At 46.1% G+C, this 107,625-nt stretch overlaps 6 protein-coding genes across 10 annotated transcripts in view; all 6 read right to left on the bottom strand.

Moving 5' to 3' along the window:
- Window positions 1–2,744: 2,744 nt before the first annotated feature.
- LOC149984803 (protein PALS2-like) lies at window positions 2,745–44,313 on the bottom strand. 3 transcript variants are annotated; one of them, XM_090187136.1, is made up of 13 exons: window positions 43,944–44,313; window positions 39,866–39,965; window positions 31,240–31,358; window positions 25,953–26,105; window positions 18,580–18,726; window positions 18,048–18,275; window positions 14,121–14,252; window positions 10,492–10,588; window positions 9,930–10,001; window positions 7,190–7,351; window positions 6,384–6,586; window positions 5,421–5,549; window positions 2,745–4,609 (listed from the first exon to the last, which is right to left on the bottom strand). In XM_090187136.1, the coding sequence occupies exons 3-13, from the start codon at window positions 31,354–31,356 to the stop codon at window positions 4,433–4,435; spliced, it is 1,617 nt and encodes a 538-aa protein (XP_090043262.1). In that variant the 5' UTR covers window positions 31,357–31,358; window positions 39,866–39,965; window positions 43,944–44,313; the 3' UTR covers window positions 2,745–4,432. The 3 variants fall into 3 exon arrangements, 2 of the variants coding, with proteins under 2 accessions (XP_090043262.1, XP_090043267.1); XR_016483833.1 differs by having other exon boundaries at window positions 3,905–4,609; window positions 7,190–7,375; XM_090187141.1 differs by lacking the exons at window positions 14,121–14,252; window positions 18,048–18,275; window positions 18,580–18,726; ... (2 more) ...; window positions 39,866–39,965; window positions 43,944–44,313 and adding an exon at window positions 11,188–12,378.
- A 161-nt stretch (window positions 44,314–44,474) lies between these two features.
- Window positions 44,475–47,021, bottom strand: LOC110535156 (pro-neuropeptide Y). The gene is made up of 4 exons (XM_021620021.3): window positions 46,946–47,021; window positions 46,409–46,590; window positions 46,071–46,160; window positions 44,475–45,778 (listed from the first exon to the last, which is right to left on the bottom strand). Exons 2-4 carry the CDS (start codon window positions 46,588–46,590, stop codon window positions 45,751–45,753), a joined length of 300 nt encoding a protein of 99 aa, XP_021475696.3. The 5' UTR covers window positions 46,946–47,021; the 3' UTR covers window positions 44,475–45,750.
- A 4,722-nt stretch (window positions 47,022–51,743) lies between these two features.
- On the bottom strand, window positions 51,744–91,330 carry LOC110534959 (serine/threonine-protein kinase 31). The gene is made up of 26 exons (XM_090187127.1): window positions 91,171–91,330; window positions 90,917–90,964; window positions 90,767–90,819; window positions 90,499–90,597; window positions 90,334–90,402; window positions 81,747–81,905; window positions 81,422–81,544; window positions 81,118–81,329; window positions 80,868–81,015; window positions 80,643–80,768; window positions 77,687–77,802; window positions 77,309–77,465; window positions 76,966–77,091; window positions 76,518–76,700; window positions 76,049–76,171; window positions 75,557–75,676; window positions 73,074–73,205; window positions 61,678–61,779; window positions 60,771–60,851; window positions 60,397–60,522; window positions 59,893–60,024; window positions 59,295–59,381; window positions 58,348–58,497; window positions 53,232–53,363; window positions 52,835–52,909; window positions 51,744–52,660 (listed from the first exon to the last, which is right to left on the bottom strand). The coding sequence occupies exons 2-26, from the start codon at window positions 90,933–90,935 to the stop codon at window positions 52,559–52,561; spliced, it is 2,952 nt and encodes a 983-aa protein (XP_090043253.1). The 5' UTR covers window positions 90,936–90,964; window positions 91,171–91,330; the 3' UTR covers window positions 51,744–52,558.
- A 1,092-nt stretch (window positions 91,331–92,422) lies between these two features.
- On the bottom strand, window positions 92,423–95,239 carry LOC149984802 (mitochondrial assembly of ribosomal large subunit protein 1-like). Its single transcript, XM_090187123.1, has 4 exons — window positions 94,836–95,239; window positions 94,159–94,337; window positions 93,815–93,896; window positions 92,423–93,058 (listed from the first exon to the last, which is right to left on the bottom strand). The coding sequence occupies exons 1-4, from the start codon at window positions 95,143–95,145 to the stop codon at window positions 92,898–92,900; spliced, it is 732 nt and encodes a 243-aa protein (XP_090043249.1). The 5' UTR covers window positions 95,146–95,239; the 3' UTR covers window positions 92,423–92,897.
- A 317-nt stretch (window positions 95,240–95,556) lies between these two features.
- LOC110506116 (sphingomyelin phosphodiesterase 5) lies at window positions 95,557–103,371 on the bottom strand. Of its 3 annotated transcripts, none has more exons than XM_090187081.1 (8): window positions 103,002–103,371; window positions 100,849–102,136; window positions 100,341–100,416; window positions 98,802–98,942; window positions 98,465–98,554; window positions 97,797–97,860; window positions 97,255–97,414; window positions 95,557–96,295 (listed from the first exon to the last, which is right to left on the bottom strand). In XM_090187081.1, the coding sequence occupies exons 2-8, from the start codon at window positions 102,025–102,027 to the stop codon at window positions 96,185–96,187; spliced, it is 1,821 nt and encodes a 606-aa protein (XP_090043207.1). In that variant the 5' UTR covers window positions 102,028–102,136; window positions 103,002–103,371; the 3' UTR covers window positions 95,557–96,184. The 3 variants fall into 3 exon arrangements, with proteins under 3 accessions (XP_090043207.1, XP_090043199.1, XP_090043216.1); XM_090187073.1 differs by having other exon boundaries at window positions 100,849–102,133; XM_090187090.1 differs by having other exon boundaries at window positions 100,849–102,048; window positions 103,002–103,232.
- A 1,903-nt stretch (window positions 103,372–105,274) lies between these two features.
- Window positions 105,275–107,625, bottom strand: part of LOC149984801 (speriolin-like protein) — a 5,898-nt gene continuing 3,547 nt past the window's right edge. Inside the window, exons 3-4 of the mRNA XM_090187108.1 lie at window positions 106,405–106,610; window positions 105,275–105,528 (exon numbers count right to left, since the gene is read on the bottom strand). Of these exons, the coding sequence (XP_090043234.1) occupies window positions 105,402–105,528; window positions 106,405–106,610 (333 nt within the window). The 3' untranslated portion in view covers window positions 105,275–105,401. The remainder of the gene's footprint in view (window positions 105,529–106,404; window positions 106,611–107,625) is intronic.

The following is a 107,625-nucleotide window of genomic DNA, read 5'->3' as shown; positions in this document are numbered from 1 at the left end:
GTTGGCTAAATGACCTACAGTACATTTAAATGTAAAAATGGCAATGATTGGACAGTTGGTTGACTCTACTGGCTTTATAAAAGTAGAGAGTAGTTTGGAGGAAAACAGGGGGTCTGGTAACATGGTACTGTATGGACCAAACATCAATTATGAGGCTTTTCAGGGAAAATGGCCTCCAGCAATTCTACACTGAACAAAAATATAAACAATAATTTCAAAGATTTTACCGAGTTAGTTCATATAAGGAAATCGTTCAATTGAAATAAATTCATTAGGACCTAATCTATGGATTTCACGTCTGGGAATACAGATATGCATCTGCTGGTCACAGATACCTTTTAAAAATAGAGTTGATCAGGCTGTTGATTGTGGCCTGTGGAATGTTGTCCCACTTCTCTTCAATGGCTGTTTGATGTTCCTGGATATTGGCGGGATCTGGAACACACCGTCCTACACGTCGATACAGAGCATTCCAAACATGCTCAATGGGTGACATGTCTGGTGAGTATGCAGGCCATGGAAGAACTGGGACATTTTCAGCTTCCAGGAATTGTGTACAGATCCCTGGGATATGGGGCCGTGCATTATCGTGCTGAAACGAGGTGATTGTGGCGGATGAATGGCACAACAATGTGCCTCAGGATCTCGTCACTGTATCTCTGTGCATTCAAATTGCCATCGATAACATGCAATTGTGTTAGTTGTCCGTATCATATACCATAACCCCACCGCCATGTGGCACTCTGTTCACAACGTTGACATCAGCAAACCGCTCGCCCACACAAAGCCATACATGCTGTCTGCCATCTGCCCGGTACAGTTGAAACCGGGATTAATCCTGAAGAGCACACTTCTCCAGAGTGCCAGTGGCCATCGAAGGTGAGCATTTGCCCACTGAAATCAGTCGACACCAAACTGCAATGAGGTTGACTGAGGAGGACGAGCACGCAGATGAGCCTCCACGAGACGGTTTCTGACAGTTTGTGCAGAAATGATTCAGTTGTGCAAACCTACAGTTTCATCAGCTGTTCGTTCAGGTGGCTGGTCTCAGACGATCCCGCAGGTGAAGAAGCCGGATGTGGAGGTCCTGGGACGGTGTGGTTACACGTGGGCTGCGGTTATGAGGCCGGTTCAACATACTGACAAATTCTCTAAAACGAAAGCAGCTTATGGTAGAGAAATAAACATTGAAAGCTCTGGCGGACATTCCTCCAGTCAGCATTCCAATTGCACTCTCCCTCAAACCTTGAACACAAGGTGCACCTGTGTAGTGATCATGCTGTTTAATGAGCTTCTTGATATGCCACTCCTGTCAGATGGATGGATTAAATTGGCAAAAGGTGAAATGCTCACTGACAAGGATGTTAACTAATGTGCACATCATTTGAGAAACGTTTTGTGTGCATGGAACATTTCTGGGATCTTTTATTTCAGCTCATGAAACCTGGGACCAAAACTTTACATGTTGTGTTTTATATGTTTGTTATAGTGTCTTCAGAAAGTATTTACACCCATGGACTTATTCCACGTTTTGTTATAGCCTGGATTATATAGATGTTTCCCCTCACCCATCTAGACACAAATACCCCATAATAAACACGTTTTCAAATTTACTTAAATGAAATATATATAAATATAATTTACATGAGTTTTCACACTCGAGTCACTATGTTGTAGAAGCACCTTTGACAGTGATTACAGTGTTTCTGGGTAAGTCGAAGCACTTTCCACACCTGGATAGTGAAACATCTGCACATTATTTTCTCAATTCTTCAAGCTCTGTCAAATTGGTTGTTAATCATTTCTAGACCACCGTTTTCAGGTATTGCCATAGATTTAAGTTAAAATTGTATCTTGGCCACTGTCTTGGTTGGCTTGCCATAAAGGGGTTGAATTCTTATTGACTCTAGACATTTCAGCTTTAAATTTTTAGTTCATTTGTAAAAAATAAACAATTCCACTTTGACATTATGGGGTGTTATGTGCTGGTCAGTGATAACATCTAAATGTAAATAAAAAAACAAATTCAGGCTGTAACAACAAAATGTGTGAAAAGTTGAGGGTTGTGAATGCTCCCTGAAGGCACTGTAACTACTGACATTTAATGAACTAAGCCAAATGGTTGTTTCTATTGACTAATATGGGAGACATTTACACCTTTGAAATAGGATTTGTTTAAATAAACAAATATACCCTTCTGTGAAATAAATTAAGTCACATTTTTACACACTCTGGATATGATAAATATGACCTGAGATAAGTACAAGTTGTAAAAAATAAAAAAAAAGTTAATTTATTTGACACATCTGAAAATACAATGTTTTGCTCTGTTGAAATTGTAAAATATATAACTTTTAAGTAGATATGGCAGTTGGTTAAGTTTCAGTAATATCACAAAGAGATAGTTCTCAGATGCAGTACGCTGTCAAGGTCCAGTCTCCTGGAAGTATTATTCCAACATAAAACACAGCACCATACAGACATGTACTGACAAGAGTACTGACCCAACTGGGAGACCGTCCGCTGACGATACAATGGAATTTAAAGTAGACTCCTTGAGATGACGTTGCAACGAAGATATAGAGATGAGTGAGATAGTCACACAAAGCATGTGCGCTTCACGCTGCTACAACGTGGTAGGTACGGGACCAAAACAGCGGAGTAGTTTAACCTCGTGCTCCATGCTCCCTAGTTGTGGAGGAAATGGATCCACTACATGCTAACTTTGTGCACGCAACGACATCTCGCTGAGTCGACCTTTAATGAAACCATTCACAATCTCGTCACACAGAAAGCGGCGTAACAAGGGGGGGAGGGGGGGTTGTATTAGCCTACATTATGGTCTCATCCAAGAAACAGCAACAAAGACCTTTATATCACAGATGTGGTGTGATATTACCACCTCTCTCTCAGCCCTTAGTCTGCCTTAAAGAGAGAGAACATGGCTGTTATTCTACATGGAGGGTTAAGAGATGAGACCGGGTGTGCATCTCAAATAGCACCCTATTCTCTATGTTGTGCACTACTTATGACCAGGGCTGATAAGGCTCCGGTGAAAGTAGTGCACTATATAAAGGAATAGGGTGTCATTTGGGACATAGTGGCCAGGAGATGAAGTATTGTATGCAATGTAAACTGAGAAGAGTTTTAACACACTGAGGTATCGTCACAAAGCAAGCCCTCCTCACATCTCCTTTCAGAATAAATACACTTGTATTATTGTTCTAAACGTTATGAGCAACCAACAGTGATAAAATAAAACATTAAATATTTTTAAAATATCCTCAACTCCATGATTTTGTTTCTCGTTCCATATGAACAGAAAGGTAGTCAAGTTAAAGTTAGAAAACTATGTTCAATAAATAAAGTTCTTCTTGTGTATTGTGAACATTGGTTCTATTCCGAATGGCTCCCTACTCCCTATGTAGTGCTGGTCAGAAGTAGTGCACTACATAGGGAATAAGGTGCTGTTTTGGACGTATCCAGAGAGTTGCATAGTGTACAGATGGGGCCTGTGGTGCAGAGCAGACTGAGCCTGGAGGGGCTAGGCAGGGTGGGGCTAGGTGAGGCTAGGCAGGGTGGGGCTAGGTGGGGTGGTGCTAAGCAGGGTGGGGCTAGGTGAGGCTAGGCGGGGTGGGGCTAGGTGAGGCTAGGCGGTGCTTGGCAGGATGGGGCTAGGCGGGGTGGGGCTAGGCAGGGTGGGGCGGTGCTAGGTGAGGCTAGGTGGGGTGGGGCTAGGCGGGGTCGGGCTAGGTGAGGCTAGGCGGGGTGGTGCTAGGCAGGGTGAGGCTAGGCGGGGTGGGGCTAGGCGGGGTGGTGCTAGGGGGGTGGGGCTAGACAGGTTGGGGCTAGGTGAGGCTAGGCGGGGTGGTGCTAGACGGGGTGGGGCTAGGCGGGGTGGTGCTAGGCGGGGTGGGGCTAGGCGGGGTGGGGCTAGGCGGGGTGGGGCTAGGCGGGGTGGGGCTAGGCGGGGTGGGGCTAGGCGGAGTGGTGCTAGACAGGGTGGGGCTAGACAGGGTGGGGCTAGGCGAGGCTAGGCGGGGTGGTGCTAGGCAGGGTGGGGCTAGGTGAGGCTAGGCGGGGTGGTGCTAGGCAGGGTGGGGCTAGGCAGGGTGGGGCTAGGCGGGGTGAGGCTAGGTGAGGCTAGGCGGGGTGGGGCTGCATGGTAAAGTCCCATACAAACATAAGTCTCAATTTGTCCTTAGCTCTCACATCCCTGTAGGGGTCAATTCCATTTCAATTCAGTCAATTTAGGAAGTTCACCAACATTCCACTTTTCCTCAATGGGAAAAATGTGGAATTGTAGTTCGTCTACTTCCAGATTTGAAATTGAACCCCAACCGTGGTGGTTAGGGACAACCTCTTCCTGGACCCAGCAGCGGGCGGCGTGTCCTCCAGCCCAGTAGGGAGCAGCCTAACCAGACTGTGTCTCTCAGTACACCCAGCTGACAGGGACCCACTGGGGCTCAGAACACAGCTGCTCCACGGCCGCCTGCAGCTGCTCAAAGGCCTTGTCCAGGTTGTCGTTAACGATGGTCAGGTCAAAGTAGTGGCTGTAGGCCCGGCGGATCCTGGCGCTCTCATCCACCGTCTTCTTCAGATCTGTCTCCTGAGAGAGGGAGGGGGAGAGAGAGAGGGAGGGGGAGAGTGGAGGGGGAGAGGGGGAGACAGTGGAGGGGGAGAGAGTGGAGTGGAGGGGGAGAGGGGGAGACAGTGGAGGGGGAGAGAGTGGAGTGGAGGGGGAGAAGAAGAGAATGGGGAGAGGGGAGGGAGAGAGAGAGGGAGCAGAAGAGAATGGGGAGAGAGTGGAGGGGGAGAGAGTGGAGGGGGAGAGAGTGGAGGGGGAGAGAGTGGAGGGGGAGAGGGAGAAGGGGAGGGGGAGAGAGTGGAGGGGGAGAGGGAGGAGGGGGAGAGGGAGAAGGGGAGGGGGAGAGAGTGGAGGGGGAGAGGGAGAAGGGGGAGAGGGAGAAGGGGAGGGGGAGAGAGTGGAGGGGGAGAGGGAGAAGGGGAGGGAGAAAAAGAGAATGGGGAGAGAGTGGAGGGAGAAAAAGAGAATGGGGAGAGAGTGGAGGGGGAGAGAGTGGAGGGGGAGAGAGTGGAGGGGGAGAGAGTGGAGGGGGAGAGAGTGGAGGGGGAGAGGGGGAGACAGTAGAGGGGGAGAGAGTAGAGGGGGAGAGAGTGGAGGGGGAGAGAGTGGAGGGGGAGAGAGTGGAGGGGGAGAGGGAGAAGGGGAGGGAGAAAAAGAGAATGGGGAGAGAGTGGAGGGGGAGAGTGGAAGGGGAGAGAGTGGAAGGGGAGAGAGTGGAAGGGGAGAGAGTGGAAGGGGAGAGAGAGTGAGAGAGGTTTCCATCAGTGATTATCTTCTGAATAACTACAACAGTCAGAATTGTGCACAGATCCACCAACATCCAGAGACTGACCGTGAGCAGTTTGGTGGTGAGTCCAGCGTCCACCACGGCTTTGTGCATAGCTCTTAGTGTGTCCAGTGGTGGAGCAGCAACAAACACCACAAACGGCATGAACTCTGCTGTCTTCAACTGCTTCAGTGCCTGACGACACACACACACAACCCATCAACACACACACACAACCCACCAACACACACACACACACACGACCCAGCAACACACACACGACCCATCAACACACAAACGACCCATCAACACACACAACCCATCAACACACACACACACACACACACGACCCATCAACACACACACACACACACGACCCAGCAACACACAAACGACCCATCAACACACACAACCCATCAACACACACACACACACACACACACGACCCATCAACACACACACACACACACGACCCAGCAACACACACACGACCCATCAACACACACACGACCCATCAACAAACATCATGCTTATTCAGGTTTTGCTTAAGACCCATGCAGCTGTCTTTATCTCAATATCAAATGATTTCTGGGTAACAAATTAGGTCCCTTACTGTCATTATTTTCAATCAAAATAGTCAAAAAGAAACAAAAAATAGCTTCTTAGCAAAAACAATTTCTCAAAGAACTGTCTGAGAGTGGTCTGGTTGGGGAGGGGAAAACTGAGAACTAGCTGTTATTGGCAGAGAGGTTTGGAACTCTCTTTCTTATTGGTCTGTTAAACTAACTTTCCACATGGTGATGTCACCAGGCAGACCAAAACTCAATCCCACAAAAACAAGCTGAAATTTCAGGTGGTCTTTTCAATCAGCTCTTACACTAAAAGGCATGATCATAATGTTCACATTACAGTATTATTCCAACCTAAGTGCGGTAATAAGGACACAGGAAAATCACATTTTTGACGGAACTGGACCTTTAAAATGAATAGATCCTGACTGTGTGAAATGTGTGTGTGTGTCAGACCTACCTGTGGGTTAACGTCCAGTATGCAGGTACGTCCTGCGTCCACCACCTCGTGGATGGAGTTCATCTTGGTTCCGTAGAGGTTTCCATCGTACTCTCCATGCTCCAGGTAGCGACGGGCCTTAATGTCTGTCTCCATCTGGGACCGAGACACAAAGCAGTACGACTGGCCGTCTCTCTCCTCCTCCCGAGCAGGCCGAGACGTGACTGGAGGGAGGTGAGGAAATGGTGGGAGGTAAGGAGGGGAGGGTGAGGAGAGAAAGAGGGGGGTGAGGAGAGAAAGAGGGGGGTGAGGAGAGAAAGAGGGGTGAGGAAAAATCTCATTCATCCATAGGAGACTGAAGTTTGTCTTCTGCTGTACCCCTGATACATACACACACACACACACACAGGGGGGACTGGGACTCACAGGGGACGGTGGTTCCATAGAGCAGGGGGTTGATATACACACACACACACACACACACACACACACAGGGGGGACTGGGACTCACAGGGGACGGTGGTTCCATAGAGCAGGGGGTTGATATACACACACACACACAGGGGGGACTGGGACTCACAGGGGACGGTGGTTCCATAGAGCAGGGGGTTGATATACACACACACACACACACACACACACACACACACACACACACACACACACAGGGGGGACTGGGACTCACAGGGGACGGTGGTTCCATAGAGCAGGGGGTTGATATACACACACACACACACAGGGGGGACTGGGACTCACAGGGGACGGTGGTTCCATAGAGCAGGGGGTTGATATACACACACACACACACAGGGGGGACTGGGACTCACAGGGGACGGTGGTTCCATAGAGCATGGGGTTGATGACGATCAGTCTGTTCTTCAGACTGCGCCGGCCCACTCCCTGAGCACCAATCAGAACCAGGGTCTTCCTCTGGAATGGAGGCATCTTGGCCACCTCTTCGTAGATCTGCAGCTCGTGGCGGTCAAACTCTGGTCGTCACGACAACAGACACACTACCACCATCAGCTTAGTTTGCTCAGTAATAAAACTAACACAACTACTGAACAAAAATATAAAAACACAACATACAACGATTTTACTGAGTTAGTTAACAACTGTCAATTTAAATAAATTCATTAGACCCTAATTTAAGGATTTCACATGACTGGGCAGGGGCACAGCCATGGTTCGGCATAGAATCACCCACTGGGGAGCCAGGCCCAGCCAATCAGAATGAGTTTTCCCCCCACAAAAAGGGCTTTATTACAGACAGAAATAATCCTCAGTTTCGTCAGCTGTCCCGTTGGCTGGTCTCAGACGATCCCACAGATAAAGAAGCCGGATGTGGAGGTCCTGGGATGGCGTGGTCCGCGTTTGTGAAGTCGGTTCAACGTACTGACATATTCTCTAAAACGACGTTGAAGGTGGCTTATGGTAGAAACATGTACATTCAATTCTGTGGCATTGTGTTGTGTGACAAAACTGCACATTTTAGAGTGGTCTTTTGTCCCCAGCACAAGGTACACCTGTGTACTGATCATGCTATTTAATCAGCTTCTTGATATGCCACAACTGTCAGGTGGATGGATTATCTTGGCAAGGGAGATATGCTCACTAACAGGGATGTAAACACATTTGTGCACAACATTTGAGAGAAATAAGCTTTTTGTGCGTATGGAACATTTCTGAGATCTTTTCTTTCTGCTCATGAAACCAACACTTTACACGGTGCATTTATATTTTTGTTCAGTATTATATACAGTCATCTATACTACCGTTATATACACCTAGTGTTCAAAACATTAAAGAACACCTTCCTACTATTGAGTTGCTTCCCCTTCAGCTACACTGATTAAAGTGGATTTAACAAGTGACACCTGGTCAGTATATGGAATGGAAAGAGCAGGTGTTCCTAATGTTTTGTACACTCGGTGTAGAGCCCACAATAGATGGAAAAATTAACCTACTCCACACATACGTATTAGTTTGGCTGTACTGTAGTACACTTTCATATCACTGAAATATTAAACGAATGTCTGCCAATAATGAGAGATAGAGGTATTATCCAGCTGTTCTTTGCTTTGATATGCATTAGGAGACGGCTCTGGCCAACAACATGTTACTGATAGCAACACCCACTACTGTTATCAGTATAACACCGCCCACTACTGTTATCAGTATAACACCGCCCACTACTGTTATCAGTATAACAACCCCCACTACTGTTATCAGTATAACACCACCCACTACTGTTATCAGTATAACACCACCCACTACTGTTATCAGTATAACACCACCCACTACTGTTATCAGTATAACACCACCCACTACTGTTATCAGTATAACAACCCCCACTACTGTTATCAGAGAGGTCTAACAGCTGGATCAGAGAGGTCTAACACAGCTGGATCAGAGAGGTCTAACACAGCTGGATCAGAGAGGTCTAACAGCTGGATCAGAGAGGTCTAACACAGCTGGATCAGAGAGGTCTAACACAGCTGGATCAGAGAGGTCTAACAGCTGGATCAGAGAGGTCTAACAGCTGGATCAGAGAGGTCTAACAGCAGGATCAGAGAGGTCTAACAGCAGGATCAGAGAGGTCTAACAGCTGGATCAGAGAGGTCTAACAGCTGGATCAGAGAGGTCTAACGGCTGGATCAGAGAGGTCTAACGGCTGGATCAGAGAGGTCTAACGGCAGGATCAGAGAGGTCTAACGGCAGGATCAGAGAGGTCTAACGGCAGGATCAGAGGTCTAACAGCTGGATCAGAGAGGTCTAACGGCTGGATCAGAGAGGTCTAACGGCTGGATCAGAGAGGTCTAACGGCTGGATCAGAGAGGTCTAACGGCTGGATCAGAGAGGTCTAACGGCTGGATCAGAGAGGTCTAACGGCTGGATCAGAGAGGTCTAACGGCTGGATCAGAGAGGTCTAACGGCTGGATCAGAGAGGTCTAACGGCTGGATCAGAGAGGTCTAACGGCTGGATCAGAGAGGTCTAACGGCTGGATCAGAGAGGTCTAACGGCTGGATCAGAGAGGTCTAACGGCTGGATCAGAGAGGTCTAACGGCTGGATCAGAGAGGTCTAACAGCAGGATCAGAGAGGTCTAACAGCTGGATCAGAGAGGTCTAACGGCTGGATCAGAGAGGTCTAACAGCAGGATCAGAGAGGTCTAACAGCAGGATCAGAGAGGTCTAACAGCTGGATCAGAGAGGTCTAACGGCAGGATCAGAGAGGTCTAACGGCTGGATCAGAGAGGTCTAACGGCTGGATCAGAGAGGTCTATAACAGCTGGATCAGAGAGGTCTAACAGCTGGATCAGAGGGGTCTAACAGCAGGATCAGAGAGGTCTAACAGCTGGATCAGAGAGGTCTAACAGCTGGATCAGAGAGGTCTAACAGCAGGATCAGAGAGGTCTAACCGCTGGATCAGAGAGGTCTAACAGCTGGATCAGAGAGGTCTAATGGCTGGATCAGAGAGGTCTAACAGCTGGATCAGAGAGGTCTAACAGCTGGATCAGAGAGGTCTAACAGCAGGATCAGAGAGGTCTAATGGCTGCTGAACTCACCTGCATTCTTGGACATCAGGTACATCATCTTCTTCTTCTTCTTCTTTCCTGTTAATGTCCCACAGAGAACACCTGGGAGGAACAAAACACATTAAAAGTTCACTGAACCACAAGAGGGCACCAGAGTAAACATATTTCCTAAGTACGTCTGAGTTGTGGACACAAGTAGAGGGTAAGTAGTGGGGGGGGGTTTATTAGAGTGTGGATTCAGCCTATACTTTCATGGCAGTTTGCTGCAAAATGTGATAATTTGAGAAATAAACTGTCATGGGTATAGAGGCTGTGTGTATTTAGTACACTACTTTTCACTATATAGGGTAAAGGGATCCATTTTGGACACAGTCGAGGACACAAACAGGTGGGAAGAAGGTATGATTTTGGGGTAGATGTCAGAACCTTTTGAGTATAGAGATGTGTGTTACAATTCCATTTCACCTTAGTTGAACCAGGCAGTGTTCGGAGTTATATAGGCGGGTGTAAAGAACTCTAACTATGTAATAATAATTACATTTGAAGCACTTTTCAAAACACCCAATGTCACTTTACATAGTCAGAAATGTACCTGATCCATTCCATTCTCTCCTCACAAAGGCCTTCCTCTTCTCCTCCAAGAACTGACTGGGGATCAGTCCTGTGGCTCCTCCCACAATGTTGACTGCCTGAGGGACAGGATGTGAGGTCAGAGACATGCTACTTCCTGTTTCTCTTGCTCTAATCTTAAGGATAAGTTATTGTTTTGTAAATTAAAGTCAGAAATGGAATTACTAGCCCCTATTCCATTAGGGTGGTCAGGGCCGGGGAGTTAGGACAGCTGGAAGCAATATGATTAAATGTAGTGAGCACCGATATTACATTTTTGGCCGATATCCGATATCTTCCTTGCCAAAAAAAACAATACCGATACCCCCTCCAAAACCGTCCTTTTAAGCGTTCTAGTAGAGTTAAATAGTTAACACACACACATGGATGCAGCGGTCTAAGGCACTGCATCTCAGTGCAAGAGGCATCACTACAGTCCCTGGTTTGAATCCAGGCTGTATCACATCCAGCCGTGATTGGGAGTCCCATAGGGTGGCACACAATTGGCCCAGCGTTGTCCGGGTTTGGCCGGGGTAGGCTGTCATTGTAAATAAGAATTTGTTCTTAACGGATTTCCCCAGTTAAATAAAAGGTTATACACACCACACTGACCAAAAAGTTATTTTGTTGGCATTTACACATGTCCCCATTACCAGTAAAACATATTCATTTAACTTACTTGCTGTGCTGTTTCGTGGTTAATTTGTCCAGTCGTTTCATTCTCAACCAGGATTTCTATGGAACGCAGTTTGGGTCTTTGCGTGTCAAATAAGCTTGTTGACCAATCAGGATATGACTGCACGTCACATAATAATCTAACTCGTTCATTCATTTTTTAAAACGTAATTATTACACTATCACTCGTATTTTATGTGTCACAACGATTCATCGATACGTATGCCAGTATGCTATGATGCTGGTAGAGTTGCTAGCTAGCTCATAGATGCAAACAATGTTCTTCCCCAAAAACACATCATCTGTTTCAGTAGCTATAGTTACCAGGCTAACTATATAGCTAGGTGTCATCATCTAAAATAACCCTAATTTATAAGACAGTTCTTATTTGATTAATGGTGGTTGGACCCATCTATGTGAAGCTAGACACAATAAGGATTAGCCAAAATAGTGGACTTTGCGGTTAGCCTTCAAAATAAAAGCATGCCATTGACAGTGATGCAAATGAATACAAATAGTATAATTATGGCAGTTTAATAGATCATGCTAAACGAGGTTGGAATGTTATATAAAATCAACAAAAGACAATGTTAATTTGACAAAAGCTTTTGAAATTACACTGGATGTATTAAACTTTAGAATTGCATTGTGGGCATACTTATTTCACTGTACAGCCTTACCTATGGATGGTGGATCAATGACATGGGGTATCAGTCTCCTCAGTGACGCCCAGAGAACATTAGTGTTGTAGCTCTCATTGCGGGACTCTGAAACAACTGTGAATTGAGCCACATTTATTGTCAACCTATACTGTGTGGATGTTTTGGAGTCTGATAACTGAGGAGGACATTGGGAAAAAATATATTGGGTATTGAGTAGACCGATACCCCATTTCATTGATCCCCAATCCTTAGGTAAAGCTGTACAGTGCAATATGAATGTCAACACACACAATAGGCTGACTGTGGAGATGATTTCACACAGTCACAGTCCCGCGATAAGAGCTACAACGCTAATATTTGCGTAAACTCTTCACAGTTGTGTTCTGTGGGTGTCACCGAGTAGACTGAGACCCCATTTCATTGCTCCACATTCCAATCTTGTTTAACATTATCTAGTCTAAATATGGCATGATTCCACCAATTGTAACCTTCTGCATCACTTTCAAAGAAGTACTTTTATTTTGAAGGCAAACCGCAAATTCCTCTATTGTGCCTAATCCTTATTGCTGCTAGCTTCACAACAAATAACCCGGTCCCGTTGAGACTCACTAGCCAGATTAAGCTAGCTGGCTGCTTATGATATAGCTATAGTCGCTGGCTAGCTATTTATCTTCATGAACTGAAGTTCAATTTCAATAGGGGAACAACAAGAGACTGCCTATCTAATACTTACTCACAATGATTCCTAAATCATCGCTAAGAATAGTGAAAATGACGGCAGGTTCTACTGGTCATTGTTTTCAGGCTGGTTGTACTGGTGCTAGCTAGGTACCAAGCTAAAGCTAGCTACCCCAGAAGTTGCGGTTGAACAAATGATGCTTTATTCCCAACGCGGTATTGTAAACACATCGTTCGTGGCCGGTGTTTGCAGATTTCTTGTACAGCTTTGACAGTGCTACTGATAGTAGTGGTGGTGCTTGGCTTGTAAACTCAGAACCTTGTACAGCTTTGACAGTGCTACTGATAGTAGTGGTGGTGCTTGGCTTGTAAACTCAGAACCTTGTACAGCTTTGACAGTGCTACTGATAGTAGTGGTGGTGCTTGGCTTGTAAACTCAGAACCTTGTACAGCTTTGACAGTGCTACTGGTAGTAGTGGTGGTGCTTGGCTTGTAAACTCAGAACCTTGTACAGCTTTGACAGTGCTACTGGTAGTAGTGGTGGTGCTTGGCTTGTAAACTCAGAACCTTGTACAGCTTTGACAGTGCTACTGATAGTAGTGGTGGTGCTTGGCTTGTAAACTCAGAACCTTGTACAGCTTTGACAGTGCTACTGGTAGTAGTGGTGGTGCTTGGCTTGTAAACTCAGAACCTTGTACAGCTTTGACAGTGCTACTGATAGTAGTGGTGGTGCTTGGCTTGTAAACTCAGAACCTTGTACAGCTTTGACAGTGCTACTGGTAGTAGTGGTGGTGCTTGGCTTGTAAACTCAGAACACACAACATTCTCCAATAGAACGGTATTATTTTACATGGCAAATTAAAAGCTTATTTAATTAATCAAATAGTGTTATTATCAAATAGTGTTATTGTGGAAGTGTTATTTGACGTGTATCTTATTTGACACGAAAAGACCCAAACGGTGTTCCATAGCATGTGGTGAAGCCATTACTATGTAACTCCGGTAGGGCAACATCTGAACAACAGCACACTTGGTAGTGTGTACCGGTGCTCAACCAGTCGGCGAAAGCCAACATCATCCACGACAGAGAACGGTTGATGGTCAAGGGCAATGAATTCCATTATCTTGCCACTAATGGATTTCACCTTTGAGTTGTCTCTCTGAAATGTTCTTACTCTTTCAAATGACTGCTGGACTTGTTGACTGCTCCATCCACACAGAAGACATTGTGGGCTAGGTTAGGAATGCTGTGTTGCACGTGTAGCGCTACATTTTACGTGGCGTTGGCATTTTTAGCTAATATCGGCTGATTCCGATTTATCGTGCATCACTAATTAAAATTTCCACCTAGCCAATCAGAAGGCAAGATGGAGCACGGACCTATTACCATATTGCTTACACTGCATCTCTCCATCCAGTTGTTTCAGATCAAGTGCCTAGGGGTGGATGTGGGAAAGTAATTCAACCCTGAGTCTAAGAGAACGTTCCTCTGAAAGTAGTAGCAGAGCCATATAGTTGAGCAGTAAGGCATGAGGACCTGTGGATTATGGATGAATAACACACAGCTAAGGGCTGTTCTGTGGTCAGCAGTACCTACCTGCCACCAGTTAGGGTCCTCTCTGTTGACAATGTGCAAAACATCTCCTTTAGAGAAGGCCAGGCCAGCCTCCTTACAGGGGATCAGGTTGTCTGTGGCTGGGCTGTAGTTAAAGTGGGGTTTCAGGTGCACCTAGAAAACAAGGTCTGTGTTACCATAGTTACAGCTTCAGGTAGAAAAAAGGAAATAGGAGGGGTGTTTAACAACAACATCTTCAGATTGTAAATCACCAACAGCCCAATGCTCTACAGTCTGTACTGTGAGAACCTACAGAGAGAAACAAACAATCTACAAGACTGCATCTCTCCAGGAACAGGGTTGGAGAGCCCTGTCCTACGGGACTGTATCTCTCCAGGAACAGGGTTGGAGAGCCCTGTCCTACGGGACTGTATCTCTCCAGGAACAGGGTTGGAGAGCCCTGTCCTACGGGACTGTATCTCTCCAGGAACAGGGTTGGAGAGCCCTGTCCTACGGGACTGTATCTCTCCAGGAACAGGGTTGGAGAGCCCTGCCCTACGGGACTGTATCTCTCCAGGAACAGGGTTGGAGAGCCCTGCCCTACGGGACTGTATCTCTCCAGGAACAGGGTTGGAGAGCCCTGTCCTACGGGACTGTATCTCTCCAGGAACAGGGTTGGAGAGCCCTGTCCTACGGGACTGTATCTCTCCAGGAACAGGGTTGGAGAGCCCTGTCCTACGGGACTGTATCTCTCCAGGAACAGGGTTGGAGAGCCCTGCCCTACGGGACTGTATCTCTCCAGAAACAGGGTTGGAGAGCCCTGCCCTACGGGACTGTATCTCTCCAGGAACAGGGTTGGAGAGCCCTGTCCTACGGGACTGTATCTCTCCAGGAACAGGGTTGGAGAGCCCTGCCCTACGGGACTGTATCTCTCCAGGAACAGGGTTGGAGAGCCCTGCCCTACGGGACTGTATCTCTCCAGGAACAGGGTTGGAGAGCCCTGTCCTACGGGACTGTATCTCTCCAGGAACAGGGTTGGAGAGCCCTGCCCTACGGGACTGTATCTCTCCAGGAACAGGGTTGGAGAGCCCTGTCCTACGGGACTGTATCTCTCTAGGAACAGGGTTGGAGAGCCCTGCCCTACGGGACTGTATCTCTCCAGGAACAGGGTTGGAGAGCCCTGTCCTACGGGACTGTATCTCTCCAGGAACAGGGTTGGAGAGCCCTGTCCTACGGGACTGTATCTCTCCAGGAACAGGGTTGGAGAGCCCTGTCCCAGATAGGCTTTCTTTCTCTTTCATACACTCTCTCCCCCCTCCTCCTCCTCCTCCTCTCCTCTCTCCCTCCTCCCTCTCTCCCTCCCTCTCCTCAGTGCCCCAGTTATCCCATGAAGTGTATTAATAGGACCAGTGTGTCCCAGGCAGGGTAACAGTTCCAGCTGCGTGCCCTGTCATTCTGGGTTAGGACCAGGTCAACCCCGTCTCCCCCTCAACCACCCTGACAGGTTCAAAAACACAGTGATGGAAAGTCATAGATAACTTCATAGAAAATGACTCAAGTAAGTCACCCAGTAAAATTCTACTTGAGTCAAAGTGTTTGGTTATAAATATGTATCAAAATGAAATGTAATTGCTAAAATATACTTAAAGTATCAAAATGTAAAAGTATAAATCATTTCAAATGATTTGTTACTATAGAAAAGCAGACAGCACCAGGTTCTTGTTCTGTAAATGTACGGCTAGCCAGGGGCACACTCCAACACTCAGACATCCTTTACAAATGAAGCATTTGTGATGAGCAAGTCTGCCAGATCAGAGGCAGTTGGGAAGTGTGTGAATTGGACCATTTCCTGTCCTGCTAAGCATTTGTGATGAGCAAGTCTGCCAGATCAGAGGCAGTTGGGAAGTGTGTGAATGGGACCATTTCCTGTCCTGCTAAGCATTTGTGATGAGCAAGTCTGCCAGATCAGAGGCAGTTGGGAAGTGTGTGAATGGGACCATTTCCTGTCCTGCTAAGCATTTGTGATGAGCAAGTCTGCCAGATCAGAGGCAGTTGGGAAGTGTGTGAATGGGACCATTTCCTGTCCTGCTAAGCATTTGTGATGAGCAAGTCTGCCAGATCAGAGGCAGTTGGGAAGTGTGTGAATTGGACCTTTTTCCTGCTAAGCATTTGAAATGTAACAAGTACTTTCTGGGTGTCAGGGGAAATGTTTGGAGTAAAAAGTACATATTTTCTTTAAGAATGCAGTGAAGTTAAAGTTGTCAAAAACATCAATAGTAAAGTACAGATTCCCCCCCAAAACATAATCTACACTGCTAAAGCAAAAATCAAATACGACCAAGAGACAACTGCAGTGTATGTACTGTACACACTTCCTCTGACCTGTACAGCCCAGGTGCAGAAACAGGTTCTTAATAGGAGATAGGGGCATGGTCCTTCTAATATCTAACAGTATCATTATTACAGCCCCTCTGACCTAGTGGGGAACCAGCCATCCTCCTAATATTTAACAGTATCATTATTACAGCCTCTCTGACCTAGTGGGGAACCAGCCCTCCTCCTAATATCTAACAGTATCATTATTACAGCCCCTCTGACCTAGTGGGGAACCAGCCGTCCTCCTAATATCTAACAGTATCATTATTACAGCCCTCTGACCTAGTGGGGAACCAGACGTCCTCCTAATATCTAACAGTATCATTATTACAGCCTCTCTGACCTAGTGGGGAACCAGTCCTCCTCCTAATATCTAACAGTATCATTATTACAGCCCCTCTGACCTAGTGGGGAACCAGTCCTCCTCCTAATATCTAACAGTATCATTATTACAGCCTCTCTGACCTAGTGGGGAACCAGTCCTCCTCCTAATATCTAACAGTATCATTATTACAGCCCCTCTGACCTAGTGGGGAACCAGTCCTCCTCCTAATATCTAACAGTATCATTATTACAGCCCCTCTGACCTAGTGGGGAACCAGCCGTCCTCCTAATATCTAACAGTATCATTATTACAGCCTCTCTGACCTAGTGGGGAACCAGTCCTCCTCCTAATATCCAACAGTATCATTATTACAGCCCCTCTGACCTAGTGGGGAACCAGCCGTCCTCCTAATATCTAACAGTATCATTATTACAGCCCTCTGACCTAGTGGGGAACCAGACGTCCTCCTAATATCTAACAGTATCATTTTACAGCCTCTCTGACCTAGTGGGGAACCAGCCCTCCTCCTAATATCTAACAGTATCATTATTACAGCCTCTCTGACCAAGTGGGGAACCAGCCGTCCTCCTAATATCTAACAGTATCATTATTACAGCCTCTCTGACCTAGTGGGGAACCAGACGTCCTCCTAATATCTAACAGTATCATTATTACAGCCTCTCTGACCTAGTGGGGAACCAGCCCTCCTCCTAATATCTAACAGTATCATTATTACAGCCTCTCTGACCTAGTGGGGAACCAGCCCTCCTCCTAATATCTAACAGTATCATTATTACAGCCTCTCTGACCTAGTGGGGAACCAGTCCTCCTGCTGAAGAGCTCATCCAAATATCTAACAGTATCATTATTACAGCCCCTCTGACCTAGTGGGGAACCAGCCCTCCTCCTAATATCTAACAGTATCATTATTACAGCCCCTCTGACCTAGTGGGGAACCAGCCCTCTTCCTGAAGAGTTACTTGTTGGGGCAGGCTTTTGGTCCAGCCCTGCTTTAACACATCTGACTCTACTAATCGGCTGAATCACCTCAATGAACTGAATCGGGTGTGTTGCTGCAAAAACTCTACATTCCCAATGTCCCTCCAAGAGGAGGATGATTAGCCACCCATGTTGTTGTCATTAGGATGTGAATGGAAGCTAACTGACACTGAGGGACCTACCTGAAATCTGGCCAACAAGAAACATTTTTGTTTTCTGTTGTAAAACATTTTGCTACGGTTCACTAATAAATATGACCCTGTTCTCACCTGTGGGGGTGCTGGAGTGTCGCGGTAGCTGGGCAGGATCTTGAGGGTGACGCCCCCCTGGCAGTCCCTCAGCAGCTCCAGCAGCTCCTTGGGATCGCTGCCCACCTCGCGCCCGTTCACCTCCCTGATCACGTCGCCCGCGTGCAGCATGCCCTGCCGGTCGATCATACTGCCGTGCAGGATCCTGGCAATCACCAGCTCCCCGCGTTCCACCCTGAACGTCACGCCCTGAGGAGGAGAAGAGGAAGAGAGGGGGATTGAGAGAATGAGAGAGAGACAGAGACAGAGAGAGGAGGTTAATGCATGAGAAGGGATTTAAATATTCCATGTACCTAACCTGCTAACTACAAACTATGAACAGTCATCCAGATCTTGCAGATTGATTGGTAATGTCTGAGACGACGTCCTAAATGGTACCCTGTTCCCTACATAGTGCACCACTATTGACCGGAGCCCGGCTATTGGTCCCTGGTCAAAAGTAGTGCACTATATAAGGAATAGGGTGCCATTTGTGACTCAGTCATTAACTCACCAGTGGTTCGCCAGCCTTCTTCTGAATGCCAATTATCCTGACAGCGTCGGCGGGCATGAGGGGGCCGGTCGCCATGGCATTACTGTTCACCTCCGACGGCATCTCATAACATTTAGCTGCCACCTTGTCATGGGCCTCAATCAAAGACTGGAGAGAGAGAGAGAGACAGAGAGACAGTTAGCTGCCACCTTGTCATGGGCCTCAATCAAAGACTGGAGAGAGAGAGAAACAGAGAGACAGTTAGCTGCCACCTTGTCATGGGCCTCAATCAGAGACTGGAGAGAGAGAGAGAGAGAGAGACAGTTAGCTGCCACCCTGTCATGGGCCTCAATCAGAGACTGGAGAGAGAGAGAGACAGTTAGCTGCCACCTTGTCATGGGCCTCAATCAGAGACTGGAGAGAGAGAGAGACAGTTAGCTGCCACCTTGTCATGGGCCACAATCAGAGACTGGAGAGAGAGAGAGACAGTTAGCTGCCACCTTGTCATGGGCCACAATCAGAGACTGGAGAGAGAGAGAAAAACAGAGAGAGACAGTTAGCTGCCACCTTGTCATGGGCCTTGATCAGAGACTGGAAAGAAGAGAGAGACTGGAAAGGAGAGAGACTGGAAAGGAGAGAGACTGGAAAGGAGAGAGACTGGAAAGGAGAGAGACTGGAAAGGAGAGAGACTGGAAAAGAGCTGCCATTTTGTCATGGGCCTCGATCAGAGACTGGAGGAGAGAGGGAGAGACATGATTATTGAAGAGTGATTGTATTATTCCAGTAGAAGCCAATGAGAAAAAAACATCACCACACTGAAAGGAAACAGTGTAAAACAGTTGGATTCGTAACCTCACTCCCCAGCTGAACACGTCCCCACTCACGCTATAAAAAAATGAAAACAATGGCTCACATTTCTATAGAGCCGTTCTGCTAAGACATTGTCAAGTGTGTGGTCATGTTTGTTTGTGAGGCAGAGGATCCCTGGTTGCAGCCCGGTAAGGGACAAGGACAGGGAAGGACGTGACACTGTTAATCAAGTACACACCTGTCTCCACACCCTCTACCTCAACACATCACACAGACCTGTCTCCACACCCTCTACCTCAACACATCACACAGACCTGTCTCCACACCCTCTACCTCAACATATCACACAGACCTGTCTCCACACCCTCCTCCTCCACATATCACACAGAGCTGTCTCCACACCCTCCTCCTCCACACATCACACAGAGCCGTCTCCACACCCTCCTCCTCAACACATCACACAGAGCCGTCTCCACACCCTCCTCCTCAACATATCACACAGAGCCGTCTCCACACCCTCCTCCTCAACATATCACACAGAGCCGTCTCCACACCCTCCTCCTCAACATATCACACAGAGCCGTCTCCACACCCTCCTCCTCAACATATCACACAGAGCCATCTCCACACCCTCCTCCTCAACATATCACACAGACCTGTCTCCACACCCTCCTCCTCAACATATCACACAGAGCCGTCTCCACACCCTCCTCCTCAACATATCACACAGAGCCATCTCCACACCCTCCTCCTCAACATATCACACAGACCTGTCTCCACACCCTCATCATCCACATATCACACAGAGCCGTCTCCACACCCTCCTCCTCAACATATCACACAGACCTGTCTCCACACCCTCCTCCTCAACATATCACACAGACCTGTCTCCACACCCTCATCATCCACATATCACACAGAGCTGTCTCCACACCCTCCTCCTCAACATATCACACAGACCTGTCTCCACACCCTCCTCCTCCACATATCACACAGAGCTGTCTCCACACCCTCCTCCTCCACATTTCACACAGAGCTGTCTCCACACCCTCCTCCTCAACACATCACACAGAGCCGTCTCCACACCCTCCTCCTCAACACATCACACAGAGCCGTCTCCACACCCTCCTCCTCAACATATCACACAGAGCCGTCTCCACACCCTCCTCCTCAACATATCACACAGAGCCGTCTCCACACCCTCCTCCTCAACATATCACACAGAGCCATCTCCACACCCTCCTCCTCAACATATCACACAGACCTGTCTCCACACCCTCATCATCCACATATCACACAGAGCCGTCTCCACACCCTCCTCCTCAACATATCACACAGACCTGTCTCCACACCCTCCTCCTCAACATATCACACAGACCTGTCTCCACACCCTCATCATCCACATATCACACAGAGCTGTCTCCACACCCTCCTCCTCAACATATCACACAGACCTGTCTCCACACCCTCATCATCCACATATCACACAGAGCCGTCTCCACACCCTCCTCCTCAACATATCACACAGAGCCGTCTCCACACCCTCCTCCTCAACATATCACACAGAGCCGTCTCCACACCCTCCTCCTCAACATATCACACAGACCTGTCTCCACACCCTCCTCCTCAACATATCACACAGACCTGTCTCCACACCCTCATCATCCACATATCACACAGAGCTGTCTCCACACCCTCCTCCTCAACATATCACACAGACCTGTCTCCACACCCTCATCATCCACATATCACACAGAGCCGTCTCCACACCCTCCTCCTCAACATATCACACAGAGCCGTCTCCACACCCTCCTCCTCAACATATCACACAGAGCCGTCTCCACACCCTCCTCCTCAACATATCACACAGAGCCGTCTCCACACCCTCCTCCTCAACATATCACACAGAGCCGTCTCCACACCCTCCTCCTCAACATATCACACAGACCTGTCTCCACACCCTCCTCCTCCACATATCACACAGACCTGTCTCCACACCCTCATCATCCACATATCACACAGAGCCGTCTCCACACCCTCCTCCTCAACATATCACACAGAGCCGTCTCCACACCCTCCTCCTCAACATATCACACAGAGCCGTCTCCACACCCTCCTCCTCAACATATCACACAGAGCCGTCTCCACACCCTCCTCCTCAACATATCACACAGAGCCGTCTCCACACCCTCCTCCTCAACAACACTATTTCATCATGTCGTAGTCAAGCAGCAACACTCATTGATTTACTACCAACTGACAAGAGAGAAACACACAACCTACTGGGTAACTGCCCCTCCAGTGTATATGAACCAATCACAGCTCTTCTTCACAAGTAGACTACACTTCTTCACAACCAGTGCATGTTTAAGACCAAAAGTAGCATGCAGGAAATACAATCATGAATCAGTCCCACAGGAAGGAAAGGAGGAACAAGACTGTTAAGTTCTCACCTGCAGAGCAGCCATATCAAAGGATGAATATCTGACACACACACACACACACACACACACACACAGAGAGACACAGATAAAAACAGACAGAGAAAGACAAAGACAGAAAGAAACAGAGAGAGACAGAGAAAGACAGAGAAAAACAGAGACAGAAAGACAGAGAGACAGAGAGAGACGGAGAGAGACAGAAATACAGAGAGAGACAGAGAGACCGAGAGAGACAGAGAGAGACAGAGAGACCGAGAGAGCAGCAACATGCATCAGTACAGATCTGGTTCACACATGATAGAACTCCCTAACCCAGAAATGTGTGTCTACCTCCCCCACTTGACCCCTCCACTCCCATTGGACCAGGGACATAGCCCCCCTCAGGCCGCAGTTTCTCATTGGTCCAGACAGAATAGGCATTTTTGTTTTTTATCTCTAGGAGGGGCAAGTAGCAGAGGCAGAGAGAGAGAGTCAAAGACATATTATTATAACCAATTGATACCAGGGTCTCATTTACAATGGTGCCCTGAGGACAACAATTTCTTCATAATAATAATAATATAAATTAACACAACGGCTTCCAACACCACAAAAACAATGATTAAATCCAAACAGTTGCAGTTCTCCTTAAACACATTCAGTATTACAGCTCTAACTGCCATAGAGGCACCAGAGAGTCACAGCTCTAACTGCCATAGAGGCACCAGAGAGTCACAGCTCTAACTGCCGTAGAGGCACCAGAGAGTCACAGCTCTAACTGCCGTAGAGGCACCAGAGAGTCACAGCTCTAACTGCCATAGAGGCACCAGAGAGTCACAGCTCTAACTGCCGTAGAGGCACCAGAGTCACAGCTCTAACTGCCGTAGAGGCACCAGAGAGTCACAGCTCTAACTGCCGTAGAGGCACCAGAGAGTCACAGCTCTAACTGCCATAGAGGCACCAGAGAGTCACAGCTCTAACTGCCGTAGAGGCACCAGAGAGTCCCAGCTCTAACTGCCAGAGGCACCAGAGAGTCACAGCTCTAACTGTCGTAGAGGCACCAGAGTCACAGCTGTAACTGCCGTAGAGGCACCAGAGAGTCACAGCTCTAACTGCCGTAGAGGCACCAGAGAGTCACAGCTCTAACTGCCAGAGGCACCAGAGAGTCACAGCTCTAACTGCCGTAGAGGCACCAGAGAGTCACAGCTCTAACTGCCGTAGAGGCACCAGAGAGTCACAGCTCTAACTGCCGTAGAGGCACAGCTCTAACTGCCGTAGAGGCACCAGAGAGTCATAGCTCTAACTGCCATAGAGGCACCAGAGAGTCACAGCTCTAACTGCCGTAGAGGCATCAGAGAGTCAATATGTATGACGTTCTGAAGGCTTTTCTAAATCGGTACGTACTAGTGGAACCTCGAGGGTTCACCATCCCTGTGAACGGGTTTTAACAGTGACGTGAGGAGCATCAGAAGCTTGTATAGTAGAGCTTTGTCAACAGAAAGAGTAATGAAGTGATGTACAGGACTTTAAGGAGGAGCAGCCAACCTTCTGATACAGGATGCAGTGATGCATATTAAAACTGTCACCTGTGATAAAGTGAAGGGTGCTACGGTAGACTGACGGCATCCAATGGTTTAAGATTAGTGGCTGCTACACTCCCATGAATGGTGTCACCTGTGATAAAGTGAAGGACGCCACGGTAGACTGACGACATCCAATGGTTTAAGATTAGTGGCTGCTACACTCCCATGAATGGTGTCACCATAGTCAAGAACTGGCAGAAGGAGTTGACTGTACAATCTCCTTCCTGCTGTTTAGGGAGAGGCATAATCTATTTATATAAAAAGAAGACTACTTTAAAATCTCAGCTTCTTTTGGTATTTGTTTCATTAGTCCAGTGACATACAGAACCATGTGATGGTAAATGCATCATACAGGGATGAGTTATGTATTTTGAAAGTTACATATCTTGAAAACATTTTGGGACGATGTCAACAATGGACTAATGAAACAAATACTAAAATATATTTTCGTGGTGGAATTTTTCCTTTAAACTAGCTCATCCGGGTCAAATTATTTTCAATCCAAAAGCCCAGATATTTATTAGGCAGGAACCTGCTCGATGAAAGAACCATCCAATGCATAAATGTGTAAACCATCTGAAGTATTTCTACGAGAATTACAAAACATCATACATTTAGTTTGTAACGCATGAAGTACCAATTTTAAAAATCAACAAGGACTTTCTGCTAGGTGACAAAATCAGACTGCAGTCTGGTCAGCCGTAAGGCCATTAGCGTACACAACAGTGTCATCTGCATACAGATGAATGTTACAGGTTTTTGCAGATAGACCGTATATAAATAGCAAAGAGGACAGGTCCCAAAATAGACCCCTACAGGACACCTTTAGTAATATCGAGGTAACTTGACACCATCAGAAAGCCCACATTGTGTCCTGCCTGACTGATCGATACTGTACACAAAAGTATGTGGACACCCCTTCAAATGAGTGGATACAGCTATTTCAGCCACACCCGTTGCTGACAGGTCTATAGAATCGAGCACACCGCCATGCAATCTCCATAGACAAACACTGGCAGTAGAATGGCCTTACTGAAGAGCTCAGTTACTTTAAACGTGGCACCGTCATAGGAAGTCAGTTCGTCAAATGTCTGCTCTGCCGGAGCTGCCCCCCGGTCAACTTTTAAATGCTGTTATTGTGAAGTGGAAACGTCTAGGAGCAACAACGTCTCAGCCGCGAAGTGGTAGGCCACAAGCTCACAGAACGAGACCGCCGAGTGCTGAAGCGTGTAAAGACCGCCTGTCCTCGGTTGGGGCGGCAGGGTAGCCTAGTGGTTAGAGCGTTGGACTAGTAACCGGAAGGTTGCAAGTTCAAATCCCCGAGCTGACAAGGTACAAATCTAACCCATTGTTCCTAGGCCGTCATTGAAAATAAGAATTTTTTCTTAACCGGCTTGCCTAGTTAAATAAAGGAAACACTCACTACTGAGTTCCAAACTCCCTCTGGAAGCAACGTCAGCACAAGAACTGTTCGTCGGGAGCTTCATGAAATGGGTTGCCATGGCCGCACACAAGCCTGATATCACCATGCGCAATGCCAAGCGTCGGCTGGAGTGGTGTAAAGCTCACCGCCATTAGACTCTGGAGCAGTGAACAATCACTCTCTTAAAAGATGAATCACGTTTCACCATCTGGCAGTCTGACAGACGAATCTGGATTTGGCGGATGCCAGGAGAACACTACCTGTCCCAATGCATAGCGACAACTGTAAAGTTTTGTGGAGGAGGAATAATGGTCTGGGGCTGTTTTTCATGGTTCGGGCCCCTTAGTTCCATTGAAGGGAAAACTTAACGCTACAGCATACAATGACATTCTAGACAATTCTGTGTTTCCAACTTTGTGGCAACAGTTTGGGGGAAGGCCCTTTCCTGTTTCAGCATGACAATGCCCCTGTGCACAAAGCGAGGTCCACGCAGAAATCGTTTGTCAAGATCTGTGTGGAAGAACATGACTGGCCTGCACAGAGCCCTGACCTCAACCCCATATAACACTTTTGGGTTGAATTGGAACCCCGACTGCGAGCCAGGCCTAATCACCCAACATCAGTGCTGACATCACTAATGGCCTTGTGGCTGAATAGAAGCAAATCCCTGCAGTAATGTTCCAACATCTAGTGGAAAGAATTCCCAGAAGAGTGAAGGCTGATATAGCAGCAAAGGGGAACCAAATCCATATTAATGCCTGTGATTTTGGAATGAGATGTTCGACGAGCAGGTGTCCACATACTTTTGACCATGTAGTGTAGTTCCAACCAGAGAGAGAGAGATTATTATTATTATAATAATAATGTTAAATCTCCAAAGAAAACTTTGGCAACATGTACATTGTTACATAATGACAATAAAGCAAATAGAAATTAATTGAATCTTGAGAGAGAGAGAGAGAGGCAGAGACAGCGAGGCAGAGAGACAGAGACAGCGAGGCAGAGACAGCGAGGCAGAGACAGCGAGGCAGAGAGACAGAGACTTCAGGAGTAATATGGTGATTGTTGCTGTAAACAGCTCTGACAGGACAGTCATTCTCTAATCTACTTTCAGGCTAGCTCTAACAGCTCAACGGTACTGTGTGTGTGTTTGGGTACCTTGAAGTGTGGTTCCTGGAGGATGTTGGCTAGTTCCTCGGCGGAGGCGTCTCTACTACTCAGTCCTGTGAGGGAGTCTAGGATCTCTGAGACCAGCTGCTGGTTGTTGTCTCTCACAGCCTCCAGCTTCACATCCACCAGCCTCTCATGGGCCTGCAGAGACACACATTAATACACACAGTATTTAGTTCAGGTTTTAACTATCCCAACGCCCAGGACCAAGAGGCATGGAGAGACAACGTTTAGTTATTCTGCCCCCGGCCTCTGGAACAGCCTGCCAGAGAACCTGAGGGGGACCAATAGGCTGCCAGAGAACCTGAGGGGTACCAATAGGCTGTCAGAGAACCTGAGGGGGACCAAGAGGCATGGAGAGACAACGTTTAGTTATTCTGCCCCCGGAACAGCCTGCCAGAGAACCTGAGGGGGGCTGAAACTGTGGACATATTTAAAAGAGATCTTAAAACAGCTTTTAAGTTGAGATTTTCCTTGGGGTGCTTTTTAGTCATTCAGTTATTGTTGTTCTTTCATTTGTTGTGTAGTAAATATTAAATATTTCAGGTTTTATTTGTTTTTTCCCTATGAAGCACATTGTGTTGCATTCCATGCTGTAGAAATAAAGCCTGATTTAATTTATGCGTGCCCTGGTCAGTTTTTTCCCTGTGAAAAGTGAACCTAGTGTAAAATGTCCACCAGATGTCAGCATGTCACAACAAACAAACACACTACTCCTTATGGCCTTTCTCTTGTATTTCAAAGACGGTACAAAAAAATAAAACAATTAAACACGTTTTAATGACCAGGGATGTTCTCTGTTTAGTGAGTCCTCCAGATCAGAGGCAGTAGGGATGACCAGGGATGTTCTCTGTTTAGTGAGTCCTCCAGATCAGAGGCAGTAGGGATGACCAGGGATGTTCTCCGTTTAGTGAGTCTGTCAGATCAGAGGCAGTAGGGATGACCAGGGATGTTCTCTGTTTAGTGAGTCCTCCAGATCAGAGGCAGTAGGGATGACCAGGGATGTTCTCTGTTTAGTGAGTCCATCAGATCAGAGGCAGTAGGGATGACCAGGGATGTTCTCCGTTTAGTGAGTCTGTCAGATCAGAGGCAGTAGGGATGACCAGGGATGTTCTCCGTTTAGTGAGTCTGCCAGATCAGAGGCAGTAGGGATGACCAGGGATGTTCTCTGTTTAGTGAGTCTGTCAGATCAGAGGCAGTAGGGATGACCAGGGATGTTCTCCGTTTAGTGAGTCTGCCAGATCAGAGGCAGTAGGGATGACCAGGGATGTTCTCCGTTTAGTGAGTCTGCCAGATCAGAGGCAGTAGGGATGACCAGGGATGTTCTCTGTTTAGTGAGTCCTCCAGATCAGAGGCAGTAGGGATGACCAGGGATGTTCTCTGTTTAGTGAGTCCTCCAGATCAGAGGCAGTAGGGATGACCAGGGATGTTCTCTGTTTAGTGAGTCCTCCAGATCAGAGGCAGTAGGGATGACCAGGGATGTTCTCTGTTTAGTGAGTCTGTCAGATCAGAGGCAGTAGGGATGACCAGGGATGTTCTCTGTTTAGTGAGTCCTCCAGATCAGAGGCAGTAGGGATGACCAGGGATGTTCTCCGTTTAGTGAGTCCATCAGATCAGAGGCAGTAGGGATGACCAGGGATGTTCTCTGTTTAGTGAGTCTGCCAGATCAGAGGCAGTAGGGATGACCAGGGATGTTCTCTGTTTAGTGAGTCTGCCAGATCAGAGGCAGTAGGGATGACCAGGGATGTTCTCTGTTTAGTGAGTCCCCCAGATCAGAGGCAGTAGGGATGACCAGGGATGTTCTCCGTTTAGTGAGTCTGTCAGATCAGAGGCAGTAGGGATGACCAGGGATGTTCTCCGTTTAGTGAGTCTGCCAGATCAGAGGCAGTAGGGATGACCAGGGATGTTCTCTGTTTAGTGAGTCTGCCAGATCAGAGGCAGTAGGGATGACCAGGGATGTTCTCTGTTTAGTGAGTCTGCCAGATCAGAGGCAGTAGGGATGACCAGGGATGTTCTCTGTTTAGTGAGTCCCCCAGATCAGAGGCAGTAGGGATGACCAGGGATGTTCTCCGTTTAGTGAGTCTGTCAGATCAGAGGCAGTAGGGATGACCAGGGATGTTCTCCGTTTAGTGAGTCTGCCAGATCAGAGGCAGTAGGGATGACCAGGGATGTTCTCTGTTTAGTGAGTCTGTCAGATCAGAGGCAGTAGGGATGACCAGGGATGTTCTCCGTTTAGTGAGTCTGCCAGATCAGAGGCAGTAGGGATGACCAGGGATGTTCTCCGTTTAGTGAGTCTGCCAGATCAGAGGCAGTAGGGATGACCAGGGATGTTCTCCGTTTAGTGAGTCTGTCAGATCAGAGGCAGTAGGGATGACCAGGGATGTTCTCCGTTTAGTGAGTCTGCCAGATCAGAGGCAGTAGGGATGACCAGGGATGTTCTCTGTTTAGTGAGTCTGTCAGATCAGAGGCAGTAGGGATGACCAGGGATGTTCTCCGTTTAGTGAGTCTGCCAGATCAGAGGCAGTAGGGATGACCAGGGATGTTCTCCGTTTAGTGAGTCTGCCAGATCAGAGGCAGTAGGGATGACCAGGGATGTTCTCTGTTTAGTGAGTCTGCCAGATCAGAGGCAGTAGGGATGACCAGGGATGTTCTCCGTTTAGTGAGTCTGCCAGATCAGAGGCAGTAGGGATGACCAGGGATGTTCTCTGTTTAGTGAGTCTGTCAGATCAGATGCAGTAGGATGACCAGTAGGGATGACCAGGGATGTTCTCTGTTTAGTGAGTCCTCCAGATCAGAGGCAGTAGGGATGACCAGGAATGTTCTCTGTTTAGTGAGTCCCCCAGATCAGAGGCAGTAGGGATGACCAGGGATGTTCTCCGTTTAGTGAGTCTGCCAGATCAGAGGCAGTAGGGATGACCAGGGATGTTCTCTGTTTAGTGAGTCTGCCAGATCAGAGGCAGTAGGGATGACCAGGGATGTTCTCCGTTTAGTGAGTCTGCCAGATCAGAGGCAGTAGGGATGACCAGGGATGTTCTCTGTTTAGTGAGTCTGTCAGATCAGATGCAGTAGGATGACCAGTAGGGATGACCAGGGATGTTCTCTGTTTAGTGAGTCCTCCAGATCAGAGGCAGTAGGGATGACCAGGAATGTTCTCTGTTTAGTGAGTCCCCCAGATCAGAGGCAGTAGGGATGACCAGGGATGTTCTCTGTTTAGTGAGTCCTCCAGATCAGAGGCAGTAGGGATGACCAGGAATGTTCTCTGTTTAGTGAGTCTGCCAGAGCAGAGGCAGTAGGGATGACCAGGGATGTTCTCTGTTTAGTGAGTCTGCCAGATCAGAGGCAGTAGGGATGACCAGGAATGTTCTCTGTTTAGTGAGTCTGTCAGATCAGAGGCAGTAGGGATGACCAGGGATGTTCTCTGTTTAGTGAGTCTGTCAGATCAGAGGCAGTAGGGATGACCAGGGATGTTCTCTGTTTAGTGAGTCTGCCAGATCAGAGGCAGTAGGGATGACCAGGGATGTTCTCTGTTTAGTGAGTCTGCCAGATCAGAGGCAGTAGGGATGACCAGGGATGTTCTCTGTTTAGTCAGTCCTCCAGATCAGAGGCAGTAGGGATGACCAGGGATGTTCTCTGTTTAGTGAGTCTGCCAGATCAGAGGCAGTAGGGATGACCAGGGATGTTCTCTGTTTAGTGAGTCCTCCAGATCAGAGGCAGTAGGGATGACCAGGAATGTTCTCTTGATAAGTGTGTCAATTAGACAATTTTCCTGCCCTGCTAAGCATTCAAAACATAATGAGTACTTTTGGGTGTCATGGAAAATGTATGGAGTAAAAAGTACATTTTTTTAGGAATGTAGTGAAGTAAAATTTGTCAAAAATATGATTATTTTTACAGATACAGTACAGATTCACCCCCAAAAAACTTTTGTAAAAATACTTTAAAAGTACTAAAGTACTTTACACCACTACAAAAGTGAAAAAAATAGAATCAAATACGACCAAGGGGACAACTGCACAGTGTACTGTCCACACTCCCTCTCACCCATACAGCCCAGGTGCAGAAACAGGTTTTAAAGTAAAGGACAGACACCCACAAAAACTGCTTCAATTGTAAAGTTTTTATACTTAAGTACTTTAACACCACTGCGGTTTATAAATTAGGCATTAGGCCCCTGGCCTCTACAGACTCTGTGACATGGCTGGCCCTCTGAAACACGTTGTAGATGACATTTCACTGCAGTGTTAAACATAGATGTGCAGCTGTTAACCCCATGCACCCGGCAGTCCCCACCGAGACTTAGGCTGGGGTTACTTACACAAAGCAACTTTAACGCAATTCTAGTTGCAAGTGACGTAATCTCAAGCAACTTTGCGGTTGGTTACATGAAGCAACTCAAATGTGATTAAAATTGCACGCAACAGCCAATCAAATTGAAGCGGATGGTTTGAGAATTCTAAACTCAACCCATGTCATCTGCTGCATTACGTCGTGGTTTCACTAATGTGTTCACCCAACGGTTTGGTTATAGTGACAGCAAGGACACCGTAGAAATGCAGCCTGTACAATTTAGCTAGTTAGCCTAAAGGACATCGCAAACACCAACACAGCTAGCTAGCCAAAATTACACGGCAAACACCAACACCTAGCTAGTTAACAACGAGCTAACCAAGCTAGCACAGTTCATGGTGGACAATTTCAGTTGAAACTGGTCAAGGAGAGGTTTGGCTTCTCTTCGAAATTACATGTATTGACTGCTAAACCATGTACAAATAACTTGTATACAATTCCTGTTGTGTTAGTCTCTGTTCTGTCAACCCTGATTGCGGGTTGTTCTGCGCAGCACGAACAGCTGTGTTGACATGACAATTGGGTCGGAATTCCAAACCTTCAAATGGATCATGTGACAAAAGTGTTTGTTTTGATTGGCTGTTGCTTGCAACTAGTTGCACAAAGTTGCAGATGAGATGCTTATTGGTTGCAGGGGGGGGGGGGGGGGTTCCCCAAGCAACCAACAAACAACTTGGTTGCAAGCAACTATAATTGCTGGCCAGTTGCGCCGTGTACTGGCAGACTGGCTGGCTAATTGGCCATACCATACATTCAAACACTCGTGGCCAAAACGTTCCAGACTGCTGTTGTTTGACTCATGGCCGTTATTGGTACAGTCCGTTCTGACAAGACGGAGGAGACATTTATATGGTGGCACTGAGTGCCTCTTCCTCTCCCCTCCTTCTCTACTCTCTTAACTGATGATATGATGGAGTGTGTATGTTACCTTGGCGAGGGAGCGGACTATGGGGCTCTCTATGATTCCCTTGAGGAAGAGGAGGTCGATGTCTTTGGCCCCCGTGGTGGGAGGCATGTCTCTCAGGTTATCCAGCACCTGCTGCATGGCTGGAGGAAAAACACAAAATGTTAAAAAATAAATAAATAAAAATACTATTTTTATATCCACAAAATCAATAGTTCTATGCAGACTTGCAATCAGAAGGCCACGTAATGTCAGCCGATGTACATGGCAGAGACTCCCAAACATCAGCACTGATAACCTAGACTGTTGTCGTGATACGGCAGAAACTTGGTAGCAAACGTCTGCTCCACGTAGGGATAAAAAAATATTCCTCCCCCCTCTGGCCTTCCCCCACAACAACACCTGGCATATTTGGTACATAAGAACACACACATCATCAACATCAAACCAGAATGTTCTGACTAGAGAATGTTTGTAAATGTGCAGTGATGGTGGGACTTCCTGTCTGACCTAATTAGCTACCAGGAAGACCAGGCGGTCAAGTCTAGCTACAGTGCAATCAGAAAGTATTCACAACCATTCACTTTGTCCACGTTGTTACGTTACAGACTTATTCTAAAATTGATTACATTATATTTATTTTCTTTCCTCATCAATCTACACACAATAAACCATAAACAGGCTGAGAAATGTTTGTCAATTTATTACAACTAAAAAACAGAAGTACCTTCTTTACATAAGTATTCAGACCCTTTGCTATGAGACTCGAAATTGAGGTCAGGTGCATCCTGTTTCCATTGATCACCCTTGAGATGTTTCTACAACTTGATTGGATTCTACCAATGGTAATTTCAATTGATTGGAAAGCCACACACACACCTGTCTATATAAAAGGTCCCACAATTGACAGTGCATGTCAGATCAAAAACCAAGCCATGAGGTCGAAGGAATTGTCCATATAGCTCTTAGACAGGATTGTGTTGAGACACAGATCTGGGGGAAGGGTACCAAAAAATGTCTGCAGCATTGAAGATCCCCAAGAACACAGTGGCCTCCATCATTCTTGAAAATGGAAGAAGCTTGGAGCCACCAAGACTCTTCCTAGAGTTGGCCGCCCGGACAAACTGAGCAATCGGGGGAGAAGGGCCTTGGTCAGGGACGTGACAAAGAACCTGATAGTTGTCCTTCTGGAAGGTTCTCAGAGTGACTATCTCTACAGCACTCCACCAATCAGGCCTTTATGGTGGACAGGCCAGACGGAAGTCACTCATCAAGAAAAAGGCACATGACAGCCCGTTTACAGTTTGCCAAAAGGCACCTACAGTGGCTTGCGAAAGTATTCACCCCACTTGGCATTTTCCCCATTTTGTTGCCTTAAAACCTGGAATTAAAATAGAGTTTTTTGTGGTTTGTATCACTTGATTTACACAACACTTTGAAGATGCAAAATATGTTTTTATTATGAAACAAACAAGAATTAAGACACACAAAAAAACTAAAACTTGAGCGTGCATAACTATTCATCCCCCCCAAAGTCAATATTTTGTAGAGCCACCTTTTGCAACAATTACAGCTACAAGTCTCTTGGGGTATGTCTCAACTTGCTTGACACATCTAGCCACTGGGATTTTTGCTCATTCTTCAAGGCAAAACTGCTCCAGCTCCTTCAAGTTGGATGGGTTCCACTGGTGCAATCTAAGTCATACCACAGATCCTAAATTGGATTGAGGTCTGGGCTTTGACCAGGTCATTCCAAGACATTTAAATGTTTCCCTTTAAACCAGTCGATTGTTGCTTTAGCAGTATGCTTAGGGTAATTGCCCTGCTGGAACGTGAACCTCTGTCACAGTCTCAAATCTCTGGAAGACTTAAACAGGATTCCCTCAAGAATTTCCCTGTATTTAGCGCCATCCATCATTCTGATCAGTTTCCCAGTCCCTGGAGGTTGAAAAACATTCCCACAGCATGATGCTGCCACCACCACGCTTCACTGTGGGGATGGTGACGTCGGGGTGATGAGAGGTGTGGGGTTTGCACCAGACATAGCATTTTCATTGATGGCGAAAAATTGATGGCGAAAAATCCCCCAAAAATTGACTCATCTGACCAATGTACCTTCTTCCATATGTTTGGGGAGTCTCCCACATGCCTTTTGGTGAACACCAAACGTGTTTGCCTATTTTTTTCTTTAAGCAATGTATTTTTTCTGGCCACTCTTCCATAAAGCCCAGCTCTCTGTGGTGTATGGCTTAAAGTGGTCCTATGAACAGATACTCCAATCTCCACTGTGGAGCTTTGTAGCTCCTTCAGGGTTATCTTTGGTCTCTTTGTTGCCCCTCTGATTAATGCCCTCCTTGCCTGGTCCGTGAGTTTAGGTGGGCGGCCCTCTTTTGGCAGGTTTGTCGTGGTGCCATATTCTCTCAATTTTTTAATAATGGATTTAAATGGTGCTCCGTGGGATGTAAAGTTTAGGGATTTTTTTTATTTTTATAACCCAACCCTGATCTGTACTTCTCCACAACGTTATCCCTGACCTGTTTGGAGAGCTCCTTGGTCTTCATGGCCCCGCTTGCTTGGTGGTGCCCCTTGCTTCGTGGTGTTGCAGACACTGGTGCCATTCAGAACAGGAGTATATATACTGAGATCATGTGACACAGATTGCACACAGGTGGACTTTAACTGATTATGAGACTTCTGAAGGTAATTGGTTTCACCAGATCTTATTTAGGGGCTTCAAAGCAAAGGGGTGAATACATATGTACACACCACTTCAGTTTTTTCTTTCTTTTTTAAATAAGTATTTTTTTCATTTCACTTCACCAATTTGGACTATTTTGTGTATGTACATGACATTAAATCCAAATAAAAATCTATTTAAATTACAGGTTGAAATTCAACAAAAATAGGAAAAAACGCCAAGGGGGATGAATACTTTTGCACTGTAAAGGCGAAGATTCTCTGGTCTGATTAAACCAAAACTGTTTGGCCTGATTGCCAAGCGTCACATCTGGAGGAAACCTGGCACCATCCATATGGTGAAGCATGGTGGTGGCAGCATCAGGCTTTTTCTTTGCAACTCTGCCTAGAAGGTCAGCATCCTGGAGTCGCCTCTTCACTGTTGACGTTGAGACTGGACACAGGAACTCTGCCTAGAAGGTCAGCATCCTGGAGTCGCCTCTTCACTGTTGACGTTGAGACTGGACACAGGAACTCTGCCTAGAAGGTCAGCATCCTGGAGTCGCCTCTTCACTGTCGACGTTGAGACTTGTGTTTTGCGGGTACTATTTAATGAAGCTGGCAGTTGAGGACTTGTGAGGCGTCTGTTTCTCAAACTAGACACTAATGTACTTGTCCTCTTGCTCAGTTGTGCACCGGGGCCTCTCACCCCTCTTTCTATTCTGGTTAGAGCCAGTTTGCGCTGCTCTGTGAAGGGAATGGTACACAGCATTTTACGAGATCTTCAGTTTCTTGGCAATTTCTCGCATGGAATAGCCTTCATTTCTTAGAACAAGAAAAGTGATGAATTTCAGAAGAAAATGTCTTTGTTTCTGGCCATTTTTAGCCTGTAATCGCACCCACAAATGCTGATGCGCCAGACACAACTAGTCTAAAGAAGGCCAGTTTTATTGTTTCTTTAAATCAGCAGTTTTCAGCTGTGCTAACATAATTCCAAAAGGGTTTTCTAATGATCAAGTAGCCTTTTAAAATTATAAACTTGGATTAGCTAACAACGTGCCATTGGAACACAGGAGTGATGGTTGCTGATAATGGGCCTCTGTACCCCACGTAGATATTCCATTAAAAAGAAAATCAACCGTTTCCAGCTACAATAGTCATTTACAACATTAACAATGTCTACACTGTATTTTTGATCAATTTAATGTTATATAGACAAAAAAAATATGCTTTTCTTTCAAAAACAAGGACCTTCTAAGTGACCCCAAACTTTTGAACGGTAGTGAATGTGATATTTAATTTTTGTTCTTAACTGATGATTTGCCTAGTTAGGCTACATAAAAAAAAATTTTAAAGATTGATGATTTAAATTTTTTAATTTTTTTTAGAATAAGGCTGTAATGTAACAAAACGTGGAAAAGGTCAAGGGGTCTGAATACTTTGTATGTACAGGTCCTTGTATGAACGGCCTGTCTCACACCTTAGTAGATATCGGGAAGACCAGGCGAACATGTCTAGTTTTATACAACGAGTCGGTCTAATCCTGAAACACATTCCAGCCTGTGTCTATTCCACAAGTTACCAGCGGCTAAATTTATGAAGTTAAAATGCCTATTTACTCTGTTCCATCTGACTGCTGAATCCACCGTCTCATCTACCCTGACAGGTCATTTATAAAGTTGATCTCCACTATAAAAAGCATCTAGACATTATCTACCATTTATTTTAGACTAACATTTAGTTTTCAACAGCAGAGATTTATATAAACCTTCCTGTCTGTCTCTGTTTTCAGTATTCAAATTCGACCTCCAGCTGTCCCATAGTAATAAACGAGTCCACACGAGACAAACAGGGAGGCAGGCAGCATTTCTCAGCCAGTTGAAATCATGAATCAGCTGGCATCATTTTTTTACATACATATATATATATATATATATACACACACTGCTCAAAAAATAAAGGGAACACTAAAATAACACATCCTAGATCTGAATGAATGAAATAATCTTATTAAATACTTTTTTTCTTTACATAGTTGAATGTGCTGACAACAAAATCACACAAAAATGATCAATGGAAATCAAATATGTCAACCCATGGAGGTCTGGATTTTTAGTCACACTCAAAATTAAAGTGGAAAACCACACTACAGGCTGATCCAACTTTGATGTAATGTCCTTAAAACAAGTCATAATGAGGCTCAGTAGTGTGGGTGTGGCCTCCACGTGCCTGTATGACCTCCCTACAACGCCTGGGCATGCTCCTGATGAGGTGGTGTCCCAGATGTGCTCAATTGGATTCAGGTCTGGGGAACGGGCGGGCCAGTCCATAGCATCAATGCCTTCCTCTTGCAGGAACTGCTGACACACTCCAGCCACATGAGGTCTAGCATTGTCTTGTATTAGGAGGAACCCAGGGCCAACCGCACCAGCATATGGTCTCACAAGGGGTCTGAGGATCTCATCTCGGTACCTAATGGCAGTCAGGCGACCTCTGGCGAGCACATGGAGGGCTGTGCGGCCCCCCAAAGAAATGCCACCCCACACCATGACTGACCCACCGCCAAACCGGTCATGCTGGAGGATGTTGCAGGCAGCAGAATGTTCTCCACGGCATCTCCAGACTGTCACGTCTGTCACATGTGCTCAGTGTGAACCTGCTTTCATCTGTGAAGAACACAGGGCGCCAGTGGCGAATTTGCCAATCTTGGTGTTCTCTGGCAAATGAAAAGCGTCCTGCACTGTGTTGGGCTGTAAGCACAACCCCCACCTGTGGACGTCGGGCCCTCATACCACCCTCATGGAGTCTGTTTCTGACCGTTTGAGCAGACACATGCACATTTGTGGCCTGCTGGAGGTCATTATGCAGGGCTCTGGCAGTGCTCCTCCTGCTCATCCTTGCACAAAGGCGGAGGTAGCGGTCCTGCTGCTGGGTTGTTGCCCTCCTAAGGCCTCCTCCACGTCTCCTGATGTACTGGCCTGTCTCCTGGTAGCCCCTCCATGCTCTGGACACTACGCTGACAGGCACAGCAAACCAAACAGCTCGCATTGATGTGCCATCCTGGATGAGCTGCACTACCTGAGCCACTTGTGTGGGTTGTAGACTCCGTCTCATGCTACCACTAGAGTGAAAGCACCGCCAGCATTCAAAAGTGACCAAAACATCAACCAGGAAGCATAGGAACTGAGAAGTGGTCTGTGGTCCCCACCTGCAGAACCACTCCTTTATTGGGGGTGTCTTGCTAATTGCCTATAATTTCCACCTGTTGTCTCTTACCATTTGCACAACAGCATGTAAAATGTATTGTCAATCAGTGTTGCGTCCTAAGTGGACAGTTTGATTTCACAGAAGTGTGATTGACTTGGAGTTACATTGTGTTGTTTAAGTGTTCCCTTTATTTTTTTGAGCAGTGTATATACACACATACAAAGAAATGTCAATTGAAAAAATGTCAAATGAAACAAAGAGCAGCTAGTTTCCTGTCTTTCCAGCTTCAGTTTGATGTGATTGTGTTAGCTGTGCTGTTGCCTAGCTCCTATGAACAACAGTGTCCTGACAAGAGAACACATTTTCTATGCCAGGTGAAATCACGCCTCATTAGCACATTGGATGTATCCAATCACTAGAAAACAGCTTAAACAAATGCAAATGCATCTCCTTTGCTGTTTGACCTGATTGTAAGTTATCTGTGGTTGGCTAGCAAGCAAGCAAGGGATAAGAACGTTGTCAGCCAGTATGGCAATAGAACATTTAGAACGAACAAACCATAAAAATGATGCCAGCTGACTCATGATTTCGACTGGCTAAGAAAAGCTGCCTCCTGTCTCGTCCCGACTCCTTCATTACTATGGGACAGCTGGATATTACATTGTTTCAATATTCAAATGTCGGAGAGACAGACAGCGAGGTTTATACAAATACCCACTGTTGTAAACTAAATGTTAGCCTAAAAGAAACGCGAGATAATGTCTACATACTTTTTATAGTGGAGGTTAAGTTTATAAATTGCCTGGCTGGGCTGATGAAACAGTGGATTGTGTAGTCAGAAAGAACAGATTCAATTTAAAAAGTCATAGATTTAGCCGGTGGTAACTTATGGAATAGACACCGGGTGGAATGCAGTTTTAACCAACCAGCATTCAGGATTAGACCCACCCTTTGTATAATTCAAGATGGATGTTGATGAAACACGCCCCTTTAAACTGTATATTTTAACTTCTATGGTAACGACATTTGATTTGGATATTAATGAGTGCACAGTGACAAATTCCAAAAAAATCAAGATCAAACACAAATGTAGGGTCTTGATGTAAAATACCCGGCATAACAAGGATGAAACAACTGGAGCAGTAAGCGACCATCAATGGAGTGATTCAGTACGAAACGCCTTCATTTCCATAACCCCAACAAGCAACTCGCTAAAACAATGGAGAAGTTCCAAATGGCATCCTATTCCCTTTATAGTGCACTACTTTTGACCAAGACCAATCATAGTGCACTATATAGGGAATAGGGTGCCATTTGGGACAGACATTACCGGGTCCCACTGGTAGATGTCTCCAACATTAACTATATAAGAGAACAGAACCGTTTCCCAATTCAAGCCTATAAGTGGTTACTGGTGAAACACTCAAACCAAGGCTTGTCACAGCCTACTGACAGCTTTCTCTGGTCTACGTTCTAATCTTCACAAGAAACATCATGACAAAATCACAAGGACTTTGACTTGCACACACTAACAGAGGTAACAAAATAAAGGAAAGCCCAAATTAAGGCGTTGGGCACCACGAGCCAACAGAACAGCTTCAATGCACCAAGGCAAAGATTCTACAAGTATCTGGAACTCTATTCGAGGGATGTGACACCATTCTTCCATGAGAAATTCCATCATTTGGTGTATTGATAAAGGTGGTGGAAAACACAGTCTCAGGCGCCGCTCCAGAATCTTCCACAAGTGTTGAAATTGGGTTGAGATCTGGTGACTGAGACACACCCTATAAACCCCTATGATCCTTTGAGACTCAATATTAGGTCAGGTGTTCCTAAGGTGTGGTATACTCAGGTGTATTATACAACAATCTGACATGTAAACAAACCCCATGTAGCCACAATGCAAACAACAGCGGCCCATTATAACACCTTGTAAATAATATGTTTTTGAGAGACACTTGAATGGAACAATAACACTACAGGATGAACTTTCCCCTAGGTACAGATCAATGATAGGCTTCTCCGCCTCCAATCCTAACCTTAACCATTAGTGGGGGAAAATGCTAAACTGTCCCAAGATCAGTGTCTAAGGGCAACTTCACCCTACATCAAAACCAGTCTGTCTGCCCTCACCTCAGGTAGACTGGAGAGGGTAGGGAACCCACATCAAAAGGTTTCCACTTCATCAGCTACCAACCAGGATGTTAACAACAACGTTGATCACTCTTTTTTACATAGTTTCAAAGTCTTGGTGGAGAGGATGGGTTTTTTCCCCACTCCTCCTGGATAAAGGTTGTGCCCCAAATAGCATCCTATGAGCCCTGGTCAGAAGTAGTTCCCTATAAAGGGAAAAGAGTACAAACTGCCCTAACCAACCCCAGTGTCCAGACAGAGGAGAGTACAAACTGCCCTAACCAACCCCACTGTCCAGACAGAGGAGAGTACAAACTGTCCAGACAGAGGAGAGTGCAAACTGTCCAGACAGAGGAGAGTACAAACTGGCCTAATCAAACACACTGTGGCTGGGTTGTCCAGATGGATGGACACACCACACAGACACACACAGCAGAAAAGACATTTCCACAACAGACACATTGTTGTCCCTCTTCACACCTTAGTTACTCAGACATCCTCATGAATGGAGCATTGTTTCAAACATAGATTCATGTTTAACCAATCAGTGTTAAAAAAAAAAAAAAAGGGGTGGACGTACGTCACAGAAGAATGGAAGTAGTAAAGCAGGAAGTGAACCTCTGACACTCACCTGTGAATTGTGCTCCAACGCAGCGCAGCGGCTGAAAGCCCTACTCCCAGTACACACCAGTCATCTGGTGGCCTGCCTGCCTGTGGCAACACAGAAGAACCTGAAAAGGAACACAGGGAGACAACACCTTGTTATTACCCAATGCCCAATAATACGGGATTGCTAGCTAACCTGAAATGCTTGCTTTCCAACTTAAATAGCTTCAGAGTGACTCATCTGAAATGGCCGCGTCGACCTTTAAAGGACAATAGTCCAACCATTTTAGTCTTGCTGTAGACAACATGCTGTAATGTTCAACAGTTTCCATTTGGTCAGATCACTGCCACTCCAGAGGGCTTTCAATCCTCACTCTTAGTGTGTGCTTTCTGATTGGACAAAGAAAGTCATGTGGTCATACCGTTCTGGGGGGGGGGGGGGACTGAAAAGCATTAATCGCATTATGTTGATTACCCTAGAGGTCAAGAGTGCAAGTAGTCAACTCCAGAGCTGCCAAGTCCCTGGTATCATTGTGTGGCCTATATTTGTCAGGTTGGTTTTCATCACCACGGGGATCAGTAGCATTTAAAGCGAACATTCAAACCGTCCAGATTCTCTACCCAGGCCTTCTCCCTGAGGTGTGTGTACTTAACTCACTCCACCTTGTGGGTTCCCACATGAAATAAATACTATAGTGTATACTATGGTAGGAATACTGTAGTATTCACTGTAGTGTTGCAAAAACACTACTAGGCTTGGGCGATATACCGGGGTATTTCGAAATATCGACAGTATGATTTTCAATACCGTTTAAAAAAGGACTTATTTGGGGGTTGGGGGCACCCCCGCACACTGGACATACATACACCCCCGCACGCAGGACATACATACACCCCCACACGCTGGACATACATACACCCCCGCACGTTGGACTGAGGGTGAGTGCCTGCACCACTGCTTATAACTATAACTAACTACAAGAAATCTGTGTCAAATAAATCCCTGTTTACTATAGTAAACAGTACAGAATCAATATGACGGTATGAAAATCAGGGTATCGCCCAACATGAATATATACTGTAGTGTTTACAGTTTACTATAGTATAAATACTGTAGTACATTTTTATATAGAGAAAAAGTAATTACTGTAGTGTTTACAGTTTACTATAGTACAAATCCTGTAGTATTTTTTATTATATAGAAACAGTCATTACTGTAGTGTTTTTTGCAGACTGTAGTATACTGTAGTATTTTCTGAAGTGTTTTGGGGGACATTACCGTATGTAGTATTTACTGAAGTGTTTTTGTTTATCTTTGAGACAGAAGTGGGGAGAAAGACTAAAAGAGCAGATAACCTGTAGATAGGTAGGACTGGGTTCTGAACGGGGAGTTCAGAGCTTCTACTCTTTTCTATAACCAAAGGGAACACATTGTATGGTTTGCACTTGTCATGTAGGTTTCTGACTTACGGGTGGCACAAATTGTGATATGGGGGAGGGGGAAATGGGCAGGGTATATGCAAATTAAATACTGTAGTCTTTATTAGTGTGTTTTTGTGTGGATAATACCTTAATATGTATTATAGCATTGTACACTATACTACACAATTCTATACTAAGTATTACACATGATCGAGGGAATTGTACTACTACAGTATGTAGTATACTAAGTTTTACTACAGAATTCTATAGTAAGTACTATAGTATTACCTAGTAAAGTGTGGTATTTTTTTATGTGGGTTTAAATTAGAGCACTGGATGGGTTTAAGCATGAATTTGAGAGGGGATTATATCCACCATATTCCTTAAAGCTAGAATCCTTAGTTGCTACATTCATTTGTTGACTTCTAAATGAATGCTATATACACACATTGATTCTTGAAGAATATAGGCTAACTTATGTCTCATGAGCTTAGTTCAACTGTTGTACCCCCATCAGAACACAAAAATATAAACTCCCAATGTTTGTAAACAATGTAAATGGAAACAAACACTGTATAGCCTCAAAACATGGTAATACCTATAATTTTGATATCATGGATGGTCAGTCTTTGCATCCATAGCTCTGTCTATTTATTTGAGAGTCTATTTATTTATCCAGGCTCTTCCCTCAGCTTCTGAACAAACCCGAGGCGGGGTGGGCCACTTTGTTATTGTTTCAACAGAGGACTCCAGGTTCACACCAGTCCATTCCTTTTCAAATACTGTATGTGAGGGGGAGTGAATGAGTGCAGTACACACGGACTACACACTTCAGAGGGAATCAGAATTCACACGCTGGTTGTCTCCCAAATAGCACCCTTTGCCATTTGGGAGACAACCAGGGTGTGATACACACTGCTGCTCTCGCCAGCAGCATTCCCACAGAGGCTGAAATTCTCTGGATTCTCCAACACCTCAATTAAACCCTGAAGCCAGCCAGCGTCCCAGCCAGGGACCAGGGGGAAAGGACCAGGCCAGCGTCCCAGCCAGGGACCAGGGGGAAAGGACCAGACCAGCGTCCCAGCCAGGGACCAGGGGGAAAGGACCAGACCAGGGACTCAACTAAGGAAAGGGACCAAGCTAAGTACCCGGGTGAAGGGACGCAGCCAGGGACCATGGGGAAGGCAGTTAAGAACAAACTCTTATTTTCAATGACGGCCTAGGAAAAGTGGGTTAACTGCCTGTTCAGGGGCAGAACGACAGATTTGTACCATGTTAGCTCGGGGATATGAACTTCCGGTTACTAGTCCAACGCTCTAACCACTAGGCTACCCTGCCACCCCATATAATAAGCAGCAGGCTACAGGGATGAATGGGGTTCACTGTCAGACCAGAGGCTTATTCAGGAGAGTGCTTCAGTGTAATGTTACAGACCATTTCAATAGAAAAGTATGCTTTCCTATCTGAAGGATCGTACTACTGTACTCCATTGAATAAGTCTGTCCCCTGGACCGCCCCCTCAGCTTTACGGACACCATTTCATAAGGCTTTTTAAAGATGAAAGATGTTTATAGCTCAACCTCAGGCGCAAACAAGGATTTGAACACTACCACAGGAATGAAGAACAAAAAAACACTAATTACAGGAAGAGGTCCAAATTCGGCATGACCATTTCTGGTCTGTGTTTTACTGTTGATCCAAAACAGATCACGTCTCCCAAATAAAGGCATTAAAAATAAAGACATCCGTCCCACCTGAAACCCTTTCCCTGTACAGTGACGCCACGTTTGACCAGGCCACCTAGTGTACTATGTAGTGAATTGGGTATCATTTGGGACACCACGAGGTATCCAAAGTTGTTAGATGGGACAATCTGTTTTATCATTCATTCAAAGGCCGATCCATGCAAAGCAAAACATTTGACTACTCTCTCCATTGTTGACACTAGAGTGTTCTTTCTCAATGTGTCTAACATGTCTGACCCTTACAGCTCAACACGTGGAACCTTCCAGAAAGCCAACACATATCTCACAAACACACGACTTACACTCCAAATAACACATTTGGGACTCACACCTCGTTAGAGTAAGGCACACACACAACTCGTTAGAGTAAGGCACACACACTATCAGCTAGCTTCCTGTGCGGGGTTCGGAACACGTGCAGACATTCTTGGTTTCCCGTTCGGCTGAGACCGAGCAGATGAGAGGTCGCATGGGACACCTTCCTAGTGGTTTGCTAACTTTATTAGTAAACTGTCCCGTTAGGTATCAAGCAAATACAACCACTTTTATGGTCAATTAAACTAAATGTGTATTTGAGCTATTTAGAGCTAAACAAAATAACAGCGGAGCATTTGGCACAATTCCACGTCATAACTTGTGGCATAACAATCTAACTGGATATCTGGCTTAGCTAGCCAACTAGTTAAAATCTAGTCTAGAAATATGCTCTTTGTTAGGTTAGCAGTGGTAGCTAGCGTGTTATTATTAGCTTGCTAGCAATCAACTGAGTCCCAGCCTGACTGGATCCAGCTAGTGTTAGCTAGCTAGCGAGTGTTGCCAGACTGCGGAGTGGATTGCTAACCTGACTTGCGTTTCGCTATTTGAACCCTTTTTCGTGGCACTAAGCCCCTCATGCGGTTTCGAAGAAGATGGTCATAAAGAATTTTATGACTTTACCTGACGTTCTCCGTGTCCTTCTGTCAGACTTTCAAGTCTCCATAGATTCCCTGCACCCCAGACGAGGCTACTTTTCCTTGCGCGCAACAGTCGACTCCTGTCCTGGAGACATGCCGCCGAATGACGCTTGATCTCGAAGTCCACTTTAGAGACGAGGAGCTAGTTAATGTAGTTCCCACCCACTCGTTTAACGTACTACAGATATCGGTGCGAGAACTTCAGACTTGCTCTTTTCTGTTCATATAGTTTTCAATAGGAGTAATTATTTCATAAATTATAGATTCTGCATTTGACATCGACTATGATCATCTGGGTCTCCTGCGCTCCACAAACCGTTTTAACCCACACATAAACATCTCAAATGGCACCCTATATAGTAAAGCCCACTATGGGTCCTGGTCAAAAGTAGAGCACTATATAGGGAATAGGGTGCCATTTGGGACGTAAAAGCCCTATGTTAATTACACAACATGACTAGCCACTGTTACACATTCATACTCCTTGTGAAATAAATAAGCATTAAAAACCAGAGACAGGAGTAGCCTATTTATTCAGTACAGCCAAAGACATAACATATGACCTGACATGATTATCTGGCCGTCAACATAAAGAATCCTACTGTATGTCTACATCTCAAATTGGCACCCTATTCCATACATAGTGCACTACTGAGCCCTGGTCAAAAGTAGTCCACAATATAGAGAACAGGGTGCCAATTTGGGACAGAACCTTGTGTTACATTTGAGCATTCTAGAACAATGAACCCATTAGTATGCAGGGACTGTTCTATCTTCTAAAACAGGACTTAGTCCCAAGTGGTATCCTACCAGGCGATAAATAGTGCACTACAGAGGGTGCCATTTAGGACAGAGATTAGGTAACTGGGTTCATGCACCAGATCTCATTATCTCATGTCCCTTTGGAGGTAACCAGGCCAGTGTCCCAAATCGTACCCTATTCCATAGTGAACTACTTTCGACCAGGGATCCATAGGGATCCCAGGCCACTTAATGATTCTACACCTTAAATCTGTTTTCACGTTAGGCAAGGTGCTGTTATATAGAACGATTGTACACAATCAAAATCCACACAGACCAGGGAAAGATTAACAATGTTACACATTGAAATAATGGACAGAATTAATAGATTGTTATTCTCACCTCTCACCCCAGACAGCTGTTTGAAGGCTACAGTCCAAGCTGGAGTATAATGGTGTCAGGGTACTAAGGCCAGTCCAGAAGAGGGCAGTATATCTTAGTAAAACCTGTGGGAACAAAGAGAACCCTGTGCAGCACTGGTTCTAGGTGTAGGTCCTTGTCCTGGTTGTGGCAGGAACAACTAGTATCCAATAAGTGTTAAAAAAAAAACACACTAGAAATGTTTTTCTTTAAGAAAGACCACTTTGCTTACTTTCTGATTCTGGAGTCCTAGGAATTTCTTGTTTATATACTTAAAACAGAGTCACATTCTAAAACATTGATCCAAGGTACTTTATATGATGTATTTGATCCAACCAGTAAATGTTTATTTTGGTTTACAGTAAACAGTGTGATGCACAAAAGGAGAAAGTAACATATGTACAGGACACTTCTACTATGACAGACAGACAGGGAGGTGGTTGCATGCAGGCTGTAGATATCCATTAAAGTCCAGGTCGAGTCGGTGACCAACAGGCAGTGTGGTGTTGTTGTGGTGTTGTTGTGGTGCTGTGACCAACAGGCAGTGTGGTGTTGTTGTGGTGCTGTGACAAACAGGCAGTGTGGTGTTGTTGAAAGGGACTGGTATGGAAGTCCATAATACACTGGCTTCACCACCACAACGGTAGATCCTCATATCTGTCAGGAGAAACAAGCAAAGTGTTCATAAACGTTGGTCCATTATTATATTGGTCCATTGACTAATAAGTAATTGACTATTGCTGTGTCTGTTACTCTCAAATGCACAATATACTATAGCCTATAGGTTATAGTGGCCCAATAAACAATGAGGAACAGCATCTCTGACAGTATGAAACTACTTGAAACAAGAATGGATTAGATTTAGGCTACTAATCCTCACCCCCAAAAAGAGAGATGTCTAAAGCTGATCATTCTGAGGACAGGTATATCGGTATGTTTTTACACCCACCTTCCATAGCTTGCTAGTGGGACGCTCTCTGTGCTCTCCCTCTGTAGCAGGTCAGAGAACACCATATCAGGGCTGGATCTTTTCCCATACCTGAGAAAGAGGTAACGAGTACAAATAAAAAGGAAAACATTTAGAAAGTTAAACCTTATATGAAATACAGATATTTTGTGAAAGGCAACAAAAACAGAAGCATCAGAACCACTTTGGAAATGTGTTTTTCAAGTGTTATCTTCTGGGATCAAATGCACATCTTGTTTAATGTATGCATTTCATTGTTTACTCCAAATAATAATCTTCATCATGTGCTGTACCTTCCCCTCACCAGATGGAGAACTCACCGCTGTCGAGTGATTTGGTTGATGTAGTGTCTGAGTGCAGAGAAGTACTTGGCGAAGTCCTCGCCAGGCGCATCTTCTGCGGGAATGACGGGTTTGGATGGATACGCGGCCATCAGATTGGACATGCATATCAGCAAGTACACGGCCAGCATACCCAGAGACATCGCTGCGTTAGGGCGCATCTAAAAACACACAAAAGAAACAAACTAGAAAACAAATGCACTGTGACTACGCTCCTGTCCTTAGTTCATATTGTAGCCAATAAAATGCAATTATTTTTATTTGCTACTGTGCGTAATAACTTATAAAATGAACCATAAAGCCAACGACACCTTGTTATCCAAAACAATATTCCATCATCTTTAATAACCAACTGAAAAAATATTAACCAACTCTTATATTTTGAATGTGCAGAAAACAAGGTTTTCCAGAGGACAAATATTTTCTTTAGTAATTCAATCAAGAGCAACTTTACAAAAATCCTGGAAGTCTATAAAAAGGCAAATAGTCAGCAATAGAAAAGTGCTTTTTACTCACTGTATGTTGTGAAGACTGGAGATGGTTTTTCGTTGAATGACTGTTCTGTGCTCGCAACTGTGTTTGGCAGCAAGCATCCTGTGAGTTTTATATCTGTGGCAGGGAGCGCATTTGGAGGAGAGGGGAGGGGAGGGTGCCCAAAAGAACACATAAGTAATGTTCACCTCAGACTGCAAGGAAAAGAGTTCAGGGATGGGTAATATAGCACTTTGACAAACGTTAAACCAGGATATAGATATATATATATGCCTACTTAACTAGTCTTCAGTGTTTGACATGAACAATGCTGATTTCATGTTGAGATTTAAAGTAAGGAAATGCGTCATTGTCATCTACACCTTTTATTTGGGTGTGTAATCAAATGTATGGACGGTCATTGAATAATGTCGCACACGGAATAAATCATTTATCAACTGTAGGTCGAGTATGATCCTCTTTGAAGAGACAAACTTGTTAAGAGCATTACATCGATAGGAAACTAAATATTTGTAATGAGTCACTAAACTTTGCTCAACCATGCTATCGACCTCTGACAACTGCAGTTTATGTTATGATAAGCAATGCCAGTGCAAGTCCATGTCTGAATAATGAGCTTCCATTGAAAGGCTCTCTGGAATATGGATGGACCCAGATTCAAATCTGAATTCAGATAGCATGTACTGAATACTTCAGAAAGGTCTGAATTCAGATAGCATGTACTGAATACTTCAGAAAGGTCTGAATTCAGATAGCATGTACTGAATACTTCAGAAAGGTCTGAATTCAGATAGCATGTACTGAATACTTCAGAAAGGTCTGAATTCAGATAGCATGTACTGAATACTTCAGAAAGGTCTGAATTCAGATAGCATGTACTGAATACATCAGAAAGGCTGCACTTTCTACATTTTGTGTATAGCCCGAAATTAAAATGGATTCCATTTAGATTGTGTCGCTGATCCACACACACACAATAGCCCATGATGTTAAAGTAGAATTATGTTTTTAGAAAAGTTAATTAAAAATGGAAAGCTGAAATGTATGTACATGCCTTTTATAATAATCTAAGTAATACTTGTTGGCTCCAGTCTATTCAGTGAATCAATCCTTTAGAGACTTATCTTATGGTCATCAATATATATGGCAAAAACCTCAGAAGAAACCAATAATACCTTTCCTGAGCTAGAACATTCTCCCATCTTTTCACTCACATGATTGACTTCCCTGCATCTAGTCAGACATGAGAGGAGTTTAGCTGCTTTGCCCTTGTGGCCTTCAGCAATTAAGAAGAGTTTAGCTGCTTTGCTCTTGTGGTCTTCAGTAATTATAATTCACCGTTAATATTGATGGACGTGTCGGAGGGAGGATCAACTCCAAGGTAGCGTCCCAAATAGCACACTATTCCCATTGTAGTGCACTATGTAGGGAATAGGGTGCCATTGTAGAGCTTTGTGGGCTATACTCGGCCTTGTCTCAGGATGGTAAGTTGGTGGTTGAAGATATCCCTCTAGTGGTGTGGGGGATGTGCTTTGGGAAAGTGGGTGGGGTTATATCCTTCCTGTTTGGCCTTGTCTGGGGGTATCATCGGATGGGGCCACAGTGTCTCCTGACCCCTCCTGTCTCAGCCTCCAGTATTTATGCTGCAGTAGTTTGTGTCTCGGGGGGGGGGGGGGGGGGGGGGGTCAGTTTGTTATATCTGGAGTACTTCTCCTGTCTTAACCGGTGTCCTGTGTGAATTTAAGTATGCTCTCTCTAATTCTCTCTCTCGGAGGACCTGAGCCCTGGGACCATACCTCAGGACTACCTGGCATGATGACTCCTTGCTGTTCCCAGTCCACCTGGCCGTGCTGCTGCTCCAGTTTCAACTGTTCTGCCTGCGGCTATGGAATCCTCACCTGTTCACCGGACGTGCTACCTGTCCCAGAACTGCTGTTTTCAACTCTCTAGTGACAGCAGGAGTGGTAGAGATACTCTTAATTATCAGCTATGAAAAGCCAACTTACATTTACTCCTGAGGTGCTGACTTGCTGCACCCTCGACAACTACTGTGATTATTATTATTTGACCTTGCTGGTCATTTATGAACATTTGAACACCTTGGCCATGTTCTGTTATAATCTCCACCCGGCACAGCCAGAAGAGGACTGGCTCATAGCTTGGTTCCTCTCTAGGTTTCTTCCTAGGTTTTGGCCTTTCTAGGGAGTTTTTCCTAGCCACCGTGCTTCTACACCTGCATTGCTTGCTGTTTGGGGTTTTAGGCTGGGTTTCTGTACAGCACTTTGAGATATCAGCTGATGTACGAAGGGCTATATAAATACATTTGATTTGATTGTAGTGCACTATGTAAGGAATAAGGTGCCATTTTGGATGCACGCCAAGCAGCTAGAGAAAGCAGCAAAGCAGGTTCATTACTTCCAGTGATCCCATCAGTTCATACCATAACATTATTTAGAGAATTTGCATAGTAAAAACATCACATAAGTTTGATGAGGCAAGTCTGTCTACAGCTATACCCTAGACTGTATGTTATTTTACTAATCACTGACACCAATCTGGATAGCAGAGTATTACAACCGAGTATTATGAACCAGAGTGGTAACCTAATGCATCAGGAGGACATGTGTGAGTGAGGTCACAGTGATCACAGATACGATCACAGCATGCTTTTCATCCAGTCCCCTGGTCACCTAAATTGATCTGTCCATAAGAGAGATTGCTGTACAACTGCCAGAGTCCAGGCAGGGACAATGGCTTGAAGAGGATTTATAGTTTTAACGTTTCATTTAAAAAGAGTGCCCACTTTGAGATAACTGCTTGCCTGACAAGCTCTTCAATGGTTTTTCCACTAGAAAACCGCTGATGCTCATCTTGAATCGACTGATGGTTGATTTGTTCATTTTGCATTAAAACGTGTTTATGAACAATATGTCCCAGTGGTTCTGGTGTATGAGAATTTATTTATGTTAGTTTAAAACACTAAAAGGGGACGAGAAGTGTATTTTAAAAACAGGCAGACAAGTCCTAACAGTTAAAAGTGGTGTTTACCTGAACTGTCTGTTCATCTTCCTCCATCAGCCCTTCCTATTACAAAGTGAAGTTTATTAGAACGAAGCATCTTTCAGGGGGATAGTGCCTCTTCCAAACACTGAATCACAACAGCGTCCTGAGACTCCAACATAAACCAACAGGGCAGCAGGTAGCCTAGCGGTTAAGAGCATTGGGCCAGTAACCCGAAAGATCTCTGGATTTCAAATCTCTAAACAGACTAGGTGAAGAATCTGTCGATGTACCCTTGAGCAAGGGACTTAATCCTAATTGCTCTGGATAAGAGCATCTGCTAAACTGTAACAGCCATTACTTGGGACAAGTTCAAAGTTGACCATAAGTAAAATAGCGACTTCTACCACATAAGATTCAAACAGCCACCCACTAGGCAAAAGGGAATCAAATTATAGTTAGGTAAGGTTTTGTAAAGAACCACTCCCAATGGACAGCCATTATTTCTCATGAATAATTTATCAATTTCAAGGCAAGTCTCCTCAAAGGATAGACCACCACCAGTCCTGAAGGAAAAGAAGACCTCTGGATAAATCTCTCACAAGCCCTAATGCAGACAGGTCATTCTCCAACCAGTGACACCACTCTTACAGATCCTCCCCAAATTGATGAGCCATTAACTGTCATGGAAAACCCTCCCAGACAGGCAGAAGATGGGCAGCAGTAGTCCTCTCTCATGGAAGCCTGATGTTCCACATCAGAACAACAAAGATTAAGGAAGTCATCCCCAGATAAGGACAAGCCCATATACACATCTGGCTCCATATGTAATGAGGCTTTGAAGCAAAACATCTTTAGTATTTTTACTCCAGCAGTTTGGATATGAAATTAAATGATGAGGATATGAAATTAAATGATGAGGATATGAAATTAAATGAGGATATGAAATTAAATGATGAGGATATGAAATTAAATGAGGATATGAAATTAAATGATGAGGATATGAAATTAAATGAGGATATGAAATTAAATGATGAGGATATGAAATTAAATGATGAGGATATGAAATTAAATGATGAGAATATGAAATTAAATGATGAGGATATGAAATTAAATGATGAGGATATGAAATTAAATGATGAGGATATGAAATTAAATGATGAGAATATGAAATTAAATGATGAGGATATGAAATTAAATGATGAGGATATGAAATTAAATGATGAGAATATGAAATTAAATGATGAGGATATGAAATTAAATGATGAGGATATGAAATTAAATGATGAGAATATGAAATTAAATGATGAGGATATGAAATTAAATGATGAGGATATGAAATTAAATGATGAGGATATGAAATTAAATGATGAGAATATGAAATTAAATGATGAGGATATGAAATTAAATGATGAGGATATGAAATTAAATGATGAGAATATGAAATTAAATGATGAGGATATGAAATTAAATGATGAGGATATGAAATTAAATGATGAGGATATGAAATTAAATGATGAGGATATGAAATTAAATGATGAGGATATGAAATTAAATGATGAGGATATGAAATTAAATGATGAGGATATGAAATTAAATGATGAGGATATGAAATTAAATGATGAGGATATGAAATTAAATGATGAGAATATGAAATTAAATGATGAGGATATGAAATTAAATGATGAGGATATGAAATTAAATGATGAGGATATGAAATTAAATGATGAGGATATGAAATTAAATGATGAGGATATGAAATTAAATGATGAGGATATGAAATTAAATGATGAGGATATGAAATTAAATGATGAGGATATGAACATTGTGTTTTTACAGATGGAAAATAAACAACAAAAAGCCCAACTTCTAATGAATCTCTCCAAATCAAAGGACATTTAGAGAGAGTGCAAAACCATCAACCCGCAGTTCTGTAAAATAGGGGCACGTAGGGGGCACAAAAATCTGACCATAGTTTTCAACCAGTGAAGGGTGAGAAAACATGTAATGATAACAATTTTCTCAGGGGAGCGTTTTCCAAGGGATTTTCAGAGATTTTACAGTAGATTGATGCTGACAACATCCCGATCAGGCAAGTCAGGAGACAGTCAGCAACAGAGCACAGAACTAGTGTTAAAGAGTACACAGCAGCAAAAACTCTAACTTCTTAGAACCGAAAGCATTGTGCTGGTGGTGGTTCCCTTTGAGTTCTAAATGAGACCAGGTCCATACAGATCAGGTCCATACAGACCAGGTCCATACAGATCAGGTCCATACAGACCAGGTCCATACAGACCAGGTCCATCTCAGAACGTGTCTTTTAATTCCTCTAGAAAGTGACAACTGCAAGACAGGGTACTCCAACATCACCTAGTTACTGAACAGAACATTTAAAAAAAGGAAAATAATATACAGCTAAACAACATGATACTGTGCTTTTACATCAGCAGACTGACAAATATATTGTGCTTTTATATTGGGAGATCAACAAAACATTGTAGTATTGAAGTAGTCTGGGTACTGGTAAAGCATATTTGGCATGTCACGGAGTGGAATGTTAGCTAAACAGACGTTACCCAGGCTAGTATTAAAGTAAAACTGTCAACCAAACTATCCCAGTATGTACCAGTTGCCTGGTTACTGGTCAGACAGGAAGTAGTCATCAACCAGGGTCTCAACAGCAGTCAGTCTTCCAACACACACCAGCAGCTTAGACAGCAGGGCTTGGAGTTTGTCCTCCTGGACAAGAGGACACACAACATCCTTTAAGCACTTTGTGACTGTCTTTCAATGGAAAGTGTGTTAAAAATGACATGTTTTATTCTCCTAATAAAAATGACCTGCACTTTGGGAGCAAAAATAAAATGCATTCTAAATGAATTGAAGCATGAAAAGGCCATCAGGATTACTGACCAGTTTCACGCCGCTGATATCAAGGGCCAGTCTGCTGCCACTATCCAGATCCCCGTTGAACCCTGGGGCATGCAGCTGCAGACAGAGTTGTTATATAAATGGTATGGTAAATGGTATGGACCCAACTGCTTACGGAGAGCTTCTTTTCAACGAGTCTATTGTTCACATCTCCTAGAGTCTCTCCGGATGAATATTCAATGCTATCATTAACTTCTGCTAATAATTTCTCCTGTATGACATGTCAGAGTTCCCCTGAAACCCCTTAAAATACATATCAATTCCTGCTGTATTCCACTCTGTCCCAAAGCTGCTTGACCACGAGCTATAGAGCCATCCATCTTGTGTTATACAGAGACCTGGGCTGATCTACAGAGAGGGCAACATGAAGGCGTTTTACCCAGAACAGCAGGCAGCCGTAGGAGTACATGTCACAGGCTGGAGTAGGAGGTGTGCCTTGTGTCTGACGGAGCTCTGGGGCCACCAGGCTGATAGAGCCGGCCACCATCCCACTGTCCACTGCCCTCTGTACCTGGAACCGACATGGTACGTACAACCATGAAACAACCATACGTAGCGCTCATTCAGACACGTGTAAAAGAAACCAAGGTACATGAGATAGTATATTTAAAATGGAGGGGGAAAACAGTTGTTTTTGTTCGATGAGAGAGATGTGGTAAATTAGGGTTGTGCTGTCCATTCATATTTTTTGTATGTTGTTTTTTATATCTGAGAATTAACCAATGATCAGGCCACACTCGGCCATGATTACAGACACCTGTGTGTGTCCTTTGACACTATATAAACTAGTCACCCCGCAGTGTCTGTCATTATACCCTGATGAAGACAGTTGTCTGTTGAAACGTTGGTTATTAGGTTATTACATCTGAGCTCCTAGTGTGCAGTTCTCCTTTAAATTTGAAGTAGGCAGTTCCTCTCCTAAACAGGTGTTCTACTCCCCTAGCCCGCACCTCTCCTAAACAGGTGTTCTACTCCCCTAGCCAGCACCTCTCCTAAACAGGTGTTCTACTCCGCTATCCAGCACCTCTCCTAAACAGGTGTTCTACTCCCCTAGCCAGCACCTCTCCTAAACAGGTGTTCTACTCCCCTAGCCAGCACCTCTCCTAAACAGGTGTTCTACTCCCCTAGCCAGCACCTCTCCTAAACAGGTGTTCTACTCCCCTAGCCAGCACTTCTCCTAAACAGGTGTTCTACTCCCCTAGCCAGCACTTCTCCTAAACAGGTGTTCTACTCCGCCAGCCAGCACCTCTCCTAAACAGGTGTTCTACTCCGCCAGCCAGCACCTCTCCTAAACAGGTGTTCTACTCCCCTAGCCAGCACTTCTCCTAAACAGGTGTTCTACTCCCCTAGCCAGCACCTCTCCTAAACAGGTGTTCTACTCCGCCAGCCAGCACCTCTCCTAAACAGGTGTTCTACTCCGCTAGCCAGCACCTCTCCTAAACAGGTGTTCTACTCCGCCAGCCAGCACCTCTCCTAAACAGGTGTTCTACTCCCCTAGCCAGCACCTCTCCTAAACAGGTGTTCTACTCCGCTATCCAGCACCTCTCCTAAACAGGTGTTCTACTCCGCTAGCCAGCACCTCTCCTAAACAGGTGTTCTACTCCTCTATCCAGCACCTCTCCTAAACAGGTGTTCTACTCCGCCAGCCAGCACCTCTCCTAAACAGGTGTTCTACTCCGCCAGCCAGCACCTCTCCTAAACAGGTGTTCTACTCCCCTAGCCAGCACCTCTCCTAAACAGGTGTTCTACTCCGCTAGCCAGCACTTCTCCTAAACAGGTGTTCTAATCCGCTAGCCAGCACCTCTCCTAAACAGGTGTTCTACTCCCCTAGCCAGCACCTCTCCTAAACAGGTGTTCTACTCCGCTAGCCAGCACTTCTCCTAAACAGGTGTTCTACTCCCCTAGCCAGCACCTCTCCTAAACAGGTGTTCTACTCCGCCAGCCAGCACCTCTCCTAAACAGGTGTTCTACTCCGCTAGCCAGCACTTCTCCTAAACAGGTGTTCTACTCCGCCAGCCAGCACCTCTCCTAAACAGGTGTTCTACTCCGCTAGCCAGCACTTCTCCTAAACAGGTGTTCTACTCCGCCAGCCAGCACCTCTCCTAAACAGGTGTTCTACTCCGCTAGCCAGCACTTCTCCTAAACAGGTGTTCTAGTCCTCCCCTAGCCAGCACCTCTCCTAAACAGGTGTTCTACTCCGCTAGCCAGCACCTCTCCTAAACAGGTGTTCTACTCCGCCAGCCAGCACCTCTCCTAAACAGGTGTTCTACTCCCCCAGCCAGCACCTCTCCTAAACAGGTGTTCTACTCCCCTAGCCAGCACCTCTCCTAAACAGGTGTTCTAGTCCTCTGCTAGCCAGCACCTCTCCTAAACAGGTGTTCTACTCCTCTATCCAGCACCTCTCCTAAACAGGTGTTCTACTCCCCTAGCCAGCACCTCTCCTAAACAGGTGTTTTACTCCCCTAGCCAGCACCTCTCCTAAACAGGTGTTCTACTCCGCCAGCCAGCACCTCTCCTAAACAGGTGTTCTACTCCGCCAGCCAGCACCTCTCCTAAACAGGTGTTCTACTCCGCTAGCCAGCACCTCTCCTAAACAGGTGTTCTACTCCGCCAGCCAGCACCTCTCCTAAACAGGTGTTCTAGTCCTCTGCTAGCCAGCACCTCTCCTAAACAGGTGTTCTACTCCGCTAGCCAGCACCTCTCCTAAACAGGTGTTCTAGTCCTCTGCTAGCCAGCACCTCTCCTAAACAGGTGTTCTACTCCGCTAGCCAGCACCTCTCCTAAACAGGTGTTCTACTCCGCCAGCCAGCACCTCTCCTAAACAGGTGTTCTAGTCCTCTGCTAGCCAGCACCTCTCCTAAACAGGTGTTCTACTCCGCCAGCCAGCACCTCTCCTAAACAGGTGTTCTAGTCCTCTGCTAGCCAGCACCTCTCCTAAACAGGTGTTCTACTCCGCTAGCCAGCACCTCTCCTAAACAGGTGTTCTACTCCGCTAGCCAGCACCTCTCCTAAACAGGTGTTCTACTCCGCCAGCCAGCACTTCTCCTAAACAGGTGTTCTACTCCGCCAGCCAGCACCTCTCCTAAACAGGTGTTCTACTCCGCTAGCCAGCACTTCTCCTAAACAGGTGTTCTACTCCGCCAGCCAGCACCTCTCCTAAACAGGTGTTCTACTCCGCTAGCCAGCACCTCTCCTAAACAGGTGTTCTAGTCCTCCGCTAGCCAGCACCTCTCCTAAACAGGTGTTCTACTCCCCTAGCCAGCACCTCTCCTAAACAGGTGTTCTAGTCCTCCCCTAGCCAGCACCTCTCCTAAACAGGTGTTTTACTCCCCTAGCCAGCACCTCTCCTAAACAGGTGTTCTACTCCGCCAGCCAGCACCTCTCCTAAACAGGTGTTCTACTCCGCTAGCCAGCACCTCTCCTAAACAGGTGTTCTAGTCCTCCGCTAGCCAGCACTTCTCCTAAACAGGTGTTCTACTCCGCTAGCCAGCACCTCTCCTAAACAGGTGTTCTACTCCCCTAGCCAGCACCTCTCCTAAACAGGTGTTCTACTCCCCTAGCCAGCACCTCTCCTAAACAGGTGTTCTACTCCACTAGCCAGCACCTCTCCTAAACAGGTGTTCTACTCCCCTAGCCAGCACCTCTCTTAAACAGGTGTTCTACTCCCTTAGCCAGCACCTCTCCTAAACAGGTGTTCTACTCCCCTAGCCAGCACCTCCTAAACAGGTGTTCTACTCCGCCAGCCAGCACCTCTCCTAAACAGGTGTTCTACTCCGCCAGCCAGCACCTCTCCTAAACAGGTGTTCTACTCCGCTAGCCAGCACCTCTCCTAAACAGGTGTTCTACTCCGCCAGCCAGCACCTCTCCTAAACAGGTGTTCTAGTCCTCTGCTAGCCAGCACCTCTCCTAAACAGGTGTTCTACTCCGCTAGCCAGCACCTCTCCTAAACAGGTGTTCTACTCCGCTAGCCAGCACTTCTCCTAAACAGGTGTTCTACTCCGCCAGCCAGCACTTCTCCTAAACAGGTGTTCTACTCCGCCAGCCAGCACCTCTCCTAAACAGGTGTTCTACTCCGCTAGCCAGCACTTCTCCTAAACAGGTGTTCTACTCCGCCAGCCAGCACCTCTCCTAAACAGGTGTTCTACTCCGCTAGCCAGCACCTCTCCTAAACAGGTGTTCTAGTCCTCCGCTAGCCAGCACCTCTCCTAAACAGGTGTTCTACTCCCCTAGCCAGCACCTCTCCTAAACAGGTGTTCTAGTCCTCCCCTAGCCAGCACCTCTCCTAAACAGGTGTTTTACTCCCCTAGCCAGCACCTCTCCTAAACAGGTGTTCTACTCCGCCAGCCAGCACCTCTCCTAAACAGGTGTTCTACTCCGCTAGCCAGCACCTCTCCTAAACAGGTGTTCTAGTCCTCCGCTAGCCAGCACTTCTCCTAAACAGGTGTTCTACTCCGCTAGCCAGCACCTCTCCTAAACAGGTGTTCTACTCCCCTAGCCAGCACCTCTCCTAAACAGGTGTTCTACTCCCCTAGCCAGCACCTCTCCTAAACAGGTGTTCTACTCCACTAGCCAGCACCTCTCCTAAACAGGTGTTCTACTCCCCTAGCCAGCACCTCTCTTAAACAGGTGTTCTACTCCCTTAGCCAGCACCTCTCCTAAACAGGTGTTCTACTCCCCTAGCCAGCACCTCTCCTAAACAGGTGTTCTACTCCCCTAGCCAGCACCTCTCCTAAACAGGTGTTCTAGTCCTCCCCTAGCCAGCACCTCTCCTAAACAGGTGTTCTACTCCCCTAGCCAGCACCTCTCCTAAACAGGTGTTCTACTCCGCCAGCCAGCACCTCTCCTAAACAGGTGTTCTACTCCGCTAGCCAGCACCTCTCCTAAACAGGTGTTCTACTCCGCTAGCCAGCACCTCTCCTAAACAGGTGTTCTAGTCCTCCGCTAGCCAGCACTTCTCCTAAACAGGTGTTCTACTCCGCTAGCCAGCACCTCTCCTAAACAGGTGTTCTACTCCCCTAGCCAGCACCTCTCCTAAACAGGTGTTCTACTCCCCTAGCCAGCACCTCTCCTAAACAGGTGTTCTACTCCCCTAGCCAGCACCTCTCCTAAACAGGTGTTCTACTCCACTAGCCAGCACCTCTCCTAAACAGGTGTTCTACTCCGCTAGCCAGCACCTCTCCTAAACAGGTGTTCTACTCCGCTATCCAGCACCTCTCCTAAACAGGTGTTCTACTCCGCTAGCCAGCACCTCTCCTAAACAGGTGTTCTACTCCACTATCCAGCACCTCTCCTAAACAGGTGTTCTACTCCGCTATCCAGCACCTCTCCTAAACAGGTGTTCTACTCCGCTAGCCAGCACCTCTCCTAAACAGGTGTTCTACTCCCTTAGCCAGCACCTCTCCTAAACAGGTGTTCTAGTCCGCTAGCCAGCACCTCTCCTAAACAGGTGTGCGTTTCTTTAGCCTCCAAGTTAGGATTGAGGAAAGGCTACTCACAGGAGTCTTTATGAAGTCGTAGTCTCCCACCATGCCTTGGTGTCGGTGGAGGACGAAGACGTTGTTGGGGTTAAGGGAGGCATGGGTGACACCTGCAGCGTGGAGGGCCTGGAGGCCCCTGGCCACGCCTCTCATCACCTTCACAGTTTCCTGATGGGAGAGACAGGACAGTAGGTCAATGTGTTATACTACCAGTTTCCTGATGGGAGAGACAGGACAGTAGGTCAATGTGTTATACTACCAGTCTCCTGATGGGAGAGACAGGACAGTAGGTCAATGTGTTATACTACCAGTCTCCTGATGGGAGAGACAGGACAGTAGGTCAATGTGTTATACTACCAGTCTCCTGATGGGAGAGACAGGACAGTAGGTCAATGTGTTATACTACCAGTCTCCTGATGGGAGAGACAGGACAGTAGGTCAATGTGTTATACTACCAGTCTCCTGATGGGAGAGACAGGACAGTAGGTCAATGTGTTATACTACCAGTCTCCTGATGGGAGAGACAGGACAGTAGGTCAATGTGTTATACTACCAGTCTCCTGATGGGAGAGACAGGACAGTAGGTCAATGTGTTATACTACCAGTCTCCTGATGGGAGAGACAGGACAGTAGGTCAATGTGTTATACTACCAGTCTCCTGATGGGAGAGACAGGACAGTAGGTCAATATGTTATACTACCAGTCTCCTGATGGGAGAGACAGGACAGTAGGTCAATGTGTTATACTACCAGTCTCCTGATGGGAGAGACAGGACAGTAGGTCAATATGTTATACTACTACAAAACAAGGGCATGTGAATAAGGTTCCAAAACTGCCCGATTTCCCAGAAAACTCTGTTGGAAGAAGGGGAATCCTCCAACTGAGATTTCTGGAAACCTGGAAATTTTGGGAGAGTTTTGTAACTCTAAACGTGAAATATGAGGAAGGTAGTTGAGAGAACTCACTGAGGTTGTTAGGGGTTTGGCAGCCTGAACAGCCCAGAGACTTCCATTGGGGAAGTATGGCACCATCACATAGGCAAGAGGGTCTGACTGGAAGAGAAGGGTTCATAGTGATATCATGACAAATGGAGAACACGACCTCTCTAAAATGTTCTGCCTGGTCAATCAGACATCTGAAGTGGTTGTACAACATTCACTACGATGTAGCCTCCACAGACTTCAGGGCTTTCATACTTCCCACGCTTAGGGGAGCAGAGCTGTTGTGAAGGAAGTGTGTGTGTTTACACAGGACGTTACGCCCTCACCTACTGTCAACCAATCATGTCAACGCAGAGCTAAACATAGCCCTCTGCATTGTTACAAAATTTGGGAGGCTCACGGCGATGCGGTACAGAGCTCGACTTGGCCTCTGCACGCCTCATCAGGAGGCTCCGCAATTACATCACACCCTCCATACGAAGCCTCCGACCGCATTTTCAGATCATGCATAAACATGTCTTTAAGTCAAGTTCCTCAGATCATGAAACATGTGGCTTGTAAGACAGGAAGACATATGAAGCTTAGTGACTGGGTCGAGACAGGGAAGCTGAGTGAGCAGTACCTTGCCAAAGAACAGTGCCAGAAGAGGGAGTATTCCAGTGTCAGTCTGACTCTCCCGCTGAGTCCTGGTTCTGTGAAACTGGGTGGTTCTCTCCAACACTCTGGCCTCTGCCTCCTCATTCACAGTGTAACCCTGACAGGGAAACCAGACACAAACCACCAATAAGGATAACAGCTAAACCCCTGTCAAAAGACCGGGGTCTTTCAGTTGGCACTAAACGAGATCAACACGTCTTTAAACAGGAACAGTAATACCTGAACATGTTCAAAAATAACAATCATTCTGTTTCAAAATGTTTGCTCACATTTGGGCCTGATTGAGTTCCACATTTACACAATGTTTTTAACCTGTAAGGCTAACTCCCATATGGCACCCTATTCCCTATATAGTGCACTACTTTTAACCAGAGCGCTATGGGGGCCCTAGTCAAAAGTAGTGCACTATATAGAGAATAGGGTGCTATTTGGGACGTAGACCTAAAAAGGTGTGTGAAAAAGGGGTTACCTTGAGTATGACCCTCTGTCCCTGGAACTCAGTACAGACCAGAGGCCTGCGTCCACTCAGCTCCTTCATGGGCTCAGCGTCAAACATGTCCCTGTCCAGACTCTTCACCACCAGACCTCCAGAGCTCTGCACACACACACACACACACACACAGTTGTGGTCATCATACTAACATCTGTGAAATACGTAGGTGCTGCTAATAATACATACATGATGAGAACATGGTAATTAGGAACACAGTGAAATAATACTGGACACATTCACAGATTTCCACTAGGGGACAGAACTGCAGCACAATGGGACCATGTCCTGGTTTCCATATGGTCTTGTACAGAGGTATAGTTGGATCAGTCAGGACTCAGGTTGTCTCTCACCATGTGGCTGTGGATGTCTGCCTCAGGGTAGAGCAGGGGGAGCTCAGGACAGCAGCCTTCAGCCAGAGCACTGAGCTTCATCTACAACACAAACATGACACAGCTATTAGGGAGGGGTGTGATGAGTGGAACTTACACATTGTGGAAGTGTTCCTGGACTTAGTTGGAACACATAATTACAATGACAGAACATATGACAGAACATATGGCATAATTAGAATGACAGAACATATGACAGAATTAGAATGACAGAACATATGCCAGAATTAGAATGACAGAACATATGCCAGAATTAGAATGACAGAACATATGCCAGAATTAGAATAACAGAACATATGCCAGAATTAGAATGACAGAACATATGACAGAACATATGACAGAATTAGAATGACAGAACATATGACAGAACATATGACAGAATTAGAATGACAGAACATATGACAGAATTAGAATGACAGAACATATGACAGAATTAGAATGACAGAACATATGACAGAATTAGAATGACAGAATTAAAATGCCAGAATTAGAATGACAGAACATATGCCAGAATTAGAATGACAGAACATATGCCAGAATTAGAATGACAGAACATATGCCAGAATTAGAATGACAGAATTAGAATGACAGAACATATGACAGAACATATGACAGAATTAGAATGACAGAACATATGACAGAATTAGAATGACAGAACATATGACAGAATTAGAATGACAGAACATATGACAGAATTAGAATGACAGAACATATGACAGAATTAGAATGACAGAACATATGACAGAATTAGAATGACAGAATTAGAATGCCAGAATTAGAATGACAGAACATATGACAGAATTAGAATGACAGAACATATAAATGACAGAATTAGAATGACAGAAAGATGTTGGAACATGTAACGTACATATTCTTTTCTTTCTTGACCGATTTCATGGAAAAGAGTGTTTCTGGTCTCAGCAATCTCTTCCTTCTTCTTCAGAATCTCCGTTAGGTCAAAGTCTTCAGCCTGACAGGAGAAACCATTAATAAACCTCCCTTTCCTATATTACCACTCTAATCACTACTGCATTCACAGGAAATCATTCAGCCATTATAACTATTCAAATTGAGCACATGAGCTGGGTATCCTCCGCAGACAAGCCAGCTGTTCTGGGACTGTGTTCCAAACGGCATCCTATAGGCTTGGCTGGTATACCGTATAGCAGGGGATTTGGAAATGGCCAAAGATTGGTTTTTCAATACCGTTTGTAAAATATTTTGGGGAAGTTTTTCAATACAGAACTATTCTCCATGTCTCCACTTTCGTCATCTACAGCATGTTCAGCCATAGTATTAGTGCAGAGCAGGCCGGTCAGTCTGTGCTTCTGTACATATTTTAGTGATAGGATGATGTTATTACTGGAAGTTGAAGTGTTTCAATACATCTTTATATTTGTAGCTACTTAAGTAAAACCTGCAGTGAACTTGTGCAATTTGTTAGGAGAGGAAGCAGATGGCATTTCATCAGTCACATTATGAAGCTCACCGTAGTTCCCCAGAACAGTTGAGACAGTCACATTATGAAGCTCACCGTAGTTCCCCAGAACAGTTGAGCCTGTCACATTATGAAGCTCACTGTAGTTCCCCAGAACAGTTGAGACAGTCACATTATGAAGCTCATCGTAGTTCCCCAGAACAGTTGAGACAGTCACATTATGAAGCTCACCGTAGTTCCCCAGAACAGTTGAGACAGTCACATTATGAAGCTCACCGTAGTTCCCCAGAACAGTTGAGACAGTCACATTATGAAGCTCACCGTAGTTCCCCAGAACAGTTGAGACTGTCACATTATGAAGCTCACCGTAGTTCCCCAGAACAGTTGAGACAGTCACATTATGAAGCTCATCGTAGTTCCCCAGAACAGTTGAGACAGTCACATTATGAAGCTCACCGTAGTTCCCCAGAACAGTTGAGACAGTCACATTATGAAGCTCACCGTAGTTCCCCAGAACAGTTGAGACAGTCACATTATGAAGCTCACCGTAGTTCCCCAGAACAGTTGAGACAGTCACGTGTTTGTTTGTAAATGGCACAACAGGAGAAAACGGGAGCAGGTGAGTTCAGCTGTGTGTTGACATGAACCTGTTTTATATTGAAAGTCTTTGTTTGTTTTGCTTCAATAGTGATCAGGAGCATGCAACTAGTTTTCCTTCACAGAATACATTAGTACAACACCTTCATCAGACACTACATTAGTACAACACATTCATCAGACACTACATTAGTACAACACCTTCATCAGACACTACATTAGTACAACACCTTCATCAGACACTACATTAGTACAACACCTTCATCAGACACTACATTAGTACAACACCTTCATCAGACACTACATTAGTACAACACCTTCATCAGACACTACCTTCATCAGACACTACATTAGTACAACACCTTCATCAGACACTACATTAGTACAACACCTTCATCAGACACTACATTAGTACAACACCTTCAGACACTACATTAGTACAACACCTTCATCAGACACTACATTAGTACAACACCTTCATCAGACACTACATTAGTACAACACCTTCATCAGACACTACATTAGTACAACACATTCATCAGACACTACATTAGTACAACACCATCAGACACTACATTAGTACAACACCTTCATCAGACACTACATTAGTACAACACATTCATCAGACACTACATTAGTACAACACCTTCATCAGACACTACATTAGTACAACACCTTCATCAGACACTACATTAGTACAACACCTTCATCAGACACTACATTAGTACAACACCTTCATCAGACACTACATTAGTACAACACCTTCATCAGACACTACATTAGTACAACACCTTCATCAGACACTACATTAGTACAACACCTTCATCAGACACTACATTAGTACAACACCTTCAGACACTACATTAGTACAACACCTTCATCAGACACTACATTAGTACAACACCTTCATCAGACACTACATTAGTACAACACATTCATCAGACACTACATTAGTACAACACCTTCATCAGACACTACATTAGTACAACACCTTCATCAGACACTACATTAGTACAACACCTTCATCAGACACTACATTAGTACAACACCTTCATCAGACACTACATTAGTACAACACCTTCATCAGACACTACATTAGTACAACACCTTCATCAGACACTACATTAGTACAACACCTTCATCAGACACTACATTAGTACAACACCTTCATCAGACACTACATTAGTACAACACCTTCATCAGACACTACATTAGTACAACACCTTCATCAGACACTACATTAGTACAACACATTCATCAGACAATAGCATAATTTACAACAGAAGTGTAACACTATTTGGCTGGCAGACACACAAGTAAATGAGTTTTCAATGAAAAAGCTGATGGAGAACAGTAGCTACACATCAGTCAGTGCTGTCTGCTGATAGAATGATGGAGAACAGTAGCTCCATATCAGTCAGAGTGCTGTCTGCTGATAGAATGATGGAGAACAGTAGCTCCACATCAGTCAGAGTGCTGTCTGCTGATAGAATGATGGAGAACAGTAGCTACACATCAGTCAGTGCTGTCTGCTGATAGAATGATGGAGAACAGTAGCTACACATCAGTCAGAGTGCTGTCTGCTGATAGAATGATGGAGAACAGTAGCTCCACATCAGTCAGAGTGCTGTCTGCTGATAGAATGATGGAGAACAGTAGTGCTGTCTGCTGATAGAATGATGGAGAACAGTAGCTCCACATCAGTCAGTGCTGTCTGCTGATAGAATGATGGAGAACAGTAGCTCCACATCAGTCAGAGTGCTGTCTGCTGATAGAATGATGGAGAACAGTAGCTACACATCAGAGTGCTGTCTGCTGATAGAATGATGGAGAACAGTAGCTCCACATCAGTCAGAGTGCTGTCTGCTGATAGAATGATGGAGAACAGTAGCTCCACATCAGTCAGAGTGCTGTCTGCTGATAGAATGATGGAGAACAGTAGCTACACATCAGTCAGAGTGCTGTCTGCTGATAGAATGATGGAGAACAGTAGCTACACATCAGTCAGAGTGCTGTCTGCTGATAGAATGATGGAGAACAGTAGCTACACATCAGAGTGCTGTCTGCTGATAGAATGATGGAGAACAGTAGCTCCATATCAGTCAGAGTGCTGTCTGCTGATAGAATGATGGAGAACAGTAGCTCCACATCAGTCAGAGTGCTGTCTGCTGATAGAATGATGGAGAACAGTAGCTACACATCAGTCAGAGTGCTGTCTGCTGATAGAATGATGGAGAACAGTAGCTACACATCAGTCAGAGTGCTGTCTGCTGATAGAATGATGGAGAACAGTAGCTACACATCAGTCAGAGTGCTGTCTGCTGATAGAATGATGGAGAACAGTAGCTACACATCAGTCAGAGTGCTGTCTGCTGATAGAATGATGGAGAACAGTAGCTACACATCAGTCAGTGCTGTCTGCTGATAGAATGATGGAGAACAGTAGCTCCATATCAGTCAGAGTGCTGTCTGCTGATAGAATGATGGAGAACAGTAGCTCCACATCAGTCAGAGTGCTGTCTGCTGATAGAATGATGGAGAACAGTAGCTACACATCAGTCAGAGTGCTGTCTGCTGATAGAATGATGGAGAACAGTAGCTACACATCAGTCAGAGTGCTGTCTGCTGATAGAATGATGGAGAACAGTAGCTCCATATCAGTCAGAGTGCTGTCTGCTGATAGAATGATGGAGAACAGTAGCTACACATCAGTCAGAGTGCTGTCTGCTGATAGAATGATGGAGAACAGTAGCTCCATATCAGTCAGAGTGCTGTCTGCTGATAGAATGATGGAGAACAGTAGCTACACATCAGTCAGAGTGCTGTCTGCTGATAGAATGATGGAGAACAGTAGCTCCACATCAGTCAGAGTGCTGTCTGCTGATAGAATGATGGAGAACAGTAGCTACACATCAGTCAGAGTGCTGTCTGCTGATAGAATGATGGAGAACAGTAGCTACACATCAGTCAGAGTGCTGTCTGCTGATAGAATGATGGAGAACAGTAGCTACACATCAGTCAGAGTGCTGTCTGCTGATAGAATGATGGAGAACAGTAGCTACACATCAGTCAGAGTGCTGTCTGCTGATAGAATGATGGAGAACAGTAGCTACACATCAGTCAGAGTGCTGTCTGCTGATAGAATGATGGAGAACAGTAGCTACACATCAGTCAGAGTGCTGTCTGCTGATAGAATGATGGAGAACAGTAGCTCCACATCAGTCAGTGCTGTCTGCTGATAGAATGATGGAGAACAGTAGCTCCATATCAGTCAGAGTGCTGTCTGCTGATAGAATGATGGAGAACAGTAGCTACACATCAGTCAGAGTGCTGTCTGCTGATAGAATGATGGAGAACAGTAGCTCCACATCAGTCAGAGTGCTGTCTGCTGATAGAATGATGGAGAACAGTAGCTCCACATCAGTCAGTGCTGTCTGCTGATAGAATGATGGAGAACATTAGCTCCACATCAGTCAGTGCTGTCTGCTGATAGAATGATGGAGAACAGTAGCTCCATATCAGTCAGAGTGCTGTCTGCTGATAGAATGATGGAGAACAGTAGCTACACATCAGTCAGAGTGCTGTCTGCTGATAGAATGATGGAGAACAGTAGCTCCACATCAGTCAGAGTGCTGTCTGCTGATAGAATGATGGAGAACAGTAGCTCCACATCAGTCAGTGCTGTCTGCTGATAGAATGATGGAGAACAGTAGCTCCACATCAGAGTGCTGTCTGCTGATAGAATGATGGAGAACAGTAGCTACACATCAGAGTGCTGTCTGCTGATAGAATGATGGAGAACAGTAGTGCTGTCTGCTGATAGAATGATGGAGAACAGTAGTGCTGTCTGCTGATAGAATGATGGAGAACAGTAGCTACACATCAGTCAGAGTGCTGTCTGCTGATAGAATGATGGAGAACAGTAGCTACACATCAGTCAGAGTGCTGTCTGCTGATAGAATGATGGAGAACAGTAGCTACACATCAGTCAGTGCTGTCTGCTGATAGAATGATGGAGAACAGTAGCTACACATCAGTCAGTGCTGTCTGCTGATAGAATGATGGAGAACAGTAGCTACACATCAGTCAGAGTGCTGTCTGCTGATAGAATGATGGAGAACAGTAGCTACACATCAGTCAGAGTGCTGTCTGCTGATAGAATGATGGAGAACAGTAGCTACACATCAGTCAGAGTGCTGTCTGCTGATAGAATGATGGAGAACAGTAGCTACACATCAGTCAGAGTGCTGTCTGCTGATAGAATGATGGAGAACAGTAGCTCCACATCAGTCAGAGTGCTGTCTGCTGATAGAATGATGGAGAACAGTAGCTACACATCAGTCAGTGCTGTCTGCTGATAGAATGATGGAGAACAGTAGCTCCATATCAGTCAGAGTGCTGTCTGCTGATAGAATGATGGAGAACAGTAGCTACACATCAGTCAGAGTGCTGTCTGCTGATAGAATGATGGAGAACAGTAGTGCTGTCTGCTGATAGAATGATGGAGAACAGTAGCTCCACATCAGTCAGTGCTGTCTGCTGATAGAATGATGGAGAACAGTAGCTCCACATCAGTCAGAGTGCTGTCTGCTGATAGAATGATGGAGAACAGTAGCTACACATCAGAGTGCTGTCTGCTGATAGAATGATGGAGAACAGTAGCTCCACATCAGTCAGAGTGCTGTCTGCTGATAGAATGATGGAGAACAGTAGCTACACATCAGTCAGAGTGCTGTCTGCTGATAGAATGATGGAGAACAGTAGCTCCACATCAGTCAGAGTGCTGTCTGCTGATAGAATGATGGAGAACAGTAGTGCTGTCTGCTGATAGAATGATGGAGAACAGTAGCTCCACATCAGTCAGTGCTGTCTGCTGATAGAATGATGGAGAACAGTAGCTCCACATCAGTCAGAGTGCTGTCTGCTGATAGAATGATGGAGAACAGTAGCTACACATCAGAGTGCTGTCTGCTGATAGAATGATGGAGAACAGTAGCTCCACATCAGTCAGAGTGCTGTCTGCTGATAGAATGATGGAGAACAGTAGCTCCACATCAGTCAGAGTGCTGTCTGCTGATAGAATGATGGAGAACAGTAGCTACACATCAGTCAGAGTGCTGTCTGCTGATAGAATGATGGAGAACAGTAGCTACACATCAGTCAGAGTGCTGTCTGCTGATAGAATGATGGAGAACAGTAGCTACACATCAGAGTGCTGTCTGCTGATAGAATGATGGAGAACAGTAGCTCCATATCAGTCAGAGTGCTGTCTGCTGATAGAATGATGGAGAACAGTAGCTCCACATCAGTCAGAGTGCTGTCTGCTGATAGAATGATGGAGAACAGTAGCTACACATCAGTCAGAGTGCTGTCTGCTGATAGAATGATGGAGAACAGTAGCTACACATCAGTCAGAGTGCTGTCTGCTGATAGAATGATGGAGAACAGTAGCTACACATCAGTCAGAGTGCTGTCTGCTGATAGAATGATGGAGAACAGTAGCTACACATCAGTCAGAGTGCTGTCTGCTGATAGAATGATGGAGAACAGTAGCTCCACATCAGTCAGAGTGCTGTCTGCTGATAGAATGATGGAGAACAGTAGCTACACATCAGTCATAGTGCTGTCTGCTGATAGAATGATGGAGAACAGTAGCTCCATATCAGTCAGAGTGCTGTCTGCTGATAGAATGATGGAGAACAGTAGCTACACATCAGTCAGAGTGCTGTCTGCTGATAGAATGATGGAGAACAGTAGCTCCACATCAGTCAGAGTGCTGTCTGCTGATAGAATGATGGAGAACAGTAGCTCCACATCAGTCAGTGCTGTCTGCTGATAGAATGATGGAGAACATTAGCTCCACATCAGTCAGTGCTGTCTGCTGATAGAATGATGGAGAACAGTAGCTCCATATCAGTCAGCACGCTGTCTGCTGATAGAATGATGGAGAACAGTAGCTCCACATCAGTCAGAGTGCTGTCTGCTGATAGAATGATGGAGAACAGTAGCTACACATCAGTCAGAGTGCTGTCTGCTGATAGAATGATGGAGAACAGTAGCTACACATCAGTCAGAGTGCTGTCTGCTGATAGAATGATGGAGAACAGTAGCTACACATCAGTCAGAGTGCTGTCTGCTGATAGAATGATGGAGAACAGTAGCTACACATCAGTCAGAGTGCTGTCTGCTGATAGAATGATGGAGAACAGTAGCTACACATCAGTCAGAGTGCTGTCCGCTGATAGAATGATGGAGAACAGTAGCTACACATCAGTCAGAGTGCTGTCTGCTGATAGAATGATGGAGAACAGTAGCTACACATCAGTCAGAGTGCTGTCTGCTGATAGAATGATGGAGAACAGTAGCTCCACATCAGTCAGAGTGCTGTCTGCTGATAGAATGATGGAGAACAGTAGCTCCACATCAGTCAGAGTGCTGTCTGCTGATAGAATGATGGAGAACAGTAGCTCCACATCAGTCAGAGTGCTGTCTGCTGATAGAATGATGGAGAACAGTAGCTACACATCAGTCAGTGCTGTCTGCTGATAGAATGATGGAGAACAGTAGCTCCATATCAGTCAGAGTGCTGTCTGCTGATAGAATGATGGAGAACAGTAGCTACACATCAGTCAGAGTGCTGTCTGCTGATAGAATGATGGAGAACAGTAGCTCCACATCAGTCAGAGTGCTGTCTGCTGATAGAATGATGGAGAACAGTAGCTCCACATCAGTCAGTGCTGTCTGCTGATAGAATGATGGAGAACAGTAGCTCCACATCAGAGTGCTGTCTGCTGATAGAATGATGGAGAACAGTAGCTACACATCAGAGTGCTGTCTGCTGATAGAATGATGGAGAACAGTAGTGCTGTCTGCTGATAGAATGATGGAGAACAGTAGTGCTGTCTGCTGATAGAATGATGGAGAACAGTAGCTACACATCAGTCAGAGTGCTGTCTGCTGATAGAATGATGGAGAACAGTAGCTACACATCAGTCAGAGTGCTGTCTGCTGATAGAATGATGGAGAACAGTAGCTACACATCAGTCAGTGCTGTCTGCTGATAGAATGATGGAGAACAGTAGCTACACATCAGTCAGAGTGCTGTCTGCTGATAGAATGATGGAGAACAGTAGCTCCACATCAGTCAGAGTGCTGTCTGCTGATAGAATGATGGAGAACAGTAGCTCCACATCAGTCAGTGCTGTCTGCTGATAGAATGATGGAGAACATTAGCTCCACATCAGTCAGTGCTGTCTGCTGATAGAATGATGGAGAACAGTAGCTCCATATAAGTCAGCACGCTGTCTGCTGATAGAATGATGGAGAACAGTAGCTCCACATCAGTCAGAGTGCTGTCTGCTGATAGAATGATGGAGAACAGTAGCTACACATCAGTCAGAGTGCTGTCTGCTGATAGAATGATGGAGAACAGTAGCTACACATCAGTCAGAGTGCTGTCTGCTGATAGAATGATGGAGAACAGTAGCTACACATCAGTCAGAGTGCTGTCTGCTGATAGAATGATGGAGAACAGTAGCTACACATCAGTCAGAGTGCTGTCTGCTGATAGAATGATGGAGAACAGTAGCTACACATCAGTCAGAGTGCTGTCTGCTGATAGAATGATGGAGAACAGTAGCTACACATCAGTCAGAGTGCTGTCTGCTGATAGAATGATGGAGAACAGTAGCTCCACATCAGTCAGAGTGCTGTCTGCTGATAGAATGATGGAGAACAGTAGCTACACATCAGTCAGTGCTGTCTGCTGATAGAATGATGGAGAACAGTAGCTCCATATCAGTCAGAGTGCTGTCTGCTGATAGAATGATGGAGAACAGTAGCTACACATCAGTCAGAGTGCTGTCTGCTGATAGAATGATGGAGAACAGTAGCTCCACATCAGTCAGAGTGCTGTCTGCTGATAGAATGATGGAGAACAGTAGCTCCACATCAGTCAGTGCTGTCTGCTGATAGAATGATGGAGAACAGTAGCTCCACATCAGAGTGCTGTCTGCTGATAGAATGATGGAGAACAGTAGCTACACATCAGAGTGCTGTCTGCTGATAGAATGATGGAGAACAGTAGTGCTGTCTGCTGATAGAATGATGGAGAACAGTAGTGCTGTCTGCTGATAGAATGATGGAGAACAGTAGCTACACATCAGTCAGAGTGCTGTCTGCTGATAGAATGATGGAGAACAGTAGCTACACATCAGAGTGCTGTCTGCTGATAGAATGATGGAGAACAGTAGTGCTGTCTGCTGATAGAATGATGGAGAACAGTAGCTACACATCAGAGTGCTGTCTGCTGATAGAATGATGGAGAACAGTAGCTCCACATCAGTCAGAGTGCTGTCTGCTGATAGAATGATGGAGAACAGTAGCTACACATCAGTCAGAGTGCTATCTGCTGATAGAATGATGGAGAACAGTAGCTACACATCAGTCAGAGCGCTGTCTGCTGATAGAATGATGGAGAACAGTAGCTACACATCAGTCAGAGTGCTGTCTGCTGATAGAATGATGGAGAACAGTAGCTCCACATCAGAGTGCTGTCTGCTGATAGAATGATGGAGAACAGTAGCTCCACATCAGTCAGAGTGCTGTCTGCTGATAGAATGATGGAGAACAGTAGCTACACATCAGTCAGAGCGCTGTCTGCTGATAGAATGATGGAGAACAGTAGCTACACATCAGTCAGAGTGCTGTCTGCTGATAGAATGATGGAGAACAGTAGCTCCACATCAGAGTGCTGTCTGCTGATAGAATGATGGAGAACAGTAGCTACATATCAGTCAGAGTGCTGTCTGCTGATAGAATGATGGAGAACAGTAGCTCCACATCAGAGTGCTGTCTGCTGATAGAATGATGGAGAACAGTAGCTCCATATCAGTCAGAGTGCTGTCTGCTGATAGAATGATGGAGAACAGTAGCTACACATCAGTCAGAGTGCTGTCTGCTGATAGAATGATGGAGAACAGTAGCTCCATATCAGTCAGAGTGCTGTCTGCTGATAGAATGATGGAGAACAGTAGCTCCACATCAGTCAGAGTGCTGTCTGCTGATAGAATGATGGAGAACAGTAGCTACACATCAGTCAGAGTGCTGTCTGCTGATAGAATGATGGAGAACAGTAGCTCCACATCAGTCAGAGTGCTGTCTGCTGATAGAATGATGGAGAACAGTAGCTACACATCAGTCAGAGTGCTGTCTGCTGATAGAATGATGGAGAACAGTAGCTACACATCAGTCAGAGTGCTGTCTGCTGATAGAATGATGGAGAACAGTAGCTACACATCAGTCAGAGTGCTGTCTGCTGATAGAATGATGGAGAACAGCAGCTACACATCAGAGTGCTGTCTGCTGATAGAATGATGGAGAACAGTAGCTACACATCAGTCAGAGTGCTGTCTGCTGATAGAATGATGGAGAACAGAAGCTACACATCAGAGTGCTGTCTGCTGATAGAATGATGGAGAACAGTAGCTCCATATCAGTCAGAGTGCTGTCTGCTGATAGAATGATGGAGAACAGTAGCTACACATCAGTCAGAGTGCTGTCTGCTGATAGAATGATGGAGAACAGTAGCTCCATATCAGTCAGAGTGCTGTCTGCTGATAGAATGATGGAGAACAGTAGCTACACATCAGTCATAGTGCTGTCTGCTGATAGAATGATGGAGAACAGTAGCTACACATCAGTCATAGTGCTGTCTGCTGATAGAATGATGGAGAACAGTAGCTACACATCAGTCATAGTGCTGTCTGCTGATAGAATGATGGAGAACAGTAGCTACACATCAGTCAGAGTGCTGTCTGCTGATAGAATGCCCGTTCCTGAATTCTCATCCGAGTGGAGAAGAGCAACTGAAGAACGAAATTAGTTTGATGCCGAACAGAAATTACAATAAGAAGCATTTTATATCTGCATTTACAAGACGCAGCAAGATATTTCTTATGAGATGTAAATGTATTTCCCTGTGTGAAAAGCATAGAATTCTGCATTAGGGTAACCCTTAAATTGAACTAGCTAGTTATCTAAGTAAATGGCTGAATTAATAAGGAAATGGGAAACATATTGCATTAATAAGGAAACATATCGTGTTCGCTTTCTGCCCTGTTTGACAAGTCAAAGCCCTTTGTATGAATGATCTGTACAACTAACACTGCAGCCTGATTTATGAGCCACGGTCAAAAGTAGGACACTAAATAGACTTCCTCGTCTCTCACCTCCTCCAGACTGGCCTCCTCCACCTGTCTCCACCTCAGCTGAGCCCTCAGGCTGCGGATTCGTTTCTTCACAGAGAACAGAGAGTCTGGAGTCGGGCTAGTATTCTGCCACTGTAGCATCTCACCCTTAAACTGAATAGAACACAAACAGAATGCAACACAAACGGAATAGAACACAAACAGAATGCAACACAAACGGAATAGAACACAAACAGAATGCAACACAAACGGAATAGAACACAAACAGAATGCAACACAAACGGAATAGAACACAAACAGAATGCAACAAACAGAATGCAACACAAACAGAATGCAACACAAACAGAATGCAACACAAACGGAATAGAACACAAACTGAATAGAACACAAACGGAATACAACACAAACGGAATACAACACAAACGGAATGCAACACAAACGGAATAGAACACAAACAGAATGCAACACAAACTGAATAGAACACAAACGGAATAGAACACAAACAGAATGCAACAGAAACGGAATAGAACACAAACAGAATGCAACACAAACGGAATAGAACACAAACAGAATAGAACACAAACAGAATGCAACACAAACGGAATAGAACACAAACAGAATGCAACACAAACAGAATAGAACACAAACAGAATGCAACACAAACGGAATAGAACACAAACAGAATGCAACACAAACAGAATAGAACACAAACGGAATAGAACACAAACAGAATGCAACACAAACTGAATAGAACACAAACAGAATGCAACACAAACGGAATAGAACACAAACGGAATGCAACACAAACTGAATAGAACACAAACTGAATAGAACACAAACTGAATGCAACACAAACTGAATGCAACACAAACTGAATGCAACACAAACTGAATGCAACACAAACTGAATAGAACACAAACTGAATAGAACACAAACTGAATAGAACACAAACGGAATAGAACACAAACAGAATGCAACACAAACAGAATAGAACACAAACAGAATAGAACACAAACGGAATAGAACACAAACTGAATAGAACACAAACTGAATAGAACACAAACTGAATGCAACACAAACTGAATGCAACAAACTGAATGCAACACAAACAGAATAGAACAGAAACAGAACGCAACAAACAGAATAGAACAGAAACAGAATGCAACACAAACAGAATGCAACACAAACTGAATAGAACACAAACAGAATGCAACACAAACTGAATAGAACACAAACAGAATGCAACACAAACGGAATAGAACACAAACTGAATAGAACACAAACGGAATGCAACACAAACGGAATGCAACACAAACGGAATAGAACACAAACTGAATAGAACACAAACGGAATAGAACACAAACAGAATGCAACACAAACGGAATAGAACACAAACTGAATAGAACACAAACGGAATGCAACACAAATGGAATGCAACACAAACGGAATGCAACACAAACTGAATAGAACACAAACGGAATAGAACACAAACTGAATAGAACACAAACGGAATGCAACACAAACGGAATGCAACACAAACTGAATAGAACACAAACAGAATAGAACACAAACTGAATAGAACACAAACAGAATGCAACACAAACGGAATAGAACACAAACAGAATGCAACACAAACGGAATAGAACAAACTGAATAGAACACAAACTGAATAGAACACAAACGGAATGCAACACAAACGGAATAGAACACAAACGGAATAGAACACAAACGGAATAGAACACAAACGGAATAGAACACAAACTGAATGCAACACAAACTGAATAGAACACAAACAGAATGCAACGCAAACTGAATAGAACGCAAACGGAATAGAACACAAACGGAATAGAACACAAACGGAATAGAACACAAACAGAATAGAACACAAACGGAATAGAACACAAACGGAATAGAACACAAACGGAATAGAACACAAACTGAAAAGAACACAAACTGAAAAGAACACAAACGGAATAGAACACAAACGGAATAGAACAAACTGAAAAGAACACAAACGGAATAGAACACAAACTGAATAGAACACAAACGGAATGCAACACAAACGGAATGCAACACAAACGGAATGCAACACAAACGGAATGCAACACAAACGGAATGCAACACAAACGGAATGCAACACAAACGGAATGCAACACAAACTGAATAGAACCCAAACGGAATAGAACACAAACTGAATAGAACACAAACGGAATAGAACACAAACGGAATAGAACATCCTTGATAAAGGAGAAAACATCAGTTTGAGAGATAAGAGCACATCTCCAGACTGCTAGTGTTCTGACACAGCAGAAAGAGAAGACAAACAGCAAGATCTACTCAGATCTACTCGCAGCATGAAGGGAAACTTTCAGGTTTTCTAGAAATCTTGGTTGGATGATTCCGGATTTCCTGCATATTCCCTCACAATTATGGGAATCTTCCAACCTTGATTTCTGGAAAATCTGGTAAGTAACCACTTTAAATATCGAAAACAATTCTCTCACCTTGGTGTTGAGCAGATATTTCTCCATAATGTCACTCAGCAGACTCTGCTCACTCTGAATGTGCTGCATGACTTTGTGGAAAGCGTTGGACACTGCCTTGGTCTCATGGTTGTTCTGCTCCTGTTGAGTAAACAAATAAGTCAACAACAAACAAACAGAGTAAAAAAACACGACGATGAGGTAATGCTGTGTTCAAAATAACAGAGAAATCTCAGACTTCAGTGTGTTTAAGACCACTGGGAACTCGGAGGGGGAGGGGGGCGTGCTAGTAGTTTTGAACGGTCATCCAACTCAGAATTCCAAGTCAGGAAACTCATCTTTCTAAAGCTCCAACTTTCCGCCCTGAAGATCACTGACATCATGTTTCCTAGTTGTCTTCAAAGCACCATAATACTCACTGACATGTAGCTGGACAGGTGAAATATGGGCCCTGGTCAAAAGTAGTGAACTATAAAGGGAATAGGGTGCCATTTGGGACGCAACCAAACTCACCCCGACTGACAGGGGAGAGTCCAGCTCCTTGGCCACGTTGTTCTCTGCCTGCTTCAGCAGCTCATTCACTCCGTCCACGATGTCATTCACTCCCACTACTGTGTTAGCTGACAGGCAGAAAAACTGAAGGGACATTGGAGGATTAGGATTTCCCAGACAAGCCCAATGCTTAACTAAAAAAAACTTTTGAACATGAACATGTTTCTTAGTCCACGAGGCTTAATCTGTGTCCGCGAAACCGGCCCAAAGTGTACAGTTCCATACCCAGGAAGACCTGGAGAACAATTACATGTCAAATCATGTTCCGTGGGCAAATCTTCAATCCCTTTAGTAAAGAGAACAGTTGTTTCCCCTTCCCACCCTTCACAGTACACACAAAAGCTTGGGAGAAATAAACCCAGACTCTCTTTTTAAAAGTTTCTTCATCCTCAGTTCACCCAAACCAAAACGGTACCGGGTCATTCTGTACCTTGCCAACGTTCTCCGACCAGGTACACAGGGCCTGGAGGGCCTTGTCCGTCCCGTCTCTGACAGAGCTGGTGAGCTGACTCCTCTGAGTCCTCCACTGGCAGTACTGCTCAAAGGCCTGCTCTCCAACATCACCCTCCATAGAGGCTGGACCAAACACTGCAGTCAGGGAGGAGCTCACCTCCTGTAACACGGACACAAGGGAACAACAGCTTGATCATAGCACGCGTCCCAAATAATACCCTATATAGAGCACTATGTAGGGAATAGGGTGCTATTTGTGCCACATCCTTAGGTGTTGATGCATCAGAGCATGTTCAGCTGATAGCCTTGATATAACCCCAATCCTGTAAAGTCATCTAGAAATAACAAACCCACTTCACATATTTGGAATGTTGAATGAAAAAAATATATTCAGATGACAGAATCCTAGTTTTCATTTTCAGTACCTCCAGTTTGTCCATGCGTTGTCTGACTGGCAAACACTCAGCCTCCTGAAGGAAGGACTCTACAGTGGCAGTCAGAACACCTCGCACCTTATTCCGGTTGTCTATCAGATCCCCAAGCTGCTCCTTCTGCAAAATGGACGCCAAAACATGGTCATTTCACTGATGAGAAACTGTATTCTGATCTGATGAGACACGTGTCTTTGTGTCCCAAATGGCAAACTATTCCCGATTTAGTGCACTACTTTCAACCAGACCACTATGGGCCCTGGTCTAAAGTAGTGCACTAAATAGGGAATAGGGTGCCATTTTGGATGCACACATTAATAGTAGGATGCAGACTGACCGTCTGACAGGCCTTGAGTTTCTCCTGAGCCAGGCTGTAATCTCTCCATGCCGACTCCAGCTTCTCCATGGCAACCGGGGCAGAGATGCTGTTGTTTATGACAATGTTGATAGACTCCGTAAGCCTGTCGCTATCCGTGTTACCTGGGTTTCTCTCTCTGTCCAGTAGAAATAAAACCACGATAATGCAAATCAATAGAAAGAGTTACTCAATGGGAAATGTTGAATTGTAAAAAAAAAAATAATAATAAATTAAAAACAGGGGGGGAGGGGGGGGGGGGGGGGGTCAGAAAATGGTACCTCATTACCATATAGTGCACTACTTTCGACCAGAGTGCACTATATAGGGCGCTATTTGCCACCCAGACCATCACAGTACCTTAATCCTCTCAGAGAATCGACTCTCTCAGCCAGTCGACAGAACCGTTCAGCCACCGCTGAGTCCAGGAGCTTATCCACTTGCTTCTCCTTCTTCTTTAACTGTCCCCTCATAGCCTAAACACAGGCAGAAGCATTCAAAACACCAAAGACAGAGACACAGTAGCACAAATCAAATCGTATGTCACATGCTTTGGAAACAACAGCTGTAGATTGACAGTAGAATGCTTACTTTTCCAACAATAGAGTGTTAGATTTTTTTTTTTTATCTAAAAAAAAAAAAAAGTCAATGGTGACACGAGGAATACATCCACAAGACAGACACCTGCTACATTGTTTATGCCGCCAATGAGGACATTAGCCACATTATCTACCTTCACGTTCCTTCAGTCTTTCATAACATTCATTCTAACTATAACCCAGGGCCCGGCTTCCCGATAGCGTTGGAATTTAGGTTTACAAGTGTTTTAATTACTCATCTTTCCTGCAACAGATGTAACACGCGTTCCCCAAAACACCAGGCAGAAAGAGCGTTCGCTAAGTGCGTTGGGCAACGCGTTGATACTGAAAGAAAAGGCAGCGCTGCTCTCGGCCCACTGGGCAAAATCTGATTGAATCAACATCGTTTCCATGCCATTTCAACCCCAAAAATCTATGTGATGAAGTTAAATCAAAGTGGGAAACTGATTGAATTTGCAAAAACTCATCAATGTAAGGGCATTTTAGTGTTTTTTTCACCCAACTTTTATTAACCTAAATCCAATGACATGGTGACATTTGTCGTGGATTTCACGTTGAATTCACGGTTAGTTGACAACTCAACCAAATGCAAATCAAACTAGACTTTTAACTGACGTCTCTGCCCAGTGGGTGATCAGCTTTTCTCCATTCAAATCTGACCTTAACATTAGAATTATTCTACAATACTGACGACAGAACAGCTCCTAGATATATTATCAGCTAATGGCTGCAAGTATTGGAGGCGGCTTATTCCATAATGCACTCATTCATTGGCACACGTTGTTACACATGAAATATACTGAGGCAAAAATTGACAGACCGTGTAGCCTACAAACATTTTAAATAATGCAGTCATCTAGGTTCTCATTTTAAGCATATTTTTATATTTTTCTTGTTCAATTGTAAAGACCGAGGCAGACGAAAACAAAGTGAGTTTTGAAGTGCAACTTTACTAAAGATGGTTTGGGGAAACAGCTGGGATATTTAGCAATGTTCCTAGGAAGGTTCTATCGATGAACTTAGCATTAAGATGCTTTTGGGAAACCAGACCCAGGTCTATCCCCTTAAAACCTCATACCTGCACTACCATGTCCCTTCCACACTTACAACCCTGCCAAAAAAAAAAACATTGTTGAGGACAAAGCCAAACATTTGCATTATACACTGAACAAAAATATAAACGCAACATGTAAAGTGTTGGTCCCATGTTTCATGAGTTGAAATAAAATATCATTTTTTTTCCCATATGCACAAAAAGCTTATTTTTCTCAGATGTTGTGCACAAATGTGTTTACATCGCTGTTAGTGAGCATTTCTACTTTGCCAAAATAATCCATCCACCTGACAGGTGTGGCATATCAATTAGTGTATTAAACAGCATGATCATTACACAGGTGCACCTTGTGCTGGGGACAATAAAAAGCCACTAAAATGTGCAGTTTTGTCACAACACAATGCCACCGATGTCTCAAGTTTTGGGGGAGTGTGCAATTGGCATGCTGACTGCAGGAATGTCCACCAGAGCTGTTGCCAGAGAATTGAATGTTAATTCCTCTACCATAAGCTGCCTGCAACATAGTTTTAGAGAATTTGCAGTACGTCCAACCACCCTCAAAACCACAAACCTTGTGTAACCACGCCAGCCCAGGACCTCCACATCCAACTTCTTCATTTGATGAAACTGTGGGTTTGCACAACCAAAGAATTTCTCAGGGAAGCTCATCTGCGTGCTCGTCGTCCTCGCCAGAGACTTGACCTGACCAGTTTGGTGTCGTAACAGACTTCAGTGGGCAAATACTCACCTTTGATGGCAACTGGCATGCTGGAGAAGTGTGCTCTTCACGGATGAATGTCCCAGTCCTTCCATTGCCTCATACTTGCCAGACATGTCACCCATTGAGCATGTGTGGGATGCTCTGGATCGACGTGTACGACAGCGTGTTCCAGTTCCCTCCAATATCCAGCAACTCGGCACAGCCATTAATGAGTGGGACAACATTCCACAGGCCAATCAACAGCCTGATCAACTCTATGCGAAGGAGATGTATCACTCTGCACGAGGCAAATGGTGGTCACTCCAGATACTGACTGGTTCTCTGATCCACCAAGACCCTACCTTTTATTTATTTTTTTATAAAGCTATCTGTTACCAACAGATGCATATCTGTATTTCCAGTCATGTGAAATCCATAGATTAGGTGTGGTGAGGGTTGAATGTAGACTCGGTATTGTGTTGTGGTGAGGGTTGAATGTGCTGTGGTGAGGGTTGAATGTGCTGTGGTGAGGGTTGAATGTGCTGTGGTGAGGGTTGAATGTGCTGTGGTGAGGGTTGAATGTGCTGTGGTGAGGGTTGAATGTAGACTCGTTAATGTGCTGTGGTGAGGGTTGAATGTGCTGTGGTGAGGGTTGAATGTGCTGTGGTGAGAGTTGAATGTAGACTCGTTAATGTGATGTGGTGAGGGTTGAATGTAGACTCGTTAATGTGGTGAGGTGAGGGTTGAATGTGCTGTGGTGAGGGTTGAATGTAGACTCGTTAATGTGCTGTGGTGAGGGGTTGAATGTTGACTCGTTAATGTGCTGTGTTAAGAATTGAATGTCGACTTGTTAATGTGCTGTGGTGAGAATTGTATGTTGACTTCTTAATGCTATGTGTTCATGAGCAGGTGCTCAGGGACAATTGACTAGTAGAAATCTGCTCCATACGACACCAGTCTCACCTGCACTTCCTGTTTGGCAACTTGCAGGTGTTTCTCCAGCTGCTCTGATTGGTTCTGGAGTGTGTTCCTCTCCACCTTCCATCTCTCTGCCTCTTCAGCATAATTAGCAGTCTCCTCTTTCAACTTCTGAAATGACAACACAAGACGATACTCATACATAACTAATGTCCTGGAAAGCTTGCCGTGTGAGTGTGTCAGTGTGTCTCTCCACTCTGTTTGTTCAACCTGGAGCTCTGAGAGGCTGTCTCTCAGCTGGTCCTCCCTGCGCTGGGTCTCTCGTTCTGCCTTCAGCCTCTGGTTCTCCTCCACCAGCTCCTGGTCCATCTTCTTCATTAGGTTGGCAGCATGCTGGGCTGTGGCCTTGCTCTTCTCCCTGAGCAGGAGTTAAAACACACAGGCTGACAGAAAACACAGTCCTAGACAGACGGGTGTCTTACTTCATTATCCCAGAGGAACAGACAGACAGGTATCTTACTTCATTGAAAGGGGACTCTGGTCGGGGAAAGCAGGCCGTAGTTTGGGCATGCAGACTGTAGAGCCAGGCATGTCCCCATCCCCCTGGGGGCCAGGCCAATCCAACACCCGCTGAGGCCACGGGCAATGGGACTCCTGCAGGGCCCGCACAGACATGGGGCCCTCACGGTTACTCCCCGGGAGGGTGAACTTGGCAAACTTCATCTTCAAAACCTAAGAGAGCATTTTATTGTCAGTTTTCAAGATGTGCCTTGAGTCATAATAACTCCTTACAGGACGTAACAGACAGAGGTTTGTTTGAGGACCTCTTCACCGATGTCCAGGTTTCCCTGAAAGGCCTGGACCAGGACGGTCCCGTCCAAGCAGACAGACTTCTTCTGGATGCGGACCTTCTTCCCATAGATCAGATTCTGAAGGAAGGCCTTTCCCTAAAGAGCAAAACAAGACAATGCACATTTTGTGAGCAGAAGGACTCTACTGAAAATACATCACAATGTGTCAACCCATTCACACATATATGACACCAAATACTAAACACGAACCCTTAAGATAAGAATCCTATTTTACGAGGGAGACCTGCCATATTTCCACATAGACATTAATGACAGCACATGGAGAGGAACTGAGTACCTGCAGGAAATGTGCTGAGTCTTGGTCAGTGGACACACTGAAGCACTGGAACTTGTACTTCTTGGCCAGACAAGGTGCCTGTAGATCCCCTGGCAGCTCCACCAGAGCTGACCGACTGACTAACTCTGTGTTCCCATAGTCAATGTAGGACACGTGAAACTGGACACAAGGTGGAGATTGGAATGTCAGTCTGCATCCCAAATGACATCCTATTCCCTATATAACGCACTACTTTTGACCAGGGCCTATAGGGATAAGTAGTGCACTATAGGGAATAGGGTGTCATTTGGAAACAATGTTTCTTTTAAAGACAAGTTGGATACATAATCAGTCAGCACCACAGCCAGCCTCCTCACGCCAGTCAGCACCACAGCCAGCCTCCTCACGCCAGTCAGCACCACAGCCAGCCTCCTCACGTCAGTCAGCACCACAGCCAGCCTCCTCACGCCAGTCATCACAACAGCCAGCCTCCTCACGCCAGTCAGCACCACAGCCAGCCTCCTCACGCCAGTCAGCACAACAGCAAGACTCCTCACATCAGTCAGCACAACAGCCTCCTCACGTCAGTCATCACCACAGCCAGCCTCCTCATATCAGTCATCACCACAGCCAGCCTCCACACCCGTCATCACCACAGCCAGCCTCCTCACATCAGTCATCACCACAGCCAGCCTCCTCACATCAGTCATCACCACAACCTCCTCACGCCAGTCAGCACCACAGCCTCCTCACGCCAGTCAGCACCACAGCCAGCCTCCTCACGCCAGTCATCACCACAGCCAGCCTCCTCACATCAGTCAGCACCACAGCCTCCTCACGCCAGTCAGCACCACAGCCAGCCTCCTCACGCCAGTCAGCACCACAGCCAGCCTCCTCACGCCAGTCAGCACCACAGCCAGCCTCCTCACGCCAGTCAGCACCACAGCCAGCCTCCTCACGCCAGTCATCACCACAGCCAGCCTCCTCACGTCAGTCATCACCACAGCCTCCTCACGTCAGTCATCACCACAGCCTCCTCACGTCAGTCATCACCACAGCCTCCTCACGTCAGTCATCACCACAGCCTCCTCACGTCAGTCATCACCACAGCCTCCTCACGTCAGTCATCACCACAGCCTCCTCACGTCAGTCATCACCACAGCCTCCTCACGTCAGTCATCACCACAGCCTCCTCACGTCAGTCATCACCACAGCCTCCTCACGTCAGTCAGCACCACAGCCAGCCTCCTCACGCCAGTCATCACCACAGCCAGCCTCCTCACATCAGTCATCACCACAGCCTCCTCACGCCAGTCAGCACCACAGCCAGCCTCCTCACGCCAGTCAGCACCACAGCCAGCCTCCTCACGCCAGTCAGCACCACAGCCAGCCTCCTCACGCCAGTCAGCACCACAGCCAGCCTCCTCACGCCAGTCAGCACCACAGCCAGCCTCCTCACGCCAGTCAGCACCACAGCCAGCCTCCTCACGCCAGTCATCACCACAGCCTCCTCACGCCAGTCAGCACCACAGCCTCCTCACGCCAGTCAGCACCACAGCCAGCCTCCTCACGCCAGTCATCACCACAGCCAGCCTCCTCACATCAGTCATCACCACAGCCTCCTCACGTCAGTCAGCACCACAGCCAGCCTCCTCACGCCAGTCAGCACCACAGCCAGCCTCCTCACGCCAGTCAGCACCACAGCCAGCCTCCTCACGCCAGTCAGCACCACAGCCAGCCTCCTCACGCCAGTCAGCACCACAGCCAGCCTCCTCACGCCAGTCAGCACCACAGCCAGCCTCCTCACGTCAGTCATCACCACAGCCAGCCTTCTCACGTCAGTCATCACCACAGCCAGCCTTCTCACGTCAGTCATCACCACAGCCAGCCTCCTCACGTCAGTCATCACCACAGCCTCCTCACGTCAGTCATCACCACAGCTTCCTCAAGTCAGTCATCACCACAGCCTCCTCACGTCAGTCATCCCCACAGCCTCCTCAAGTCAGTCATCACCACAGCCTCCTCACGTCAGTCAGCACCACAGCCAACCTCCTCACGTCAGTCAGCACAACAGCCAGCCTCCTCACGTCAGTCAGCACCACAGCCAGCCTCCTCACGTCAGTCTGCACCACAGCCAGCCTCCTCACGTCAGTCATCACCACAGCCAGCCTCCTCACGTCAGTCATCACCACAGCCAGCCTCCTCACGCCAGTCATCACCACAGCCAGCCTCCTCACGTCAGTCATCACCACAGCCAGCCTCCTCACGCCAGTCATCACCACAGCCAGCCTCCTCACGCCAGTCATCACCACAGCCAGCCTCCTCACATCAGTCATCACCACAGCCTCCTCACGCCAGTCAGCACCACAGCCAGCCTCCTCACGCCAGTCAGCACCACAGCCTCCTCACGTCAGTCATCACCACAGCCTCCTCACGTCAGTCATCACCACAGCCTCCTCACGTCAGTCATCACCACAGCCTCCTCACGTCAGTCATCACCACAGCCTCCTCACGTCAGTCATCACCACAGCCTCCTCACGTCAGTCAGCACCACAGCCAACCTCCTCACGTCAGTCAGCACAACAGCCAGCCTCCTCACGCCAGTCAGCACAACAGCCAGCCTCCTCACGCCAGTCAGCACAACAGCCAGCCTCCTCACGTCAGTCATCACAACAGCCAGCCTCCTCACGTCAGTCAGCACAACAGCCAGCCTCCTCATGTCAGTCAGCACCACAGCCAACCTCCTCACGTCAGTCAGCACAACAGCCAGCCTCCTCACGTCAGTCAGCACCACAGCCAGCCTCCTCACGCCAGTCAGCACAACAGCCAGCCTCCTCACGTCAGTCATCACCACAGCCTCCTCACGTCAGTCATCACCACAGCCAGCCGTCTCACATCAGTCATCACCACAGCCAGCCTCCTCACGTCAGTCATCACCACAGCCTCCTCACGTTAGTCATCACCACAGCCAGCCTCCTCACGCCAGTCATCACCACAGCCAGCCTCCTCACGCCAGTCATCACCACAGCCAGCCTCCTCACATCAGTCATCACCACAGCCTCCTCACGCCAGTCAGCACCACAGCCAGCCTCCTCACGCCAGTCAGCACCACAGCCAGCCTCCTCACGCCAGTCAGCACCACAGCCAGCCTCCTCACGCCAGTCAGCACCACAGCCAGCCTCCTCACGCCAGTCAGCACCACAGCCAGCCTCCTCACGCCAGTCAGCACCACAGCCAGCCTCCTCACGCCAGTCATCACCACAGCCAGCCTCCTCACGTCAGTCATCACCACAGCCTCCTCACGTCAGTCATCACCACAGCCTCCTCACGTCAGTCATCACCACAGCCTCCTCACGTCAGTCATCACCACAGCCTCCTCACGTCAGTCATCACCACAGCCTCCTCACGTCAGTCATCACCACAGCCTCCTCACGTCAGTCATCACCACAGCCTCCTCACGTCAGTCATCACCACAGCCAGCCTTCTCACGCCAGTCATCACCACAGCCAGCCTCCTCACGCCAGTCATCACCACAGCCAGCCTCCTCACGCCAGTCATCACCACAGCCAGCCTCCTCACGCCAGTCATCACCACAGCCTCCTCACGTCAGTCATCACCACAGCCTCCTCACGTCAGTCATCACCACAGCCTCCTCACGTCAGTCATCACCACAGCCTCCTCACGTCAGTCATCACCACAGCCTCCTCACGTCAGTCATCACCACAGCCTCCTCACGTCAGTCATCACCACACGTCAGTCAGTCATCAACCAGCCCAATTCACGTCAGTTATCACCACAGCCAGCCTCCTCACGTCAGTCATCACCACAGCCAGCCTCCTCACGCCAGTCATCACCACAGCCAGCCTCCTCACGCCAGTCATCACCACAGCCAGCCTCCTCACGCCAGTCATCACCACAGCCAGCCTCCTCACGCCAGTCATCACCACAGCCAGCCTCCTCACGCCAGTCATCACCACAGCCAGCCTCCTCACGCCAGTCATCACCACAGCCAGCCTCCTCACGTCAGTCATCACCACAGCCTCCTCACGTCAGTCATCACCACAGCCTCCTCACGTCAGTCATCACCACAGCCTCCTCACGTCAGTCATCACCACAGCCTCCTCACGTCACTCATCACCACAGCCTCCTCACGTCAGTCACCACCACAGCCTCATGTCAGTCATCACCACAGCCAGCCTCCTCACGTCAGTCATCACCACACGTCAGTCAGTCATCAACCAGCCCAATTCACGTCAGTTATCACCACAGCCAGCCTCCTCACGTCAGTCATCACCACAGCCAGCCTCCTCACGCCAGTCATCACCACAGCCAGCCTCCTCACGCCAGTCATCACCACAGCCAGCCTCCTCACGCCAGTCATCACCACAGCCAGCCTCCTCACGCCAGTCATCACCACAGCCAGCCTCCTCACGCCAGTCATCACCACAGCCAGCCTCCTCACGTCAGTCATCACCACAGCCTCCTCACGTCAGTCATCACCACAGCCTCCTCACGTCAGTCATCACCACAGCCTCCTCACGTCACTCATCACCACAGCCTCCTCACGTCAGTCATCACCACAGCCTCATGTCAGTCATCACCACAGCCTCATGTCAGTCATCACCACAGCCAGCCTTCTCACGTCAGTCATCACCACAGCCTCACGTCAGTCATCACCACAGCCTCCTCACGTCAGTCATCACCACAGCCTCCTCACGTCAGTCATCACCACAGCCTCATGTCAGTCATCACCACAGCCAGCCTCCTCACGTCAGTCATCACCACAGCCTCCTCACGTCAGTCATCACCACAGCCTCCTCACGTCAGTCATCACCACAGCCTCCTCACGTCAGTCATCACCACAGCCTCCTCACGTCAGTCATCACCACAGCTTCCTCAAGTCAGTCATCACCACAGCCTCCTCACGTCAGTCATCCCCACAGCCTCCTCAAGTCAGTCATCACCACAGCCTCCTCACGTCAGTCAGCACCACAGCCAACCTCCTCACGTCAGTCAGCACAACAGCCAGCCTCCTCACGTCAGTCAGCACCACAGCCAGCCTCCTCACGTCAGTCTGCACCACAGCCAGCCTCCTCACGTCAGTCATCACCACAGCCAGCCTCCTCACGTCAGTCATCACCACAGCCAGCCTCCTCACGCCAGTCATCACCACAGCCAGCCTCCTCACGTCAGTCATCACCACAGCCAGCCTCCTCACGCCAGTCATCACCACAGCCAGCCTCCTCACGCCAGTCATCACCACAGCCAGCCTCCTCACATCAGTCATCACCACAGCCTCCTCACGCCAGTCAGCACCACAGCCAGCCTCCTCACGCCAGTCAGCACCACAGCCTCCTCACGTCAGTCATCACCACAGCCTCCTCACGTCAGTCATCACCACAGCCTCCTCACGTCAGTCATCACCACAGCCTCCTCACGTCAGTCATCACCACAGCCTCCTCACGTCAGTCATCACCACAGCCTCCTCACGTCAGTCAGCACCACAGCCAACCTCCTCACGTCAGTCAGCACAACAGCCAGCCTCCTCACGCCAGTCAGCACAACAGCCAGCCTCCTCACGCCAGTCAGCACAACAGCCAGCCTCCTCACGTCAGTCATCACAACAGCCAGCCTCCTCACGTCAGTCAGCACAACAGCCAGCCTCCTCATGTCAGTCAGCACCACAGCCAACCTCCTCACGTCAGTCAGCACAACAGCCAGCCTCCTCACGTCAGTCAGCACCACAGCCAGCCTCCTCACGCCAGTCAGCACAACAGCCAGCCTCCTCACGTCAGTCATCACCACAGCCTCCTCACGTCAGTCATCACCACAGCCAGCCGTCTCACATCAGTCATCACCACAGCCAGCCTCCTCACGTCAGTCATCACCACAGCCTCCTCACGTTAGTCATCACCACAGCCAGCCTCCTCACGCCAGTCATCACCACAGCCAGCCTCCTCACGCCAGTCATCACCACAGCCAGCCTCCTCACATCAGTCATCACCACAGCCTCCTCACGCCAGTCAGCACCACAGCCAGCCTCCTCACGCCAGTCAGCACCACAGCCAGCCTCCTCACGCCAGTCAGCACCACAGCCAGCCTCCTCACGCCAGTCAGCACCACAGCCAGCCTCCTCACGCCAGTCAGCACCACAGCCAGCCTCCTCACGCCAGTCAGCACCACAGCCAGCCTCCTCACGCCAGTCATCACCACAGCCAGCCTCCTCACGTCAGTCATCACCACAGCCTCCTCACGTCAGTCATCACCACAGCCTCCTCACGTCAGTCATCACCACAGCCTCCTCACGTCAGTCATCACCACAGCCTCCTCACGTCAGTCATCACCACAGCCTCCTCACGTCAGTCATCACCACAGCCTCCTCACGTCAGTCATCACCACAGCCAGCCTTCTCACGCCAGTCATCACCACAGCCAGCCTCCTCACGCCAGTCATCACCACAGCCAGCCTCCTCACGCCAGTCATCACCACAGCCAGCCTCCTCACGCCAGTCATCACCACAGCCTCCTCACGTCAGTCATCACCACAGCCTCCTCACGTCAGTCATCACCACAGCCTCCTCACGTCAGTCATCACCACAGCCTCCTCACGTCAGTCATCACCACAGCCTCCTCACGTCAGTCATCACCACAGCCTCCTCACGTCAGTCATCACCACACGTCAGTCAGTCATCAACCAGCCCAATTCACGTCAGTTATCACCACAGCCAGCCTCCTCACGTCAGTCATCACCACAGCCAGCCTCCTCACGCCAGTCATCACCACAGCCAGCCTCCTCACGCCAGTCATCACCACAGCCAGCCTCCTCACGCCAGTCATCACCACAGCCAGCCTCCTCACGCCAGTCATCACCACAGCCAGCCTCCTCACGCCAGTCATCACCACAGCCAGCCTCCTCACGCCAGTCATCACCACAGCCAGCCTCCTCACGTCAGTCATCACCACAGCCTCCTCACGTCAGTCATCACCACAGCCTCCTCACGTCAGTCATCACCACAGCCTCCTCACGTCAGTCATCACCACAGCCTCCTCACGTCACTCATCACCACAGCCTCCTCACGTCAGTCACCACCACAGCCTCATGTCAGTCATCACCACAGCCAGCCTCCTCACGTCAGTCATCACCACACGTCAGTCAGTCATCAACCAGCCCAATTCACGTCAGTTATCACCACAGCCAGCCTCCTCACGTCAGTCATCACCACAGCCAGCCTCCTCACGCCAGTCATCACCACAGCCAGCCTCCTCACGCCAGTCATCACCACAGCCAGCCTCCTCACGCCAGTCATCACCACAGCCAGCCTCCTCACGCCAGTCATCACCACAGCCAGCCTCCTCACGCCAGTCATCACCACAGCCAGCCTCCTCACGCCAGTCATCACCACAGCCAGCCTCCTCACGTCAGTCATCACCACAGCCTCCTCACGTCAGTCATCACCACAGCCTCCTCACGTCAGTCATCACCACAGCCTCCTCACGTCAGTCATCACCACAGCCTCCTCACGTCACTCATCACCACAGCCTCCTCACGTCAGTCATCACCACAGCCTCATGTCAGTCATCACCACAGCCTCATGTCAGTCATCACCACAGCCAGCCTTCTCACGTCAGTCATCACCACAGCCTCACGTCAGTCATCACCACAGCCTCCTCACGTCAGTCATCACCACAGCCTCCTCACGTCAGTCATCACCACAGCCTCATGTCAGTCATCACCACAGCCAGCCTCCTCACGTCAGTCATCACCACAGCCTCCTCACGTCAGTCATCACCACAGCCTCCTCACGTCAGTCATCACCACAGCCTCCTCACGTCAGTCATCACCACAGACTTCTCACGTCAGTCATCACCACAGCCTCCTCACGTCAGTCATCACCACAGCCTCCTCACGTCAGTCATCACCACAGCCACAGTTAGCACATCATCCCAAGATAAACTAAACAACAGCCTGCAGTGTTATGTCCCAGGGGGGGTTTACACACCAGCTGCAATTCCAAATCTGTCTAAATCTATTACATGTCTAACCACTTAACTTCCATACCAGGATCTCATCAGCACAGCCTCAGATCATGCTTGTGTCAGAATGACATCAGCACTGCCTCAGATCATGCTTGTGTCAGAATGACATCAGCACAGCCTCAGATCATGCTTGTGTCAGAATGACATCAGCACAGCCTCAGATCATGCTTGTGTCAGAATGACATCAGCACAGCCTCAGATCATGCTTGTGTCAGAATGACATCAGCACAGCCTCAGATCATGCTTGTGTCAGAATGACATCCGCACAGCCTCAGATCATGCTTGTGTCAGAATGACATCAGCACAGCCTCAGATCATGCTTGTGTCAGAATGACATCAGCACAGCCTCAGATCATGCTTGTGTCAGAATGACATCAGCACAGCCTCAGATCATGCTTGTGTCAGAATAAAGATATGAACCACAATGATACATTGATAAGCACCCTCACGCTTTTCCAGACTGCGAGATGGTCAGCGTGTCCAAAATTCCCCATAGGGCTCTGGTCAAAAGTAGTGCACTTTATAGGGAATATGGTGCCATGTGGGTAGTATCCAGACACTCATTGACTCACATTATCAGTCTGCTGCAGAACCTTGCACCTGTACCAACAGCTGTCCTCAGAGAAGACTGCCCCATAACTCTAGATGCAAACACAAGATAAATGCAATGTATGAATCCAATGATAATGGTTTCTCTCTTCTCCATCACTCCAAGTCTAGGTTCTACCTTTCTTTACCTTCTGAGGATTGGGAGTTCCAAGTACCCTTGGGGCTGTTGGGCATTTGTCTGCCAAGGCTTTTCTTATGTTTTCAATGACTTGATCATCCTTGACATTCTACAACACATAACAAACAAACAGATGGGAGTTTACTGTGTACATGTTTGGGTTACATTTCTTTGGTGTTCTTGTGTAAATCAAATAGATCAATCAACAGGTGAAATGTTCAACCAAAGTTCTAACGTTAATTATTTCAATATGGCATGTGCTACGTGTAGTTAGCTACCTGTGCCCAAAACGTGATGGCGTCCAAAACGTGTGTTACACCAACAAGCTCCACTAAAATGAAATGAAACCAGTATTAATACGCGAAGGATATGTTTCATAATCAAGTGGATAGTTATAGAAATATTTAGACGACAAAAATAATACTCACTATTCTCACCGTCCATCATTCATTGGTCTATGTTTATAGGTTGATTGGCTGTGATGTAAAAAAACACAACATGATAATGAGCTAGAATGCATGGCTACGGCTCCCTGTCTAGGCCAACGTGAAATCTATCCATTTATAAATTCAAGTTTTTGGAGAAATAATTTGTTCTAAAAAACAGATGTTGTCCATGAAGTTACCGTGGAAACAGACAAACATATATTTTTAATTACAGTAGGTCAACCTAATAATCTCACCTGTTTGGATCTTGATATGGGTCTTCTGTAAACGAAAGAAATGTATACACTTGACCTCATGCTGAGGTCAAGCGGTTCATGGAAAAACCGGCCCCTCGAAGACACATTTTTCTGTGATACTCTACAGTGGGTCTCTTAGCAGGTGTAAATAATGTGTAGTACATATTAAAGCGATAAGGCACGAGGGGGTGTGGTATATTGCCAATATACCACGGCCAAGGGCTGTTCTTAAACCTGACGCAACGCAGAGTGCCTGGATACAGCCCCTAGCCGTGGTATAGTAGCCATATACAACAAACTCCCGAGGTGCCTTATTGCTATTTTAAACTGGTTACCAACGTAATTAGAGCAGTAAAAATACATGTTTTGTCATACCCATGGTATACAGTCTGATATACCACGGCTGTCAGCCAATCTGGATTCAGGGCTCAAACAACCCAGTTTATAATAGTTTAATATTGAATACATCATACTGTGTAAATAAAGGTACGTTTGTTATTCAACATGATAGTTGTTTTTTTGTGGTGTAAAGTACTTAAGTAAAAATACTTGAAAGTACTACTTAAGTTGTTTTTTAGGGGGGTATCTTTACTTTACTAATGATAATTTTGACAACTTTTACCTCCCTACATTCCTAAAGAAAATGTACTTTTTACTCCATACATTGTCCATGACACCCAAAAGTACTCATTACGTTTTGAATGCTTAGCAGGACAAGAAAATTGTCTAATTCTCACACTTATCAAGAGAACATCCCTGGTCATCCCTACTGCCTCTGATCTGGCGGACTAACTAAACACATGCTTCGTTTGTAAATAATGTCTGAGTGTTGGACCAAGCCCCTGGCTTTCCGTAAATTAAAACAAGAAAATGCTTTATATAAGAAATGTAATTATTTATATTTTTACTCAAGTAGTATTTTACTGGGTGACTAACTTTTATTTGAGTAATTTTTTCTTAAGGTATCTTTACTCTTACTCAAGTTTGCAAATTGGGTACTTTTTCCACCACTGATCATTCTTAAGTTATCTCTTACTCATGTTTGAAAATTGGGTACTTTTTCCACCACTGATCGTTCTGAAGTTATAAGGAGCTGCACAAGACCATATTTTGTTTAGCTTAATACACCGACTATAGCCAACAAACAACTGTTCTGTTGTTTATATACCAACTCTGCACCAGATGTCACTGTTACCATCTACTGAATGTAATAATGTGTGGCCAGCCAGGAGTCATCATGAACAATACAATATCTTATGAAAAGGATTTTATGAAATGAATTATTTAATAAAATTCAGTCTTCTGATGCCCAAACAACCATTGTCACTGAATCCCCCTCCCCATCGCATCAATACATCTCAAAACACACAAAAACACCCTAAACCCCTAGCTACATTCCAGTGCAAACACTAACAACCATGATTGTAAGACACTTCTTGTGTCATCTAGTCTGCATAGCAGACTGGTTTATAATGGTAACAAAGATCAAAGAGGACAACTTCAATTTACAGGCTGAATTCAACCAGTAACGGCAGTTTTCAACATTTGAAATGAGCCCAAATGGACACCGCTTTTCACTACATAGTGCACTACTTTTGACCAGGGCCAATAGGACTCCGGTCAAAAGTAGTGCACTATAAAGGGAATAGGGTGCCATTTAGGAAGCAACCTCAGTGTCTCTTTTCAATAAATAACACTCCAGTTTCAACAGTTCTTTAATTGTTGAGTCACTTGGTGACATTGACATCGGCTCCATATATGAAGTCCTCTGGGAGCGTCTCAACAGGGATGGAGCTCAACTGTTCATCAAGAGAACGTAGTGTCCACAGCTTCTCCAGTTCATACACCTCTCTGGTTTCTGGTAGCATGAAGTGGACCACCATCCTTCCTACAGGGAGGAAAGGAGAGAGAGAGAGGGAGAGAGAGAGAGAGGGGGGAGAGAGAGAGGGGAGAGAGAGAGAGAAGGGTGAGAGAGAGAAGGGAGAGAGAAGGGGGACAGGGAGAGAGAGAGACAAGGGTGAGAGAGAGAGAAGGGTGAGAGAGAGAAGGGAGAGAGAGAGAGAAGGGAGAGAGAGAGAGAAGGGAGAGAGAGAGAAGGGAGCGAGAAGGGGGACAGAGAGAGAAGGGTGAGAGAGAGAGAAGGGTGAGAGAGAGAAGGGTGAGAGAGAGAGAAGGGTGAGAGAGAGAGAGAGAAGGGAGAGAGAGAGAGAGAGGGGAGAGAGAAGGGGGACAGAGAGAGGAGACAGAGAGAGAGGAGACAGAGACGACAGCAATGGGATTAGCAAGTAAGAAATTGACATTTTCACCTTATTACCCACGTGTATAGCTTCCGTCCCTCTCCTCACCCCTACCTTGTCTGCACACAGACAATAACAGTCACCCACGAAGCATCGTTACCCATTGCGCCACAAAAGCCACTCTGCAAGGGGAACAACTACTTCAAGGCCTCAGAGCGAGTGACGTCACCGATTGAAACGCTATTAGCGCGCACCACCGCTAACTAGCTAGCAATTTCAGTTACACACATATCCTGAGAAAATATATCAGTGTAATATTTCTAGAGACCATCAGTGTGTTGTTTCGGTAAATTATTCTAATCGTCATGCATTATAATCCACAGCCAGGAGTAGATCATCAAACATACCAAAGTCAATGCACATCCAGTCTTCTGCATCCTTTCCCTCAATCTTGGCATGTGGGTCCCGGTCTTTCTTCATATATTTGTACTGCCAAAATATAACATGTATTACAACACAGTGGTGCCAAATGTACATGGCGTTTTCTGCACAGCTTTGACCAGCAGCACCATTATTCACATGTTCCAAATACAGTTGCAAAATTTCAGTAACTCGCCCGGAAATTCCCAGGTTTCCTGCTTATCCCTTCGGATTCTGTGATTCTTCCTACCAGGATTTCTGGAAAACCTGGTAATTTGGGGAAAGTTACCGGAATTTTGCAAACCTACAATTGATCCAATAAAGGAATTACCACTTTAATGGCGTAGAGGGCCATGGCACGGAGGTGTCTTGAGGAGGAGCCGCTGACAACGATGAAGTAGTCTGTGTACTTGATGTCCTCAGGCACCTTGATGACACAGATGTCTGCTGCATTCTCCTGGCGGAGCAGGGACACCAACACGTCGAGGTTAAAGTCCTCCTGTGGGTTTCCTACAGCAAGGGGAGAGGGAGGATCATCACACTAAACAGTCCTAGAGTATGTTCATTCGTAATACACTAGCCTGGGTGCATTGTATCAGCAACAAAGTAAAGGAAGTTTCGTTTAAAATGTTACATAGAATCTATCCTGTGAAACATGTTTTGGAAGGATTCAAGCTAAATATTGACTATAACTGATTTCTGTGAAATGGAAAAGGAGACCATTATGCATTTATTTTTTGCCGGTATTTATAGTAGAATGTTTTGGAGGTGAGTAAACTCCGACAGTTATCCCCATATCCCCAGCTTTATAATTGGTCTACAGAAAAGTGTCATGCACAAGCCTGTAATTTCGAAAAAATACGTAACGAATTTTAACACGAAGAGGCAGGTATGGCGCTTAGCTAGATCAGATAGTGTGACTTTGTAATTGAATTGGGTGCCTTGTAACCATGTAACGTTACTCACACTACTAACGTTAGCTAGCTAGTTGATTTTAGTTCTACTTACTTTGGTTTGAGTCACTCTGCATCTCATATTCATCTTGTTGTGCCAGAAGCTTGCCAGGGGTGTCCGACTTTAAAACATTCTCTTCAGCATGTAAATCGGCGAAATATCGTCTAATACCGTTGTAAAATACAGATAGATGTGGATGCAATTGTTGAGAGGCAAGACATGTGTAACGTCGATACAAAAATGTTGTGCTGCGTCGCGCTTTTGAAATTAAACACGCACCTCTAACGACACCAGTATACCCTCGAAGAACATTATGTGAAAGTATCTGAGAGACAAATTGCCTAGAACAATGTAGTACATACATGATTTAGCTATCGTGTCATTGCCATTAAAACGCAAGTAATTTTGGTTTGTTTTTCCAAGGGCTGTCTAGAAACAGGAAGTGTTTCTGATTCCAGGACTCTGATTGGTTGAGGTGGTTTCTTCGCTGTTTACTCCTCCTGGATGCGCTTTACCGCCGCCTAATGTACAGGAGTAAGATTTTGTGAAGAAGCGAAACAAATAATATTGCGCTCGTTTCAGCTATAAAACATATTTAAATCGCTCTCTAAAGCCATACAATCAACTTCTTGTAAAGGTTTCAGAATGCATCCATATTTATCAAACTGTGTTACTGTTTTTGGTTTAATCTGTTTCACCTCCCCATCCACACAGCAAATATTCTTCAAATATGTTTTTACCACCCTTGTAATCAGTAAGAGACTCAAACATTTGGTGCATTTCAGTGAGATCGTTTATTTTCCACAGGCATCATCGTGAAATCAGAGTGAAAAAATATAAAATATTTTCAGTACCAACAACTTACCAAAAGTAAGATTGACTGTATAAAAGTGAGTTACCAATGCCCCTGACCTGAAAAGGCCCACATATTACACATGAGTCATGTCATTATTCAGCTTAGATTTGGTCTCTGTATGCAGCACCAGCAAATCAATATCGGTTTTAATCCAGCAGCCACCAGACAATGGTATTGTCCAAAACTGTACCGTATTCCCCATAGGGCTCTGACAAATGTAGTGCACTATATAGGGAGTCATTTGGGATGCCTTACCATCTCTAGATAGGGAATAGGGTGCCATTTGGGATGCCCATTCCATCTCTCTGATTGAGGATACAGGCCAGCTCACCCCCAACATAACCCCTTGGCATTTTTCATTGGTCTGTTTACTTTGTAATTGTTGTACCCGTGTGGTGTGTGTGGTGCATAGTAGATGCCTGCATCCCAAATGGCACCAATAGGACTTTGGTCAAAAGTAGAGCACTATATAGGGAATAGTGTGCCATTTGGAATGAAGTACATATCTTTCCCTTCTCCCCAAATGGATTCAGGCTTGGGTTGTCACTCATTCGGACTGGGCAGTGTCTGAGTCCAGGAACACATTGAGCCTCAGGCCCACTGGAATGTGGTCGGTGAGGCCAGCAAGCTGGGTCACAAAGGTGAACTCCTCAATTTCCTATAGGAGAGAAAGAAAAGGATGCAATAACACCAGAATTAATAATAGACCCACACGCTGTTGTGACGCATGCAGCCAGCCAGCCAGACCCACGCTGTTGTGACGCCTGCAGCCAGCCAGACCCACGCTGTTGTGACGCCTGCAGCCAGCCAGCCAGCCAGACCCACGCTGTTGTGACGCCTGCAGCCAGCCAGCCAGACCCACGCTGTTGTGACGCATGCAGCCAGCCAGCCAGACACACGCTGTTGTGACGCCTGCAGCCAGCCAGCCAGCCAGACCCACGCTGTTGTGACGCCTGCAGCCAGCCAGCCAGCCAGACCCACGCTGTTGTGACGCCTGCAGCCAGCCAGCCAGACAGACCCACGCTGTTGTGACGCCTGCAGCCAGCCAGCCAGACCCACGCTGTTGTGACGCCTGCAGCCAGCCAGCCAGACCCACGCTGTTGTGACGCCTGCAGCCAGCCAGCCAGACCCACGCTGTTGTGACGCCTGCAGCCAGCCAGCCAGACACACGCTGTTGTGACGCCTGCAGCCAGCCAGCTAGACCCACGCTGTTGTGACGCCTGCAGCCAGCCAGCCAGCCAGACCCACGCTGTTGTGACGCCTGCAGCCAGCCAGCCAGCCAGACCCACGCTGTTGTGACGCCTGCAGCCAGCCAGCCAGACCCACGCTGTTGTGACGCATGCAGCCAGCCAGCCAGACCCACGCTGTTGTGACGCCTGCAGCCAGCCAGCCAGACACACGCTGTTGTGACGCCTGCAGCCAGCCAGCCAGACACACGCTGTTGTGACGCCTGCAGCCAGCCAGCTAGACCCACGCTGTTGTGATGCCTGCAGCCAGCCAGCCAGCCAGACCCACGCTGTTGTGACGCCTGCAGCCAGCCAGCCAGCCAGATGGCAGGTATCGGATAGCTAGCTCATGCTAGCGAACCAGAGAGGGGAAAAGTATGGAAACACTTACAGTTCGGCAGTGCTTGGAGATGGAGCTCTCTCTGTAGAGGATGTAGTCGATGCGGCGCCCCACCCAAGGCTGACCCAACTCAGGGTAGACCATGGGACAGCCTTCCAGGGCCACAGGAGAGGAGATGTACTGTTTCCTCAACTCCTCTCTCTCCAGGGTCCTAGAGACAGGGAAGGGATCAGGGGAACGTAGGACATGTCCCAAACGACACCTTATTCCATATCAAATCAGATTTTATTGGTTGCATACGCGTGTTTAGCAGATGTTATTACGGGTGTAGCGAAATGCTTGTGTTTCTAGCTCCAACAGTGCAGTAATATCTAACATACACAAAGTAAAGGAATTAAAAATATATATAGTTGGACGAGCAATGTCAGAGCGACAGACTAAGATACAGTAGAATAGGATAGAATACAGTATATAAAAAAAGATGTAAACATGATTAAAGTGGCCAGTGGTTTCAATGTGTTGTAGTGCACTACGTTGTTTTGACCAGGGCCCATTGACTACATCCAGTGAATGCAGTCTGAGGGATAGCATACCTTTGAAGATTCTCTGGGGTCCTTACATCCTCATGATACAGAGTAGGCTGTTCCAGCAAAGTGCCTGAACGATATAACATAAGAAAAAGTTCTCAATTTCTCAATGTGCCTTGTTAAAAAAAAAGATCAAATAAACAACCTTACAAGACATAAAACAACAGACAATATAGTTAAACATGGGCTGGGGCCTGTACAGGAGACTGACTATACAAGAGGTTCAAAACATTATTCATGTCACAATATAGTTAAACATGGGCTGGGGCCTGTACAGGAGACTGACTATACAAGAGGTTCAAAACATTATTCATGTCACAATATAGTTAAACATGGGCTGGGGCCTGTACAGGAGACTGACTATACAAGAGGTTCAAAACATTATTCATGTCACAATATAGTTAAACATGGGCTGGGGCCTGTACAGGAGACTGACTATACAAGAGGTTCAAAACATTATTCATGTCACATAAATGTGCACAAGACATCAAGAAATGTTTGATTGTTCCTAATGACTTGTAGGCCTGTATGTCAGCTATGTATCCCAAATGGCACCCTATTTCTAATATAGTACACTACTTACCTATGGGCCCTGGTCAAATGTAGTACCACTGTATAGGGAATAGGATGCCATTTGGGACGCAGTATAAAGATAGTGCAACAGTCCAACTCACCAATGACCCAGGGCTTCTCCTGGCCCGGCCCGGCCCTGCAGGGGTCTCTGTACTCCTCAAACAGACTGTGCTTCTGTTCTAGACTGTCATCTGACCAAGGACAAACACGCAGAAACATGGAACAATGTGGAAACCTGTTGCACAACATCAAGCCCACACAGATACCCATCAAACTGCATGGAGAGCCAATGTACTCTGTATGTAGACAGAAAGATATCCAAAAATGACACCCTATTCCCTATATATAGTGTACTACATTTGACCAAGGCCCATAGGGTTCTCATCAAAAGTAGTGCACTTTATAGAGAATAGGATTCAATTTGGGACGCAGCCGTACCAGGTGAGCAGTTGTCGAAGTTGAAATCCCCAGAAAGCACGTCAAACACGACCACCTCATCAGGCTTGCTATTGGTCACCTGGAACTCTTGGATCCACTTGGTGAGCATGTTGAGCTGCTCACAGCGGATCTCCCCTTCACCTGCTCAGCCAATCACAGGACACACAGGGATCAGTTCTCAACCACTACAATACCAGCAGAGAGAGACTGGTGCTGGACAGATAATTACTGCGTCCTAAATCAAAGTGTATTGGTCACGTACAGAGTTAAGCAGATGTTACAGCAGGTGCAGTGAAATGCTTGTGCTACTAGCTTTTAACAGGGCAGTCAAATGTCAAAACAAGTACACAAATAACAAAACAAATGTAAGAAAAAAAAACCAATTAACGGTCAGATTCTGGCTTGAAATATACTTATTCCTGTCACCATATTAGACCTTATTGATTACCTTGACATGTATAAAAGACCTGTATGTTAGGGGTCAACGAAGGAAGAATAGGAACTTTGTTTATGGATGTTATTGCTGAATAGTAATATTTCTAAGGAAGTTGCTGTGGAACTAGGACCAGGAGGGATGTGGAACTCAACTCAATAAGGGTGAACAGTTGAAGAGAAAATACATCTCTGGAGACGAGCTAACTACAGTCCTCTCTCACACACTTCCACGCTCTAATGAAGGTTCTAGACTCATGCAGGGCCATGACAACACCAGTAAGAGGAACAGGTTTAGTTCCTGCCTAGCAACAGAGACGGATTGTTTTTATCTCAGTCATAAAAGGAGGTGACTCCTAGTCAGAAGGTATATAGATATGTACTTGTATGTTGTGCTAGCAGCGGAGGCACCCAGTGGGTTGAATAAACGTGGCTTGAGCTTTTCTCTAGTCCGTCCGTTTGAGTTTTTACTCTGTCTGTTCAGAACCTAAACACAACACTATCATAAAACAAACGCAATCTGTGCATATATACACACACACCAACAATATATACTAAGAGAGATATGTACAGCAGTAGACACTGTATATTACAGTGCGCTATGTCAGGATTCCAGTATATAAATGTGTGGTGTGCATAAACAGTGTAGATAAAACAACATGAGCTGGTGTACACCCAGAATAATAGTTTGTGTGGAGGTGCTGACTAACGACAAATAAATGATAAAACAACATGAGCTGGTGCACAGCCAGAATAATAGTTTGTGTGGAGGTGCTGACTAACGACAAATAAATGATAAAACAACATGAGCTGGCGCACAGCCAGAATAATAGTTTGTGTGGAGGTGCTGACTAACAACAAATAAATTATAAAACTATCAAAAGAAAGAAAGTGACACACTCCCTGTATAATCTCCCAGCAATTTACTGGGTATTTACCAACGTTTCGGCATCACTGTGCCTTCCTCAGGGTGCATTAACAGTGTAACTACAATGCAATGTACAGTAGTAGCTCAATTACAATGAGCTATGTGAGAAGTTGTGCTGTAAATAGAGAAGAGGAGGCCATTTTGGATTAAGTTAAAAAAAATGAATGAAGATGACTTGCCTTCAGGTGCATGGAGGTGTGTGCAGTTAAAATATCCAACCAGCTTCTTCTCTTTCTGATTCTGGCCAACTAGCACCTGGGAACACCCACAAACCATTACTTCACCTACTGGGTATGAACTGCGTTCTTGTTGATGATGTTATTGTTTAACCCATGGTAAAATGGACGTTATCATTACAATAACTGACAACAGTAACTCAATACAGTAGGAGCGTTAATGGCAACCAGATGACACTACATTTACCAGACACTCTTCTCCAGAGAGACTTACAGTCAGTGCTTTCAACTAAAGTTAAGAAAAAACAACCACATATCAGTTATTTTAAGCAGAAAAAACCCAAAGTGCAGGCGAGAGGTGAGAAAGACAAGAGCTATAATGACAGTGAGTGGCATAGAATTACAAATTAGAACTGTATTTCTCCTTAATCTAATCAAAATGGCTGCCAATATCAGCCTATTGACTTCATCCTCTCTAGTAGTGTAATAGGATCTCTGTGGTGACTGGTACCTTGGCAGAGAGCAGGCCTTTAGCAGCCAGGGCATCCTCCCCCCGGGCGTTAGGGAAGCAGTGGTACTGGGCCTCCAGCACTGGGTAACGGCTGGCCAGGAACAGGCCGCTGTTGAAGAACTTAAAGGAGGAGCAGCTGCCGGGAGGCTGGCAGGCGTACACCCCTACATCATACAGTATGTGGTTGAACAGGGGCCCCAGGGTGTTGGTCAGCTTCACAGCTGCCCTCTTATCAAACACCTCCTCCAGACACAGGATGTCCACGTTGGCCGGGAAGAGAGAAGACACCTCCCAGGGCACGTCGTCTGGCCCAGCCTGACCGCGCTGGGCGACCCCCTGAGTGCGTAGGGCCCGCGGAGGGTTCCTGTGGCCCTTCCGGTCCTGCTGGTTGGAGTTGTGGTTGGTGTTGATGACGGGGGCGGGAGAATGGGAAGACTCCTCAGTGTCGTCACAGGGCACGTACACCACATAGTTTGAGTCACTGGGTTTGGGGGGTGTCGTTGTTGGGACCGCTCCGTCAGCTTGGTCCTCGTCTGAATGAGCCTGGGGTGGTGGCTGGCAGGCTGGGTCTGTAGCGCCGTATGAGGCAGGGCTGGTGGTGGAGGGGCCGGGGAGCAGGCTACTGGAGGGGCTGAGGGTGCCACAGCTACTGGGAGAGTCCACGAAGATGCGGATGTGTGGCCGGTTCACGCCCTGCACGATGCTCCGGCCGATGGCGGTGGCACGGCGCTGCGTGTGCCCCAGGTTGTTGAAGCGTGCGATGCCGTCCGGCAATAGGCACAGGTTGGCAGTAGCAAAACCAAAAGTGGCCTTGTTGGCCCCTGCCTCAAAGCCCAGGTTCCTCTCCCCCTCCTCAGCTGGTGCTGGCCTCGACAGGGGCTCGTGGTGGTAGGAGAAGGGCCTTCGGGCAGCCTGGAGGGGAGCCCAAAACAGGAACCCCAGGAATGCCAGGGGAGCCGTGAACAGGAAGAGGGCGAGGAAGAGGATGAAGCCGAAGAACACCTTGAGAGGGTGGAGGTAACACTCCTGCTCGTGCCGCTGGGTGCGTTCCAGGCTGGTGGACATGCAGATGGCAATGAGGCGGTCCAGGAACCAGAAGCAGGGCAGGATGAGACCCCAGCTCACTGCATGGAGGCCCTCCACAAAGCTGTTGGGGAATGGGGACTCCCGCAGAGACATGCCTCCCTCCTTCAGTCACCTCTGGACACAAATAGGGAGATCAGGCATCAGGGCTCCCAGCTGCTCACCTCACTCTGGTTATTCACCATCTGACAGACTCTGCAATCTACTGGAAGTAAACATAGAAGACAACACACAGACAGGACATGTAGAGGGTGTTTTCAGACCTTTCCTGGCTCGACTAGTGAGGTAAATCAATAGTGCTTGAAGTTGCATGGTTGTCAGGGAAACCAGAATCAACCCAATGGGGCTGGGCGACAGCTGGTGCGTCATAGTACACGGGATCAATTGGAGTAGAAAGGCAGATTACATTGGCTTACTGGGCTGCGCGCACATGAAGGGCTGGGTTGGTGGATAGACAGACATTGTTGGAAAGGAGGGCAAGAGGAGAAGAATATACGGGTATTTTACCCAAACTACTGTTAATCCAGACGTCACCATCTGCACGAATTCACTAATCGCTATAGCGACAGATGTGTAGTGTGTAAAACTAGTGGTCGATGCAACGTTCAAAATAGTCCACAAAAAGTCTCAAAAAAGACCCCACACAATCCGACAATGACGCCCGTCCTGAGTGCCAGCATTTCTGCTGACACTGTCATGCCAACCAACATCGGTCATGAATGAATGTGATATCGATTGTTTCTCAAGTTTTTGTTGTGTGTGCTTGTTACTTTGAAATGATCGACTCGCCCCAAATGCTGTTCTGACGTGGCGTGGTTAGCTAGCTAGCCAGCTAACGTTAACTTGGAGTACTAACGTTACCTGGCTAATTCAACCAGTTTGAAATTGTTCACTAATTTGGGCTAGGTAGCAGGTGCTCACATGCACAAGATATCATTCACGAACAAGACAATTTTGTCTTAAACATTTACATAGCCACACGTTCGTGGACTAATGCTAGCTACTAGCTAGCTAAAAATAGGTTATCTGGTTAGCAAACGTTAACATGAGCTATGCACCTTTATTCTTACCTGTCTGTATAGAAGAGTCCACTTCCTTCATAAAATGTGAATTTATCCGTCTAAATACATATAAGCATGGCTACTGCTAAGTTGGCCTCATCATGCTGTGGATATTTTTCATTCAATATTCCTGTATAAAACAGAAGACAAGGATTCCAGCGACCAGTGTAAGACTTGTCCCGCGCGGGGAGCAGCCAACTCCAGTCTAGACAGTTTGCGCGTGCATGCCGCTTATTTCCCACCGTGTGCGTGCTCGTCTGAAATGGCAACCGAGTTGAACATATTTCCTTATACGAACAGTATAAGGGTTTATAGATATATGGGGTTATTAAACGCGGATTCGCGCTTATAAACCCAGGTTCGTTACGATATTGAAAGGCAACAATTTCAAAGACTTTACTGAGTTACTGTTCATATTCGAAAATCAGTCAATTGAAATAAATACATTAGGAGACTGTACCTACCTTTGAAATGTGGTTACGGAATTTAGGGAATGTAATACAGATGGAGAAGATTCGATACAATACCTCCAATAGAAGTTCAATGTTTTACAAAATATGGCAGCCGATACTGGATAAATGGTCTTGTCCCGCTTCATAACTGGGTTGACGATCTGCTGCTACTCTGTGCTGTACTCCACTCAATATTTATGTACCACCTAATAGGATTTTGTTTTATTTTGTGTACGTGTGAGTTAAGTTTTGTTTTGTCCTCTAAATTGGCCGTCCCATTCAACGGTACAATGAATGTCATTGTTAGTATTGCTGTCTTTTTTATTAGATTTTTTATTGTAAAATAATAAACATATTCTTTAAAAAAAAAAAATAATAATAAATTAGGCCCAAATGTATGGATTTCACATGACTGGACAGGGTGCAGCTATGGGTGGGCCTTGGAGGGAATAGGCCCACCCCTTGGCAGCCAGGCCCACCCACTGGGGAGCAAATCCCAGCCAATCAGAATGAGTTTTTCCCCACAAAATGGCTTTACGACAGACAGAAATACTCCTCAGCACCCACCACCCAGACGATCCTGCAGGTGAAGAAGCTGGATGTGGATGGGCCGGCGTGGTTACGCATAGTCTGCGGTTGTGAGGCCGGTTAGATGTACTGGCAAATAATGTAAAATGACATTTGAGGCAGCTTATGGCAGAGAAATGAACTATAATTTCTCTGGCAACAGCTCTGGTGGTTCATTCCTGCAGGTCACCATGTCTCAAAACTGGAGACATCTATGGCATTGTGTTGTGTGATAAAACTGCTCATTTTAAAGTGGCCTTTTATTGTCCCCAGCACAAGGTGGATCTGTGTAATGATCATGCGGTTTAATCAGCTTCTTGATATGGCACACCTGTCAGGTGGCTGGATTATCTTGGCAAAGGATAAATGCTCACTAACAGGGATGTAAACTAAATTTGTGCACAAAATTTGAGAGAAATAAGCTTTTTGTGTGTATGGCAAATGTCTGGGATTTTTTATTTCAGCTCATGAACCATGGGACAAATATTTTACATGTTGTTAAAACTTTGTTCAGTGTAATTGAAAATGAGTCGTGTATACATTACTTAAACAGACTGCTATGGAAATATAATGTCAGGTAACTCACAAAGCCAGCCTCAGTGCAACCAACCAACAAACCAAGTGAACGGAAAATATGAATTAAAAAAAGGCTAAACTAGGAAATGGTCCAATGCAGGAGATGCAGAGCTGTCCTGTCTGTGGAGGGTGTGTGAAGAGATGCAGAGCTGTGTGTGAAGAGATGCAGAGCTGTCCTGTCTGCGGAGGGTGTGTGAAGAGATGCAGAGCTGTGTGTGAAGAGATGCAGAGCTGTCCTGTCTGCGGAAGGTGTGTGAAGAGATGCAGAGCTGTGTGTGAAGAGATGCAGAGCTGACCTGTCTGCGGAGGGTGTGTGAAGAGATGCAGAGCTGTCCTGTCTGCGGAGGGTGTGTGAAGAGATGCAGAGCTGTCCTGTCTGCGGAGGGTGTGTGAAGAGATGCAGAGCTGTGTGTGAAGAGATGCAGAGCTGTCTTGTCTGCGGAGGGTGTGTGAAGAGATGCAGAGCTGTGTGTGAAGAGATGCAGAGCTGTCCTGTCTGCGGAGGGTGTGTGAAGAGATGCAGAGCTGTGTGTGAAGAGATGCAGAGCTGTCCTGTCTGCGGAGGGTGTGTGAAGTTTGTATGAGAGAGCGCTTGTCTCCAAAGCAATAAAAGCTTAGACATGTTAAGAGTTGGGTTTGAGTCATTTGTTTATAGTGTAAAACCTTGACTCTCCACAGACGAACGACTGCTCTGCTGTGGAGGGAGGTGGTATCAGTGGCCGTCCCAGTCTAGCTCTGGTCCTAAGCGTTTATAAAAGACTCAGAATCAGCAAGCTGCACGTGACACCCTGGACCAGAGCTGTTCCCAGCCCGTCTACCAGAGGAAGAGGGGCTTGCCGTCCTGCCTGGCCATGAAAGAGAGGCAACTGAACAGCATCAGGAGATCCTTCAGCAGTTTGGAGGGGGCTGCGTTGATAACTACTCTCCTGAGGAAGTCCGGGCTGTTGAGATTAGACTGTTGTTTATTGTCCTACAAGAGGAAAATCCTACTACAGCTCACACATTACATACACAAACCACACATTACATACACAAACCACACATTACATACACAAACCACACATTACATACACAAACCACACATTACATACACAAACCACACATTACATACACAAACCACACATTACATACACAAACCACACATTACATACACAAACCACACATTACAAACACAAACCACACATTACATACACAAACCACACATTACATACACAAACCACACATTACATACACAAACCACACATTACAAACACAAACCACACATTATAAACACAAACCACATATTACATACACAAACCACACATTATAAACACAAACCACACATTACAAACACAAACCACATATTACATACACAAACCACACATTACATACACAAACCACACATTACATACACAAACCACATATTACATACACAAACCACACATTACATACACAAACCACACATTACAAACACAAACCACATATTACATACACAAACCACATATTACATACACAAACCACACATTACATACACAAACCACACATTACATACACAAACCACACATTACATAAACCACATTGTAACATGGCAGCAAACAAACAACAGTAAACAGCCCCCCCCCCACACCTGCACATATAGGAGGAAGCTTCATAGAATTGTTAATGATTCATGGTGATAAACCCCCCCCCCCCCCCCCCCCCCCCCCCCCGGGATGAAACTCCTCCTGAAGCGTGCAGTGCAGCCTTTACAGTAATTGTCTGACACCTCCAACCTGATGGCAGGGAAGCTGAGCTGACATCACAGCCGAGCTGGTACCCTGAAGGGACTACATCACCACCTGTTGTATCCCAGCTCCCGGGCGCTGTATGAGTCGGCCCTCTGCTTCAGGATGCCGTAGGTGTTGATGATGAACTCTGTGAAGGGGGGGTGGAGAGTCATACTATAGCCCAGCTGCTTCAGCTTGGCCATCAGCTCAGTGTAGCGCTGGGACAGCTGGAGCCTGTAGCCCTCGTCCACCTTCCCCGTCAGAGGGTGTGTGGACACCTGAGGAAAAGGGGGAGGGTCAAGCCTTTAGTTTGAATGAAATACAGATTGTGAGTCTCATATGGCACCCTATTTCCAATAGAGTGCACTACTTTAGACCAGAGCCCATATAGGGTTCCATTTGGAATAGGGTGCCATTTGGGACAGACACGCAGTCAAAAGTAGTGCACTATATAGTTCAGAGGGTTCCATTTGGGACGCAGAACAGTCTCATGGGAGTGGGGGATTAGCCTGTAGAGTTTCTAATCCAGTTATACTGTAGATGTCATTATCCAACTCTCTCTTACACATTTGTTTAGAACAGATTTGGAATGAACTTCTTAGGAAATGGAAAACCATTTTGACCTGGGAATAAACTGGTTTGGGAGGCTTTGATTTCCATCTGTGTGTGAATGATTGAAATATCTACATGGCACACAACCACACCCTGTTGTTCAACTAGTCTATTATCCCTTAGCTGACAGAGGGAAGGAATAATGTTGTTCAACTAGTCTATTATCCCTTAGCTGACAGAAGGAAGGAATAATGTTGTTCAACTAGTCTATTATCCCTTAGCTGACAGAAGGAAGGAATAATGTTGTTCAACTAGTCTATTATCCCTTAGCTGACAGAGGGAAGGAATAATGTTGTTCAACTAGTCTATTATCCCTTAGCTGACAGAAGGAAGGAATAATGTTGTTCAACTAGTCTATTATCCCTTAGCTGACAGAAGGAAGGAATAATGTTGTTCAACTAGTCTATTATCCCTTAGCTGACAGAAGGAAGGAATAATGTTGTTCAACTAGTCTATTATCCCTTAGCTGACAGAAGGAAGGAATAATGTTGTTCAACTAGTCTATTATCCCTTAGCTGACAGAGGGAAGGAATAATGTTGTTCAACTAGTCTATTATCCCTTAGCTGACAGAGGGAAGGAATAATGTTGTTCAACTAGTCTATTATCCCTTAGCTGACAGAGGGAAGGAATAATGTTGTTCAACTAGTCTATTATCCCTTAGCTGACAGAGGGAAGGAATA

This window comes from Oncorhynchus mykiss, chromosome 2 (genome assembly GCF_057628025.1).
Source record: "Oncorhynchus mykiss isolate SJ-2025 chromosome 2, ASM5762802v1, whole genome shotgun sequence".
Taxonomy (NCBI): Eukaryota; Metazoa; Chordata; class Actinopteri; order Salmoniformes; family Salmonidae; genus Oncorhynchus; species Oncorhynchus mykiss.
The sequence above is the reverse complement of the archived record's forward strand: the minus strand, read 5'-3'. Positions and strand labels throughout refer to the sequence as shown.

Coding starts and splice junctions, on each gene's coding strand:
- LOC110506116 (XM_090187081.1), bottom strand. CDS start 102,027: ATGTCTCTGCGGGAGTCCCCATTCCCCAACAGCTTTGTGGAGGGCCTC. Junction 97,415..97,796: donor ACCCCAGAGAATCTTCAAAG/GTATGCTATCCC, acceptor CCCTGTCTCTAG/GACCCTGGAGAGAGAGGAGT. Junction 96,296..97,254: donor TCTCCAAGCACTGCCGAACT/GTAAGTGTTTCC, acceptor TCTCTCCTATAG/GAAATTGAGGAGTTCACCTT.
- LOC149984803 (XM_090187136.1), bottom strand. CDS start 31,356: ATGCAGCAGGTGCTGGATAACCTGAGAGACATGCCTCCCACCACGGGG. Junction 10,002..10,491: donor GAGAGAATGGAATGGATCAG/GTACATTTCTGA, acceptor TGTTCCTCCCAG/GTGTTCTCTGTGGGACATTA. Junction 7,352..9,929: donor CCTGATGTCCAAGAATGCAG/GTGAGTTCAGCA, acceptor CGTGACGACCAG/AGTTTGACCGCCACGAGCTG.
- LOC149984802 (XM_090187123.1), bottom strand. CDS start 95,145: ATGTATGTACTACATTGTTCTAGGCAATTTGTCTCTCAGATACTTTCA. Junction 93,897..94,158: donor CCCTCTACGCCATTAAAGTG/GTAATTCCTTTA, acceptor ATATTTTGGCAG/TACAAATATATGAAGAAAGA. Junction 93,059..93,814: donor CTGGATGTGCATTGACTTTG/GTATGTTTGATG, acceptor TCCTCCCTGTAG/GAAGGATGGTGGTCCACTTC.
- LOC110534959 (XM_090187127.1), bottom strand. Junction 81,016..81,117: donor CAGAGTCCCCTTTCAATGAA/GTAAGATACCTG, acceptor ACTCCTGCTCAG/GGAGAAGAGCAAGGCCACAG. Junction 60,025..60,396: donor GACAGAGGGTCATACTCAAG/GTAACCCCTTTT, acceptor TTTCCCTGTCAG/GGTTACACTGTGAATGAGGA.
- LOC110535156 (XM_021620021.3), bottom strand. CDS start 46,590: ATGCGCCCTAACGCAGCGATGTCTCTGGGTATGCTGGCCGTGTACTTG. Junction 46,161..46,408: donor AACCAAATCACTCGACAGCG/GTGAGTTCTCCA, acceptor CCTCTTTCTCAG/GTATGGGAAAAGATCCAGCC. Junction 45,779..46,070: donor CCACTAGCAAGCTATGGAAG/GTGGGTGTAAAA, acceptor TTCTCCTGACAG/ATATGAGGATCTACCGTTGT.